This window comes from Aethalodelphis obliquidens, unplaced genomic scaffold (genome assembly GCF_003676395.1).
Source record: "Aethalodelphis obliquidens isolate GAN/ISIS:26980383/991018 unplaced genomic scaffold, ASM367639v1 scaffold1, whole genome shotgun sequence".
NCBI classification, from domain to species: domain Eukaryota; kingdom Metazoa; phylum Chordata; class Mammalia; order Artiodactyla; family Delphinidae; genus Aethalodelphis; species Aethalodelphis obliquidens.
In genome coordinates, this window is record NW_020837945.1 from 72,755,775 (window position 1) to 72,887,771 (window position 131,997).

Here is a 131,997-nt window from a genome sequence, read left to right on the forward strand (position 1 = left end):
CGTGGAGCCGCTGTTGCAGTAGGTCTCCATCTTCGCGACCCTCTCGTCAAAGTACTTCCTGCCGTAGTCCTTGCGCACCCCCTCAGGCAGCTCGTCCCACATTTTACTGGCGATGGCATGGATGCGCTCAGCGCCGTGGAGGCTGGTGGTGGCGATGAAGTTGCCGGGTTCCACCACGCCGACCTTCACTCCCAGTGGGTGCACCTCGTGGCGCAGGCAGTCGGAGAAAGCCACCCCAAACCTGGTGATGCAGTACGGGGCGCCGGCCGCGTGGGCCATGCGGCCCAGCATGCCGCTGGTGTTGACCACGCAGCCTGCAGAGCAAGACAGCAAACTCCTGCTCATGCAACAATACCTGCAGAGGGTCTGGGGCCTGGCATGTTTCTGGAGGTCTGGCCAGAACCCAGCCTCCTGGCGCCCGACAGCTATTTTGCGGCCTGTCAGGCTGGGGCTCCGCCTTCTGAACCAGCCAGGGTCAGGGGGCCCCCTCGCTTATAATGAAGGCCAGCTCAGGCCCACACATCAGCGTCAGCATCTCTGGTATTTCCTGGGTAGCTGGCTGTTCCCAGGCAGGACAGGGGAGGAGGAAAGAGTGGAAAGCAGGCCTACATAGTGGGAGGGCACAGTAAAATGAGCAACACACAGCGAGCTCTGTCTCGCCTGCCATGTTCTCCTATTGCCAGTAACCCCAAATTGTTATCACCTGGTCGGGCTCTGTCGCCAAGCAGGCAGGGGCGGGGCTCTGATGCTGACTGCAGAGCTAAGACATGCGGACAGAGTCTCAGGCACCGGGAGAGTGGGGAGCTGGAGAAGCTCTCCCATAGGCCCCGCCTGGGGGTGCTAGGAGCTGACCACAGCCTCTCCCAGCCGTGGGGCAGGGGATGGAGGAGCCATCCAGCCTGCCCGGTAAGCCCAGGCAGACTTGAGACCCACTCGCCCTGGGTGTGCACCCAGGAAGTTAAGGCACAGCCCCACCTGGGCACTGTGAGGAGACACCTTTCAGAAACCTCTATGTTGGAAGCTGCTGAAGGATTGGGGTTCTCTTCCGAAACCCTACAGCTGCTCTCTGGGTTCCTCCTGTCATTGCTGGGACACTGGGGTGGACGGTATGGGTCTTCCCCTTTTTGCCATAATCGTTTGCTACTATTGGGAGAAAATCTGAGTCAGTGACTTAGGTGGTTTGCTTACGTTTGGCCACCTAACGTGGTTTGGGCGTTTGTTTTGGCAATTTCTAATCTTGATTATTACTATGATTATTTTCACCTACTACCACAATTGTCTCATGGGTTAACTATGGCATAGTAACCCATAGAATGGATGTACCAACATTTACTTAACCACACCCCTGTCCGTACCTGATGTGTACACACAGCTCTGTGCACAAAGGTGGTTATTTGTCTAGATTAGGTTCCCAGACTGGGATTACAAATGTAATCTTTTAGCCTTTGGTGCAGACTGCTGACCTCTTACCTGCTCTGCTTTCTGAAAATCACACATCCCTTTCTGCCCCCCCGTCCAGGGCACCCCCGCTGGTCACCATCCACGGCCCAGTGTGGCCCCTGGGGGTCATGCACTCAGCCAGTGAGGGCAGTGGATGTTGAGTCTAATGAGACCTATTTCCATTCTGAGCAAAGATGAAAAGGTAGAGCAGGCCCAGGGGGCAGGAAGAAGGTCCCTTTCCAACTCAGCTGTGGCCCTCTAAATGAGGGGGAGAAAGGGTTTTGTCCCCCGCACTGTGCCCCAGAGGTTTACTTCCACCACCTCCTTGTAGGTCTCCGTGCTGGTGAACTCCACATCCCCCAAACACTGAGATGCCCGCATTGTTAACCAGGCCCTACAAGCCTGGACAGGAGGGGACAGAACCGCACTCATCACAGGGCTTGGCCTCTGGATATCACCCATCAGCCTGCAGGCCATTCCCCTCCTCACTTTCATTTCTTTCCCCCATAACTTGCCAGCTTCTTGTCCAAGGCTCTCGGGACACGTTCTAGAGTCACCCAGGAATGACAGGAGATGGAGAGGCCTAAGCTGCTGGCTGTGACCGTCCCTTCAGTCTCGTGTCCAATTCTCATCTCACTTCTGCCTGCAGCGACTCTCTGACCCATCATGACCCAGCCCTCCTCCAGCCTGGAGCCCCACCTCACCTCACTCGTCTCTACCCTATTCCCTCCAGTCTCATCCCACTCCCTGCACCTGGGCACCTGTTTATTCATTCCTGCCTCTGAGCCTTCACTTGTATTCTCCCTCATGCCAGAAACCAGGGGAACCTCAGGAGTCTTCCAGGCCAAGCCCTCTCTGGAGGACCAGAGACGGGACGCGGCGTCCAAGGTCACACAGCAAGTTAGAGGCTCAGCCAAGCCTCGATGTCGGGTGGGGCTCCCAGTCCGGCTCCACTCCAAGACCCTCCTAACCACTACTCCATCCTCTGTGAACCATGCACTATTGGCTGGGTGTCATGTGGTGAGCCCCTGGCACCTGGTGAGCTATTCATCAATATGAACAATGGACACACCTGGTCTTTGCAGGGAGCGAACACCCCTCAGCTTTGTGTGGTCCCATGGGGCTTAGTACAGGGTCAGAGCAAACATACACTCTCTGAGTGTACTTGGGTTGACTGTTTCCTGCAAGGCCAGCTAAGGGCCAGATAAGTAGACTCAGAGAACTATGTGCTAGAAGGATCACTGGAGTCCGTTTAGCCTGATTACTACTCTCACAGCTAGGGAAACAGAGGACCCAAGGGGGAAGCCTGGCTCTGGTGTGACCAGTGGGGCTGAGGCAGAGGCAGAGCTGAACTGGGGGACGGGGCAATGAGGAGGCAGCCTTGTGCTGCAGGGCCCCCTCTGAGCTGTCTTTTGGGTGTAAGGACTGGATGGGCTGGAGCCTCAGGACGGCGGGGCCCTGCCTCTTCTTTGTGGAATCCCTCAGGATTTAGTCTCCCGTGGCCATGAAGGTGCTCCTTGCCGAGGCGTAGCCTCAGGACAGAGCTGCCTCCTGGGGGGCTGACCCCTGCCTGTGGGAACTCTGGCCCTGCGTCACCCCTAGTTAATCATGGAAATGAGTCTGTGTAAATGACAGAGTAATTGGTCTCTAGCTTCTTTCCTTCGTGTTACCCAAATTAAAGCTTCCTCAACTGACCTCTGGTGCCTTCTCCTTCAATTATGGAAAATTAAGGTCATTTATTAGAGGAAGGAAATGGCTGGTTAACAAAGTGCTCATGACGCTCTCACCCCCACTCCCCACGCGGCCACGCCGAAGCCTCCCCCGGCTCAGCTCTCAGGGCTGACCTCACGCAGCCACTCCCTCTCCCCCCCACTGCAGACTGTCCCCTGCAAGTCTTTGCCCCACTCCTGTCACCAGGAGAAGCAGAAGGCCTCTCACCAATTGTCAATGCTGCCACTTCACGCTCCACCTTCCACACCATCAGCCATGCATTTTCTCTCTTATGCAACTTCCACTCCTCCCTTGCCCCGGCTCCCTCCCTTCAACATTGTACACAGCAGATGCTCAATAAATGTTTGTCTGTAAATACCATGTCCCCATATCCTAAAGAACTTTTTCTTAATCACGCTACCCCCTCACACCACCGTCTTGCTCTCCTTCCCTCCATAGCCAGGCTTCTGAGAACACAAGCTACACTCTCCAGTTTCCCAGTTCTCTGCCACTCTGGGTCCCAGCCCCATGCTGCTCCAGGGTGTTGAGGGCGGCCCATGCTAAGGACGTCTCCCTCATCCCTCACCCCTGCCATCTTCACTGGCCTCAACCTCTCCCCCTGCACCTGGTGTGCTTACACCACTTATGGATCCTGACCCTCACTCCTCCCCTCGCATTAATGATACCCAAGCATCTCCTCCATCTTCCCTGACCCCTTTCTTCCACCTGCCGCCCAATGTCCTGTCCTAGTGCACCTTCCCTCAGATGACACTCAATGCTTAGGCAGCCTCCTCTTCTTTATGTTCATGGAAATTTCCAGCTGCTTTGTGTTTGATTCATATGGCACAGTATCACACAACATAAAATACATACAGTCCTTTTATCCAGCTAAAATTTAATTACATCTGACGCCGATAACGAAAAAAGTTTAACTGAACTTGACCTGTGGAAGCACACTGTTCCTGGATCACAACTCTGACGACATGATAAGTAGCAACGGTCTGTGGACGAAGGAGCTCACTGGAGTCCTCAGCCAGCATTCTGAATAAACTCATGATATTCCTGCTGGTCTGGGTGACAGTTGTTCTCCTGCAACGGCCCCATCGCCACCTCCGAGTAACTGTTCCAATGTACCCCCGGGGAGTCATGGCTCCTCCCAACCCCACCTCCTCCTCCAGACCATCGCTCTTACCTGCATGTCCCACAGGTCCCCAAATCATCCTAACCAACCAACACACCAAGCGCCCAGTGGCCCAAGCCTGCTCCTCTTGCTTGCTAATAGTTTCACTGTCATCTTCAACTCCTCCAGCCCCTTTGTCTCTTCCCCATCTAATGAGTCAAGAGTACTATTAATATTACTGAGAAAGATCAAAAGGACAGCTGCCAGGCCCTGAACTAGGCACTTTGCATCCATTCATTCTCCTGATCCTCACAACCAACCTATAAAAAAGTATGATAGATACTAAATTGTTCCATATCTGGATGAGGCAACTGAGGCTCAGAGAGGTTAAGCACCTTGCTCAGTGTCACCCAGCTAACCAGTGGACAGGAGGGCATTAGGACCCAGGTCTGTGTGAGGACACAGCCCTGGCACTTAACCCTGTTCTGCTGTTGCCTTCCTTTGCTGCGTCCTCAGAATCGGTGCCTTCTTTCCTGTGTCTACAGCATTAGTTTGGGTCCCTGTTGCCTCCCTCCTATGTTGTTGGAGAAGCCCTCCCGGGTCTCCCTGTCACAGTCTCTTTCCTCCTCCTCCATCCTGATCTGACCCCCTCCGGCAGACTCTCCTCCTCAGTCAACCACTTCCTGCTCCTATGCTTCCCTTCCGGAGTGGGGCGTGCGAGGCCTCCTTTCCCATGTTTCTCACCCACTCTCCACCAAGGACTCTGCCCTCTCTGAGCCTAAACAGCCTGCCACTCCTCTGACATCACAGCCCCTCCTGCCTCCACTGCTTCCTGGCTCCGCTCAGCTCCCCTGCCCCTCAGCCTGAGAGCAGCTTTAGTTGAAATGCCCCTGCCATGGTCAGATTGACATGTGAGCCTCACAGATGGACAAGCTGAGACCCTCACAGGTGAAGGGACAAGCCCAAGATCACACTTCTAGTAAGAGGCTAAGCCCAGAGTAACTCCAGTCTTCTCACTCCCAGACCAAGGGTGCCCCAGATGTAGGGACTTCCCTGTCCGTGGCATAATGTCTCCAGTGCTATAACTGTTCCTCATAGGTCCCACTGTGAAGCCACTGACTTCCACTTGGCTGGTGCCCAGCTACAAACTTCTCCTCCCCGCTCATACCCTTTCGGGTGCTCAGCACACTACCAAGTATACAGTAGGCACTCAATAAATGTTTACTGAATGCAAGATAAGGGATGGTTTCAAGATCAGGCCAGGCCCACAGCCTGCTCGTTGGTCTACTCACTTGGCCTTTCCCTGCAGTGGGGAGGAGAGGGCTGGTTACAGGCTCTGGATGTCCAGTCCCTCAGATCCCTGCTGGGGAGCAAAGGGGCTCGTGGCAGATGGCTCACCAGCTCTAATCGGACAACGCCCTTCATCTCACCACCACGGCTGGCTCCCCTGGCTTTGGCAGCAACTGTTCCACAGAGCCAGGGTGAAAGGCATCAAACTCGCCATCAAAATGTGCCCTCCACGGTGCGGGCAATGGGAGTGGGGAGAATGCACTTGTCTCCCGGAAGGTTCCTGCTGGGGTCGATGGGTGGAGTACGAGTCAGAGCGGCCACCAGCTTAGGAAAAGCATCTGGTCTGAAAGCTCAGGGAGGGCACCACCTGGAGGTCAAAGACAGTATTGCCTGAGAAGGCGGGAATTTGTGCTGTTTTACCAGGAAAAAGACAGTTGGGAGGGGGGGCAGGAAGAGAGAGAAAGAGGGAGAGAGAGACATGTACAACCACGTATCTGACAGATTTATTTTCTTTTTCAGACCTAAAAATCTTCACATCTTTCTTCCAAAAAATGCAGTATTGGTTAAGTAAGGTCATGGTGAGTGGTTTAACAACCCTTCCTGAAATGCATCGAGCAGAAAAAAGCAGCAGGGAAAGGTTTGTGTGTCAGGGTGGTGCTGGGGTTTAAGCCCAATTCAAGGGCAGGGGGTGAGTGCTTCCCCCTGCAACCCAGGGTCCTCCCTGCCTTGCCCGGTTAGGCTAACTGGCCAGACTAGTACAGGGAATGGAGGTGATTCTGCCCTGGCGGCAGAGGACAACAAGAACCAGGGTCTGTGTACTCAGGTGCATCCCTTAAGAGGTGCCCAGTTGTTCCAGCTACAGTTGGAAATAAGGGCATCGCCACCTGTCCTGACCTGCTCAGGTTAATGCAATGAGGAAATTGCTTTTTAAAAAAACCTGTTATATGACAAATCTCTATGCAAATTCAGGTATTATTAAACAGGAGAAAAGTGTCATTCACTCAGCAAACATTTCTTGGGCCTCTGTCATGTTCCAGCACTGTGCTAAGAACACAGACACAAAAATAAATAACTCAGCCTCTGTTCGCAAAGAGTCAAGTTTTAGGGAAGGAGGCAGATGGGTAAGCAAAGAATACGGGGTGACTTTGCTGTATGAAAGCTTGTGGGAGGTGGGAGGCTGCACAGAAGGTGGGGTGGGCAGGGAAGAGCCTCCAAAGGCAGTGCCAGCTGAGGACATTAACAAGAGGGGGCCTGGGGATGGGGCACTTCAGGAGGAGGGGCACTACGGTCCTGCCGTAAGCCACTGCAGGCAGGGCAGAGGCAGAGGAAGTGGTGGGACATGAGGCAGGAGAGGTGGGCAGCGGTCTGCTTGGGGTCAGGGGTGAGCTGCTGGAGGATTTGAATAAACTAGACATCATTTATTGTTTACTGTGCTTCACACTGTGCTAAGCATTTGACATGCATTATCTCATTAGTCCTCACGCCCTAAGCAGGTTGTATTACCATATTTCCTGGATTCTATGACACATACTTTTTTCACCACAGGGATGAGCTACGATCGATGTGAAAATTAAACACTGTCAGTCATAACTTAATTGGTAGTGACTTTTCTCAGTGGTCTACAGAACAGTGATGCATCTTATGAGAGGAAAGGAGTAGCTGCCAGAGGATGAAGTGATGGAGAAATGCCTTCTCTCAGCCGAGGGCTTGCCTGGGCTACATCTGGTGCTGAAACAAACATCCCCAGGAAGGCCAGGGCGGGAAGCACGAGGATGGTCAGCATACACCGGTGGAAAGTTCTCTGCAGGTTGGGCTGAGTGTCAGTGGTTTGAACCAGGAGGACCCTAACCCCAGGTTCTCCAGGGGGCCTCCCCAGTGGCCCTGGAAGAAGCAGCACGGTGTAGCACCAGGAATGCCAGCCACATCCAGTGTCACCTCTGCACAGAGCAGCCAGGTGTGAGGCTCAGTCCACGCTGAACCCCGCTGGTGTGCCAGTCTTCCCAAACGACATGGTGTTCCAGCTATGGGGGAGCAGATGAGCCTGGAGCTCCTGCTGCCGTCCCCACAGAGGGCTGCACCAGAGAAGAGCTCCCTGGACGCCATCTTCAAGTCCAGAGGCTGGAGGGGCTGGTGCCCACAGACACCTCTCTTTCCCACAGACAGCACGTGGACATTAGGAAAACACATATCTTGTTTTAATTCAGTCTTCATATCGTGGTTCCTCAAATGCCCCTTGGGGTAGAGCCCGCGTGGCCTGAGTCTCCGAGGGACGCTGATGTCTACTCCCGATAGCATGGATTCCAGCTGCTATCGAGAGCTGAGTGACATTTCCTCCTCTGGACTTCGTTAACCCTGCTGCCATCTGGCAGCAGCTCTTGGGCCCCGTGCCAGACCTCTCCGGTGCCTCTAGCCAGCATCAAGCCAGTGTCCCTGCAGTTCCTGGGGAAGTCCCTCACTCTAGGCCAGGGTCCCGGCAGGAACTTAGCTTGGCAGCTAAGAGCCTTCTCACAGAGGAAACGGGGGGTTAATCTCACAGCCCACAGCTTCAGGCTCAGCGTTCAGGCCCCAGGAGAGAAACCCCACCCTCCTACCTTCTCCAGACATTCCTCCCAGGAGTCCTCATCTGCCTCTGAGCAGCCTGCACGTCCTGCTGTCAGTTTGCCTCCAGCTGTTCAAAGGAAACTTTTCCCAACCCCCCTCAGCCCGCAGCCCGCAGACCATGGCAGTCTGTCCCCTTCCAGATCCACCTGTCCCGGGGCCCAGGCTGCACTGCCCGGGCCACACTGCCTCCCTGGCTCCAGGGTTTCTGTCTTTGTCCATGTCTGTCTTGCTGCTCAGGGACAAGCATTCGGTCCTACTGTGTTGGTGCCTGTGTAACCGGTTTATTGATAAACCCACTTCTTTCACTATCCCTTTAAACTTCGTCTGTAAGCTACTTTGCCACCCCTGGATGAAATTCCAGGCAAGTCTTGTAGCTTTTCCACTCATTCTCAGATAACAGAGAACCTCTTTGTTTTGGCAGGGAGTCCAGTTCAGTCTACTAATCAAATAACTCCTGTCCAGTCTGGCTTGAATACCCAAACTCTCAAACTTATATCCAGTTTAGATATCCAGTTTGGATCTAGAGACTGTCATACAGAGTGAAGTAAGTCAGAAAGAGAAAAACAAATATCGTATATTAAAGCATATATGTGGAACCTAGAAAAATGGTAGAGATGAACTGGATTGCAGGGCAGAAAATACAGACACAGATGTAGAGAACAAACGTATGGACACCAAGGGGGGAAAGTGGTGGGGGCGGGTGGTGGTGGTGTGATGAATTGGGAGATTGGGATTGACATGTATACACTGATATGTATAAAATGGATGACTAATAAGAACCTGCTGTATAAAAAAATAAATAAAATAAAATTCAAAAAAACCACAACAATTTATATCCAGTTTAGAGCCTGCCCTGACCCAGGCCTGGCAGGGCTGTGGGAAGTGGGAGTGGGGTGCCAGGTAGCAGGGCTGGAAGCTGGCCTTCTCACTATTTTCAAGTTCGCTGTCCTCTCCTATTCCTTAATCTCTGACCCTTCCAGGGCTGGATGCAGGGGCTGGCTAATGAAGGGGCAAGATGTAGTCTTCTGAGGGTGGTGCCACTGTTGTCTGCCCTTGGAGCCCTGGGACAGCAGGTGCTCGAGAGCTGGTCCTCCTTTCTTGGGACACTTTTGTGGTTTCCGCAGAGATCCTTCCACTGGACCATTCCCTCCTCTACCTGGGCATCTCCTCCCTCAGCCTGGGCGCTTCAGTGGAACACCCTTCTGGCTGAGTCACACGCACCCTCCTAGAGGTCTCACTGCACAGGTGCCCTTAAGATGACTCCAGGCAGCTCTCCCATTGTGCATATCAGGTCCGGGCGGCAGGTCCTGCCTGGGTAGAAGGATAGCCCTCTCCCTAGGGGCTCTCTTTGCTCTGCTTCCAGATGAGCCACTCCACCCTCATTTGGGGGCTTTTAGTCTTCTTTTGGTAAACACTAACACACCATTTTGTGACCTCCAAACTCCAAGGCACAAAATGTAAGTTCTCCAAGTAAGCTCTCTTGAAGCCCACCTCATTTTAGTTGAGACCAGAGGGAAAACAGCACAGCACCCTAACTACCCTTTCCAATCTTTCAACCTCTTCTACCTCAATTTATTACAACATCGAGGCAGGTCATGGGCTAGTCCCAGCAGAAAGGTTTCACAGTCTCTCAGCATTTATCGTTAGGCAGTCTAGCACCTCAAGGCAGAATGTGAGGACACTCAGCACATATTATATGTGAGCATCTATCACACGTATTAGAAACATGGTGACAAGAGGAACAAGTCTGGAGTGTTGTAATATTACAGGATGAGCCAAAGGAGGAGCCAGCAAAGGAGATGGAGAAAAACCAAGAGTGCAGGGTGTCCACAAAGTCAAGAAACAAAGCGTTACAAGCGAGAGTGGTTTGTTTGGTCAAAGCTGCTGACAGGTTGCGTTTGAAAATGGTCTGAGAAGTAGCCAATGGATCTGACAAAATAGGGGCTGCTGGCATCCTTGATAAAAGCCATATGAGAGGCATTCAGAGCCCCGCCTGGTCTGGTCCTGCCTTCCTTTCTCAGCTTCCTCTTCCTCCACAAAGGGCACTAGGCTTCAGCTACCTCAAAGTACCAGTGATGTCTGGATATGCCACCTCCGCCCATCATGGGCAACTCCTGTTCGTCCTTACAGATGGTGATGAAATGCCATCTTGGCCCACCAAGCCTTCCCTGCGCTCCCAGAGAGGCAATCTTTTCCTCCTCCGATACAAATCTTCCCGCTACCACCCCCCATGCTCATTCACACTGCGCCCCTCTCACTTATTGGGCTTCAGCCACAGAGGCCTCCTGCTGTTTCTCTAGCCCCCCAGGCACACACTCTCCTTGGGGGTTTTGGCTTGGCCGTCCCCTTTTCCCACACGCATCTGCATGACTTGCTCCCTCACTTCTCAGTGAAGTCCTTCTTCCCTCTTTAAAACCCTTCCACCACATTCACCCTCCATCTTCTTTTCCTGCTGTATTTATCATCCCACAGAGAAGCAATTTACTTACTTACTGTATTCCTTGTCTATCTCCTCCCCCCACATAAACTCCACAGGGCAAGAACCTGTCACTGAATTGGTACATGCTGTAGCTCCAACAGAGAATGTTGTTGGATCATAGCAGGTGCTCAATAAACATCTTTTGGTGAATAAACAAATAAACAGAGTGGTAGGAGCAAAAGCCCCATCTAACTAGGTTGGGGAAAAAAATGGAAAGTAAATGAAAATATCTAGTACAAGAAACCCTCTCGGGGTGCTTTTCTATAAAGGAAAGCAGAGAAATGGGGTGGTAGCACACACAGGAAGTGGTGTTGTGTCGTGGTGTGTGTGTGCGCACACGCATGTACATGTGCCAAAGTGATTTGGTAGAGAGTGAGGGGTTAATGATGTGGGAGGGTGGAGACACCTATCTGGTGGAGCCGAGTCCCTGAGCTGGCCTGAGGCACTGAGATCTGAAGCACAAGAGGAGGGGTAACTAAATAAGAGCAGGCAGAGTGTTTGGCAGAGGTAGCTACAATCTATCATGCGGCTTAACATCTCAGAACCAGCTTGGAAGACTAAGCTCCCATTTTCAACTCCTGCAGCACTTTATCCATAGTCCCTAATGGATCTGACCACTTTCTGGTTTGCATAACTAGTTCAGACCTCTAGTGACTTCTGCCCCCTCTAGCTCTTAACCAGAACAGACAGACCATGACACCGTAATAGCCAAGAGGTAGACACCACCAGACATAACCTGGCAGTGATTTGCCTGGTATCCTCCTCAAAGTACGTGTCACTAACTCATAAAATCACCGCTGCAGGAGTGGAAGGACCTAAGATCACCCAGTCGGACTCTCTCGTTATAAGTAAGAGCAGACTGGGGCTTGGGGAAGCGAAGTGCTTGCCCAGTTCCCAGGTTAGTGGCTGATCTAGGACTAGCACCCAAGGCCCTGACTCCCTCTCGAAAGCTCCTCTGCAGCATTAGGTCCAGGTGTGCTCCACCTTGTCACTGGACAGGCCAGCACATTGGCACAGGTGCTGAATATATGAATGAGGAATTTTAAAGGTACAAAGCGTTTTGAGGCATCACGACTCCTGCCAGGACCTGGTAAGGCAGGTCCACATTATACAGAGAACCCAACCTTAAGCATGGCCACACCCATTTCCCCCCAAATCCCTTCACCATTAGAGGGAGTAGGCACTGGTATAGATTTCGAGGGGCGCACTTTGGCAGATTTGAATAAATTCTAAAGTCTGCACACCTTTCCACCTAGCACTTTCACATCTAGAAATTCTTCCTGAGAATTACTAATGAAAGGTAGGTGCAAGACTATTCACTGTGGCTTTGTTTATAATAACGAAAGTAAGAAATACAGTGCACAGATGGATTGCAGTTACTTTGGGGCAAGAGACTGAAATGAAAAGACTTCACTTTTTTACACCACATATTTCTGTATTGTTTGAATCTATTAGGAATATGTACTACTTCCATAATGCAAAGTAAGTAAAAATTAAAAGGACAAACTCTTCTCTGATCTAGAAATATGTTCAGACCATGACAATGCAAATTACTTTACTATTTATACTTGTTCATAATCTTGAATTTTTTACATTGAACAGATACTGTTTTATAGATATTAAACCTAGTAAAAAAAAAAAAAAATTCCTTCCCAGGGTTCCTACTGCCTTCAAAATAAAGAAAAATGTCTCATCCACTGAGCAGAGACAGCAAGTTGTCCTGAATACCCATTCTTCCTTTCTTCTATAGCAGTAAAACCCCTGACTTAAAGCAGGGTACATATTGTTTCAGAATACCAATTACATTTCCCAGAATCCCTAGCAGTCAGGTAGGCCATGTGACTAAGCTCTGCCCAATAGAGTGACAGCATGGGTGCTATATGTGCAACTTCTGGATCATGCCTTTAAAGAACAGTAAAAGAAGCACTCACAGTAAGAGAAATACAAATTAAAACTATATTGAGATACATTTCTTACCTAACAGATGGGCAAAAATCAAAAGTTTGAAGTACACTCTGTTGGTGAAAGTATGCAGAAACAGGTATTCTCGTACATTACTGGTGGGAATATAAAATTACACAACCCCTATGATAGGAAATTGGGGGATATATTTTAAAATGATGACTTATTTCATTAACCCTTTGAACTAAGAGTAATCTCATTCCTAGGAATTTACCCTAAAGGTAAACCTCCAAAAAATATGTGAAAAATACATACTCACAAGGTTATTCATTGTGGCATTATTTGTAATTGCAAGATATTGGAAAACAACCTAAATACTCATGCGTATATAGGAAACCAGTGCAGTAAACTATGGTCCACCCACACAATGGAGTACTATGATGCTGTTTAAAAAAAGTGAGGAAGATCTCTGTGAATTCACATGGAGTGGTTTCCAAGCTATATTGGTAAGTTTCTTAAGTACAAAAGAGTATACACATTTGTGTAAGAAGGGGGAAATGAAAGAATGGAGTGGAGTAGAAAAAAATAGGAGGTGGGAGAGTAACACTACTTTGAGTTTACCTTTTTATATAATTTTGACTTTAGATACTTGTTAATGTTTTATATCTTCTAAAATTAAATAAATCAAGAAGAATAGGGGGAACAAAACACAAACAAATGAATCAAACTTTTTCAAATTAATAATAATTAATCCAAGTAACTTTAAACACAGTGCTTTGTATACCTTTGGTCAATAGATAAAAAACACTTTAAAGAAATCTTAAGCTCTACTGTGGTGGCCACAGTAGACTTCCTTTCAGGACAACCTGCTGTGGGAGCAGCTGACAGAAGGTCTCCAGCTGCCACAACTTCAGATCCACTGCGGCATGAATGCCATGGCCACGGCCATATGTGCCTGAGTTACTCTCAGCCAATGGCCAAGCATGACAAAAGTACAGGGCCATTCCTGCCCAAGGCAGGTCTCCTCTAATAAATAACCTTTGCTGGGGACGTCCCCATCGTCCCAGCCAAGACTCTCAGACTGAACTGCAGTCTGACCTGCGCCTACCTATTCCTCTTTTCACAGACCTGCATTGCAGTCTAAAGGATTGCCCTGACTTTTCCTGCTCTCTGCCCTTTAGCCATTACAGGCATTCCCTAGATCAAGCTCTTGTACATCGAATCCTATTTCGGCACCTGCTTCTTGCAGGATCTGGCCTGACACAACAACTTAGTAGCTTTGCTGTTTGTAATGGTATGAATGTAGCAATTCTGAAGCATTTGTGTATATATTGTAGGATTAACTAAATTAGTAAATATATCAATATAGTTGGGAATCAGCATGCTAACTGCAGGAAAAGAAGAAACAAATATGGAATGAGGGAAGCAGGAAGAATGCTGTTGTGTTGAATTGGAATAGGTCAGTATAACCTCATGAACTGTGTGTGTGTGAGTGTGATATTTATAGGAAATGTATATAGGAGATAGATATAAATAGATATAGTGTGGGTATATGTATATATGTGGGTATGATTATATATACGTCCTCTAGCTTCGTCCGCTGAGGAGATCAAGGAGCAGCAATGCCCCATTAGCAATGAGAACATCTAATGCCCAGATGTTGGTGTCTAAATTCCATTAAAAGGAACCAGGTAAAAACACATGTCTACACAGAGACATGTATATGAATGTTCATAGTGACATTAGTCACAATGGCCAAAAATCCAAACATTTTTATCCAAATATCTATCAACTAGTGAATTTTTTAATGTACCATATCCATACAATAAAATACCAACCAGTAGTAAAAAGGAATGAACTACTGATACATTCTACAATATGAATGAATCTCAAACATATTATGCTAATAAACCTGGCACATAAGACTACTCATTGTATGATTCCATTTATTTGAATAGTCCAGAAAGGCAAATCTAAAGAGGCAGAAATCAGTGGCTACCTAGAACTAGAGGTAGGTGTGGGTAGGTGTGCAAATGATCAAGAGGGAAATTTTTGAAAGTTGGAAATGTTCTAAAAATGGATTGTGGTAAATGTTGCAGAACTTGCTAGATTAGGGGAATTGTCTCCCAATTACTTTTGCAGCTTCATGTCCCAATGCTTCCTTTCATGCATCCTAAATTCCACTTTATGAGTCCCAGTGGAGCCTCATACTTCCAAGCCTATGGTTAGGTTACTCCTTCTGTCTGACAGGTCATTCCTCCCAGTTTCCACCTATGACAGCATTATTCATTCTCCATGGCCCAGAACAAATGTCACCCCTTTTGTCATGCCAGAGTCAATCCCTTCCTTCTGTGCATTCTCATTAAACATTCTTTGCACAACCCTGAGAACACTCTCCACTCTAATTCTTCCAGTTGTGTCTGTGCATGGCTGTCCCATCACCACTGGAAAATGCTCCTTGGGGACAGAGATCAGGTCTTACTCTTCTTCAGCACCTAGCAAAGTGTCAGGAACATCATTAGCATTTGGCAAATGAATGAATGAATGAATGAATGAATGAAGCTATGAAGAACAAGAGACACTGAAGTGAATGGAAAAGATATCAGCTGTTGTAAGCAACAGATGAGCCAGTTGTTGGGAAGGCAATTAAAAAACAACTACAAACACTGGCCCAGGTTCTGGGCAGTACTGATATTAAATACTCAGCTTGAAATAAGATTCTGGGAAGATGGCAGACTAGGAACCACCAGGAATCTGTCTCCCCACCTAGACAATAAGTGCACTGGCAGAATCTCTCTAATGTAACTATTTTGAAATTCTAGAATCTGTTGAAGGCTTGCAACTTCCAGGAGACTGTATGGATAGTAAACTGCGGTTGATTTTGGCCAACCTAACCACTTCTATTCGACATATTACTGGAAGTTTTAGCCAGAGCAATTAGGCAAGAGAAAGAAATGAAAGATATCCAAACTGGAAAGGAAGAAGTAAAACTATCTGCTTGCAGATGATATGATCTTACATGTAGAAAACCCTAAAGATTCCACAAAAGTAAAACCCTGTTAGAAATAACAAGTGAATTCAGCACAGTAGCAGGATAAAAGTCACACAAAAATCAGGCACATTTCTACACACAAACAATGAACAATCTGAAAAGGAAATGACAAAAACAATTCCATTGACAATAGCATCAAAAAAGAATAAAATACTTAGGAATTAGCTTAACCAAGAAGGCAAAAGACTTGCACAATGAAAACCACAAAACATTTCTGAAAGAAATTAAAGGTGAAAGAAATAAATGGAAACACATCCTGTGTTCATGGATCGGATGACTTAATACTGTTAAAATGTCAATACTACCCAAAACAATCCACAGATTTAATCCAATACCTGTCAAAATCGTAATGATGTTTTTTTAGAGAAAGAGAAACCTATCCTAAAATTCATATGGAATCTCAAGGGACTCCAAATAGCCAAAACAAACTTGAAAAAGAAGAACAAAACTGGAAGACTCAGACTTATTGATTTCGAAACTTACTACAAAGCTACAGTAATCAAAATAGTCTAGTACTGGCATAAAGACAGACCAATGGAATAGAATTGAGAGCCCAGAAATAAACCCTCATATATATGGTCAAATGATTTTTGACAAGTGTACCTTGACCACTCACTGGGGAAAGGACAGTCTTTTCAACAAGTGGTACTGGGAAAAGTGGATATCCACATGTAAAAGAATGAAGTTGGACCCTTACCTAATACCACACACAAAAATTAACTCAAAATGGATCAAGAACCTACATGTAAGACCAAAACAATAAAACTCTTAGAAGAAACACAGGGCAAAACCTCATGACATTGGATTTGGCAGTGATTTCTTGGATATGACACCAAAGGCGCAAGTAACAAAATTAAAAATAGGCAAATTAGACTTCATAAAAATTTTAAAATTTTGTATATCATAGACACTATCCCCAGAGTAAAAAGGCAACCCACAGACTGGGAGAAAATATTTGCAAATCACATATCTGATAAGGCTTTAATATCCAGAATATATAGAGAACTCCTAAAACTCAACAAACAACAACAAAAACATACCGTTAAGAAATGGGCAAAGGACTTCAATAGACATTTCTCTAAGGAAGATCTATGAATGGCCAGTAAGCACATGAAAAGGTTCTCAACATCAAAAATTATGAGGGAAATGCAAATCAAAACTACAATGAGATATCACCTCACACCTATTATGATGACTATTATCAGAAAAAAACCCCAGAAAACAACAAGTATTGGCAAGGATATAGAGAAATTGGAACCCTTGTGCACTGTTGGTAGGAATGTAGAATGGTATAATCACTGTGGAAAACAGTGTGGCAGTTCCTCAAACAATTTAAGATAAAATCATCGTATGATCCAGTAATTCTACTTGTGGGTATATACCTCAAAGAATCGAAAGCAGGATCTTGAAGAGATATTTGTACACCCATGTTCATAACGGCATTATTCACAATAGCCAAAATGTAGAAGAAACCCAAATGTCCATTGACAGATGAATGGATAAGCAATATACGGCATATACACACAGTGGAATATTACTCAGCCTTAAAAAGGAAGGAAATTCTGTAATATGCTACAGCATGGATGAACCTTGAGGACATTATGCCAGTCACAAAAAGACAAACACTGCACGAGTCCACTTATAATAGGTACTTAGAGTAGTCAAATTCATAAAGACAGAAATTGTAATGGTGGTTGCCAGGGACTGGAGGGGAGAATGGGCAGTTATTGTTTATATTAGGTATAGACTTTCAGTTTTGCAAGATGAAAAGTGTTACGGGGATGGATGGAGGTGATGGTTGTAAAACAATGTGAATATATTTAACACCGCTGAACAGTACGCTTAAAAGTGGTTAAGATGGTAAATTTTATTTTGTATGTATTTGATTGCAATTTTAAAACCCTACCAAACAATGACTATGTATAAAAGGACAATGATGGGCTTCCCTGGTGGCGCAATGGTTGAGAATCCGCCTGCCGATGCAGGGGACACAGGTTCGTGCCCCGGTCCGGGAAGATCCCACATGCCGCAGAGTGGTTAGGCCCGTGAGCCATGGCCACTGAGCCTGCGTGTCCGGAGCCTGTGCTCCGCAAGGGGAGAGGCCACAACAGTGAGAGGCCCGCGTACCGCAAAAAAAAAAAAAAAAAGGACAATGATTATGAAGATGACCCATCTCTTACCTTCATCAAGTAGCCAGCAAATACAAGGAAGCCTTTTGAATGCAGATGCTTGGCCAAGGAGAACCCAAATCCAGAGTCACAGCCTGTGACCAAGACAGCTTTGCTGGCAACCTGTTTTAAAAGGTCAGACCCCACATTAGGAACCCAGGATCCTGAGGGCTGAATGACTAGGCCTCCTCTAGGCAGTAAAAATTAGGGCTTCCTGAGTGGGCCAGGCCTGGCCCTCCCCACTTGTCTCTTGCTGTTTGGAGAAGCATCCTGGTATAGTAGAAATGCTTGGACTCAGAATCAAGAGACCAGGTTCTAACCCAGACTCTACCACCAACTAGCAATATTGCTTGGGGAAGTGACCTCCTCTTTCTGGACCTCAGTTTCCTCATCTACAATCACCATCATCACCATCACCATCATCACTGTCATCTTCATCGTCAAGTACTGAGTACTTACCATGGGCAAGGCACTGTGTATGCGTTATTTTAATTCTCACAGTAACTCCATACAATAAGTATGATTATTATATCACGTTACAAGTGAGGAAATAGACATTTTAAAATGCCCAACATAATTAGCGATAGACCTGGAACTGAAAGAAGGACTGAGAGATTTCGGAGTCTAAACTCTTAACCCCTAACTTCATTTGATGGGGCAGGGGTTGTTCAGCGAGTGAGAGAGTGGCTCTGAGTGCCCTCGAAGCACTGAAGCCCTTACTCTGAGGGTGGGTCAGGGCGTGGGAGCCCAGGGAGAAGGGCTCCGACCAGCTGGCTGGCTCCCAGATAGCCGGGCTGCCACTCACTGGGTTCACCGAAGCAGCGTCTAAGTCCGACGGTCAACAGGGACAAAGGAGGCAGAGTGGAACAGCAGCGAGCCTCTGCAAGAGGAAAGAAAGCCATGAGCAGAGGCTGTGGTCACAGCAGACCCTGTTCTGGGGTGGAAGCAACTCAACAGGCCCTCAGGCACCAGTACCCACCCTACTCACTACTCCCACCCCAAACCCCTGAGGCCAACCTGCTGGTACCACTTAGGAGGAGGGCCTGTTTCCTACAGTTTACTAGTCTGGGACAAAGTGGGCCAGCAGTTGCAGTGGACATTTTTGCCACTGTGTAGGAAGAGCCTTCCAGTGATAGACCTCTGTTAACAAAGCCTTCTGCAAATGCAACGTCTTAACCCTTAGGTTTTACATGGCTTCCTGATAGTATTTTTATTTTGAAATAATTCTAGATTCACATGAAGTTAAGAATACAGAGAGATGCCCTGTACCTTTTACCCAATTTCCCCTAATGGTAACATCTTGCAAAACTCTAGTACAATATCACAACCAGGATATTGACATATGCAGTGAAAATACAGAACAGTTCCACCACCACAAGGATCCTGTGTTATCCTTTTATAGCCACACCCACTCCCACATCCTCTTTAACCACTAATCTGTTCTCCACCTCTATAATTCTGTCATTTCAAGAATGGAGTCATAGAATATTAACCTTTTGGAATTGGCTTTTTTCACGCAACGTAATTCCCTAGAGATTTATCTGATTGTCTATTGTCGCATGTATCAATAATTTGTTCCTTTTTATTGCTAAATTGTATTCTATGGTATCCTGTACCACAGTTCGTTTAACCATTCAACTATTGAAGGCCATCTGGGTTGCTTCCAATTTAGGGCTATTACAAATAAAGCGGCCAGGAACGTTCCTGTACAGGTTTTGTGTGAACCTGTTTTTCTCTTGGGTAAATGCCCAGAAGAGCAATTGCTGGGTCATACGGTAGTTGCATGTTCAGTTTTTTAAGAAACTTTTAAACTGTTTTCCAGAGTGGCTATAGCATTCTACATTCCCAGCAGTGATCCAGTTTCCCCATATCCTTGCCAGCATTTGGTGGTATCACTATTTTTTATTTTAACCATGCTGGTAACTGTGTAAAGCTATCCACTGTGGTCTTAATTTGCATTTCTCTAATGGCTAATGATGTTGAAAATCTTTCCGTGTGCTTATTTGCCATCAGTATATCCCCTTTGATTAAAATGTCTCTTTATGTCTTTTGTGCATATTCTATTGTAATTGGAGTGTTTGTTCTTTCACTATTGAGTTTTGAGAGTTCTTTATATGTTCTAGATGCTAGTCCTTTGTTGCATATGTGGTATGCAAATATTATCTCCTAGTCTATAACTTGTCTTTTCATCCTCTTAACAGGACCTTTATGTAGGGAAACAGTGTTTCATTTTGATGAAGTCTGATTATTCAATTTTTCCTTTTATGGATCAATCATATTTTGGTGTCAAGTTTCAGAACTCTTTGCCTATGCCCCAACCCAAAGATTTTCTCCTGTTTTTTTCTAAAAGATTTACAGTCTTGGGTTGTTTGTTTTTTTTTCTGTTTTTTCATTTTTTGGCCATACCACGAGGCATGTGGGATCTTAGTTCCCCAACCGAGGATCGAACCCGTGTCCCTTGCATTGGAAGGTCGGAGTCTTAACCACTGGACATCCAGGGAAGTCCCTAGTCTTGTGTTTTATAATTTAAGTCCATGATCCATCGTGAGTTAACTTTTGTATAAAATGTGAAAGAAGTCAAAGTTGGTTGTTTTCGTTTTTGCCTATGAATATCCATGCTCCAGCACCATTTTTTGAAAATGTTATCTTTCCTCCATTGAATTGCTTTTGCACCTTTGTCAAACATCGGTTGGGCACATCCACGCGCTTTTATTTCTGGATTCTCTGTTTCATTAAGCTATGCGCTCCCACCTTATTTTTCTTTTTCAAAATTGTTTTTGCTATTCTGTTTCCTTTGCCTTTTCATATAAATTTTAGAACAATCTTGTCTTTTTCTATAAAAATCTGACTGGGATTTTGATAGAAATCGTGCTACACTTGTATATCAATTTAGAGAAAGTCAACATCTTTACTTTTTTGAGTCTTTCAAACCCTGAACATAGTGTGGGTCTCCATTTATTAGATCTTTGATTTCTTTCATCAGTATTGTATCGTTTTCAATGTACAAATCCTGTATAATTTGTTGTATTTATACCTAAGTAACTCATTCTTTTGAGCAACTGTAAATGGTATTATTTTAGATTTTGATATCCACAGTTCATTGCTAGGATATAGAAATACACTGACTTGTGCGTGTTATCTTGTATCTGTGTCCTGCTGAACTCAGTTATTAGTTCTAGGAGTGCTCTGTGGATTCCTTGGGATTTTCTATGTAGTCCATCATGTAATCTGCAAATAGGGATAGTTTTATTTCTTCTTTTACAACCTGTATGACTTTTATTTCCTTTTCTTGCTTTATTGCACTTCCTTATTGCACTATGGTGAGTCAGTGGTGAGAGTGGACATTCTTGCCCTGCTCCCATCTTAGGGAGAAGGCATTCAGTCTTTCACCAGGAAATATGTTAGCTGCATGGTTTTCATAGATGCTCTTTATCAAGTTTAGGAAGTTTCCATCTATGCCTATTTTTCTGAGAGTGTTTATCACAAATGAATGTTAAATTTTGCTTTTTCTGCAATAATAGATTCATGTGATTTTTCTTCTTTGGCTTTCAGTTTGGTGGATTACATTAACTGATTTTTAGCAACAAGCCATCTTTGCAGCCCTGGAACAAATTCACTTTTTCATGGCTTACAATTCTTTTCACATATTGCTGAATTCTACTGGCTAATATTTTAAGAATTTTGGCACCTATATTCATGAGGGCTATTGGTCTGCAGTCCTCTGTTTTGTACGGTCTTTGTCTGGTTTTGGAATCAGCTAATACTAGCTTCATAAAGTAAGTTGGAAGGAGTTACTGCTGGGTACGGATGGGAGTTCCGGCTTCCCACTGGGTCTTCACCAATACCTCCCTGGCTGTGAGAGGTCGGAGTGCCTCACTACTGCTCTCCACTGTATGGGGGTGTATGGTCTCATTACTGCTGAGAGATGGAGGAAGTCCTAACTCTCCGTCTCTACTAGGTGTCCTCTGACACTCCTCCACCCCCCACTCCCCACCCCAAGCAGGCAGGGTTCCTTATTACTACTGGGTGGGAATGTAAGTCCTGGCTCCTACTTGGCTTTCTCTGACACTACCCCTGGTGGGGGCATTGGTCACAAGTAAGCAGAGTGGTAAGGTCACTACACCCAAAACTAGTTAAATGACTTTACCTAAAATCAATCATTGTTTTACCATAACCCCAGGATTTGCTGTACAAAAAGAACAAGGTGCCCCTGGCAGAACTGTCCTTGTCCCCTGCCATCCTTTTGTACTATTTGATATTTTAAAAAGTAACAAAAAGGTCACAGCAAGAAAAAAAATTATTTCAAACTGATTTGTTGCCAGATTTTCTCTAATCCACTTCCCCATATTCAAATATATCCACACAAACTTGACTATCTCGGGGTGTATTATACCAGGCGCTACTGCTCATACCCAGCTATCAATGGCATATTTCTACTTCTCCAGAGAGCACTAGGCTCCATCCCTCCACACCCAATCCCCAAGAGGCAGGACCCTGATAAGGTGAGGGCCAAGAACACTGCTGGGGAGCTCCAGCTGACACAGGAGCGCCCTCCTGGACACCACTTGGTTTCTCAGCCTTTCCCTTTGGCCACTGCTGGGACTGCCTCATCCTGCTCTTATTTCTTCTCTCACTTTGCAGCTCCTGCAGGTGCTACGGGATCCCTGGCTTGGGGCTACTTCTCAGTTCAGAGGGCCCTTGGGGCTAGGAAGGCCTTAGCACCTCAATTCTTTAACTTTAGTTAACAAGCACCTGGGAAGCTTGTTAAAATGCAGGCTCCCAAGTCCCTGATTGACATTCTGATTCAGTAGGATGGGGTGGCCCCTGGAAATCTGCATGTTAAACCAACACCTGATTCCAGTACAGGCAGTACTGGGAAACACCTGGTTGATGTAGGTCCAGAGCAGCTGTTCTTAGGTTCTCCTCCCTGATTGTTTACTAGAATCACTTGGTAAAACGATCATGCTTATGTGCTTACGTTATTAAAAAGAGATCTTACCATTTAGCAATAGATACCTAAACACCAACATGATGTCCAGGATTTGCTTTGAAACAATCCAGTAGAGGGAGGGGGAGGAAAGTGGGTGGGAACACAGATGAAACAAGACTGGTCATGAGCTGATAACTGTTGAAGCCCAGGTACACCAGGGATCAATTTACCACCTTCTACTTTTGTATGCGATTGAAATTCTTCCCAAAATAGTTGAAGAAGAACTAAGGAACCAAGGAAGCTTTTTAAACCATTCCCATGGTTGGCCTCACGCCTAATGAATGAAATCCGAGTCCCCAGGGGTGGGGCACGGGGATTTTTTTTCCCCACTGCGCTCTAGGTGATTCTAACTTGCAACCAGAGTTTGTAACTGCTGCCTTAGGAAAAGAGAAAAAGGACTTTTTCCCCATGGGGTTTCCTTTTCAAGCCTCTTGACTGCCAAGTCCTAATATCTCCGGGGACAAAATCAGCCCTAGGCCACAGCCCAGCCAAGGCAGACACTACTGTTTGCTGCTAAAATCTATTCTTCTCATCTGTCTCAATACCAAAATGTTGTCTGGGGTACCAATGTGCCCAATTCTTTCCAGACTATCGCCTACCCAGCAATCATGTGACCTACCCCTGGTCCATAAGGTGCGAGCAGAAGTCTGCAATGATTGCCAGGAGAGTTTTGCTCTCCTGAGGCAGGGGCAGCTCCTCCCTTCTTCCATGCTGCTTTGCTTCTTCCTGCCTGGACTGAGGCTGGAGGTGGAGGAACATCGCGGCAGCCAAGGTGAGGGCCACCATCAGGATGACAGAGCAGAAGGAGATAAGAAGCCTGGGTCCACTGATACCTCTCCAGCCCTGGCCTTCTGGAAGTCTTTGCCCTTCTAATTGCGATGCAGTCCTGATACATTGGCTTATCAAGGCTAAGAATGCCCCTGAGGGGTTAAGTCCGAGTCCCATAATACAAAATAGCGAGCATTGCCCTGGAGGGTCACCTCTCCCCGGGAGGGTCTTATGGTGGCAGCAAACTGCTGGTTGCCCAAACCACTTACTCTAAGGGCTATGCCAGTCTCACAGGTGGTACAAGTTATACTCAGGGTAGGCAGTAAACTTGCCAAGGGGTGAATCCCAAAGAGGTGGCCTCCAGATTCAGAGAACGAGAGCTTGCTGATTTCCATCCTAACTTAGAAGAGCAATCAGATGGGGTGGAGAGGTTGCAATCCGGCATTTTCCCACAGGCCTGTGGAAGAACCAGCTGGCCCCCGGAGCACTGGCATCCAGGAACTCACCGGGCCACATTCGAGACACCACCCTGTGCTGGCCAAGGCATTAATGCTGGCTTCTCTTCCCTCCTTCCAGTCTATGCCTCTATCTCTTTTGTTCCTTCCGTCACGAATCAGCAACGATAACCAGTTACCCAGCTTTCTGCTGAGAGGAGTCAGGAGTCAGCTTGACAGCCTGAATCTAACAAGATGGGTTTAGGAAGGACAAATGTGGATGACGCAAGGGCAGCTGGGGAGGAAGGAGGTCTCACACAGCAGCACCTGTGAAAAAAAATTAGTCTGATCAACTACGAATCACAACTGATGTGGCTGCCAAAAGAAGCTATGTGGGCCTAGGCTGGACAGGAATAGGGAGGCAAGGGCCACTCTCCATTCTGCCCAGGTCAGGCTGCCCTGGAGTATTACATGCCATGCCTGGGCAGGCAGAGCTGAGCACTGGGGCTGAGCCAGCTGGTGTGTGTAACCAGAATCCGGGAAGTAGTGTCCTGGGCGGAGCCAGAGCCTTGAGAAATCCAAAATCTGAGGGCTATATAGAGCCAGGAAGCAGAGCAGGTTGTCAGGGCAGGGACTGCATCCGGCCACTTCTGGGGGAGGTTTCATCTGGATAGGTGCTGTGTACCAGGTGACTGCTGCTCTGAGCCATGTAGGGTAGGGGAGGGGGGTGTTCTGTTTGGGGCACCACATCTCAAGAAAGAGCTCAGGCCAAATGGGCATCATTCACGTGGGAAACCTGGATGCTGAGTGGGAAAACCATGGGAGATGAGCAATGAAAAAACATGCAGATGCAATAAGAGAAGTCAGGGGTATTAGAATGGCATAGTATCCCCAGGAATAAGAGATTAACTTGTTCAGTATGAATACAGAAGGCAGACCCAGGAACAAGGGGTGGCATTTACAGAGGAAAGATTTGTGCCCAGTATGAAGAAGGACTTTATAATAGCACTGTCCAAAGACAGGTCTGCTGTGAGAGGTACTGACTACCCCATGGCTGGAGATATTCAAATAGAGGCTGTAAGGTCACTTGTTAAGGATGAGATCAAAGGATCACCCACAGGTGGGGACTGGAGCATGAGGCCCCTTCCAATCGAGATTCAAGCAAAATGATCGGGCCACCCAAAGACCTCCTGTCTGATCCAGGCACAGTGATCACCCACCATTCCTTCCACCTCACACATCTGGGTCTCCCTCCCTGACCTCTGCTGACAACTTTTCCTGGAGGACAGCTAATGCACTCTGACTCAGCTCTGCCCCTGACCACCCTGTGCCCAACCCCTCAGCCTAACCAGGTGATTTCTACAATCCTTCCAGAAGACTCAGAGTCTCCTGGGATAGCCTTTCTCTCCCTTCAAATGAGCCAGAAGCTTGACTAATGCCTCACTTCCCTTTAATTTTTTAAAATAATAAAGCATTGAATATTTCATGTGATTTATTGAATACTGTACTCAAGTGAAAAAAAGAATGTTTGTATGGGTACAGAATGGTTGTATCACTCCCTTTAATTTGAGGATAAAATCTTTGTAAAAGTATTTAAACTTCCTTTGGGATTATTTTCTCCTCCATAAAAAAATCTCCAGAAATCTCTGAAAGCCATTTTTGAGACAGATTTCATCATTTCTGTGAGTCATTCACTGAAAAAAATTACAGCAAATCTTTCAAAAGCCCTTTAACAGAATCAAGCTACATTCCCTCTTTGATGGGATATCAACTCTTCTTATATGATGTCCTCCAGCAGTTGAAGCCTCACGTCCAACCAAGCTTCTGTATCCTATGGAAATGCTTTTAAGCAAATGTTGCTAAAAACCTCAATGCATGTTCTTCTAGATATATTTATTGGCACAGAAAATAACCATCAATTTTCTAGCTGCTGGGTCTTTGAATTTAACCTGCCACGTGATTTCACTCCTCTCAAATATAAAAGAAAGGGCATTATGTTTTTCCTTGCTTTAGCTGCAAAAGAAGAAAATGAGGTAGCAGAGCACACTAAATTCCCTTGGAAAAGGCAATTTCCAGAAGCTCTCAAAGAAGAAGAGCTGCTTGTTTACTTTGTACTTAATGCTTTCTCTAAATCACACAGTTCAGTGAAGTCTCACGACATTTTAGTTAACTATAGTTTCATGTGCGAGATTTTAAAAGAGCCATTAACCAGGTGATTAAAGTAATGAGATCTGTGACTCCTGATGTGATGCACTAAGAAGGGCACCACCTCACCTGAGTGGGTTTCTTCCAAACACACAAACCTGAATCTAAACACGAGGACATCCCACAGCCCACACTGAGAGACATTCTTCCAAGGTGTTAAGGTCAAGACTGAGGAACTGCCCCTGACAGGAAGAGAGTAAGGAGACATGACAACTAAATGTACTGGGAACCCTGGTTTGGATCCTGGACCAGGAAAATGTCCATTCGTGGGCCATCTGGTGAAACTTGAATCAAGTCTGCAGATTAGTTAATAGTATTATATCAGTGGTAATTTCCTGGTTTGGATAACTGCACTATGGTTTTGTAAGATGTTAACACTTGGGAAGTTAGGCGAAGAAGGGGTTACGGGAAACTTTTGTACTATTTTTACAACTTTTGTATAAGTGTAGAGTTACTTCAAAATAAAAAGTTTAAAACAAAAATCTGATGAAAGATATTCTTCGGTGCCTTGTGTGACATGGGAAGGTCTGTCTTCCGACAACACCTCTGAGTGTCCTTTGCTGGTGGACAGCCGCTATTGAGGGACACCTTTGAGAGTCAAGCCTTATTATGTGTGAAGAGCTCTGCTTTGCCCAGAAAGTGTAACCCTCAAGGTCACCTCCACCCTTCATTTTCTTACCTTGCTCCATTTACTCTATCAGAGAAATTCAGGGTTTTCCTCGGGAGCTGTGACAGGGGTCTGGAGAAGCGGGCAGTCAGCACAGTGGCCACGAGAGGCAGAATGGCCAGGCTCCTCTGGGTGGGTTCTGAAACACAAAATGTGTCCTCAGCATTGTGTTGCTGCCTTCAGGAGTTTAGGCAGAAGGGGCCATTTTCCTTCCAGGTTGTGAAAGTTAAAGTGGGCTCTGTTTGACCCAGGTTCAGTCAAGGCACCAGGCAGTCCCCACCTGCCACCCTCCTCTCAAGCTACAGCCTCATGTGATGAAAAGAGTCAGGAGGCTGGGACATCTAGAAACCTGGGTTCTGGTTCCAGCTGTGCCACCCACTCATAGGGTAACCCTGGGTGAGTCATCACGCTTTTGTAGCATGAGGAGGGTGTAGCACCAGTGACCAGTGACCCTCAAACTAGGCTGTGCAGCAACCACTGGGGCGCCCAGGGTCCCACCCCCTCAGGGATTCCAGCTCCATGAGTCCCATTCTCAGTGTTCCCCATATCCAGCAAAACATCCATCTCAATTTGCCCACATGCCTCCAGGCAGCTTTTTCAGTCCTGGGCCAGGTATCTTTGGATTCAGCTCTCCACCTTTCTCCACCCCACCATGCACAGGGTCCAGCTCTGGGGCTGAATTCATCAGTAACTCATCACAGCATGGAGACTGAAGCTACAAAATGAGACACACTCTAATCAACCTAAATTAAAACACACACACACACTGTCTCTCCCACCACCCTACCACTCCCTTTCCACATTAAATCAAACTTGTTGCAGCAAGGCCATGTGTCAGGAAGGCTACTCAGCATAGTGACTAGCTTCGCATTATGAGTTGTAGATGGGTGTGTGCATTAGTTGTCCTCCTGTTCTGGTTAATTCCCCTCTAGTGATCCCTCCTGGCCTAAGGGAAGGAAAGGGAGGTAGGGAGGGAGCTGAGCAAGGCAATCCCAGCCCTGGGAGCTGTTGCTCTTTTCCTGGGGAACCGCCCTAGTCTCTCTTTGCACACCTGCCTGTGGTTTGTTATACTGCCCTTAACAGTAACAAGGTTCTGCCTGAGAGGCAGCTCCTCCCCTGCCATTTTGCTGCGGTCCCTAATCTGACCACCAGTCACCTGCGCCAGTGGGTCTGTGATAAGTTCACTAACTAGCCAACAACCACAGTATTTACTGCAGAAGGTAGGTGGCGGTGTTTCACCTGTTTAATCTTCAGGAGAGGAAAACAAATAGGGCTCTTTTGTCTTGCGTGATCCTTCCTGGACTGTGCAGTAGGCTCTTGCTCCCGCTCCAGCCCCGACTCGCCACACTCCAGTCTCAGCACTGCAGCCAGAAAGGTCTTTCCAACACCAGTCAGGTACGTACGTGACTCCCTTGACTAAAAGCCTCCTCTCCATGGCTTTTTGGAGCTGGCCTCTGCCTCCCTTCCTATCCGGTACCCCCTCCCCTGTGCTCACTGCTCTGTAGCCACGCTGACCTTCTGAACATACACGGAGCTCTTTCTCGCCTCAGGGCCGTGGACCTTGCCTTTCCTCTCTATAGAGGGCTGAGTCCTTTGGACCCTTCTGACTTCAGAGAGGCTGCCCAATCCCCCATGCAACACACAGGGGTTGCTCTCCATAAGATTGCCCTTCAATCCAAGATTCCCTTGTTTCTTATCTCCCCCTTCTAGATCATAAGCTCAGTGAGGCCAGGCACCTTGTCCATCTTAGTCACCACTGAATCCCCCATGCCTGGAAGAACCTGACACAAAGGAGGCACTCAGTGAGTCCCTGCTGAGTGGGCGTGAGCTGTGTGCTCGAACCTCACCCCCATCCCCACACACAGACTGGCCCTTCATGGAAGGCACAGACCCATGCTGTGGGTGCCCCACACCCCTCCCACGTACTGACCGGCTGGCTGAGCACAGACATATCTGCCTCTTCCCTCCAGGACTGGAGTCTGAGGTCACCACCACTGGGTGATTTAAAATCCAGTCGTCTGTAATTCAAGCGCTTTCCACCCCTTCTACTCAATGCCTGTGGCACAGAATGCCTCAGTGTTTGCCTCAATGTCTCTCCAAACAGAGAGCTGCTTTTAATTTTATTTTCCTTTGAGTCAGCAATATCTAAAAGCACTGGTGTCAAGATAGCTTAAATTGCATGAAAACTCAGCCCCTTTAATAATGCACTATTCACAATGTAATCTCTCATATACACAATGCTAGAATTTTAGATATCTTTTTCTTCTACTACTTTTTTACATTCCTTAAATATGTTGCTATTTTCACCCCAAACACAATGCTATAGGCAGTGGAATTCCTGTACTCTTCAGGGCTGTTTGTCATCTTAATGTCTTGTACTGGGCTTTAGTCTCTGTAAACAGTTTCTCAAACTTGAAATGCCACTCGGTTGCCTTTTGGTTTGGAAACAGAAATGGTCGTGGGAGGCGGGCGCTGCAAGGGGACAGGCAGAGCCCCTGTGAGGGCGGGGACCACCTCTTTAGCTTTGGATTCAATTAGTTGCTCCAGGGTGACCAAATTTATATGATACTGTTGCAAAATCAAGATGTTCACGTATTATTCTGGAATCTGGGAGAAACTTTTCGAACTCTAAGAACACTTAGGTCTGCTCTCAAGGGCACCTCCTTTCCATTGTCAATGCAAAACCCACGTGTAGCCCACGGAAAGCATCCCCTCTCCAAAAGAAAAAAAAAAAAAACCTGTGTGCATCCTTGTCTTGATGCTGGGCTCACTTGCTGCATTCTGACAGGACTATCTTGCAGAAGACACAGCTCGCTGCATTCCTGTGGGTCAGGGTCAAGGTCTCCCCTGCAAGTGGCAAACATTCCCAGTACTGACATCCTCAGAAGAGGCAGGGCATCGGCAGCAAATAGGAATTCAGGAGGCAGGACTTAGGCAGGAAAGAGAATTCAAGTTTCTGGACATGAAGTCTGGAAGGGCCTTGGTACTACCAAGTGGGAGAGGGAGGTCCTGTTTCACTGGGGAGGGTGAGCTGGGTTTAAGCTAAGAACCATCCTGTGTAGGGACGCCACACTGAGGCGCTCAAAGCCCGTAACCTGTGTGAGAGACTCCAAGGTCTGACAACTGGCAGCCAGTTTCCAACATACTCTACTTGCCTATTTTGTTTGGCCTGCCTAGTGTTTTAAAAGGCAACGTAACGAGGCAGCTATGTTATGCTTGAACTCAATAACAAAAAGTTGTCACTTACTATCTCAAGCCTACCCACATCACCTCTCTTAACTGTCTGGACATTGTGGGCATTAGAGTTTGAGATCTCTTACCAAATAGATGTCTATTATCCTTTGGCTATTTCCCTTCTGATCACTTAGTATAATCTTGCCTAGAAGTTCCAGCTCAGCTCAGCTCAGCTATATGTGTTAATTACAGTTATTGGAGGCTTCCTTGAGGCCATGCAAAAAGGAAACCTGACAAGTTTTAAATCCTTATTCACATAAGATGCCTATTATCCCTTAGAGAGATAACTATTCTGAAACGAAAGTCTAAAGACATTATACAGGAACACCAAATGATATTGTAGGTGACGTTCCCACTACCATTTTATCGTAAATGCAGAAGTGACTTTTATATAGCTGCCTCTAACAGGGACCTTCAATAAAAGCCAAGGATTTAACTTTATAGCCCAGTTCAGTGAAGGCAAACCTAATGCAGACACTTGGATTAGTCTGACAGACACCAGCCACCAGATTAGACTTAGGCGATGGCCATTTCTCTTCAGAGAACACACCACACTCTCAGCAGTTGCCATCTTTCGGGTGTCTGTCTTGCTCAGCTGATCCCTGTCCCTTTCAGACTTGCCTATTGCCCACAGGATTTGGCCTCTGCAGCTGTAGTTGTACAGTGAGACCCTCCCCCCCACCCTCTGGCCATGGAAGAGTGGGTCAGGGAGAGACACCTGACCCCAGATGAATCCATCGGTCTGTCCCCTGGCACTGTGAAAGAATGCAAAGCAGCCTCTGTGGGGCAGAGACATGTGATCTGGTTGCTGGAGTTGGGGGGAGGGGGGTGGGCAGCTATGCGACACTTGAGCCTGAAGCCAGAGAGAGAGATGGAGAAAGCCAATCTGCAAAGAGAGAAAGGAGTCAGGCACACATGTAGAAAGAAGCAGAGATGGAAGTGAAGAAGAGAGAAAAAAACAACAACAGAGCCTCCTGCTCCCGAGACCCAGCTGCCCTCCTGTCTTCAGCTCTGTAAGGCATGTGATGTCTTTATTCTCTGTGTTGATTTAAGCAAGTTTAATGTTTCTGTTAGTTGCAGCCAAAACAATATTGGTGAAAACACACTGAAAGCAGGTTCTTTCTGCAGATCATTATCATTAATTCTTAAGCTTGCCTGATATTCTGAGAATGCCACACTGTAGACCTCATAATGATAACAGGAACAGGAGCCTCTCCCTCTCCACTTCTGTCCAGGAAACATCTGTCCTTCCCCAAGAGAAAGTGTTACCAGAGCTATCAAAATGGCCATAATTACAACCACCAGGTTAAGCAGGCATTCCATCCCTAGGAGAACAGGGCTTGCCTACCAAATTCAAGTCAGACCTGTACACAGTAGGCACATAATATTTGAATGACTTAAGAGTTTTCAGCAGAGGAATACCATATCAGGCTTATATTTTAAAATGATAACTCTCACTGGGTTAAGAATAGACTGAGGATGGACAAGGGCAGAAGCAGGGAGACCATTTAGAAGCTATGGCAGTAACCCAGGACCATAATGTACAGCCATGCAGGTTGTGCACTGCAGAACTCCAGCAAAATGTGAAGAGGTACTCCCTGGACATATATATAAGGGCTGCCAGCCCCGGTGGAAACCATGGAGCTAATTAGACGTGGTCAGAGTCTGGCTGTGTTTTGAAGGTAAAGCCCACTGTGATTTACTGACCAATTAAATGTAGGCTATGAAAGAAGGAAGAATCAAAGATATTTCCAAGATTTTTCGTGCAGATGTAAAAAAATGACATTAGTACAACTGACAGTTTAAGGAGCCATCCTATTCATAAGCGCTTACATTTCAAATCAGAGCGTACAAGCCCAGCATCCTGGTCCTCAGCAGGCCCCTCCAAGTCATATCTCCAACTATACTTCTCTCAACTACTCATTATACCATTTGCCACCATCTCTCAATAAGCCCTGTACTTTCCAATTTTTGTGCCTTGCTCATCCTATACCAAATCTGAGGTCTCCTTCATCCAGTAAGCCCTAACTGATTCAAATAACCTCCTTCAAGAAACCTTTCCTGATCCCCTAAATCAAAAATCAATCTCTTGTTGCGGGACTTCCCTAGCAGGTCAGTGGTTAAGACGCCGCGCTCCATATTTGCATTTTCACTGCTTCCTTATGTGCCTCTGAAATAGCACTTAACCTAGGCCGGGTAGTATTAGAGGTATCTCTGCTTATAACCATTCACAGCACCCCGCTCCGCCATCTGACCACCAGTCTCAACCTGGATTGTTTCATTGACCTCCGGCTCATCCAGAATGACTGCTCTGGTGTCTGACAGGAAGCAGCCACTCTGTAAATGTGTATTGAGAGACTATGCGAGCTACACTCATTTCAAAGTTCAGCTTCCTCGCCCGCCACGGGTATATGCCCTGGGCACGGCCGGGCTGCAACGCTCTGGTAGAAAGTGCTAGGATATTTGATGCGTCATAAAGGATCCTGGCAGCCGGAAGCCCACCGTAACGAAACGTGTGCCTCTGTAACCCCTGGCAGGGTTAGACGGGGACTTTGTATCAGATGACTCTGGGCAGATTTTGGCAGACTGGTTGGAAAACACCACGCAGAGCTCAAATGAGCTCAACGTCCCGCGCGGCTCCAAACCCTCCCCCAGCAGGGCGCAGACCGCCCGGGTCCCTGTCTCTGACAGGGACGCCCTGTCAGAGACGGGGGACGCCAGAGACTCGCCGGCGCCAACTCGCCCAGCGCGCCGGCAGCCCCGCGTCCGGGTCAATCGCAGGGCCGCAGCCCCTTCCGGCAGACCAGAGGCTGGGAGCCGAGGGGGCTCTGCCCGAGCCACGCTCCCATTGGCTGAGACCGCACCGCCCAGACCAAGTTGAGCTGTTCCCGCACCTGTGAGCGGCAGAGGCTCCGGGCCTTCCCCGGCCGCGGGCCCACCACCAACCCAGCATCTCCGGCCTGCGCCCGCGGCGCCTCCAACTTGCTCGGTCCTCCTCCTCCCCCGGTCCTGCGGCCTCTGCGGTCCTCCAGTGACAGCCGGCTCAGCTCCTGCTCAAGGAAACTGGACCGGCGGCCTGACTGCTGTCCAGCATCCTTCCCGAGGGCGCAGCTTGAGGGGAGGAAGCACTCCCCCTCCCCCCAACCAAGTCCCCGAGAACAGAGCCTCGTGGAGGACGCGACAGGAGGACGAGGGATGAGGGAACAACCAGAGAGATGCGGTGAGTAAGGGAGCAGTGCCTAGATCTCAGGCTAGAAGGCAGGGCTACTGGCTTCGGTCCTGGCTCGGCCTCTGACTACGATGTGACCTTGGGCCGGTTTCTTCCCTTCTCCGGGCTGGGCTCGTCTTCTGTAAAATGCGGCGTCAGAGAAGGATAAGTGTTGAGGGTTTCACCTGGGAGACTCGGGGCCGCGTGTTCAACCTAGGCCTCCCCCTGATAAGCACATTTTCTGAATAACAAACGTCAGGCTGGGCTCCCAGAGCACGGACGGAAGGCCCGGGAGGGCGGATGATAAGGATCACCTGGGGTTGAGAAGGCTCTGGGCGGGATCGGTCCATCTTTACATCGTTACTTCGGCCGCGGCCGCAGGGCCCAGCCTACAGGACTTGGTGCCCCCTTTTCCACTCGCATCCCCGCGACCCGAGTAAAGGGCAGTGCAAGTCCAAACCAAACCGAGCATCACGCCGGTTTAGGGGGGCGCCGGCTCATCACGCCCGAGCTTCAGAGATGCGGACCCCTCCTCTTACCACAAACCAAACTGGCGCGGGGGCTCCAGCTGCTGAAGGCTCAGCTGGTGCGTTCTCAGGTACCCGCGCTCGCCTCTTGTACCACCGGGCACTACCGCCGTTTCCTTCTCGAAGCGCCTTACTGGCTCCCACTCCTGCGGCCTCCAGCCTCAGCTGCCGGGGTGCGCCTGCGCACAGGGGCTTTGCTCCGTAGGGCTGCGCGGGGCGGAGCCCGACGGCTGGCGCGCAGGGGCGGGGAGCCTCTGCGCCGCCTCCTTCGCCTTGCGTCGTCAGGCCTGGCCCTCCTCCCGCAGAGGGTATTCCTATTCGCTAGGCGCCCGGCCCGGGATTAACCCACTACCGCCCATTTTAGGTCTAAACCGCGCTCTGATCTCCTCCACCGCCATCCTGGTTCTGGAACGAGCGGGGAACGATATCACTCCGCGGGTTGCGGGTAGGGAGGTGGAGGTGCCGCTCCAGGAAGTGAGAAAACCTGGTGAGGTTGAGGCGCCTTTCCAGGTCCTACGCCCACTTGCTGTCTTTGGAGCTTATTGGGGTGGGTTGGTTTGTTGGTTTGTTTTTAAATTTGTCGTTTGGTCAGATGAAATTTATTTAAAATTTTCTTCCTATGATTTAAAAAAATAATTTAAGAATAGCACAGCTTCCCAGAGTTTCAACAACGGAACATCGGAGGCCAATCTGTCACAGATCATGCTCCCCTGCCAAGTTTCCAGGATGAGAAACCGGCTGAGGAGAAGGAACCTATCAGGGCAAATTAGTGGCAGAGCTATGTTTAGGTCAAATTATAGAGAAGGGCTGATTGGAAAGGGACCAGGCAGATGAAAACAGGAAGGAAGGAAGTGCCTGGTGGGGCTTTAAAGAAACCTGTCAGCTCCGTTACGTGAGCTTCTTGAGGGCTGAGGCTGTATCTTCCTTATCTCTGGCTCCTGGCATGTAGAGCTTTGAAGACCAGGAGAATCATGAAGGTAGGATGCACTTGGTTCTCCGTACCCATTTCACAGACCGACTCAAGCTTGCATCAGCGCTGTGGTTCAGAATAGTCACTGTTACAGCATGCCGTAGCCATAACATAAATCCTTATATTGGGTCACCAGGTTACACTTTGAGGGTTATGCATTGCTAGAAAAGCAGTTAACTAAAGGAAGAGTTATTATTTCCACTAGGAAAACCATAGATCCTGACTTTGGACTGAGAATTAATGGAAATAAAGTTCTATTCATGAAAGACAAGGACAGGACAGTTGATCTGTCTACGGTTATATCCGACTTCACCTGTGGCTGACCTCACACCTTCCCAGCCCCACTTTTTATTCCAGTTTTGCTCTGGCAACCAGCTGCATACAGGTGAAACCTGAGAGCACCTTGCCTCAGCTGTACCTGGTATCTTCCCCACTCGGGGCTTCTCTGTCACTGCAGCCTGGGACCCCTACAGGAAGCCGAAGCCCATTTTGACACATGCATAAACTTGGAAGTGCAAAGGAATTAACACGTCCTAGGACGACGTTTGACCAAGGCAGACAGGAGCTGGTGGAGAACTATTCCACTCTTCCGTTCTTCCAGTGGGCAGTCCCAAGGTACGTTTTGTACAGCACCTAAGATGATAGACCCCTGGCTGCCCACAGTAGTGCCCAACTTGATCAGCTCAATAATGCACCCTTGGATCGCTTTTCTCTTTCCTGTCTTGACTGTTTGACTCTTCCAACTCCTCCACACCTGTTCCTCGGGATTCGTTCCCAAAATAAACTACCTGTATCATGAAGGTAGGATGCACTCTGAACAAGTTCTTGTTCAGAGTTTGTTTTGGGGTGAGGGGGGAACCCAGACTAAGCCAGTGGTTAATCCAAAAGAGTCATCTCAACAGGGAACTATATTCAATATTCTGTGATAAACCATAATGGAAAAGAATATGAAAAAGAATGTATATATATGTACAACTGAATCACTTTGCTGAACAGTAGAAATTAACAACATTGTAAATCAACTATACTTGAATAAAATAAATTAAAAACCACACACACACAAAGAAGATCCCAAAAAAACCCAAAAAACCCCAAAGAGGCATCTCAGCCCAACTTTCGGGGTCATTCTCAGCAGACCTTTCCCAAGTCTGCTAATGAGGAATCCATTTGTTCTGTTTGAGCTTTTGCTCTTTTTATTGCCCTGCTGCCCTGCCCTTTAGGGCATCATTAATAAACTCTCAGAGGCAGGCAGGAAGTATCAGAGACTCCCAGGAGACAGGGCCAGCTGAAGGGCTGGGTCTAGGTTAGTATTGGACAAAGCCATTCTCGGCCTTACCTTAAACATTTTCCCTCCTTCCAAGGTAGGTCCTGTTTGCTGACCTTGAAACGAGAAACTTTCAGCTCTGGGGTTGAACATGGAAGCAGAGACAGGGTGGGACCCAGGTCACTCCCAGCACAGCATGTGCCCAGAATACGTCTCTTTTTTGCCCTCCCTTTCCCCCTTGCCCCTGCTGTAAAAGCAGTTCCTCTGCTCAGATACAAGGTCTCAGGCCAGGGTCTTTGGCACCTAGCACACTTCATCTCATTTCAATACCAAGAGGGTGCTGTTGCAAATTACTAAGCTAGGTTTGGGAGGAAAGAGCCCTTAGTCCCAGCCTTCAAGAAGGGAAATGGGACATGTACATAAGCTAAATGAATCCTTAGAAGCCCTGTAAGTCTTCTAAAAGAGGGACTTGTAAGTGTAGTGGGAGCTCTGGTGAGGTTTCAGGACAGGATCTGTAGAAAGGTAGCATCCTGAAAGACTCTCAGAATGAAGTCCCCTCAACAGATCCCCCTCCTAATGGATTACTCATTAGCAGACTTGGGAAAGGTTTGCTGAGAAGGACCTTGAAAGGTGGGCTGAGATGCCTCTTTTGGATTAACCATTGGCTTAGTCTGGGTTCCCCCTTGAAACAGACCCCTGTCCAGAGAGCCACAGTGTTTGCTCCTGTCCTTCTATCAGCTCCTAATTGCCTCCTAGCTCACACCCTTCTTGAATCCCAGATCAGACTAATCATTCATCTTCCTAGGCCCCAGCCCTCCTCTGCTAGATCTGGCCCTGCCCCATCTCTGAATACCCCTGCTCTTCTCTGTCTTCAGTGTTGTGTCTAACACCAGATGGTGCAAGTTAAATCCTGCCCTTAGCCAGCCACGTGGGAACCCTCCAGGAGCCCACGAGTGCAGTGCTCTGTGCTGAGTTCTACTGGGGGGTAGAGAATCACAACACCATTTACCATCCCAAACACTACAGGTCTTCCGTTTGTTTAATGCAACTGAATTTTCTTTAAAAAAAAAAAAATTTTTTTTTTTTTTGGCTAGAAATCATGTCCTTAATCTGCAGAATTTTAGAAGTGTCAAGTAGCTTTTTCTATAATTTACAGTGAAGGAACGAAAAAGCCCAATGTACTATTCTAAACAAACTGTGATGCTCAGAATCTTGTGTGCTGAAGAGCCCTGGATCCTAACATGACCATAACACTGAATTTTGCCCATGGATGAGAAGTGGAGGCCCAACCTTCTCCCTGCAGTGACTGAGCAAGTAGATCGAGGGCTTGGACCTTATGGGGAAATAAAGGGGTGTATCGGACACCCACATCCCCACTCCCTTTCTGCCTCTTGACTCTAATGTATTTAATTAAAATGATTGTTTGTTTAAGCCACAGAGTTGTGGGTTTTTTTCTTTTTGTGTGTGTATTGCAGAGGGGGGAGTAGTTTGGAAATTTAACCAAAGTTATTTTGAGGTAATTGGGACCTTTGAAGAGGGAAAAGTATGAGGAAATAAAAAAACAAGTGTGTCCCCACCTCTGCCCATCCACCCCAAGCTACAGCACTGCATGAAACCCCTTCCTTTGTGCAGCTTAGCTTGATCAAGCCCTTAGATCCCAGGCATTGTGCTTTGTGTTGAGGATGCAGTGATAACCCAGTGCGGGGTCTCTGTCTTCAAGTAATACAATTTAGCAGCTAATGACTGATCGCTGCGTACCAAACACTATGCCAAGTGCTTTGTGTGCATTTTTTCACTTAATCTCTGCAGCAGTCCTAAAAGTGACCTAAGAATATCCCCATTTTCCATCTGAGGAAGTTGAGGCCCAGAGAGGTCAAATAATTGCCCACAGCAACACAGCTAGGAAGTGGCAGAGACAGAGTGCGCACAAGTCTGTCCCACTCCAAAGGCTTTCTTTTAGCACATCGCCAACTGTTCTAAGGTTCTTGCTTTGACAAAACGGATAAAAATCCCAGTTTATAAGGCTATTTGGAGTACAGAATTTTTTATAACCAGTTGGGCATTGTTTTGTGAGTAATCCTAACAGAAGCTGGAATTGCTTTGTTACATTGAAGTTCCTTTCGGTGAGTACAGTACAGAAGCCAAGATCTGATGCACTCAACTAGGGAAAGAAATTATAGGTCCTAATTGGACTTATAAACTTTGAAAGACAAAAATATGGGACAAAATTCTCAACCCTTAAAGCTGATTTAATTTTCTGAACTTCAAATCTATTTTTTAAATAATAGTTAATATGTATAGTTAATATAAATGTTTTTAAAACCACATGCTTATTTTGATTAATATCTTTTCATTTTTTTCCCCAATGAATGTGTATTATTTATATTTTCTGCTTGTTGCTACCAGTGACAGAGCCTATTATTTCAAAAGGGAAATCAAATTACAAAGCTGCTGCTTCCCACTTTTGGGTTGCCAGTACCTCTTTCCAAAGGTCTATTTGTTGAGGTTATACTTCAGATTCACTTTGCTAGTCTTATTTTCTTTTCAACACAAATGGCCCAAGGATATTCTCTTGCTAGCAATTTCTCTAACAGTAAATTTTGAGACAAGACCAATATATAATATCTAGAAATTAATGAACACAGAACAATATTTCTATGTTGCTCACTAGAGAATTTCACTTTATAATTACCTTTGTTCTGAAATAAATTAATTTTAAAAGCTCACCAAAAAAAAAAAAAAAGGCCTATTTGTTCCTCCCCAACGCCCTCCCCTCACACCAGGCTCCTCCCAAGACTGGATGGTTTTCCTTCTGCCGAGAGTCTACACGCTCAGCATTTGCTCACCTTGGCCAGCTGTAGCAAGGCTCCCTCAGCACTATCAGCACGCAGGTCCAGGCAAGATACAAGCCAGATACACCTGGAATCCTCTTAATTCTCAGTTGATAAGATGTAATAGACACCCCCTGGAAACCTCTTCCAGGCTTTACGTGTATTATTTCAATGCTTGTCTTTAGCTGGGAAGGGAAACTCTCACATTCATATGATAAGCAAGGCCAACTACTGATAAAATACAATATTTAGAGTTCTGATGTTTGTGTGTTTGTCGCTGAATAGGCAAAGTTCAGCTTCATAACTTTGTTTTGAGCTTAAAATGTCTGTGAGTTCGGCCCTCTGACAAGTGGAGGGTCAAGGGTGGATGCCACTGCCTAGGGATGCATAAGAAAAAATGATGCCAAAGGGCAGCTCCAGCTGACTCCATGGTGAGCTCTCCCTGCCAGGATGTGTGGGCATAAATGAGCATAGGAACTGGCCTGAACAGAATGAGAACTATCCAGAGAGTGCCCTGAGCACAACCCAGACTCGGGACCTGAGAAAGATTGTAAGATTGCTCTGGACAGGGTCAGCTGCAAGAAGGTAGGGCCAAAACATACCTCTTAAACATCACAATCAGGTGAGGAAGAGTATCTATGCAATACAGGAGATCCCTTCAGGGTGTTTCTTAGTATTACCATACTTTGTAATTAAAGTCAATGGAAAGTTACAACAGCTGAATTCAGGCAGTACTACTAATGGTCTAGACTCTTCATAAATAAAGTTTGGGTCACCCCACCCATACATGGTAAAGAACCATGACCTGCCGAGGGCAAAGGGAACATGGAATGGGCAGTGGCAAAAAGTAATTATAAATACCAGGTACAACCATGTGACCAGTTGCAGAACAAGGACTGTAATTGTCATGAGTATTTCTTATTTTGTTATGAATATGTGTGTGTGTAATATCTTTCCTTTCTTTTCTCTCTTATCCCCTTATCATGTAACATGAGATACTTTGACTCATATATCATAGTATTGTTAACTTCACATCATAGTATTTAAGTTATGGGACATCAAGAAGAGTGAACATCACCTAAGGACTCTGTGTCCTCTTTCGGGGAAAGTGTTAGTGCATTTTTAGTTGTATACAGGAGAGTTGTATCATGTAGTTTGAATTATGACCTTGTTATTGTCTTTATTTGGAGAATAAGTATGGTCTAAGGAGATGTATATGGGTGCCAAGTTGACAAGGAGTGAACTGTGATGGTTAATTTTATTTTTTAAAATTACTTAATTTAAAAAAAAATTTATTGCTGTGTTGGGTCTCCATTGCTGCGCACGGGCTTTCTCTAGTTGCGGCGAGCAGGGGCTACTCTTCGTTGCAGTACGCAGGCTTCTCATTGCAGTGGCTTCTCTTGTTGCGGAGCACGGGCTCTAGGCATGTGGGCTTCAGTAGCTGTGGCACGCGGGCTCAGTAATTGTGGCCCACAGGCTCTAGAGCGCAGGCTCAGTAGTTGTGGCACATGGGATTCGTTGCTCCGCAGCATGTGGGATCTTCCCAGACCAGGGATCGAACGTGTCCCCTGCATTGGCAGGCAGATTCTTAACCACTGCACCACCAGGGAAGCCCTGTGATGGTTAATTTTATGTGTCAACTTGGCTAGGCCACAGTGCCCATATATTTGGTCAAACATTATCCCAAATGTCTCTGTGAAATTGTTTTTGAATGAGATTAACATTTAAATTGGTGGACTTTGAGTAAAGCAAATTATCCTCCATAATGTGGGTGGGCCTCATCCAACGAAATGAAGGCCTTAGAGAAAGACTGACCTCCTCAGAAGGAGAAGGAATTCTGCTGGCAGACTACCTCTGGCTCAAATTGCAACTCCTCCCTGTGTCTCTACCTTGCCAGCATAACCTAGATTTTGGACTTGCCAAGTCTCTACACGTGAGCCAACTCCTTAAAATCAATCTCTCTCTGTGTGTGTGTGTCTCTCTCTCTCTTTTTTTTTTTTTTTTTTTTTTGCGGTACGCGGGCCTCTCACTGTTGTGGCCTCTCCTGTTGCGAAGCACAGGCTCCGGACGCGCAGGCTCAGCGGCCATGGCTCACGGGCCCAGCCGCTCCACGGCATGTGGGATCTTCCCGGACCGCGGCACGAACCCGTGTCCCCTGCATCGGCAGGCGGACTCTCAACCACTGCGCCACCAGGGAAGCCCTCTCTCTCTCTTAACATCCATATACAGCCTGTTGGTTTGTTCCTCAGGAGAATGCTGACTAATACACCCACTCAAAGTGGTCTGCTTCCCTGATTGGACCCTGATACAGCATTGAAATAGATCCCTTTATTCTAGGATTGGTCCCTCTTTCTGTTTGGGAGGGCAGAAGTCAACAGGAGCAGGGAGGGGCCTTGCTCAGGAGCCTGGAGCACAGGCCAGAGGTAGGAGGGTTGGTCCCAGGCCAAGGCGGGACATGGCAAAGCTTGCTTTTCACCCTCTCCATCCCCTGAGATCTCTGTGGGGTGGACAGACAGACACTTCCTCAGCTTACTCCACTCCAGGGTGGCTTGGGCCATGTGCTCTAACAGGCAAAACCATGAGGCTCTGGAAGGATGGAAGAGGGAGCTATTCCTTCAGATTGGGGCCAGTGAACAGGCTTCATGGAGGAGGTGACTGCCTTGGATCTCAGATTATAAAATAGGTAGGATATTTTTTCCTCCGAATTTTTATTTTGAAAAAGTTTAAACACACAAAAAAAATGAAGGAAGAGTATGATGAACACCCATATAGCGATAATCTAGATTCACCAATTGTTAACAGTTTGTCACATTTCCTTCTTCTCTCTATATATACGCATACACATACACATATACACTTTGCTGAGTCATTTGAATATACATTGCAGACATCATAACACATCACTCCCAAATATTTCAGCATGTATCTCAAAAGAACAAGGCAATTCTCCCACACAGTCATGACACTATTGTCACATTCAAGAAATTTAATATTGATAACAATAATATGATTTAATTAATCTATACTCAAATTCCTTCAATTATCCCAATAATGTCCTTTATAGTTTTATAGTTTTTTCCCTTAATCAAGGACCATGGCTTACATTTAGTTATCATGTCTCTTTAGTTTCCTTTAATCTAAAACAATACCCTGCCTTTTCTTTTTTGGAGGGGAGGGTCTTCCATCACATTGACAGTTTGATGAGTTCAGGCTAGTTGTTTTGTAAAATATCCCAAATCTGGATTTGTTTGATCATTTCCTCATGATTGGATCCTGGCTAGACATTCTTGGTAGGCATACTATACAGGTGATTCTACCTACTACATAGGTGGAATTTGGACAGACTGAGATGGGGAAGGATACACCAGACATAAGGAAGAGCAAATATTTTGTCCCTTAGGTGTGAAAAAGGCACGCATGTCTGGGAATAGCTGTGGCCACAGGGAGTTGCACTGTGGCATGGGGCATGTGGGCAGTAGGCAGGAGAAGGATAAGCGTTGGGACAGTCAGGGAAGTTTGGTCCATATTCACTGGCCTCTGTTCAGAGGGCACTGGGTAATCACAGCCTCTGGAGGCATATTAGCTTTTCATAAAAGAACCTCAAAGACCAAAAAGCCTTCAAGACCCAAACAAATGAGTCTCAAATTGTGGGGTGTTAGCCTCGGAAGAGACTGTGAACAATGGGGCCTTCCCAAGCACCCCCCAGTATACAACATATTATTAATTGGAAAAAAGAGAAAATCTCAAATAAAAAGGAGCACAATTACTTTTCATGTGATTCCTCTTCTTTCACTATTTTCTACAGTTCTGTCGTTAGCCATTTTCCTCAGAGATGTTTCCTCAGACGTGTTTCCTTCAGCCCCTCACATTCTTTCCTCTCCCTTCTCTCTCCTTCCCAGTCACCCAAGCCAAAAACCCGAGATTCCCCCAGATGTCCTCCCCTTCATCCCTCACATCCAGCCTGCTTGGTCCAGCCACCTGTGGCCGGTGCTGCAGGAGACTGTGGGAGAAGTCAGAGAAGGACCAGGTTGTCAGGTACTGGCTATCAGACTGCCCTCTAGGACAGCTCCAGCTAGGGGTCTTGGGATATGCCCAAAGGCAGATCACTTCGAAAGGCCCTGACTCAGGATGGGGATACAGAATTGGACAGGAAGCTGTGACCCAAGCCAGTGGCCAAACGTTTGGAGGAGGAGCTTGTAGAAATGAAGAGAGTCTGCTAATTCAAAAAATACATGCACCACAATGTTCATAGCGTCACGATTCACAAAAGCCAAGACATGGAAGCAACCTAAATGTCCATCGACAAATGAATGGATAAAGAAGATGTGATACACGCACAAACACACGCACACACAATATGGAATACTACTCAGCCATAAAAGGAATGAAATAATGCCATTTGCAGTAACATGGCTGGACCTAGAGATTATCATACTAAGGGAAGTAAGTCAGACAGAGAAAAACAAATATCATATGATATCACTTATATGTGGAATCTGAAAAATGATACAAATGAACTTATTTACAAAACAGAAGCAGACTCACAGACATAGAAAACAAACTTATCGTTACCAGAGTGGAAAGGGAACAGGGAGGGATAAATTAGAAGCTTGGGATAAACAGATAAACACTACTTTATATAAAATAAATAAAAAAAACAAGATCCTACTGTATAGCACAGGGAACTATATTCAATATAGTAATAACCTAAATGGAAAAGAATCTGAAAAAGAATAGAACTGAATCACTAACCGAATCACTTTGTTGTACACCAGAAACTAACAACACTCTAAATCAACTATACTTCAATTTTTTTAAAAAATGAAGAGCGTCTGAAGAGGTGAGGCTGAAGAGTGGCTGGGGTCAGGGTGAGGAAGTGGACACTAGGAAGCTTCATTCTTGAATTCCATGGTGTTTGCAGCATCCCTCTGATTCATGGAAGATTGGCTGGGTGATGATAGGTGTGTTCTTAAGGTTACACAACTAACGCAGCAACGTGTCTTTTTTCAGGGGACCCTGGCCAGCTGGGGTATCTCTGGGTGATCCTAGTACAATGTTTCCTCATAGCTGGAGACTACTTGAGGCAGACCAAGTGTTTCTGTCCTTGCTTCTTCATCCCTCCCATTTCACCAGGTTCTGCAGCCAGCCTCCTATGCAGGAGGAATTCAGTTTACTGGCCCCAGCATGCTAGTTCTTCTCTCCCATCACTGGATCGAGTCTGGGGTGGTGCAGGAAGGAAGGCATATGTTGGGGTCCTAGTGGGTCAATTAGAGAAGAGCCAAGGAAAGCACGGGACATGAGAGGATGCACAAAGGCATATGGGGTGAGCTGGAAACAAAAGAACAGCAGACGGAACAGCCCAGCCTTCCAGTTTTGACCAAGCTAGAAGGAAAGGCAGAACTGGCAGTGTGAAAAGAAGTGAGCTGTGATGCGGCCCATTTGTTTACTGGCCTTCAGGAAAACCAGGTCATCCTTAGAGGTTTTTACTTGAATGCTCATTTTCCTGCAAGATGTGAGGCTGCGGCAGCCACAACAGAGAAGGGTGAAAGCCATGCTTGCAGAGAGAGTGTATTCTGATAAGTAGAGGCTGACTCAGGGGGTGAGTCCCCCTCCCACACACACAAATAATAATAGAACTCCACCCATGCTTGAGGGGTTGCAGCTGAAAGGCAGAGTCTCAGCATCATGTCCCAAAGAGAGAAACCACGTCCAGATACCTCAAAGGTGAGGCTGAAAGGCAAGAAAAAGAAAAAATTTAAATAAAAGGAGTCAAAACTACCATTACTCCAGGCACTATAATTATTAATCTAGAATATTTAGGATATTATGGAAATAATAACAGGTTCAGTAACTTGGCTGAATATAAGACAAATATAGGAAGAAAATTAAAAGCTTTCCCATTTAGAAAATTTAATGTTAAAAAAAAATCCTGAGAATCACAATACAATAAAAACTATGATTACTTTTAGACAACAGGAAAATGCAAAGTCTTTATAAAAAAAAAAAAACAACCGTATGTCTTTACTGAGAATGATGAAAGATGGACAGAAAAATGAGGGGACAGACCATGTTTCCAATTAGGAAGGCAGTATCATAAAGATGGATCTTTCCCCCACATTTATCTAGAATTCAATACTGTTTTGGTTCAGGGGAAGGCAGAGGTGGGGAGGGAGAACTTGACCAACTGATTCTGAATTAATCAGGAAAATTTTGAAGAATGCCTCATAAGATCAAAACATACTACAAAGCTAAGCTGGTTAGAAAAGTATGGTGCTGATGCATGAATTAAAAAAGTAGATTAATGGAACAAATAAGCAGTCCAGAAACAGAACCACAAATTAATGGAAGTTTAATATACAATAAGAGTAGCACTGTCAATCAAAAAAGATGAATTATTTAATGGTATAGGGACAATTATGTATGTATATACCACACACATAAAAATGAAAGTAGATTAAATATCTAAAAATGAAAACTGAAACTATAAAAATACTGGAAGGAAATATGAGACTATTTCTATAATCTTGAGGTTGGAAAAGGATTTCCTAACCCCAACATGTTGCCCAGGAGACATAAAGGAAAAGACTAAAAGATTAGAAACTTAAAAATTTAAACTTTTATACAAGGATAGCCACCATTCAAATCACTGGCTTAGAGAAAACACTTGCAACATATATAACAGATAAGGGCTAAAAATCCACAACGTATAAAGTGCTCCTACATATGAACAAGAAAAAGATAAATAATCTTGTTGAAAAAATAAATCACAATAAAGAAAATCAAATGGCTAATAAACATAAGAATATATACTCAGGTATGATAATCAATATTTAAAATACAAGTCAAAAATAAATATATTTTTAATCAATCACATTGGTGAAAATTAAAAGATTGGAAAGACACATGGAGGCAGCACCCTCACACACTGCTAGCAGGTATGAAAGTTACAATCATTTTTGAAAATAATTTGGCAGCATGCATGATGCCCCTTGAGTCAGCAATTCCATTCTAGGACTCTATTCTACAAAAACACTAACATACTTCACAAAGATGTGCATACATGACTATTTGATGCAACATTATTTGTAACAGAAAAACAAAAATGGGAAATAACCTAATAATGGAATTTTAAATAAATTATGGTCCACCTATTCCCAAAATATTGTCTACCCCAAATGGCTGCTTTTCTGGGATCATGCTTCCTCATGTCCTGGTCTTCTCCATCCCCTGAAACATGATTCTTGCTAGAACAAGTCTGCTTTCCTGGCCACAGCTGATTGATTTATGGTGCTCACCTGATCCATGGCAGGCCAATCGGAGCCCTTCTCTGAAATTTTGGAACTGGAAGTAAGAAGGAGAGCCAGTCTAAAGATGTAAAATATTAACCTCAGGAGGTAGTTGGGGAGTTCTCCCAAAAGCTGCATTTCTGCCCCATGAACCCAACAAATACACTGATCGGGCCACAGGAAGTATGAACAGAGTAGTGACGCTGAAACACAGAGAAGACCTAAAAACAGAGAAGGTGAGAGAGTCCTGCCCTGTCTCCAGTTGTCCCTCTTTCTCATGTATTTCCGGAGACATGCTGGTATTATGCTCAATTCTCCTTCTTGCTTAAACTAATTCCGGCTGGCATTCAGTCACTTACAACCAAACAAGCACTTACTACTATGATTTTCAACCATGGAACACTGTGCAACCATTAAAAAGACTGACATCAAATATATGTAAAGACAAGGAAAGAGATCCAGGATATATTGTAGTATGAAAAAGATCAGGGTACAGAACAATGTGTATATCATGAATCCACTGAAATTTTTTTTAAGCCTGCTTTTTTTTTTAAAGAGCATTTATTTATTTATTTATTTTTGGCTGTGTCAGGTCTTAGTTGCAGCATGTGGGATCTTCGTTGCGGCACGTGGGCTCTTCCTTGTGGTGCCTGGGTTTCTCTCTAGTTGTGGCGCTCAGGCTCCAGGGCGCTGGGCTCTGTATTTGTGGCGCACGGGTTCCAGAGCACGTCGGCTCTGTAGTTTGCAGCATGCGGGCTCTCTAGTTGAGGTGTGCGAGCTCAGTAGTTGTGGCACACGGGCTTAGTTGCTCCACGGCATGTGGGATCTTAGTTCCCCAACCAGGGATTGAACCCGCGTCCCTGGCATTGGAACTCGGATTCTTAACCACTGGACAACCAGGGAAGTCCCGGAACTCCAATTTTATAAGAAATTAGCAAGGTAGCAGGTCTGAACACCTTACAGTCAAAACACCAGCATCCAGTTTCTACCACTATCTTGCCATGTGACTTTACAACCTCTCCTCCCTGGACCTCCATCTCTGCATAATAGAATGATAAGGCAGGCTTGGGTAATACTGAAGATTGCTCAGAGCTCTCATGTTCCAACATTTTTATCCAGTGTGATGCCCTCCTGACTCCTTCACTGCCCTTTTAAGCTCCCAAGACCTGTGATTCAGGGCACACAAGCCTGAGAGCCAGGAAAGAGTCCAGCACCCTTCCCAACAGTGGTTCCAGCACTTATGAGAAACTGCAATGAACCAAACTGGCTAGAGGTGGAGCTCTCTACTTAACTGAGAAAGAATTAAGCTGTATGTTGAGTTGATGGTTAATTAAATATTATCATCCAACAGTGTATCCCTGAACATTTTAGGTAAATAAATACTCCCTCAAATATCAGTAAGACTCTGCCAGCGATTCAGACCCAGGCCAAATGACTGCCCTAGAAAGGCAGTGATCTTCTCAAAGATACAGGTCAGCTGATGATGGGTCTTTGGTGGTAGGGACAACTGGCAGGACATTTAGGTCTTGGCATCTCCTGCAAGATGCACCTGTGCTTCCTGCCACCACCAAGCCTCCTGGCTCCTACACCACACAGCCTGTACCACTCTCTGCTGAGCCCTGAGCACTCTTGCACGGTTCATGGCATTTGTCCAGAGCCATGCACCTTGACCCATGACCAAGTCCACTCTGACCTGTCTTGGACTTCCCCTCTGTGTCTTATTTTCCTGTCTTCAGGATAATCTTACCTATCCTTTATATCTAATGTTGACACCCTTTCTTTATCTTTTCTTCCATTCAACCCCATTCCTTTTAGGTGTTTAGTGATCCCCTGGGGCTAGCAAGTGCCCCTGGGGCATTACTGGGGAAGAGGGACTTCTTATCATGGGAGAAGTCTCTGAAACAGAGGGACTCAGAAGTGGAGCATCTTTCCATGGGGAGGTGCCTTAGAGGCAATGGAGCAGAAATGGGCCCTCAAACCTCTTCCTGCCTTTAGGTATCTGCCCCTCACAGAATATCCACACCCTATCGGCCTCAGCACATCCAGACCAAACACCAACCTTGTAGGGTCAGGCCCTGGATGAATGCAGAGCCACCTGTCTTTCCATTCCTCCTACCTCTGTCCTCCTTCCAGGGTGCTGCCGCCTGTCTTTTTGAGTCCACAAATACAAATTAGCTTATTCCACCCCCTCACTCCAAAAATTGAGCTTTACTCATTCAACAAAAAAAATTTCTGAGTGCTTACCATTTGCTCTAGGCACCAGGGATATGCCTGGGAGCAAAGCACATAAAAATCCCTACTCTCATGGAGCTTAAATCCTAGTGAGGGACACAGATAATAAACAAGATAAATAAATTTTGGTATTGCCAAGGGTGATAAGTGCTAAGGAAAAACATAAAGTAGGAAAAGAGGATGCGTAGTTGCCAGACAGGAAGAGAGGGAGGTACAATTTAAATAGTTTCTTTCCAAAGGTGATATTTGAACGAAGACTTGAAGTAGGTAAAGTAGCAATCCATGCAGATGTCTGGGGAACAGGAGTAGATCCAAGGTTTGTGGACCTGATGTTTATACAATTTTGAGACCCTTTTAAATAAAATTGTCAGTATAAAAGTAGGTGCGGGCCTTAGAGAGGCCTGTGGAAGTGAAGGGCGGGAAGCTTCCGCTCCATTAGCTCAAGAGTAACTCTGCCTTGCTGGGGGAATAGCAACTGCACAGAGAGAACAGCAAGGGCAAGAGAGGCGTGAGCATGTGCAGTGAGTTCGGGGCGCACAGGGAGGTCGAGGAGGCCGGGGTAGCTGGAGCAGAGCCAATGAGAGGAAGAGAAGGGGGTGGGGTTGCAGTCAGAGGGAGCTGGGGCCAGATTACAGGGGACGTTGGGCTTTGGCTTTATTGGGTGGGATGCGAGCCACTGGAAGATTTTGAGAAGAGGAGTAACATGACTTATCCTGGATTTTGAAAGAATTCCTAACTGCCATTTGAGAATAGACTGAAGTCCGTCAAGGATGGAAGCCGGGAGACCAGTTAGGAGCCAGTTGGAATGATTTAGGAGAGAGATGATGGTGGCTCGGACCAGGCTGGTAGCGGCAGAGGTCTGAGGAGCGGCCTGATCCTGAATGTTTTGAAGATAAAGTCTGCAGGATTTGCTACCAGATGGGATGTAAGGGTAAGAGAGAGAAAGATGTCAAAGATGACTGAGGATTTTGTCCCGAATAACTGGAAGGATGTAGTTTCATTAACTGAGATGAGGGGGGAAATTTGAGAGCAGATTTTAAGTGGAAGATTAGAGTTCAGTTTTGAACATGTGAATATCGAGATGCTTACATACCCAAAGGGAGAGGTGGAGTGTGGAATGCAGTCTGGAAGAAATCTGGGCTGGAAAAAAATAAATTCCTGAAGCTGGGTTAGATCACTAAGGGAGTGAATGTGGATAGAGAAAAGAAGTGGCCCTAGATTTGAACCCTGAGACCCTCTGATATTTAAAAGTCAGGGAGGAGAGAAGGAACCGGCAGAGGAGACGAAGAAAGAGCAGGCAGGAGGAAGGAGAAGAGCCAGGAAAGAGAGATCCCCTGGAAGCCAGGTGAACGAAATATGTTAAAGAGGCAGAAGCGATCAGCCTTCCAAGGCTGCTGATAGGTCAAAACATGAGGCTGGGAGTTGACCACTGAATGTAACACATGGAGGTCATTGGTGATCTTGACAAGAGCAGGAGGCATATTAGTGAGAATCCAAACCACAATTAAATCTTCAGCCTGATATGTCTGGCTGTTCTGCCGTTAGTCCCAGTGAGCAGTTCACACCACCTGGTCTGTTCCCTGGGACCTTCTACCTTCACCCATGACTTTCAGGCTGTTCCTGCCTCCAGGGTCTCTCCAGCCCCACAAATAGAACTCAGACACCTGAGCCAACACTTCACCTACTGGAAGCCACTCATCTCCCAGAGGGCTGAGATTCTGTAATCCCCTATGTGGGAAAAACAGACAGAAAAAAAACAAGAGAAACAAGGAGATAAAAAGAATTAAACCTGAAGCAAAATGAGTTGCCCATTTTTAGTTCCTGATGTCAGTAAATAAACACTGCCTTTACATTGTGAGTTAGCTGTTACAGGACTGTATCGATGACCCCAATGACAGTGCAAGTTGGTGGGAAGATAGCTCAAACATTACATTTACCTGTTTACAAAAGTTCTTTTTTTTTTCCAAGTAAAAATAGGTGATCGCTAAATTAACGTGCCTAGTTGGTAGAAAGTAAACTGAAAGGCTAAGGAGAGGCTGCTTTAAGGTTGATAGTGTATATCTTTAACTTAGCACGATTTACCTTCAAGTGATATAATACACATATAAGAACCATACAGTAGTCTATTTTAATTTCTCCCCTCCTGAACTTTCTGCTGTGTTATTTACATTTTCCTCTACATACGCTGTAAAACCTACACTACATTGTTCTTATTTTTATTTAAACGTTCGATTGTCTTTTAAAGAGATTTAGATAATAAGGAAAAAGATTTTCGATATTTACCCATGTGGCTGCTCTTCATTTCTCTGTGTCAATCCGTATTTCCACCTGGTATCATTTTCCTTCTGCCTAAAGGACCTCTTAACCTTTCCTGTAGTGCAGGTCTGCTGGTAATGAATTCCTGAAGCTTTCGTATGTCTGAAAACAAAACCTTTACTTCACCTCTGTTTAGAAGGATACTTGTGCTGGTTATGGAATTCTAGTTAACAGGTTTGATTTTTTTTCATGCAGTGCTTTAAAGATGCTCCCCTGCTGTCTTGCTTGCATTTTTTTTTCGGTGGGAAATCTGCTGTCATCCTGCATTCATTCTCCCTTTGGCCACTTTTAAGATTTTCTCTTTATCATTGATTTTGAGCAATTTGATTATGATGTTCCTTGGTGTAGTTTTCTTCATGTTTCTTATGCTTTGGAGTTGATTGAACTTATTGGATCTGTGAGTTTATAGTTTTTATCCAATTTGGCAAAAATTTGGCCATTATTTCTTCAAATATTTTTTTCTGTTCTGCCTTCCATCTCTTCTCTCTGAAGCTGATCTTTGACTGGCTCAGGAGGCAGTGTATGTGTCCAAATTTGCTGGGGGAAAAAGCATATGTAGTTTTTTGTTTTGTTTATCTTAGGTCCAGGAGCCAACCCAGGGCATTCTTGTTGGGGCTGCAGTGGCAGAAGGGAGCCCAGTGGGGGCGCCCTCCGGAGGCACTATTTCCCACGCTGACTACCCAGTCCTCTGGCTGCTGATGTCATGAGTAACACCGCAGTCCCAATGCCCCCCCAGGTCAACAGTGACTCCATGGGGGGCCGTGTGTGGGAGCCTTTCTTCCTCATCACCCTGGCTGGGGCAGTAGGGGCTGTGGTAATGTACGTCCAGAAGAAAAAGCAGGTGGATCGGCTTCATCATCACCTGCTCGCCGTGTGCAGCTACAGCCCTGCTGAGAAGCTACACAAGGTTGAGCAGGAGCTCCTCTCTGGCGTGGGAAAGGTGGTACATGGCTGGCAGAGTGACTACCAGCTCAAGCAAATGCTCTTGCTGGTGTCAAGACACGACCTGACCCCCTTACCCTGATCTTCAGAACTTTCTGGGCCTGAAACGCCCAAGACCCTGTGAGCTGCTGCTTCCCCTCCAGCTTGCACTCATCCAGCGCCCCCTGCCGGATTCTGGGTGTCCATTCCTCCTCCCACCCGTTCCCAGCAGCATCTGTTTCATAAGCCCCAGCAGAGCAACCAGTCCCCACCTTCACCTCACTCCCCTCTAGGCCTTCAATCTTTGTGGGCTTTAAGCCCACCACACGCTCCCAGGCGCTAATGGGAAGTTTTCCTTCTGAAGTGGAAGGCTGGCCAAGAGACAGAGCTCTGCCCTTTCTACGGGCATCACTTTCGCTAGCCCTCCCTGCCTTTGCTTTGAAGTCGTTTCCATGGTGATAGGGCCTGATGTATAATATTCAGTATATATGTTTTGTAAATAAAGCATTTTGTGGAAAAGAAGATCTTAGAGTAAGATAGGTTTTGGAAAAACATATAAATAACATGTAAACAACAGCCATTAAAAAGAAAGAGGAGAAAAGAAGAAAAATGATAGATACATATGAAAGCAGAAAATGTTTAAACACTGGCAAAAAAAAAAAAATACCCTAAACAAATTCAAAAGATAAATGACAAAAAGAGAGAACACATATGCAGCACAGGTAACAAAGAGCTAATTACCTTAATACACAAGAGAACATTTACAAATAAATAAGATAAAGATAGAAAGAAAAAGGAAGAGAGAAAGAAAAGAAAAAAGAAGAAAGGAGCAAAGATATAAAATGGTAGTTCACAGAGAAAAATGGCTGAGAAACATGTAAATGTGCTCATCATTACTAATTTTAAAGACATGCCCATCGCATATACCATTCCCCCCTGCCCCACCCCAAAAGCTTAGCAGAGATTAAAAACTTGGAAGTGACCCGCCCTTAACATTTGCAGGGTTAAAGCAACAATACAAATGCAACAAACAAACTACAAGTAAACCATCAAATATTTTTTTTCTCTTACCTTAACTAATATATCTCATTCATAATCTGAAAGGCCAGGTTCAGGTTTAGACTTCTTACACTCCTCAGACTTCTGCACCAAAGATGGTACCCAGCCCCTAGTTCATAGCTGCCCCTTCTTTTCCCACCCCCGCTCCATCCTCCACTGTGAGATGCCTCACGCTGTGTGTGTGTGTGTGTGTGTGTGTGTGTGTGTACATCCAGCCCACACATCCAAGCTCCCTCTACACTCCATATATGGTTACCCCTTGGCCACCTTAGGGCCTAAGGATGAGTGTATCAGCCATATGCATTCTGGAAGATGGATCTGGGAAGAGGCCTATGCAGTCCCCAGAGGTAGGCTTAGGGCTCTTTGGGAAAGAAATTCTAGGGTCTCAGATACCCAGAGCATGGTCAAGAAGGGGGGGGGGGTGCAGGCTTTAGGTGGGCACACCCCCTTGACCCAATAGAGCCCATGCCCTGTGCGAAGGTCACCACCAGAGGAGAGCCAGAATGGAGCTTTCTATAGCTTGGGGCCCATGGCAGGGATCCTCTGGCCCTGGTCCTAGGGAGGTGCTAGATACAGGGAAATAGGCAGATTCATACAGTAGTTGTTTTAGATAAATTTGAGGGAGAGAGCAATTTGGCAGTATCCTCTAAAATTCAACCTGGCCGTTCCATTTCTAGTCATGAATCATCTAGAGTTATTTGTAGAAGTGCCCAATGGCGTATGCACAATTATGTTCACTATAACACTATAAAATCAAAAGGCTGCAAACAATATAAATATCTAACAGCAAATGGGTAACTAAATTATGGTACACTCATGCACTGAAATATATTCTGCAGCCATTAAATAGGTTAGGCTGGTGTGAAAGATCTTCAATATATATTTTTAAGTGAGAAAAGCAAATTAATATTTATGTAGTGTGACCAACTGTGTGTGTGTTATGCTTACATTCGTTAAAAATTTTTCCAGAAGGAATTACAAGAAACTATTACAAGCAACTACCTCTGATTAGAAGGGCAGGGATTGATGGGGGCCAGTTTTTACACCTCTGTCAGTCTGACTTTGTTGTCAGTGCATTTAGTACTTTCATAATTAAAACAATAACAAAAACGGTACTGTAAAATTTCCCAGATGCACCCAATAACAACCTTGCCTCAATCAGTGACAGCAACTGAGAATCCGTCACAGGCAGGCAGTGTGTAGGCACTGGGCAACACAACCAAGAATCTCCTCTCCAGTTCAGTGGCATTTTGTTCAGCCATTTGCTGCCAGTTTTTTCTCCTTCTTCATTTCTAAGGTGGCAGGAACCCTACAGAAACCCTGGAGAAAATACGTCACATAGGTGCTTCCTTTGTAGATTTCCCTAGAAGTCTGCCAGCTGGGCAGCAATGGGTCAGCAGCCCCTGCTTCACACACAAGGCCCTGCAGGTTTAGGAACAAACTCTGGCCCTGACCTGGCCTAGTCTCATGGACGTGGGCAGTGGATCAGAGGGCTTTTCTGTTACTAGGAAAACAACTTAAAGTCAACCCTTCCCAGCACTAAGTAAACATCAACACCCCCAATTCTGAGAGAGGCCCAAAGAGATGATCTCTACCCAGGCATGAAGTCCTCCATGGCTAGCTCTTGATTATTGATTTGGGAGCTCCTGGACCGCAGGGACCAGATTGGATTAATCTCTGTACCACAGGCACGTAGATGATGCCGTACAAACGTTTGCTGAATTGATGTCGGGCCTGTCCCCTCTCCCGCCACATGACACCTCCTCTCCAAAGAGCTGACTGTTCCTGAGCTTCACTCCTTTGGTTTTGGAACACTCAACTCCTAAAGGTGGGCCATGCTCTTGAGGAAGCTGCACTATCCCTCTGGGAAAACTCACCAAGGGAGGAACTCTTGATGATTTGCTCGCTTTAATATGACAGTTTATTCTAGAAAATTTAGAAAATAAAAATTACTAGTCAAATGAGATTAAAATTATATTTCCCTCCACTTTCCTGCTCCAACAGAAACCTCCGTGGAACATACTCCCCTTGTGGATTGCCTGCCTTCATATTATATATCCATTCCAGGTGCCCACTTTCCTCAGCCTTTTTATTCCCTCACTAACATCTGCTGGGGCGACTCACGTGTGTCCACTGCAGCACTCAGCATTGGCTATCACTGTCTCCAGGCTTCTAGGAGCCACCCTACAGCCTGCCTCATCCCCTGGGGTCCTTTGCCAGGATGTTAAACCCATCATCCTGAGAAAGTGCCCCCAAGTCAGCTCTTGCTTAGCTGGTCTTATATCCCAGCCCCCTGGATCAAGCACTGTTTCCTAAGCAACCAGCTGTGTTTGCTTAAGAAGCTGAGGCCCTGGACTTCCTTGGTGGTGCAGTGGTTAAGAATCTGCCTGCCAATGCAGGGGACATGAGTTCGAGCCCTGGTCTGGGAAGATCCCACGTGTCGCGGAGCAAGTAAGCCCGTGTTCCACAACTACTGAAGCCCATGCACCTAGAGCCCGTGCTCCACAACAAGAGAGGCCTGCACACCGCGACGAAGAGTAGCCCCTGCTCGCCACAACTAGAGAAAGCCCATACGCAGCAACGAAGACACAACGTAGTCAAAAATAAATAAATAAATTTTTGAAAAAAAAGAAGAAGCTGAGGCCCATTTGGTAATGAGCTACCTTGTATTTCCATTGTCTCCTCACTTCCCTTTTCCCCTTATTCTTACTTCCTTGGAACTCAGTACCTTTCCCCAGTAGAGATTTAGCATGCAAGCTTTGCCTCAGGCTCCTTTTTCTGGGGAAACTGGGCTGAGGCCAGGATCTTCGTGAATTCACCTGTTCTGAGAAGAGGAGAGGTTTTCTTCCTGGCCCTTGCCCTGGGGAGTTCCCAGAGCAAGTCCATCTAGCCTAGGGATGAAAGCAGAAAACCCAACTTTCATGGAAAGATATAAAACGTTAGGAAGGGTAACATAAAAGCTAAATAGACATTTAACAGTTTCAAAGTTTAGTCGCTCTCTCTAATATCACAGCATTTTTTCTTTGAAAACAGCTTGAGGATGGTACTTAGCCAAGGCATCCCCAGGCAGCAGAGGGGAGTAAAGGAGAGGGGCAGAGAATACCATATGCTTACTTGGTTCACCATCTGTAGTGTATTTCTCCTTTTCTCATGGTGCATGGTGCTCCAGATCCTGACAGAAGTATGGCGAATCAGTGTGTTGGGGAGGATCGGGAGGTGGGGGAGGGAGTATGGGAACCTGTTTCAGAATTTTTAAAAGGTTTTATTGTTTAGAAGAGCTGCATGGCAAGGAAGAAGGAGGGGAGGGTTCGTTAGACAAAAACTGGTGACCGCCACACCCAGGTTCCTTAAGTGTCCAAAATCACAGGCTTTATTTTGCATACAAAGTCAACCCAAGACCCTTTCCAAGAATGTTTTTGTAGTCAGTAAGGGAGGAGAGGACCTGTAAAAGAGATAAGACCCCATCATGCCTGGCAGGAGAGAGAGAGATAGATCGTGTGGTCATAAATTGGCAAACTTTAACATGGCTGTTTGGAGGGTCTCTGGTGACATACCTTTGAAAACAAAAACTATATTTGTCTAGCAAAACATTAAGAGTCTATTCTGTTGTTGAGGCTCTCCTTTTCTTCAACTACTACCATGAAGCAATGTCTCATTATGGAGAGGCTCATTTGTTCATCATACTCAACCAGAAGTGACCAGAAGTCCAACATCAAATGATAAATCTGTCTTTATGTCTCATTCCTGAATCTTGAAACCAATCATTTCTACTGGGACTCAACTCTGTTTGAAAAAGATGAAAGATCCAAAGGGAAACAAGGGGTCCAAGCAAAAGAAATTCAGATTAAACTTTCACTTAGCATAAGATGTCCCTGACTCGACATCATGGTCCTCAAGGCCAGAAGAATGAAGAAATACAAGCAAGACAAATGAGAAGGGGTCCATGCCCTGAGAGAAGGCAGGAAAACAGCAGTTACCGGAGGAAGTGAATGCTAGAAAGATGGCTCTCCAGCCTGGCTGCATACTGGAACCACCCAGGGAGCCTTAAAAAAAATGCTGTTGCCTGGTTACCACTCCCAGAGACTCTAATTTAATTGGTCTAGGGTATGGCCTGGTTGTCAGAAATGCTAAAAGCTTCCCAAGGTGATTCTAATGTCAGCTCAAGGCTGAGAACCAGTGTTCTGGAGGAAAGATACTTCTGTTCTTGATTCTGTTTACTTATCTCCCTCTGTTACTCTCTCCCATTACCAAGCCAAACTTGGGTCAGCTCGCCCATGCACAGTGAAGCCAATCTACTGACATCGGGTTGTGGTGAAGGAAACTGCAGTGTTTATTGCAGGTCACCAAGCAGGGAGTCCAAACAGCTAGTGCTTAAAAGACCTGAACTCCCCCATGGCTTTCAGGGAAAGGTTTTTAAAGACAGGGTGAGGAAGGGGGGTTTGGGAGGTGCATGATCAGTTCATGGACATTCTTTTGATTGGTTGGTGGTGAGGTAATTGAGAGCCAACATCATCAACCTTCTGGTTCCAAGCAGTCTGGAGTCTACATGCTTGTGGTCAGCATAGGGTTAACTTCTTCCACCTGATGGGGGTTTTGGTAGCTGTCAAACAGCTCAAAGGATATGGCTCAGCATATTAGCTATAGCCCTTGAGATGGAACTAAAGGTCCTTGACTTTGTTTAATGGCTAAACTATTATTATTTTGTCTTCCTTGACTGTTTCCCTTTGTTTTTGTATTTTCTCATTTCTCCAATTAAATTTACTCGTTGGAACTCAGGGAAGGCCTAGGAAGCTAAAGTTTTCTACAGACGAGAGGCAGGAGGAGGACATGGTGTGGGGGGTTCTGTCCCAGGAAGGTCCCAGAGGATCCTGCTCAGTTACACTACCTGTTCTTAAGAGTCTTTCCCCCTTGCTGTTGGTCAAGGCAGCTTGCCCAGAGCTCGGAGGGGTTGTGCTGACTGCTCAGGTCAAGGAGCGGAAGTCAGCTCTGGGGTGTACCCTCCTGCCTACTAGTGCAGGGACTCAGCCCCAGCCTCCCAGCCTCCAGCTTTCCTCTGCCACACAAGTAGAAAAATTTTCCACTCTCCTGGCAGCGTGCTGCCTACAAAACAAAGCTTGGGGAAGAGTGCCTTGAGTAGTCCAGAAAGTTTCACTAGGAAGAAATACACGGCAGAGGGCAATTTGAGATCTATGCAACCATAATCCTCTTCAGTTCCTTTTCAGTTTACGTCTGGTCAAGGAAAGCCCTCAGCATGGAAGGTTGAGGGTTCTTTCCTCGTAGATAAGTCCACACCCATAAGAGTGGTCTGCTGCAGTGGTGGGCTGAGCAGGTAAAACTGTTAGGCTCATTATGCCTTGAAAAGTGAATCAATATTCTTTCAGGTTAGGACAGACTATTTCTGCTGAGACCCATTTGGAAAAGTGAAAAGCTCTTTTGGAAGGGAACAGCAGTTTCTACAGAATTCTACATTCTAGTGAAAAGTGAAAGGCTATAGCTTTCACTTCCTGGAGACCTGATTAACCTTTAAAAAAAAAATAAATGGGATCCTTTTTAATTTATCTTAACTGGAAATCAGCCATAGATATCACAGGCGGAAGACTTAAGTGTTTTTTCTTTAAAACAAAATGCAATTGGGCCATCAGATCATAGTGCTGTCAAATCTGGCACACGTGAAATGCTTGGTAAAGGTAGTATGTATTATCCAGAGCTGGTATTGGCTAGGCAAACCATCAAACAGAGGCCATGCAACTTGATTTTTGAGCAAGTGCGAGGGCCATACCTGAAAAACCAATTGTTACTAGGAGTTTAGAAAGGACAGCCTGCCTGCAGGGTAGGGAGAGCAGCAAGGGGGAGGATTGCCACATTTTGTTTCTCTTCTCTCTAGGAAGCCAGACAGGGCCCTAAGAACAGCCTGGAGCAGTGATCTCAACCCTTAGTGTGCAACAGAATCACCCCCAGTTTCTGATTCAGTGGGTCTGGGGTGAGGCCTGAGAACTTGCATATCTAACATGTTTCTGGGTGATGGAGATGCTGCCGGTCTGGGACCACACTTTGAGACTTACTGGCTGTGAGGAGGAGAAGCTGAAAAGAAGGTCGTGCCATAATGCTGGAAAACCCTCTGCTGGAACTAGTCCCAAAAGGCTGTGCCCCTGGAAACCAGACTGGGAGCAACTTTTTTTTTAACTTGCAAAAAATAGATGGCTTATTCTTTCACCTGAGAGTGACTCAAACAATCACCATGAGAAGCTTTCTGTCTTGCTAAAAGAAAATTAGGTTAATAACATCTCTTTATGATGATGACTTAAAACACCATTTCTAGCATCTCCATCTGGGCCACTACTGTCCAAAGCCTTTCTGCCTCATCTTCCCACCCCACCTCCAGCCCACACTGGTGGCCTGACAGAATCTCAGAATGTCTTGGTGAACAGCTCTGTGAGATTTTATTAGCACTGAGGGATAAACAGGACCTTAACCCCTGTTTTGTCACTAAGTAGCCCCATTACTTCTCTCTCTCTGGGCCTTGGCTTCCCCATCAATAAAAGGAGGGTTTTCAACAAGGTAATAAGAAAGAAAATGACAGTATTTTGATATTTATAGTTTACTTGGCACTTGCGTACATATTATCTCAGTTAACCCCTGTGAAATAATTTTTATTCCCTCCCCATTTTTCACAGAGAAAGAGAATTGGAAAAGCACAATAATTTTAAGGACCAATATTAAAAATGGCCACATAGAAAATTCTGCAAAAACTAACATGGAAGACACAGTCCCTTATGTTACTCAGTGTCCCTTTTGTAACAATTTATGTGAAAAATTCCTCCTAAAATTAAGTGCCTGATAAATATGTCCCTCCAAAAGACATAATATGCATCATTTTACAGGACAGAATCAACTTCCTAACTCTTCATATTTTTCTTCTGTTTCAGCTGCCAGAAAGCTTAGAGCTAATTATGCCAAGATTATAATAACCATTTAAATCTCAAATTCCTGGTAACATTATCTCTCACATCCTCTAAATCCTAATGCCTAAATGTTTTCTTACATAGATTATCTGTAATTAGCGTGACAGTGTAATTCACCATCTAAGTGGAGCCCTTTGCGGAGTGAAAGAGAACACCATGAATAATTATGCCCAGGTGACAGATGTAAACCAGGACTGTTTCAGGCAAACTGGGATGGGTGGTCACCCTACTTATGGTTGGAAATAGGCTTGGCAAAAATTATATACAAAAAACACTCAAGTGTGGCAGTTTGGGGTCTCATTAAACTCAATAAAGTCACATAAAAATGAAAATAGATTATAACTCATAAGAAAAAACAGCAACTAATAGGTTCTAAATATACTTGCAAGACTGGGAAGAGAGAGGGCATAGTGCTGAGGATGGACACTTCTCCCTTCAAGCATCTCCAAACCCTTCATTTCCTAAAGCCTCTGCCTCCTAAGCCCCATGGGCGTCACATCCTGTGGCCAGTGGCAGCTCTACAGTTCCTTATAAGAGGGTCTTAAGCAAGGTCGTCTGTTTAGAAGGAAAAGGGGGAAGGAGGGCTTTAAGCCGAACAGTGTAGCACTTTACTGAAGATTGTGGATTTTCCATCTCAAAGAATGGGGTGGTGTTGATGAAGTTGGTGGAGCCCTGAAAAGTCACAGTCACCAGGCAGTCCCACTGCCTCACAAGGGCAAGCCACCCAGTATTTGCCTGCTCACACACTCCCCACCACAACCCCTGCCGAAGACAGGACTGACTGATTGGTCATGGCAGGACCATGGAGACATAGATGGAGGCCACCCGAGGATTGGTGCGTTCAATCAGGTGCCCTGGTTCATACCCAGACACATTGCTTGATGCCTTTTCCACCTTCCCCTTCTCCAGTCACAGAAGTGTAACTGAACAGGTCTTCCACAAACAGACCCCCCCCCCCCATGTCCTCTGCCTGCCTCTTATCTGTAAAAAAAAAACCTTAGCCTCCTAGGCCTTCCCCAAATTCCAAAGAATAAATTTAATCAGAGAAGTGAGAAAATGCAGAAAGAAAAGAAAACAGTCAAGCAAGACAAAATAATAATAGTTTAGCCATTAAACAAAGTCAAGGATCGTTAGTTCCTCCTTCAGGGCTATAGATAATATCCTGAGCCATATCCTTTGAGCTGTTTGACAGCTACCAAAACCCCCACGAGGTGGAAGAAGTTAACTGCATGCTGACCACAAGCACGTAGACCCCAGACCAGCTGGAATCAGGAGGTTGATGATGTTGACTCTCAATTATCTCACCACCGACCAATCAGAAGAATGTCCACAAATCACACACCCCCAACCCCTCGCCCTCACCCTGTCTTTAAAAAGCTTTCCGTAAAAGCTTTTGAGGAGTTCAGGGCTTTTAAGCATAAGCAGCCTGGACTCCATGCTTGGTGTCCTGCAATAAACACTGCAGTTTCCTTCACCACAACCAGGTGTCAGTGGATTGGCTTTACTGTGCACAGGTGAGCTGACCCAAGTTTGGTCTGGTAGCAGAGGCAGGTGAGCTTGTTTCAGCCAGGTGAGTCAGGGGTGAGGGGTGGGCTGAGTCTTGGGTGTTAACAAAAGAGGGGCAGGTGTGTTTGGACAATGAGCAGGCTTCAGAGGCCAAATGTGCACGGTTGGGCTTCCTGGAGCTCAAGAATCCCCTCTGTCCTTCCTCCTCATCTCTCTAACAAGTCCAGTTAAACTCTGCCCCTCTCGGTTCACTGCCGGGCTGGCCCCCGGAGCCTCACCTCGGTTGCGGAAAGCCGCTGCGTCCCTTCCAAGAACCAACACTAGAGGTCGCCTTTCTCCAGCGTCAGGCAAGTTGACGCGGAAGGAGACGGTCCAGCTTCTGCTTAAATTGCACGTTGGTGGGCGGGCCCAGTGGCCCTGATTCCGGGCCAGTTCCTGGACGGCACGCGTCCCAAGTGGGAAGGCGCGGTTCCGGCCTGAGAGGAGGCTGAGCCACGAAGCTCTGAGGAGATGCAGCGCTGGGTTGAACAGTGAGGTGTGAGCAGGTGAGGAAAAGACCAAATCCGGGTAGAAATACTTTGCACAAGAGATGAAACTTCCAGGAGCAACAAAAGCCCGTGCAGTCTGAAGAGCCCATGAGATAAAGTGTGTGTGTGAATTTTAAAGTGCTACCCACACCCTTTTAAGTGGCCTGTTATTCTCTGCAGATATGGACACTGTGTAAGGGAGGCCCAGGTGTCCCATAAAGGCCGTCTTGGGCCAGGGCTCACAGGAGGGCCCCCAGCCTGGCTTGCCTGTGATTCTCTCCCCCTTGTGCTCTTCTTGGCCAAGGTTTTCCCAGAGACCTAGTTTTCTGTGTAAAAAGGGAGGGTAGCTTCCAAAAGGCAATTCTACAATCTTTAGTTTTCTGGTCACAGCCGGTTTTAGCTGGAAGCCGGAAGGGCTGTTTCTGTGAGTAGTTGGGAACTGAGGTTCAGGGAGGTTAAATACCTTGCTGGGACCAGACTAGAACTCCCTCCTGCTTACTCCAAAGCGGCACTCCCTCACTGCCCCGGCTGCCTCTTCTCACTGGAGAGCTACTAGAGCTGAAAAGAAAACTGCCTGGGCTGAAAAACTTTAAACTCGGCAAGGGCCTCAAAACAAAACCCAAACAGAAAACGAACAGAAGCGAGCATACCTCTGGGCCCTGCGAGCAGCCCCTCAGTCCCTGAGGCAGTGCCAAACTAACAGCCACCAGCCCTCGACTTGAGGCTTCGGGATGGACTAAAAGGTCAGCTGCCTGCCTCTATACGGTAGAGTGCTATAGCACCCCAAGTGATTCTTCCTGCAGACCATATGGCAGAGCTCAGGTGGGGTGGTTATGCACCACCTGTGCTCTGTGCGTCCCAAGTGAAGTGCAGCCGTTTGTGTCTTCAGTTGGAGAAGAGATAGGAGATGTTTCCACATAAAGCCCAAGGGAGCCGGGCAGGTCCACAAATATGGCACATGGCGGCCCCTCCTCTTCCTGTTGGGAGGAACAGCGCAATCCATTGCCCACATGTAAAGTGACCTAGAGGTCCTCCCTCGACAGACCATCCAAGCCAGGCATCCTCAGGGGCTACGAGTCATGCTGATTTGTGGCACATAATGAAGGTCTATGTAGTGGCAGAACCAGTGTTTAATGTACATGTGAATTTACTCACCCAGCTGAGCACTAGCTCTCTCTACCGCTAGAGTGTGAGCGTCTTGAGGACGATTCACTTAGTGTGGCAATTCACTTAGATGTGTCTCTCCCACAAGCCTGGACACAAGGCAGATGGGCACTTTAGGGAGTACTCTTCCAATCCAACCGCTTCTTAACCTCACTGCAGAACTGAATTAGGCTACTTCTCGGGAGAAATTGTTATTCCAGAACACAGGGAGGATCCTTGGATGTAACAAGTTAACATTTTGAAACACGAAAACCATCAAAAGGCATCTGTTTATTATTATTTTTAATTAACTCCTAAAGAAAGAGCCCTTCATATACGGTTCTGAGTGTCTACCAAGAGCACATGTTGTCATATTTCTTCTCTGTTTCTCTCTCAAGAACCAAAAAATTTTTTTTCCCCAAGCGAGTGCCTTCCTCGATGTGTTTCACCACCATTGAGAAACTGGATTCTGCCAGAAGGGAGGGAATCCTTGAGAGCAGGCTGTTATTCCACTCTTCTCGACTTTGACTTGACTTATCTTTAAACTGTCAGGGAATAAGACAAAAATCCCTGAGATTTTTATGTGTTTTCCTTGCTGGTGGATATAAGTAAGATTTCTTCTACGTATTGCCAAAATGTCCCCAAGCTCCAGCCTGTGGCTACAAGGAAGGTCATGGTAACATAAAAGTCACATTTTAATTTTCTCTCACCTACACCCACCTGATTGAGGATCTCAGCCCACCCCACCAGCATCTCCCACCACCCCCACTCATTTCTGGGAATCCCCTGAGTGGTAGACCTGTTTAAGGTCAGCTCCCTCACACACTGCCCTCCAGCCACTGTTCACGCTCCTGTCCCAGGGCTTCATGGCTTTCTGGCTTCATCACCCAACCAGACAGATCCCAAAAAGGATTCACCAGGCATGACCACTCTGCTAAATCAGTTCTGCACCAAAATAAACATAACCCCCAAATGACCCCTTTCTCAGGACTTTGCCTGGAAAAAGAGGAGTTTAACCATTTAACTGCATAATCTTAACTGAGTAAGACTATATGTGGGGAACCCAGAAAATGAGTTAAATTTGGAGGAGATAGAATCTAGGGTAAATTTTCTTTCTTCTCTTTTGCTTTCTATTACAATTGATTGCATTTTTCATTTTCTTCCAAGATCTGTTAGTGTGAGATGATTATTTGATGATGAAATGATTCATTCAAATAAGTGATCCTATGCATGACATCAGTGTGATAACCAGGCCTCATTTCCTTGGAACTGGGCTATCCATCCTTGTCCCAGGCCACTTTCAGTCTCTTTAAACGATTTAACCTAGGCTTACAACCTGCTGGCTGCTGCTTTTCAAAACTCTCATTCTGGCCACAGTTATTATTTTTAAAACATGTTTATAAAGTTGAAGGTTACATGGCAATTAAGCCTGCAGAGAATGCTTAGATTTGATACAGTTGCCAGGGAAAAAAAATATACCTCTCTTTCCTGTTGTTTCCACCTCTTGCCTGCTTGAAATAGGATTTGCATCTCTGTGGCTGGGTTATGGTTAGTTCGAACCTAATCATTTTTCCCTGCCTCAGAAATCTTTATCTTTTGTCATGAATCTTTTCAAGGAGAAGGTTGTCACTGACAATTGTTTCTCTTCCCCACCAGCGGGAAGGGCATGACTGTCATCCCACCTGCCGGTGTCTGAGTCCCTCTGTTTCAGAGGCAAGAGGCTCTCCTGGATGTCTCTTTGTTCCTTCTCAGTTCTCAGACTGATCAGGCTGCTATCCCAAGGGAACTGATAGAGCCTTGGGGTTGGTGATACATGTGCCCCGGGTTAGAGGCATTTGCCTTAGGGGAAACACAGAGACCCCTCTCATGTTAGGGTATTTTCCCCCAGCCTTTCCTTACAAAAACAGAGGGGACCCTCTGGACCAGCCATTTCTAACTGAGAATAATGTAATAATTCTAGACACACAACAGTCTCCCCCCAAACCTAGTCTCATGCCCTGATAATAGAAGTAGTAATCACTAATGTTCATTAAGTACTTGCCATGTGCCAGGTGCTATACTAAACGTTGTACATGTATTATTTCATTTAAGCCTCATAACAATCCCATGAAGTAGCTAATGATATTATGCCTACTTTAGAGTGAAGCACACACTGGGAGCGTTGTCACAAATAAATCTTTTTGGCTCACAATTCTGATGCAAAAATTGGTCCTAGGTGGGTTGTCCTAAGACTCAGGGTGGCGGCAGTAGTCATCCTGACCATGTGTTAGCCACGCACGTGAAGCGTTTTCCACAACAGCAAGGAGTTGGGGGGCCAGAGAGGGCCGTTGCCTGATCCTTCTTAGACCCAAGAATAGTTCCAGTTGCAGACAGGCTGGCTTTGTTATCAGAAAACTCACTTAGGAGCTGAATACACCCCTCCTAGGATCACTGGCCTTTAATTTTCAGGGACCTGTGGAGAGGTTAGGCAGGAACTGTTGGATGCCCCTGGCCCAATCTTTAGCCCATTTTAAAATCAGGTTGGCTGTTTCCTTATTGTTGAATTTTAAGCATTCTTTGTATATTTGGGGGAAATATTTTCTCCCATTCTGTGACTTGTCATCCTCTGAACAGTGTCTTTCACAAAGCAGAAGTTTTTCATTTTAATGAGGTTCGACTTATCAAATTTCTCTTTCATGTTGTACCTAAAAAGTCATTGCCAAACCCAAGATCACTTAGATTTTTCTCCTATGTTATCTTCTCAAAGTTTTAAAGTTTTGCATTTTACATTTACATCCATGATCCATTTTGAGTTAATTTTTATGAAAAGTGTAATGTCTGTGTCTAGATTCATTTTTTTACATGTGAATGTCCAGTTATTCCAGCACCATTTATTGAAAAGACTATCCTTTCTCCATTGAATTGCCTTTGCAATTCAATTTGTCAAAGATCAATTGACTACATTTATGTGGACCCACTTCTTTTTTATCATCTCACTTGCTTTTATTATCTTTTTCTAGCTTTACTGAAGTATGATTAACAAGTAAATATTGTATATATTTAGGTTGTACAATGTGATTTTTTTAAGGTGTACAATGTGATGATTTTTTTTTTTTTTTTCGGTACGCGGGCCTCTCACTGCTGTGGCCTCTCCCGTTGCGGAGCACAGGCTCCGGACGCGCAGGCTCAGTGGCCATGGCGCACGGGCCCAGCCGCTCCGCGGCATGCGGGATCCTCCCGGACCGGGACACGAACCCGTGTCCCCTGCATCGGCAGGCGGACTCTCAACCATTGCGCCACAGGGAAGCCCCAATGTGATGATTTAATATATGTATACATTGTGAAATGATTACCACAATCAAGTTAACTAACACATCCATCACCTCCCATAATTACCTTTGTGTGTGTGTGTGTGTTGAGAACACTTAAGATTTACTCTCTTAGCAAATTTCAAGTATATAATACAGTATTAACTATAATCACCATGCCATACATTAGATCCCCAGAAATTATTCATCTTATAACTAAAAGTTTGTACACTTTAACCAACATCTCTCCACCTCCCCCCATCCTACCCCCAGCCCCAGGCAACCACCATTCTACTTTCTGGTTCTATGAATTCAACTCTTTCAGATTCTACATATAAATGAGAACACATGTCTTTCTGTGTTTGACTTATTTCACTTAATGTAATGTCCTCCAGGTTCATCCATATTGTCACAAATGGCAGAATTTCTTTTTTCATGCCTGAATAATATTCCATTGAATATATATATATATATATATATATATATATATATACACACATATACATATATATATATATCACTTTTTTTTATCCATTCATCTGTCAACAGACACTTAGGTTGTTTCCATATCTTGACTATTGTGAATAATGCTGTAATAAACATGGAGTGCAGATACTTCTTTGAGATACTGATTTTATTTCTTTTGGGTGTATACTCAGAAGTGGGATTGCTGGCTAGCCAAAGCAATCTTAAGAAAGCTGGAAGAATCACACTATATTTTAAACTATATTACAAACCTATATTATTACAATATAGGTTTTTATATTATTAATAACCTATATTATTTTATAGGTTATTATTACTATATTATTTTATATATTATTAATAACCTATATTATTTTATATTATTAATAACCTATATTATTACAAACCTATACTAATCAAAACACCATGGTATTGGGACAAAAACAGGCACATAGACCAATAAAACAGACAAGAGAGCCCAGCAACAAACCCTCGCATATGTGGTCAACTAATCTTTGGGAAGTGCACCAAGAATACAAATGGGGAAAAGATAGTCCTTGCAATAAATAGTGTCGTGAAAACTGGATATCCACATGCCAAAGAATGAAACTGGACCCTTATCTTACACCATATACAAAGATTAACTTGAAATGGATTAAAGACTTAAGTGTGGGTTTATTTCTGGGCTCTACATTTCCATTGATTTATGTGTCTACTCTTCCACCGATACAAGACTGTCTTGATTATTGCAGCTTTATAGTAAGTCTTGAAGTTAGATAGTGTCCATCCTCTGACTTTGTTCTTCTTCAATGTCGTGATGGCTATTCTGAGTATGGACAGGATTTTGATAGGTAGAAATGGAGGTGAGAGCACTCAGGAGAGGGAACTGAGCAAAGGTTCAATAGAGGGAAGGGGGAGATGCATTGGAGGACAGTGAGTAGTTCCAGTTGTCTGTACCCTAGCTTTATAAATGTAGTAAGTCTGTGTTTCCTAGAAAATGGATGCTTCCAGTCACAGGTAGGGTTGTGCTTTCCCATGGGAATTTGAGTACCCAGGCCTGGAGAGGAAGAGGGGAAGGAGACCTTAGAAACACTTGTGACTGGCTGTCAAGGGCATTTTGCCAGCCATGGAGCCTGGATTTAATATTGTGAACTTTTGTTGATAACATGTCTAACTTTCAGTCTGATATAAGGACAGAGAGAGAGAGCCCCCAAAGGGTTTTCCTGGGCAGTTGGTGATACTTGGGAGAAGGCCCTGATTTGGAGTCAGGAGACCTGAGTTCTAGCTTGGGCTCTGCCATTTCTGACCTCATTATGTGGGGCAGTTCACTTCCCCCTCTGCGTCCCAGCTCCTCCATCTCTACTGTGGGGTGATTAGAGGTGCCCTATCAGATTCCCAGGGAAGAGATTATGAGAAGCAGTTAGGTAATGTGTATGTAAACTATGAAGCACTGCACAAGTGTATGCAATTATGAAGGAGGTGATCCTTGAAGGAAAGGCACTGTAAGGCATGCAGCATATAGTTGTCGTGTTTCACTTTTCTGCTTCCTTTCCCAAGTAACAGAGCATGCATCTCATCAGTGGGTTTTCATAAGTAATTAGGAGCATCAGTGAGGATGCTCCATATACAGACCCAATCCTGCCCTAGATTTGCTTTCGTATATGTGTAAATTCCTGGAAGGCAAAGGACCTACCATTTTTCTGTATGCCCATGGTTCCTAGCACAGTGTCTTACATGTAGGAGACATTCAGTGAGTACAACGTTGGCTTTTTAAAAACAAAACATATTGGGCTTGGTAGGTGTTTATATGATAACATTAGCTGGTCACAAGCTTAGCATGAATCAGATGGTTAAAAAAGTATGTGTGCAGTATTTAGTAAAGGAAAAAATGCAGACATGCCATGACGCAGCCATTCCAGTCACAGCTACTGACCCTAGAGAGACTCCCACACATGAGCACGAGGAGTTGTGATCGACAGTGTTCATCTCATCGTTGCCTGTAATGGAAACGACCTAAATGCCCGTCGGACAGGGGCATGAATAAACACATTTTAGAAAATTCAATGGATTGCTGAATCACAGTTAAAATGAATCAAATCTCAAAAACTCAAGGTATAGAAAAATACATACAGTGTGTCACAATTTATTTGAAGCTGAAAACGTGTAAAACAATGCTAAGTACTGTTGATTCATACATTTAACCATATGAAAGCATACATGGGAAGGATTAATCACAGAGTTCTTTTTTTCATTTCTATTGAAATATAGTTGATTTAAACGCAGAGTTCTGATAATGGTTTCTCTAGGGGAGACAGGGAAGGGAGTGTGAAAGGGGTGAGGCTTCAATTGTAGCTGTAATATCTGAAGTAAGTGTGGCTTAAAAGGTGACTTTTGAAGTCTGCAGCAAATGTAGCATCATAGTATATTGCCAAAGCAGAGGGGTGGGTTATTAAGTGATTATTTTACTCAATGCTTCTTATATACCGGATATATTTCACAACTTGAAAAGCCCTTTGTCAACAGGGGTTGGGAGAGCTTTAAATGAAGGTTAGGCTACACTAATAAAAGCAGTGCGCCCCAAACTAGACACAGGATCGGTCTCTCAATTCTGCCATGTGGTGGCACCACACGCCCCAGGGAACACTGACAAATCAGAGCCCAAGGGATGCGGAGGGGGGTGGGTTGGATGCTGGAGGGCTCAGGAACTTTCTAGTGTGAGGAAAGTTAAAGGAACAGGAAATGTTTAACTCGGAATAGAGAGGATTCAAAGGGACATAGGACCCCAGTCTTCAAATATCTCAAGTGGGGCAGAAAGCATCCTCCATACCCCGTGTGGTCCCACAGGAGCAAGTGGGGTAGAAGCTGGGAGGGAGAGGGACAGATCCCACTCACCCTTAGAGCCACAGCTGTGGGACTCTGGATGCCTTGCCCAGCAGTGATAAGGATGAGCAGCTGATCTTCCAGGCTCTGGGGATGCTGTAGAGGGCATTCTTGCTCTGTGTCAGAGGTTGGCTAGGTAACCTACAAGATCCTTTCTGCTGCTGAGATCCTTACAAATTCAAATTTATATGAGCCTATAGTTGTAAAACTATTACAACATTTATTTTTTAGTGCTGATATTCCAGAAGGTAACAATAATGAATATTATTCTATCGTCATATCTTCTAGGAGTTTCTATTCTTTTTTTTTTTAAGCTTTTTTTTTTGGTTGCGCCAGGTTTTAGTTGTGGCAGGTGGGCTCCCTAGTTGTGCCTCATGGGCTCCTTAGTTGCAGCACATGTGCTCCTTAGTTGCGGCTCATGGACTCCTTAGTTGTGGCATGTGAACTCTTAGTTGCAACATGCATGTGGGATTTAGTTGCCTGGCCAGGGATCGAACCCACATCCCCTGCATTGAGAGGCGGACTCTCAACCACTGCGCCACCAGGGAAGCCCCTAGATTCATCTGTTCTTGTATGTATCTGTAGTTCGTTCCTTTTTGTTACTGAGTAGTATCCCACTGTATGGATTTATCACAGTTTGAAGTATTCACCACAGAGATATTCATCTGTTCACCAGTTGATGGATATTAGAGTTGTTTCCACTTTGAGTCAGTAAGAATAAAGCTGCTGTGAACATTCATGTAGCAGGTCTTTATGTGGGCATATGTTTTTATTTCCCTTGGGTAAATACCTCGGTGTGGAATTGCTTGGTCATATGATATGTGTGTATTTAACTTTATGAGAAACTGTCAAAGTGCCCTCCAAAGTGGCTGTGCTATTTTGCACTCCCACCAGCAATATCCGAGGCGTTCTGTTGATCCACATCCTCACTAACACTTTGTATGGTAAGTCTTTTTTAATTTTAACCATTCTAGTGGGTCTATGGTGACACCTCATTTCAGTTTTAATTTGTATTTTCCTAGTGACTAATGATGTTGAACATGCTTATTAGCTGTTCATATAACTTTTTTGATGAGGTGTCTGTTCATTCTTTTGTCCATTTCTTTAATCGAGTTGTTTGTCTTCTTCTTACTAAATTGTAAGAGTTCTATATGTATAAAGCATATAAGAACTTCATCAGATATATTTGCCAATATTTACCTCCCAGTCTGTGGCTTGTCTTTCATTTTCTTGACAATGTCTTTTTTTTCTATTCTTTTTTTTTTAAGTTTTAAATTTAATTTAATTTTATTTTTATACAGCAGGTTCTTATTAGTCATCAGTTTTATACACATCAGTGTATACATGTCAATCCCAATCGCCCAATTCATCCCACCACCACCACCACCCCTCCGCGGCTTTCCCCTCTTGGTGTCCATACGTTTGTTCTCTACATCTGTGTCTCTATTTCTACCCTGCAAACCGGTTCATCTGTACCATTTTTCTAGGTTCCACATATATGCGTTAATATACGATATTTGTTTTTCTCTTTCTTACTTACATCACTCTGTATGACAGTCTCTAGATCCATCCATGTCTCAACAAATGACCCAATTTCGTTTCTTTTTATGGCTGAGTAATATTCCATTGTATATATGTACCATACCTTCTTTATCCATTCGTCTGTCGATGGGCATTTAGGTTGCTTCCATGACCTGGCTATTGTAAATAGTGCTGCAATGAACATTGGGGTGCATGTGTCTTTTTGAATTGTGGTTTTCTCTGGGTATATGCCCAGTAGTGGGATTGCTGGATCGTGTGGTAATTCTATTTTTAGTTATTTAAGGAACCTCCATACTGTTCTCCATAGTGACTGTATCAGTTTACATTCCCACCAACAGTGCAGGAGGGTTCCCTTTTCTCCACACCCTCTCCAGCATTTGTTGTTTGTAGATTTTCTGATGATGCCCATTCTAACCAGTGTGAGGTGATACCTCATTGTAGTTTTGAGTTGCATTTCTCTAATAATTCACTAATTATTGTTGAGCAGCTTTTCATGTGCTTCTTGGCCATCTGTATGTCTTCTTTGGAGAAATGTCTATTTAGGTCTTCTGCTCATTTTTGGATTGGGTTGTTTGTTTTTTTGTTATTGAGCTGCATGAGCTGCTTATAAATTTTGGAGATTAATCCTTTGTCAGTTGCTTCATTTGCAAATATTTTCTTCCTTTCTGAGGGTTGTCTTTTGGTCTTGTTTATGGTTTCCTTTGCTGTGCAAAAGCTTTTAAGTTTCATTAGGTCCCATTTGTTTATTTTTGTTTTTATTTCCATTACTCTAGGAGGTGGATCAAAAAAGATCTTGCTGTGATTTATGTCAAAGAGTATTCTTCCTATGTTTTCCTCTAAGAGTTTTACAGTGTCCGGTCTTACATTTAGGTCTCTAATCCATTTTGAGTTTATTTTGTGTATGGTGTTAGGGAGTGTTCTAATTTCATTCTTTTACAAGTAGCTGTCCAGTTTTCCCAGCACCACTTGTTTAAGAGACTGTCTTTTCTCCATTGTATATCCTTGCCTCCTTTGTCATAGATCAGTTGACCATAGGTGCGTGGGTTTACCTCTGGGCTTTCTATCTTGTTCCATTGATCTATATTTCTGTTTTTGTGCCAGTACCATATTGTCTTGATTACTGTAGCTTTGTACTATAGTCTGAAGTCAGGGAGTCTGATTCCTCCAGCTCCATTTTTTTCCCTCAAGACTGCTTTGGCTATTCGGGGTCTTTTGTGTCTCCATACAAATTTTAAGAGTTTTTGTTCTAGTTCCGTAAAAAAAATGCCATTGGTAATTTGATAGGGATTGCATTAAATCTGTAGATTGCTTTGGGTAGTATAGTCATTTTCACAATATTGATTCTTCCAATCCAACAACATGGTATATCTCTCCATCTGTTTGTATCATCTTTAATTTCTTTCATCACTGTCTTATAGTTTTCTGCATACAGGTCTTTTGTCTCCCTAGGAAGGTTTATTCCTAGGTATTTCTTTTTGTTGCAATGGTAAATGGGAATGTTTCCTTAATTTCTCTTTCAGATTTTTCATCATTAGTGTATAGGAATGCAAGAGATTTCTGTGTATTAATTTTGTATCCTGCAACTTTACCAAATTCATTGATTAGCTCTAGTGGTTTTCTGGTGGCATCTTTAGGATTCTCTATGTATAGTATCATGTCATCTGCAAACAGTGACAGTTTTACTTCTTCTTTTCCAACTTGTATTCCTTTTATTTCTTTTTCTTCTCTGATTGTTGTGGCTAGGACTTCCAAAACTATGTTGAATAATAGCAGTGAGAGTGGATATCCTCGTCTTGTTCCCGATCTTAGAGGAAATGCTTTCAGTTTTTCACCATTGAGAATGATGTTTGCTGTGGGTTTGTTGTATATGGCCTTTCTTATGTTGAGGTAGGTTCCCTCTATGCCCACTTTCTGGAGAGTTTTTATCATAAATGGGTGTTGAATTTTGTCAGAAGCTTTTTCTGCATCTATTGAGGTGATCATATGGTTTTTATTCTTCAATTTGTTAATATGGTGTATCACATTGATTGATTTGTGTATATTGAAGAATCTTTGCATCCCTGGGATAAATCCCACTTGATCATGGTGTATGATCCTTTTAATGTGTTGTTGGATTCTGTTTGCTAGTATTTTGTTGAGGATTTTTGCATCTATATTCATCAGTGATATTGGTCTGTAATTTTCTTTTTCTGTAGTATCTTTTTCTGGTTTTGGTATCAGGGTGATGATGGCCTCATAGAATGAGTTTGGGAGTGTTCCTCGCTCTGCAATTTTTTGGAAGAGTTTGAGAAGGATGGGTGTTAGCTCCTCTCAAAATGTTTGATAGAATTCACCTGTGAAGCCATGTGGTCCTGGACTTTTGTTTGTTGGAAGATTTTTAATCACAGTTTCAATTTCATTACTTGTGATTGGTCTGTTCATATTTTCTATTTCTTCCTGGTTCAGTCTTGGAAGGTTATACCTTTCGAAGAATTTGTCCATTTCTTCCAGGTTGTCCATTTTATTGGCATAGAGTTGCTGGTAGTAGTCTCTTAGGATGCTTTGTATTTCTGCAGTGTCTGTTGTAACTTCTCCTTTTTCATTTCTAATTTTATTGATATGAGTCCTCTCCCTCTTTTTCTTGATGAGTCTGGCTAATGGTTTATCAATTTTGTTTATCTTCTCAAAGAACCAGCTTTTAGTTTTATTGATCTTTGCTGTTGTTTTCTTTTTTCTATTTCATTTATTTCTGCTCTGATCTTTATGATTTCTTTCCTTCTGCTAACTTTGGGTTTTGTTTGTTCTTCTTTCTCTAGTTCCTTTTGGTGTAAGGTTAGATTATTTATTTGAGATTTTTCTTGTTTCTTGAGGTAGGCTTGTATAACTATAAACTTCCCTCTTAGAACTGCTTTTGCTGCATCCCATAGGTTTTGGATTGTTGTGTTTTCATTGTCATTTGTCTCTAGGTATTTTCTGATTTCCTCTTTGATTTCTTAAGTGATCTCTTGATTATTTAGTAACGTAGTGTTTAGCCTCCATTTGTTTGTGTTTTTTACATTTTTTCCCCTGTAATTCATTTCTAATCTCATAGCGTTGTGGTCAGAAAAGATGCTTGATATGATTTCAATTTTCTTAAATTTACTGAGGCTTGATTTGTGACCCAAGATGTAATCTATCCTGGAGAATGTTCCATGCGCACTTGAGAAGAAAGCGTAATCTGCTGTTTTTGGTTGCAATGTCCTATAAATATCAATTAAATCTATCTGGTCTATTGTGTCATTTAAAGCTTCTGTTTCCTTATCTATTTTCATTTTGGATGATCTGTCCATTGGTTTAAGTGAGGTGTTAAAGTCCCCCACTATTATTGTGTTACTGTCGATTTCCTCTTTTATAGATGTTAGCAGTTGCCTTATGTATTGAGGTGCTCCTATGTTGGGTGCATATATATTTATAATTGTTATATCTTCTTCTTGGATTGATCCCTTGTTCATTATGTAGTGTCCTTCCTTGTCTCTTGTAACATTCTTTACTTTAAAGTCTATTTTATCTGATATGAGTATTGCTACTCCAGCTTTCTTTTGATTTCCATTTGCATGGAATATCTTTTTCCATCCCCTCACTTTCAGTCTGTATGTGTCCCTAGGTCTGAAGTGGATCTCTTGTAGACAGCATATATACAGGTCTTGTTTTTTGTATCCATTCAGTGAGCCGGTGTCTTTTGGTTGGAGCATTTAATCCATTCACATTTAAGGTAATTATGGATATGTATGTTCCTATGACCATTTTCTTAATTGTTTTGGTTTGTTTTTGTAGGTCCTTTTCTTCTCTTGTGTTTCCCACTTAGAGAAGTTCCTTTAGCATTTTTTGCAGAGCTGGTTTGGTGGTGCTGAATTCTCTTAGCTTTTGCTTGTCTGTAAAGCTTTTGATTTCTCCATTGAATGTGAATGAGATCCTTGCCGGGTAGAGTCATCTTGGTTGTAGGTTCTTCCCTTTCATCACTTTAAGTATATCATGCCACTCCTTCCTGGCTTGTAGAGTTTCTGCTGAGAAATCAGCTGTTAACCTTATGGGAGTTCCCTTGTGTGTTATTTGTCGTTTTTCCCTTGCTGCTTTCAATAATTTTTCTTTGTCTTTAATTTTTGCCAATTTGATTACTATGTGTCTTGGTGTGTTTCTCCTTGGGTTTATCCTGTATGGGACTCGCTGCATTTCTTAGACTTGGGTGGCTATTTCCTTTCCCATGTTAGGGAAGTTTTCAACTATAATCTCTGCAAATGTTTTCTCTGGTCCTTTCTCTCTCTCTTCTCCTTCTGGGACCCCTATAATGCAAATATTGTTACGTTTAATGTTGTCCCAGAGGTCTCTTAGGCTCTCTTCATTTCTTTTCATTCTTTTTTCTTTATTCTGTTCAGCAGTGAATTCCACCATTCTGCTTCCAGGTCACTTATCCGTACTTCTGCCTCAGTTATTCTGCTATTGATTCCTTCTAGTATAGTTTTCATTTCAGTTATTGTATTGTTCATCTCTGTTTGTTTGTTCTTTAATTCTACTATGTCTTTGTTAAACATTTCTTGCATCTTCTTGATGTTTGCCTCCATTCTTTTTGCGAGGTCCTGGATCATCTTTACTATCATTATTCTGAATTCTTTTTCTGGAAGGTTTCCTATCTCCACTTCATTTAGTTGTTTTTCTGGGGTTTTATCTTGTTCCTTCATCTGGTACATAGCCCTCTGCCTTTTCATCTTGTCTGTCTTTCTGTGAACGTGGTTTTTGTTCCACAGGGTGCAGAATTGTAGTTCTTCTTGCTTCTGCTGTCTGCCCTCTGGTGGGTGAGGCTGTCTAAGAGGCTTGTGTAAGTTTCCTGATGGGAGGGACTGGTGGTGGGTAGAGCTGACTGTTGCTCTGGTGGGCAGAGCTCAGTAAAACTTTAATCCACTTGACTGCTGATGGGTGGGGCTGGGTTCCCTCCCCGTTGTTTGTTTGGCCTGAGGCAAGCCAACACTGGGGCCTACCTGGACTCTTTGGTGGGGCTAATGGCAGACTCTGGGAGGGCTCACACCAAGGAGTACTTCCCAGAACTTCTGCTGCCAGTGTCCTTGTCCCCACAGTGAGCCACGGCCACCCCCCGCCTCTGCAGGAGATCCTCCAACACTAGCAGGTAGGTCTGGTTCAGTCTCCCCTGGGGTCAGCGCTCCTTCCCCTGGGTCGCACTGCGCACACTACTTTGTGTGTGCCCTCCAGGAGTGGAGTCTCTGTTTCCCCCAGTCCTGCTTGACAGTGTCTTTTGAAGAGTAAATTTTTTAAAATTGATGAAGTCCAGTTGGTAATTTCTCTTTTATGGCCCATATGTTTTCTGTTCTAAAAAAAATTATCTAACCAAGGCTCATGAAGATTTTGGCCTACGTTTTCTTCTAGGCTTTTGGCCAGAATATGATTTGACTGAATCCTGACTCTCTCCAGAATAGCTGCACGTGCCCCCTCCCACCAGCAGCTCAGGTTTCCTCTAACCCACAGCTCCGCAACGTTTGGCATTATTCAGCTTTCTAACATCTGCCAGTCTAATAGGTAAAAAGTGATATTGCTTTGTTATTTTACTTTGTACTGTTCTGATGACTGAATTAAGTCAGTGTGCCTGTTATCTATGTGACTCCCAGTTGATTTTCTTCTCTTGTGTATCCTCAGTTGAAAGTGTTTCCCAGGCCCTTTTCTGAGCTTCCCACAAGTATCATTTGGTCCTTCTGCCTTGTTTATTGTCATCACTGATGGCAATCAGATGTAATCAGAGGCAAACTAATTCTTTCCCCCAGTCATTGACTTACATGGTGAGTGGTATCATGAACAAGCAGGTGCCTGAATTTCAGGAGGAAGCCTCCATCAGTAGGGCTTTTGCTCCTACAGTGTTTGTTTTCTTTTTAATTGCAACAAGTAATGCAACAGCCAGACTTTTTAGACACCATATTTGGGGCTCTGTACTCAAGAAGGGAAACCATTCCTTTCTCAAGATGTTTGCTCCTTGCTAATAACATTGGAAAGTCATCATTATTCCGTCTTTCTCCTCTCTGGGAAAGACAGATGTGGCTACATGAATTATCTGTTTTAGAGTCCAAGGCTCTGTCTTGAACATGTGTGCAATTCTGTGAGGCAGGTCAGGCCTATGCTGTGGAAGAAGTAGGCTCAAAAGTAGAATTTGGAAAACGAATAATACTCTGTCCAAATACTCTCTCAGTAACAAGCCAAATAAAAAATGATATAAACCTCCTCTACGTACTTTAACAATTATAAACAACATTTTAGGTATTATACTAAAATGCCAGTGCTTAGACCACTGCAGGCTGACTGCACAAGTTAAGCAGCGTCAGGATCAAGCTACATAAACCCTTCAGGGGTAGATTCTTGTGAGGTCAAAAGGGTAGTCAGATTTCCCTTTGAGAGTCCCTGGGATCCTGTCACACATCATCTCAGAAACTGTTTTGCAAGTGTGGGTCATCGTTTTCTCTGGTCATCTGTAGACTGTATTTTCATCCTGGATATTCTCTGAGTTCTACCCACAGTATAGTCTCCTTCTCCTTCTAGTCTGATCTCATCTCCTGCACAGGTGGCCACATTTTACTACTCGAGGTACTACATTTAGCAAGGAAAATCTGATGCTTTAAGAAGCAAAAAATGTGCATCTCTACACCTCACCCCCATTGATGCACATCACCTCAGCTATGGATACATTCAAGAAGAAAAGGGCTGTCCTGGTTTCAGAAGAATATCTCATTGGGAGCCACTCCAGTGTTTAGTAGCAGAAGGGTAATGTTTGTACAGGGCCACAGTATACAGTTGTGCAGTTGGTGCACTGCACATAAAGGGCCAGTAGAACTTGTGAATGGGGACTGAAATCCAAGCTGAGTGTCCTGACTTGGAGATGGCTCTTCCCAAAAGGGGCAGCACAAAGGTGCCCTGTAAGCTACCAGAGGCCCCCACAGGGTCAGTGCTGGATCCCAGAGGGCCAGACCCAGGGCTTAGGGAAGGATGAGAACAGGCTCAGGTTGCTGTTCTATTGCACCTTGTAGAAATGATATGCTTAGGGGGCTGCCTGAGAGATTGCACTGAGTGACATCAGAGAAAAGGGCTACATCAGCAGTTCTCAATGGAGGAAGGGGGAAGGGGTTGCCCCCGAAGGACAGTTGGCAACATCTTGAGGTAGTTTTGATTGTCATGACTGGGGGCTGCTACTGGCGGTCAGAGGCCAGAGATGCTGCTAAACGTCCTACAAGCCACAGGACATGCTCCATATTAGAATTATCTGATCCAAAAAATCAATAGTGCCACTGTTGAGAAACCCTGGGTAAAGTGAAGATAAGAGGAATGAGTTTCCTCCATAGGTGGATGTGTGGGTAGTAATGTGGTTGTTTTAACCTATATTTAAGAGTGGCCCGTTGTATACTTCAGGTTTTTCCTTGAAGTAAAGGTTCTTCCTCCACCCCAATCCTACCCCATCCCACTCTCATTTCCTTCCCACCTGTCCCCCTGGTGCTGTGGGAAAACAAGATGCTCAAAAGAAACTTCTGCATAATGATTGTGCGAGTGTCCATGTGCATGTGTCTACGTGTGTGTGAGAGAGAAACCAAGACAGACTGAGAAACAGAAAAAGACACTTAGAAATGCAGAAAGAGGTGTGCAGAGAAAGACAGATAGTAAGGGAGTCAGGCGAGAGGTAGACGGAAAGAGAGAAAAAAACCCACAGAGGACTGATCTCCAGCTAATTTTTTTTTTCAACAAATCCCACCTGTAATATGCCCGAGCCTGGAAACTCAGTGATAACAAGTCCAGGTCCCTGCATTCCACAGTCTCTCCAAGAGACAAAGGCCACCAGCTGTAACAAGTGTGGAAAGTAGAAAGCTCACAATAAGTCACAAGCAAAGCTGGAGGGAACGTGGAGGAGGGGCGCACTTTGTTCTGAGGGTGAGGTGGGAGCACCGGGGGAGGCTTCGGGGGAGGCGACCACTGAGGTGACCAGGGAGGAGAAGCATTTTGTTGTGGGAACAGAATGAGGAGTGAGGATTCTTGGTAGGTGGGTTTGGGGAATGGCAGAGGGTTGGGAGGTGAGGATGCAGGGTGGACCTGGGCATGGAGGAGTAGCGGTGAGAAAGGAGGTTGAAAAGGGCAGTTATGACCTGCATGAACCCCCAGGGCAGGATTAGACCTTGAATCCGTGCTTGAAGTTGTACACGTGGAGGATGCCTGGAGTTTCTTGTGTAATAGTTCCTCACCTCTTTCCAGCTTTTGCCCTTTCAGTGAGGCCTACCCCAGTGACCCTATGAGAAACTTCAACCCACCCCCTGGCATCCCCAGCCCCTCTATCCTTTCTATTGTACTCATCACCTAATAACATGTTATATACAATTTATTTTTAATTTAATGTTTTTATTCCTTGACTAGAATATAAGCTTCGTGAGAGCAGGGATTTTCTTTCTTTTTTTCTTTTAAATTTATTTATTTATTTATTTCTGGCTGCATTGGGTCTTTGTTGGTGCACGTGGGCCTTCTCTAGTGGCGGAGAGCGGGGGCCACTCCTCGTCATAGTGTGCGGGCTTCTCACTGCAGTGGCCTCTCTCGTTGCAGAGCACCAGCTCCAGGCACACGGGCTTCAGCAGTTGTGGCACATGGGCTCAGTAGTTGTGGCTCGCGGGTTCTAGAGAACAGGCTGAGTAGTTGCGGCTCACGGGCTTAGTTACTCCGCAGCATGTGGGATCTTCCCCAACCAGGGCTCGAACCCATGTCCCCTGCTTTGGCAGGCGGATTCCCAACCACTGCGCCACCAGGGAAGTCCCAGGGATTTTCTTCCGTTTACTAATGTATCTAAACCAGTGCATCGTGCATCATAAATGCTCAATAAATATTTGCTGAATGGATGAACATGGGAGCTGGAGACACTCCCCCAGCTGTCAGCCCCTTCCCAGAACTTTACATTTCTGATAGCTGCTCCTCAGGAGGTATGATAGTTTTCTAGTGTTGCATAACAAATTACCACAAACTTAGGGGTTTAAAACAACACACGTGTTTTATCTCACAGTTGCTGTGCGTCAGGAATCCCAGCAAAGCTTATCTGGATCTGTTGTTTAGGGTCTTTTAAAACTGTAATCAGGGTGTCAGCTGGTATAACTGAGTCACTTGGCTGTACGGCAGAAATTAACACAACACTGTAAATCAACTATACTTCAATTTAAAAAAAGAAAAGGGTGTCAGCTGGGGCTGAGTCTCACCTGAGGCTCTGCTGAGGAAGGGTCCACTTCCAAAGTTCCCTCAGGTTGTTGGCAGAGCCCAGTTCCTGCGGCTACGGCTACGTGACACAGAGCTTCAGTTTCTTGTTGGCTGTTGGCCAGAGGCTGTTCTTAGCTCCTAAAGCCCTTCTGCAGTTTCTTGGCACGTGGGATTCCCCAACGTGGTCACTTGCTTCCTCAAAGCTATAGCAAGGGAGACAGAAACTCCAGCAAGATGGGCACTACAATTTTATGTAACAGAATAATGTAATTACATACACATAGACACCCCATCCTGTCACCTTTGTCTTATGGTAGAATCAAGCAAGTCATAAGTTCTACCCACACTCAACGGGAGGGGATCACACAAGGGCGTGAACACCAGGAGGTGGGATCAGAGGGGCCATTTTGACAGAAAGTCCACCTCAGGAGGTGACAGCTGGCGGTGATGCTTCTCCTTTGCATGCAGGCAGTCCCTTGGTCTTATGCACACCTCAACCTCTGCACCGTATTAGAGTTATTTACATATGCTAAATATGTATAACATATTTACATATGCCTCTCCCACAAGATTGGGGGCAGGAATCATTCTCACTCCTCTTCAGAGTCAGCGTCTAGCACAAAGCCTGGCACATAGGAAGTCATCAGTTTGGGAAGAATGGGTAAAAGGATGGGTGGATGGATGGATAGTGAATGGATTTATGATATATGGATGGAAGAAAGGCAGAAAATAAGGGAAAATGTGGTAACAAAACAAGGTGAAGGCAAAGCACCTGGACAGAAGGAGTGTGGCCCTCACCTGACAGCGGGCCACACACTGTGAAATGAGAAGGTGAAGCAACAGGTATGGATCTGCCCACAGTCCCAGCCTCATTCCTGGAACCGTCACTTGGACTCTTCCTACCAGGGCAGCCAAGAGACCAGAGGCAGGTAGCCCCTCTTTCCCAGAGCTTCTGTTTTCTCTTCAGGAAATAGGAGTGGAAAAAATCATGAGGGATGACCAAATGTTCCATGTATGAAGACACCAATGAAATCCTGCATCTCTTTGTGACTTTGGCAGGTCTGAAGGCAATTTCCTAAGAAATAAGCTGAAGGAAGAAAGCATTACTTTGTAATCCTCTCCAAGGCTCAAGGGAAAGGCTTTGGATAGCAAAGGACTTTAAAAGTGCTTCAAGCAATAAATATTGAATTTTGAGCACAACCTCCTCGAGCTCCTGCTGCAGTGAGGGGTGATGAATCCAGGCCTTGGCCTCTGAGTGCAAGATGGAAGCCAGGTCACAGGCATGCCTGGTGCTGGAGATGGGGTCTCAGGCTGTTGTTCCTCTATCAGAACTGTGAGACAGCTATCCCAGGGCACACTCAGCTGATGATGCTTATGTGTTTTCCACCCAGTAATGCCTTGTGGGAGGAAAGATGGAGACACATTTTCTGGCTGAGAGCTTTAGGCTGGGTGACCTTAGGTTAAAACTTTACGTGTGTGCCTATATTTTTTCCCCTTTTGCTTGAATTTTTATGATTTCTTTTGTTCACTTGATCAGTGACAGGTCATTTGTTTTATGTCAGGTAAAGGCCACTAATAGCCAAGGTGAGTGAATTTTGTGACAAGGTCCCACCAGAGGCTGTACTATTTATGTCATATGTGCTAATCAGGGCCAGACAGTAAGGCTGAGGAACACCATTGTCTTTAGAGGTGACAACTGAGCCTTTGCACAGGTCCATGTTTGTAAGAACCTTTATAACAGAAATCTGTGGAATGTTTGGTGCTTAGTCTCCCTGGTGTTAATGAAGCACAGAAACTCTGGGTATTCTGACCCATGAAGAAAATGTCAGGCTCCAGGACAAGGCACTTTTCTTCTTTTTTAAAATCTAAAATGAAATGTAATGCCATCTAGGAAGGAGTGGATATTCATGGGTATTTTGAGGACATATAGGTAAAGTGAGTTCAGAAATAATAGAGTATATGGAAAGATACGCAGAGGCTAACTTAAATAAATATTTTAACCTGGATTTCTTTTGCTGTGTTTTCTTTATAACCTATCAGCCTGCCACCACCAAGCTAAAGGAGCTTAAAGCCAATCTGGAAAATCCAATGAATAACAGTGGGGCTTTATTTACTAAAATTGCCCTGAGAGCAAAACAGTAAGGAGAACTTGAAATTTCCCAACACAGTGTTCATCCTTGTTTTGAAAGCAATGTCCTCATTTGAGAAGAAAGGGGCTTTAATCTCTTCCTCATCACATTGGCTCCTCTCCTAGCTTTTTGTTTGAGTTCTTCCTCTCCTCTGTAGAATTCCAAACATGAGGAGCATCATTCCTCTGGATCCAAAACCAGTAACTTGACCTGGAAACATCATGAGAAACATTAGAAGACCACTAGTTCCCTGCTGGGGTCTCTGTGTCTTGAGTCCACACTTCAGGCCCAAACCTTTAAAAGCTTTTTTTTTTCCCCCTAAAATTTATTTATTTATTTATTTTTGGCTGTGTTGGGTCTTTGTTGCTGCGCGGGGCTTTCTCTAGTTGCGGCGAGCAGGGGCTACTCTTCGTTGCGATGTGCGGGCTTCTCATTGCGGTGGCTCCTCTTGTTGTGGAGCACGGGCTCTGGGCACGCGGGCTTCAGTAGTTGTGGCACGCAGGCTCAGTAGTTTGGCTTACGGGCTCTAGAGCACAGGCTCAATAGTTGTAGCGCATGGGCTTAGCTGCTCCGTGGCATGTGGGATCTTCCCGGACCAGGGCTCGAACCCGTGTCCCCTGCGTTGGCAGGCGGATTCTTAACCACTGTGCCACCAGGGAAGCCCCTAAAAGCTTTAAAAGTTGACTTGGCTCAGGTGGGAAGCTTTTGTATAAAGGCGTCAATAAGTACTGATTCTCCTGCTGGGGGCATAGCACATTGCTCAGCATGCTGAGGGAACACAAAAGGATTAAAGTCATGACCCTTACCCTCTGGTGACAGATGTGACTTATTCCAGGATCACTGGGAACCCCTGACCAGGGAACTGACTCTAACTGGGGAGCATTTCCAGCTCAGGTCGTACCTAGTGTTCACAGCCAGTCTGAGTGGCTTCATCCTGGGTTCCCGGGCAGCGTCAAAGAAAATGCAGAGCCACCACCACACTTGTTTCCTCAGAATGGACTAATGTAGAAGATTTTCTGTGAAGGAGAAAGTGCATCATATCACAACACACACACACACACACACCCCCCAGTTGTCTGTCGCGAGCACGTGCTGCATATTCTCTCAGGGTCCACCTTGTGTCCCATCCCTTCCCCTGACTACTATCTTAATGGAGAGGTTTCTGATGGTACAGCCTGGACTCACTCTCAGTAACTCATTCTTAGTAAATCGTCTCTGTTAGAATGAAGGACTTCCTTTCCATATACTTCCCCCTTTCAACATCAGATCAAAAGGAAGGAAAAAGATGACTCACCATCCCCTGTTCTCCCAGTGAACTTGTATGACTGTCTCTTTCCTCCTGAACCTGGTTCTCTCAAACTGCTAGCTTTCCATCTCTATTCATATTTCTTCTTAAGAAATTTAACCACTGTGGAGTATTTTTCAAACGGATGAACACTTCTAACAAAAACTGCTTTCTTGATGGGTCCATATCCTTTTGACTTTCTAATATTTAAAAATGCATCTGGATACAAAGGCCTTCCCCATCTATCTTATCTGGAATAGGTCCTACCCTCCTGTCCACCCTGGCTCACCTTTCTCTATTTATACAGCCCCACTCGTTTTTAAAATCAAGTTTTGTTTGTTTACTTGAATTTTTGGTCTGTCCTCCCCTGCTGGGCTGTAAGCTCCATGAGGGCAGAGACCACATCTGTTCTGCTCTCCAATGTACCCCCAGCACCTAGCAGAGTGCCTGCCATGTAGGAGAATCTTGTTAGAACTTTTGTTGAATGGATAAATAAAGCAGAATGTACATAATAAGTGATATATCACTTAGCTAATTAATTTTAAATAAGCTTAACAAATTTAAATAAATTTCCTTAGCTAATTAAAAGTGAAATGCTGGGCTTCCCTGGTGGCGCAAGTGGTTGAGAGTCCGCCTGCCGATGCAGGGGACACGGGTTCGTGCCCTGGTCCGGGAAGATACCACATGCCGCAGAGCGGCTGGGCCCGTGAGCCATGGCCGCTGAGCCTGCGCATCCGGAGCCTGTGCTCCGCAACGGGAGAGGCCACAACAGTGAGAGGCCCGCGTACTGCAAAAAAAAAAAAAAAAAGTGAAATGCAGGGTGAAGTAGAGTGGAGAGTAAGCAATGCCAGCTTTGTCAGGATTGAGTCTTAGGAGAGTGGAGCAGAGTACATAGGAGCTAACAGAGCTGACGGGTCAAACAAAGGCACCTGTCATCATGGGTGTAAATGCCCACAGCTGCCCAGGGGTCAGGGAAGCTGAGGGAGGACCTAGGGGAGGTGAGGGCAGATATGGGCCTGGTCCCTGCTTCATGCAAAGGAGGTGGGCCAGCAGATACATGACCATATGTGTGAGCTACAAAATGACTGCTGCTTCACTTCCACCCTCCAAATCTCACATGAGAATCCCCCTGGTGGCCCACCCTATTCCAAAAACATGAAGGAAAGGAAAGTGTGATGTAGCCTAGCCAAGTTAACACATTACAAAGCCACTATAGTAGGCACTCACTGTTTGTTGAAGGACTGCTTGAATGAATGAATGCTTGAACAAATGAATGATTCAATGAGCTGGCATGGCAGCAAGAGGCATTTGGCCATCTGGTCTCACCAGAATGAACACTCTGTGAGGGATGGGATTTTTGCACGTTTCGTTCATTGCTGTATCCCCAATACATGGAATGGTACCTGGCCCATGTGGGTGCTTGAGAAAATTTTGTGGAACGAATATTGAATGGTTCTGGCCCGAAGTCAAAAGGACTTGTGTGGAGTCACTAGAAGACACAACTGAATGAAAATTTTCCTTTGGTACAGGGTGTGGGAAATGCATGAGGAGCCATTTTATACATTTAGCATAAATGGGCATGACGTGAAACAAAGGCAAAACCATATTTCCTTCTCTTGCAACATATCTCAAGAGAGCAAAATATAAAATCGTGTGGTGACAGTGGAGCAAATATCATAAATAATATATCAGTTATAGAGAAGCTTGGCTACTAAGAGCCAAGAATCCTGGCTAAGGGGGATGAGAGGGGAGAGGAAAAGTGAGTTAGAAACATTTTATTCACAGCCTTCTCCAGGTCCAGGTGGGAAGCTACAAAGCAGAGTAAATCCTAGAAGTGGCCTTGACCTGCTGTGAAACCTGACAGGCCACGGATACCCGAGGGCCAGAGTCATTCAATTACAACCAGGCTATACCCTTAGGCAGGCTCCTAGAACTTAGTCCTGGGAGGGCTCAAGGTTTAGCTCAAATATTCCACTTCTCTGTTGGCAGGTCTTTGTCGGAAGGTCTCACATGAACTCTGATGCAATTGGAGCACCTCTTTCACCTTTTGTCTCCCTGCCCCTCATATGATCTCATTTTTGTTTCAAAAGATACGTGCCTCCTCTCTATAACTCTTCTACAACCCTATCCCTATATATCAGAAATACCAAATGGTAACCATGGTTCTCTCTGGCTGGTGGAATTACTGGCTTTCTTATGCTTTTCTTCTTTGTGCTTTCCTGTGTTTTCCACTTTTTTTGAACATGAATTACTTCTATAATCACACACACAAAACAGTACAAAAGTACTTTTAAGTACTATAACTAAGGGTAACTGGAGCAATGAAAAAGAGAACTATTGTTTGTATGTTTTCAAAATAAATATTGCCGGCAACATCTTACATCTCAGCATGAGCAACTTAAAGTGTAGATGCTGCTTCTAAGCTACAATATCATTGATATGTGAGATACCTGTGATATAGCAACAATATGGTACTTGTACTTGGTACTGAATTTCTTCTAGATGTAGCACCCTGGGAAAGTTTATGATCAGCCCAATGTTGTTGGTTTTCAACTTGAATTAGACTTTCTTTGATCTTTATACCTGATATAAACTAAAAAACTCTCTATTTGTCCACAAAAATGAAATAAAGAAAATGAGATAACTTTCCACTTATTATGTGTGGTATCTGCAGAATTACAGACCTAAATATTAAAGAAAAGATGTCAAGGTGCCAGCAGCACCAGATTGAAGATGGCAGCCAGCAGGAGGCTGATGAAGGGGCTTGAGGACATCCTCAAATGTGAGATGAAAAAATTCCTTTACATCTAGGTTGATGAAGCTACTTTGTTGACCTGGCAAGGGCTTATGGTTCCTGACAACCCTCCATATTGATAAGGGGGCCTTCAGAATCGAAATCAGCTTTCCAGCAGACTACCCATTCGAGCTACCAAAGATCACATGTAAATCGAAGATCTATCACCCGGAACATGGATGAAAAGGGCAGGTCTGTCTGCTGGTCATTAGTGCTGAAAACTGGAAGCCAGCAACCAAAACCAACCAGATGAACCCCCCAGCACAAGGACAGTAAAGAATTCTCTAAGAACGTTGAAGAGTTTACAAAGAAATATGGGGAAAAGTGACCTGTGGACTAAACTCTGCCACAACTGATTCCAGCGTGTGAGCAGAGACCCTGAGCAGTGCATTCAGATATCCCAAGAAGCAGGACTCTGTGGAAGATTGACATGGGCCACTGCCCAGCATCCGCTTGTGGCAGTTACTAATTTTCTACAATTTTCATAATCAAAAGTGGTCTAGGTAACCTGTAAAGATAGGATTAAAATTTTAAGATGTTCTAAGAAAAAGAAAAGAAAAGATGTCAATAAATGATGTCAGTGGACATGAAAAATGTGGTTACCACTGTGTCATGGATCTAATAAGCAGTATAATGAAAAAAAAAACAGAAAAGAAAACTGAACTGAATACTTGGCTTTAAATTAAAACCAGGGCATGGGCTTCCCTGGTGGCGCAGTGGTTAAGAATCTGCCTGCCAATTCAGGGGACGTGAGTTCGAGCCCTGGTCCAGGAAGATCCCACATGCCACAGAACAACTAAGCCCATGTACCACAACTACTGAGCCTGCGAGCCATAACTACTGAGCCCACGTGCCACAACTACTGAAGCCCACACACCTAGAGCCCGTGCTCTGCAAGAAGAGAAGCCATTGCAATGAGAAGTCCGCGCGCAGCAACAAAGACCCAACACAGCCAAAAATAAAATAAATTTATTTAAAAAAAAATTATAACCGGGGCATATTTGAGGACCAAGTTTTATGATTCATCCCTATTTTCGTAGCAGGTTAAAACCCATTGACAATAAAAAAGTATCAAAGTTTCTTCACCCATATATCTCCAAACAAATCACTAGAGATGTCCTCAGTAAAGTGGATATGTAAGATTAGGATCATTCTAGACTTTGGAGAGCTAAATTTTATGTTTCCTCCTGCCCTAATTCTTGGTAGAGGTGAGTCAATAAGAGGAAAACTCCCTTCTGTCCCCAGGTCACAGTCCTGGTCTTCCTCTGCTTCTCCTCTTCTCTCAGACTTCTTCCTTATTTTATCCCCAGTGCTTCAGCCAAGCAAGGCCCAGGGCCCTCCTGAGGAGTGAAGGCTTGGACTGAGGACAAGCTCACTGCCATCTCCATCATTTGTATCCAGGCAAAAGTGGGTGAAATGAGCATCAAGGGCAGTCTTGGGAAGGGTGTGAAGGATGGAGACAGGGAGAGTCAGCAAAGGGAAACTGGCTGCCTGAGAAGCATGTGGAAGGGAAAGGAGCAGTCCTCTTGGACGGGGAGAATTGCAGGAACGCTGTATGTACGTGTCTGTGTCCCAAGTTTGGTTTGCACTAGATGAGAGAGTGACCTCTTTTTCCCACAAAGAACGCTTGTCCAAAATCAGCCAGGCACTTCGTTCTACGCTCTCCAGATCAGCTCAGGGCTCTCACTAACTTCACGAGGCTGGTTCTGATCTGACCGCTAGAGACTTACCATAAAGAGTCTGCCTTTCTCCCGGAGTCCAAGGACCTCAGCTCTCGGCCACGCACAATCACATAGATATATAATTAATATATCTATGATAAACCCTCCTCAGATAATCAGTTCTTCAATTTGGTGGAAGAACCAACCAGACCATTTGGGTCCTGCAAATAAACTAACCCATGGAATCCTGGAATGTTCCCATTCTCAGCCACTTATTTTGTGCTGGAGACTTTCATATTCACCAAGTGTCCACTAGACTGAGTGCTGAACAAGTTCATAGGGGTAAGACCATGAGAAAAACACACAGAAGAAATTCTTCTGGTGTTAAAACAAACTCTGTGAGGACAAAATGTACTTGGAGTTCGACTCCATCTCTTGTCTTCGTGGTGGGTTACTACAGTTCATCAGGAAAATAGTTTGAAATTTGCAAAATCTCCAAATCCTGCCTTGGGGAGCCTGTGCCTGTTGGCTTTCTCACAGCTTCTTTGTGACCATAGGATGGGTTTAATAACCACACTCCGGGTTGCACAACTATTATTATCCCCATCAGAGAAATGCAGTGCAGAAAAACAGAACGTGTGTTTGCATTTCCTGTTTCATATAAACAGTTTCATCTAAGACAACAGCATAAGCTATTCATCCATGACTGTAGTCCTCTCCTGGTGCTGAGGCTGGAGGGCCTGCAGCAAATGGTTTCAAAATGGAAGCATCTTCCCCAGCTGCACTCTCCACATGGCCTCCTTTCTCACCTCACAGCCTATCTCTCTGACTCTCTACCCCCATGGTGGGTGCATAAAAGAAATGGGGACCCAGTGAGTCTTGGTGCTTCTGCGGAAGCCCACAGGCCCTGATCAGAGCTGACAGTGTGGGAGGTAGAGTGAGGCCAGTGGACTTAAAGATGCAAGCAGAGTTATGTAGGGATCCAAGGATTTTAATGGTTCCTAAGCTAATACAACCTTCTCCCAACTTCCCTTTCTGACTCCCCTGACCTGCCTGGGGTCTTGTCTCCTTCCTATACTAGGTACCAAATCACAGTCATAGAATGTTAGTGGCAGGAAAGGATGAACTTTGATCTGGGCAGAGGAAGTTCCTTGCCAAAGTCAGCCACAGATTGATGACAAAGCTGGGCCTAGAACCCGTCTGTCTTGATTCACAGACCTGTGCTCTTTCCAGAAGTCCTAACATGAAGAGGATTCTTTAACTGAGCTGTTATGGAGATTCTCACTGATTCTTGGCTGTAAATAAAAATGGCCTGTCAAGATACCAAAATTGAAATAAGACAAAATAGGATAAACCTTAGTTGGCTACAACATCATTGAGAGGAGACTACAAACTCCCTCATCCCTGACACTCTCAGGGATCTGAGTAGGGTCTAGTATCATGGAGGACAAGGTTGGTCACATGAATCCTTCCTTCCCTCTGCTGTCCACCCAGTGACCATTCACAGCATGACTCATCCCTAACATGTTTAGCTGTAGGTCTCTAAAATTTTAGATGCTCAGGAAAGGAAGAGGCCTTAAAGAGCATACAGAATAACTACATGTCTGCGTGTATCACATATATTAGAAGCAGCTGCAAGTCCAAAGGCAGCTTCCTGTGCCTGTGTCCACAGATCCCTGTGGGACTTGAAGGTCTGGCCGTTATCTGGTTAATCTGAACAGGTAGCAGTTAAGCTGTATATTTCAAGCCAGAATGTTCACTATGCCACTTGCATTATTCTATCTGGCAGTCTACACTGCAGGACTCCTATAGTAGAGCTAGAAATTCCCCTCCACTTATCCAGTTTCCCAATCTAAAGTCCTAAGGGTATCCCTCTGCTCTGCACGACGTCCTAATGTAGCCATTTATCCCCTGGGCCATTTGCCTGGCCCACTCTGTCCCTGGACCAGAGATGTGCTTCCTCCCAACCCAGCACAGATGCTATGGGAGGCCTGGTACAGTGACCTGGGCTCAGCTGACCCCGCCACTCCATCTGTTCATGGGAACAGTGCTTCCTTTGTACCATTGTTTGGTTTTTTGTTTTTTGGTTGTTGTTTTTTTAAATTTTTCCTTCTCCCCTGTTTCAAACTCAGTCCCTCAGGGCCTCAGTTGAAGCCCATCCCTGCCCAAGCACATCCCCACACTACAACTTGTAATATTCCCTAAGCAGGCCATGGATACCTTTTCAAATAACCCTCCTGAAGTGGGAAGGTCCTGGGAAATCCAGTCACTTCCCCTCAACTGGAAGCACCAGCTTCTGGAAAATTCCACAGCTCTGGGCCCTGGCTAGTGGGAGAAAAGGGGAGGGGGTGAATTAGGTTGATGCCTAAATCTTTAGACCATCTGTTGGGTTCTTTTGAGTGAGTTAGGGTGAATCTCAATGAAGTGAAATTCTCAACCTGGAATAGTTATGACAACCTGAAGATCATCTCAGGCCAAATGTAGAGAAAAGAGGCAAAGTGTGTGTGTTCATCCCTTAGAGTTGTGAGGTGGGACCTTCCTTCAGACCCAGCAGACTTTCTTTAGGGGAGCCCTTCCTTGACCCTTTTAAGAAAATCACGGGCCTTCTGGTCATGATTGAAATCTCCCTATTTGAAGCATATTTGATGAACCAACTCTTTTGTTCACATATTTTTCTTTTAAAAGTTGAGTTTGTTTTCCTAAATTTTTGTTATTCTAACTACATCAAAGCATCCCAGTCCAAAGACATAGAATGTGCTAGGAAAGCAGACATTGGATCATTTAGGGCAAAATGTATATAAGACATGTTTACTTGAGAGTTCATGATACCAAAGATAAAAGGATTTCTGGCTGACAGGCCAACAGGCTTCTTTCCCTGGAGACTAGGGTCCCCTGTGGTCCCAAGATACCCAGAGTGGTACCTGCAAGGCTGAGCCCTGAGATGCTAAGAGTCCCTAAGCTTTGCCCATCTCTCAAGTGGATATGGCTGTGGGAGGGGAATGTAAGAGACAATTTGAAGCCCCTGGACAGGCAGAATGGAGCTGTCCAGTGCCCCTCACGGCAGGGAGCAGAGATCCTGAGTCTTCAGGAGTTTGTCTGGTTAATGGCCATGTTCAGCTTCTGCTACAAAGGTCACTGATCCAGGTGAGGGAAGCTGAGAAACAAGTGACCAGAGCAGCTACTCAGAGGGGAAAGAAGCCAGAATAGCAAAGTCCACAAGGACAGGGGTTTGATCTCGTACATCTCATCTTCCTGGTGCCTAGCAAAATGACTAGTCCTTGCGAAGTGCTCCATAAACATTTGTTAAATTAATAAATTATTGATTTATGAGAACAGGTCAAAGATTTAGGCCTGGGGTGGGGGAGACAGAAGGAAGTCTAAGGGGATTAGTCAGAAACCTCAAGGGAATCTTGGTAAGTCTCAGAATCATTGACTCAACAGAGGAGGTCCCTTTACTCCAAGACCCAAGTCCAAATGCAGCTCCCACTATGGTTGTGACATACGGTATGAGCTTAGTGACACTTGAACCTTCTCACGTCAAATTAGATGGCGGCCTGAGGTAAGGTATTGCCACTGGGAAACAGAGAAGGGATGAAATAGAAATTTAGGAGGCTGGATGGAGAATATTTGGAGACAGAGTATGTAGGTATTGAAGAAAAGTGACTCAAAGGTAAAAATAATATAAAGACAATATCTACTTCATGGGGTTACTGTAAGGAGTAGACGAATTAACACAGAGTCTCTGGAATAGTATTTGAGTGCCACTGGGTAGGTTTTTTGTTTGTTTGTTTGTTTGTTGCGGTACACAGGCCTCTCACCGTTGTGGCCTCTCCCGTTGCGGAGCACAGGCTCCGGACGCACAGGCTCAGCAGCCATGGCTCACGGGCCCAGCCGCTCCGCGGCATGTGGGATCTTCCCGGACCGGGGCATGAACCCGTGTCCCCTGCATTGGCAGGCGGACTCTCAACCACTGCGCCACCAGGGAAGCCCTGGGTAGGTTCTTAATAGAAAGAGCTTTCTCCTCCTCCTCATCCCTCTCTATTTTCATTAAAGTTCAGACTATCCCACCTGAAAACCTGAGAGTGCCCACCCCAAGGAGGCTCTGCCAGCCGTGTCTTTATGTGAATGTCATGATTGAAGGCCATGGACACACCCGTGTCTCTACCGATCCCCACTGAACAGATAGAAATAAAAGTGTCTTCTCTCCAGGGCTGCGTCAGGAAAACCCCGAAAGCCGTTCTCTCACAGTCAGAATGTTTTCTTTGTTCCTCTGAGATAGAACCAACATCTCTGTAAAGGACAAAGAGGCAGCTTGACTCATAAGCCGAGCAGACGCTATGGGCTGAGTGATGGCTACACAGGGTAGCTGGAGCTGAACCCCTGAGACTTCAGTATTTGTTGTGGTATATACTATGATGAGGTGCGGGGGACCTTTTTAAAAACCGAATACGTGTATTTCTGAACGTCAGATTCACATGCAGCCTCAGACCTCTCCAAACACACTCATCCTAAGCTCTCCTGATGTGTCTTCAGGGCCCCCAGAGAATGGAAAAGGACCAGACATGTCTGGCCACATTTCTGATTCTTTCCCTCCAAATATTTTCATGCCCTCACTTATTCAACAAACATTTACCAAGCTCCTACTTTGTGCCAGGCACCGTGCTGGAAGCTGGAGCTTCAAAGAAATAAGGCCACATCCCTTCCCACGTACAGCCCTGCAGGGAAGAGAGACAAACCACACACTAGAACACTGGGGTATGTGTTAGAGAGAGATTTTGCAAACAGTCCTAGGAGCACAGAGGAGGCCACAGAGCCCAACCAGTGTTTCAGTGTTCCTGGAGGACCAGCAAGAGTTGACCATGTGAAGAGGGCAGGGAAGCCTTCCAGGTAAGGGAGCCGCAAGCAGGATGGCCAAAGGCAAGCAAGACAATGACTCAGTGGTTCTCACCTCCCTGCACATTGAAATCATTGGCAGAGCTTTTCTTTTCTTTTTTTAATTTTTTATTGAAGTATAGTTGATTTACAATGTTGTGTTAGTTTGTGGTGTACAGCAAAGTGATTCAGATATAGATCTATATATTCTTTTCTATTACGGTTTATTACAGGATATCGAATAGAGTTCCCTGTGCTACACAGTAGGACCTTGTTGTTTATCTATTTTATATATGGTCGTATGTATCTGGTAATCTCAAACTCCTAATTTATTCCTCCACTGCTTTCCCCTTTGGCAACATAAGTTTGTTTTCTATGTTGGCAGAGCTTTTAACAGTTACTGATGCCTAGGCCCTCACACAGATCTATTAAGTCAGAATCTTTGGAGATAGGGCCCAGGAATCAGTCTTATTAAAAGCACCCCAGGTATATGTGACCAGAGTTAAGGACCACTGGACTAAGGAAGAGTCACTAACACAAGATATTTGGGGGAAAAAAAGCACAAAAGAATACTATTTCACTCCATCAATAATTCTAAAATAGAGGCTCTTAGACCCCATGCAAAGCATGCAAGACCAAGGGATGCACTGATGTATTCTCGAGTCAGTAACAGATCTACTATACAGCCTCCACCCAAATCCAGGAACCAATGAAATCTGTGGTTCTCAGTCACCTCCTCTCCCCCACACCCACTTGCTCCCTCCAGGAGATGTAGCCCATGGAAAACCACTTGCCATTCTTAATGGAGTATGCTGTGGCTCTCAAATCCAGTAATACTCTCTTCATGGCTGTAATGAGGACCTACTTGTATTTCAGAAAACTTAAAAGGAGGCTCCAAGGCCAAACACAAAACTCTAGACACGGTACAACAATACCACTTTTGACAAAGTACATAATAAATCAATAAATCAAATGGTCATTTTCTTAAAGACTTAGATGGAGACATAGAAATCCTGTTCTTCAAATTGGGGCATGTCCCATTGTAAGAGGGACTACCTTGGACCAAGAGACTGGCCAATAGCTCCCATTCACGAGAAGGTGAATTCAGAAGTGGTTATGAATCCCAGTTCAGCCACTCGCTGCACCATGTTGGGCAAGTCCTAACCTGTGAGCAAGTTCTCTGCTCCACAAAATGGATATAATTATATCTACCTTGCATGGTTGCTCTTGGCTTGAAGGAGATAATATATGTAGAGTACCCAGCATAACAAGTGTCTAGTACCCGAGAGCTGGCTCATCAGTCAGTGAAAACTCTCTATTTATTCTACCATCACTTTATTATCGGAAACTGTGTTACAGGAGCGAAAGTAACACAGAGATAGAAGGATGGGCCAGGTCATGGTTCTCCTGCTGCCACCCTCTCCCTCCCTCTTATCTTCTCACTCGAGGCAGCACATGGCACCTGAGACTCGAAGTCTGCAGGCTGCTCCTGCCTCTCGGGGGTGCGCCCCAAATACACATCTAAGTGTGTGATGGTTCAGCCCCTCTACCCAGATGAAGACAGCATGTGAGAGCCTGGAGTCTGGCTCTCTCCCTCTGTCACCTGGGCCCCAGCCCAAATGTGATGCTCCATCATCTCCTATTTATTGACCTCTCTCACCAGCATTGGGAAACTGCCCTTCACTCCTGCACACTCAGTTGGACTCCATTAAAGAAATTTCTCTCCCAGAAGGTATGTTCATGGAAATTATGTCGAATCAAGCAGGGACTCCAGACATCCTCTCTCAAGTTCCTACCCTTTTTGTGCCATGGACCCACTGACAACTCAGCAAAAATGTCCATAAATGCGTAAAACAAAACAGGATCGCAAAAGCATTCAATTTTATTGAAATGGGGTTCTGTCAACCTCCCATGGAGACCCATGGATTCCATATTACAAACACCTGATAGTCAAACCCTGGATTGAAAGCTCAGGAAACTCTCCAAAGTCACCCAGCTAAGAGGTAAGAGAGCCGAGGCAAGAACCCCATCGCCCTGTTCCGGAACCCGAGCTCTGTCCACCAATCTATTTATTATCTTAGAAAATTTAAAAAATCAAAACAGAGCTCTTACTGCTTCTGCATTAAAAAATCCTGAATTAAAAAAAAAAAATCCTGAATTTTGGTCCCATTGGAAGGCTTGGAGGTGGCCCTGCCAGCCCCATATATCTTCATAAGAACTGGCCTCAGTCTATATTGGATTACAAAACTGGACAAAGATTGTTTCCCAGCAAACATCTGGAAAAGCTTAAAGCCACAATAAGTTGACTGAGGTAACTGGTAGCAGATGTCCCAGCTCCTGGAATTTGTTGGATGACAGTGTTGGATGATGGACTAGATGGACGGGTTCAATTCCTCTGCTTTCAGATGGCCTTTGTCAAGGAGTCTGGAACACTAGTTTCTGAGCCTGATGCAGAAAACTCAGCCCTCCTGCTTGCCTCAGCATTTCTCAGGAATTAGTAAGCAGTTGGTATCACCCTTCTCTGCTGAGAAGGTTGGAAGGTTTTAAACCCCTGGCCAATCTCTCAGTGAACCCTTTCACCCCTTTCTATTGCTGGGCCAATAGAACATAATGGTTAAAAGTATGGGTTTGGAGTTACACGTTAGGATTTAAATTCTCACTTCATCACTTTAGAAAAGTTGCATGACCACATCTTCCCACCTCAGTTTTTTCATCCCTCTAATGGGACTAGTACTAATGCCTGCCTTGCAGGGTATGTAACAATTAGAGCTAATATATGGAAAACACTATACAGGACCTGGTGTTGCAGTGTTAGTCAGGAGCTATGATTACAATTAGTCCTAGGTTGAACCCTGCCCCTGCCCCACTCTGTCCCTTAATAAATGAAGCAGGTGTTAAGGCAGGTGTCATTAGCAGAGTGACTGTGTTCAAGGAAACCCATTTACCATGATCAGAGCAGAATTGTTGAGTTTCTCCAACAGATCTCAGCAAGATAAGTGACTTGACCACAGTCACACAAAGAGAAAACCCCACATCTTCTTACCACCAGATCTACATACCTCCCTGAATCTGGTTGCCTCCCCTCTGCATCCCCTCCTGTTTCTATGGGCCCAGAACCCTTGCTCCTCTCAAAAGCCAGCCTCTCCACCTGTGCTCTGGATCCCACTCCCTCTCTCCTGCTCAGGATTGCTCTTGCAGTCTCCACCCGCCTCTCCTACAGAGTCAATATGCCTCCTCTAGTGGATCAGCCCCATGTGCATGCCCTGAGCATCTTCCTCAACCTCCATGTCTCCTGTCAGCTACTAAACTCATTTCTCTATTTTCCTTCAACTTCAAAACTGAGTTGCTGTTTCCAATTCCCTTCCTCAACACACTCACATTGGACTTCTATTCCCATTATCCACAGAGACTACTATTGTCAAGGTCACCAGTGACCTCCATTTGCTAAATCCAGGGGCCGCTTCTTCGTTATCTTCTTTGAACTTTCAGTAAAAGTTGATTATTTCCTCCTCCTTAAAACATTTTCCTCCCTTGGCTCTGTGATAGCCCACTGTCCTCTTTTGCTTATGTCTCCTTTACTGGCTCATTCTCCTCTAGTCAGTCTCTCTAAGTTAGAGCATAGTAAGGATCTGTCCTGAGCATCCTTTTCTCCCATTACTGTGTGCTCTCCCTTTGTAACCCCATCGAGTCCCATGACTTTGAAGACCATCTACTTCTGGGATCCCCAACCCCCGGGTCTCAGACCGTTACCGGTCTGCAGCCTGTTAGGAACCGGGCCGCACAGCAGGAGGTGAGCGGTGGGTGAGTGAGCAAAGCTTCATCTGCCGCTCCCCATCGCTCCCCATTGCTCCCCACTGCTCCCCCTCGCTCTCCACCGCTCCCCATTGCTCCCCACCGCTCCCCACCGTTCCCCATAGCTCCCCACCACTCCCCATCACTCATATTACTGCCTGAACCATCCCCCCAACCCCCTGTCCATGGAAAACTTGTCTTCCAGGAAACTGGTCCCTGGTGCCAAAAAGGTTGGGGACCGCTGATCTATGTGCTTATGATTCCAAAATCTCTGCCTCCAGCCCTGACTTTTCCCCAAATCTTGACTTGACTATCCAACTGCCATCTTCACATTTCCACATGGGTGTCTAACAGGCAACTCAGATATAATTTATCCATGAAAGAATTTGAGTTTTCCTCCCAAACTTGCTCCTTCCTCAGGCTTCCTAGTTTTAGTCATTAGCGTGAGCATTCACCCAGTTGTTCAACCTATAAATCTAGGAGTCAGTCTTGATTCCCTTTTTTCTTCATTATCTATATTCAATATGTCAGCACATCTTGTCCACTTTATCTCCAAAGCATATTCCAAATTCATCTACTTCTCTCCATTTTCATCACAGTCACTGTGGTCCAAGCCACCATTACCTGAATGACTGCAATAGCTTCCCAGCTGATCCATCTGGAACCATTCTACAATCCACACTTGACAGGGAAGACTGAATAATCTTGTCACATCCTTGTAGAATGTACAAGTACATGGCTTCCCATTGTACTTGAAATAAAACCTAAATTCCTCAAAGCAAGATGTAACATGGCTTCTGCCTACCTCTCCAAACTCACTTTGAATCACTTTCCTCCTCATCTCTCCACTCCAGCCACACTGGTCTTTCTGTCCCTTGAAAACCTGAAATCTATTCCCACCCTAGGACCTTTGCACTGGCTGTTCTTCCTGGAATGCTTTTCCCCCTGATCCTTGAATGACTGTTTCCTTTCCATCATTAACATCTCACTGAAATGTCAGTACTCAGAGAGGCCCTTCCTGACCACAAAACTGAAGTGGCCCACCCAGTCACTCCCTATCACATCACCCTGTTCTCTCATATATGTTTTCCTCTCTGTGTGTCTGACTCTGTTCTGGTTGGTAAGTCCCACAAGGGCTAGGACCTTGTCTTTCTTCTTCACCATTACATCTGCAGGACTTAGAACAGTGCCTGAACATGGCAGTGCTTGATATCTGTTGTCGAAAGAGTGAATGAATGGATAAATGAGTTAGTAACGGAGCTAGGACAAGAACCCAGGCCTCCCGCCTTCCAGTTCCGTGTTCCTCCCCCATGCCGTGTCAAGTTGTAGTTTTCACCAGTTTGATTGCTTTCTTGCTGTTCAGCAGATGCTTGGCATCCTTCAACTCTCAGCTGGTTCCAGATCCTAGTGATAAACTAAACGGCCACAAAGGAGCAGGAAGGAGAGGAAAGAGGGCATCTGAATAAATCATGAAGTATGTGGTCATCCCCCAAAATAATGAGAATTAAGCACTCAATCATCCAGTGACATTTAGTAAACACTTATTACCTACCAGGCATTAGGCAATTTACCAGGGACGAAAAGACAAACCTACTCTGAAGGATCTGACAGTCTCCAGGAGGAGATGGTGGCCCTAGTGGTGATGCTTGACATAGTGTGATGGGCCTGAGACCAAAGTAACACGTGCTGTGGAAACACAAAGTAGAGAGTGATGAACACTGCATGGAGTGGGCAAGAATTCAGGGAGACAACCAGAGAGTGGAACTTTTGAACTGAGTCTTAAAGAGTGAATACCTGCTATTGAAAACTCATAGTCTGGGTTTTCACATGAAAAGTGCAGTTGTGTTTCCCCTTCATTTTACTTGACAAAAGAAAAATCACTTTAGAAAGGCATACAGGATGACTCTGGTAGTTGAAAGAACCACGTATTAATAAACAGAGAAATTTCCATCTGGGAAACTTTTTTTTTTTTTTTTAAGATGGGATAGTTCTCTATTTCTTGCTACAAAAAGTCCACAAAAACAATTTCATCTTCCCTGAGGGTCTTATGGTGAAACCACTGAGGCAATTACCTACATGATGAAAGATCACCCAACTAAAGAACTACTTCCCTATAAAACCACAGGCCATCCCCTTGAAGAAATGTGCTGTCATGTAAAAACAGGGTTTTACAGCAAGTAAAAGAATGAAGTAGATCTATGTGAATTGATATCAAGAGATACATTATTACATAAAGACAAGAAAGCTTCAGTACACTGGATATAGTTGCTATTATGGTTATTATGTTGGGATCTGTCTAGGACTATGGAGAAGAATAAGTGCAAATGTAACAATCTCTGAGGTGTGGGATTATGAGACACACTTTCTGAGGCCTACATTTTGGTACTATTTTAATTGTTTACAACAAATTGCACTCTTTTGGAATTTAAACATAAAGACTTGTTTAGAACACAATTCTGATTGGTTTTATAATGCTTAAGAACTTGTGCTTGTCTCTACATTCCAGAAACATATAAAAAGAGGATTTCCCTAAATTATATCGTTTGCTAACACCTGCAGAAAAAAATAAACTGAGACCCAGAAAGATAATGTGATTTTTCTCACACTATGACTCCTAGACTAGTACCTTCAGCTCCACAGTTCTTGATTTCATGCTGAGGATTCAAATATATAAATATATCAATCTTAACTTACACATTTGGAAATTTAGCAATATTGCTTTGTGGAAAACTGTGCAACAATTTATTGTAATAGTTACAGGCCAGTACTTTCCCCAGAAAACAATTCAAATAGAAGTCTCTTGACTATTACCTCTAGTCCTTGTGCATATCTTAGAATACTCAGTAAATTCTTTGAATAGATAGGTCCCTTCCATTCAGTTTATAAGTAGTTACTGAGCACTTACGATGTGTTCTAGCCACTAGGGGTACAGCAGTAAGAAAATGAGACAAATTCTCTGTACTTGTGGAGCTTAGATCCCAGTGGGGAAAACACCATAAGCAAGAAAAAAACATAAATAAAGGATATAATTTCAGGTAAAGATATAGTAAGGATATAATGAACCAAGTAAAATGATAGTGACAAGAGTGCTATTTTTGAAAGGTCAGGAAGGCCCTTAAAGGAAGGACATTAGATCAGAGACCTGGACGAAGGAGGGAGCCGCGCAGAGTTCTGAGGGGAAAGCATTACAGGAGTACAGTCAGAGTCAGTACCCTGAACAGGAAGAAGAATTCCTTCTTTTCCTGAAAAGGTAAAGAACATCCCAAAGAAAGAGCTCTCAAAGTTTGGTATGTTAAGGTTTCACTCTTGCTGCTGTTGTTATAAGATTTAAAGGTCTAGTGCTGTAAATTTCTCTCTATTGCTTACAAATTTGAGAATGAATTTTATTTAAGAATATAAGTCTGGTACAAAAGTAGTGTCTTATCTATGTGTCACCTTCTGCCAGTGTGGTATATATATATATATATATATATATATATATACACACACACACACAATGGAATATTACTCAGCCATAACAAAGAATGAAATACTGCCATTTGCAGCAACATGGATGGACCCAGAGATGATCATACTAAGTGAAGTAAGTCAGAAAGAGAAAGACAAATACCATATGATATCACTTATATATGGAATCTAAAATACCAATTTATCTACAAAACAGAAATAGGGGCTTCCCTGGTGGCGCAGTGGTTGAGAGTCTGCCTGCCGATGCAGGGGACATGGGTTCGTTCCCCGGTCCGGGAAGATCCCACGTGCTGTGGAGCAGCTAGGCCCGTGAGCCATGGCCGCTGAGCCTGCACGTCCGGAGCCTGTGCTCCGCAACGGGAGAGGCCACAACAGTGAGAGGCCCGCGTACCGGAAAAAAAAAAAAAAAAAAAAAAGTCCTACTGTATAGCAGGGGAAACTATATTCAATATCCATGATAAACCATAATGGAAAAGAATATGAAAAAGAATATATATTTTTATAACTGAGCCAATTTGCTGTACAGCAGAAATTAACACAACATTGTAAATCAACTATACTTCAATAAAATAAAATTAAAAAAACCTTCTGCCTATCACAAAGGCACAGAATCCAACGCCTAAGAGTCTTTCCAAAGCTGTTCATTCCACAGAGAGAGACGAGGCCCAACCAAAAGTGCCCCTGGGCTTAAATCTGCTCCCCGTCCCCACTCCCACCCCAAGCAGAATGGGCTGCCTAGAATATGTAGCTGGGAGAGTCATCCCAGACTCAAGAGAGAGGAGCTGCAGAAGACACCTTTGGTGTTCTCAGCTTTTAGCCCCTACAGACCCAACTCTGGCGGGGACGAAAATGACAGTCTGTCCTTCACAGTGGGGAGACTGAAGCTCAGAGAAGTGGGTGGCTTGCCCAGGATCACACAGAAAGCCAACCCTGTTTGCTAACCTTCTCTCTGTTGCCTGCGTCATGTTCCAGGCCAGGGACCACATGGGTGGAATTCAGGCTCCATTTTCAGGAAATGCGACTGTTGCTTTTTCATTTACACAAAAATGAAAAATAAATAACAGATGTTTGAACACATGTTGCAACTCATCTTACTGGAACTTAACAGTGCATTCTGACTGAGAAAGTTAAATTAGAAAATCCACACAGCAAAAAAGATGTTTTGAATGAAATGCACTTTGTCTTTCTCTCTCTCTCTCACACACACACACACAAACAATATCTCGTTTCTTCTTCAGGGAGCAGCTGTGAAGGAAACTGGGGGAGGGAGATGAACATAACATCCCATCTTTGTGTTTCATACAGAGCGAAGCTTTTAGGCCAGCCTTCCTGAATTGGAGGGGGTGTGGCATGCATTAAAATTAAACATCAATGACCTGAGAAGCTTATAAAATAGCTTGGGAGAAGCCAGTCACCAAGAGAAGACATCTCGAATTGGATGATTTTGCGTGCGGAAACTGCTTTCATCTTGATAAAAAAGGTATGTACTGTGGTATTAATTTTCATTTATGATAAATAATGCTTAAAATAGAGACAGTCTTGAGTTTTCATTGCCCCTTTTCAGCTAAAAATTGTAACTAACAAAACTGAGGGCCTTTGGCCAGTTGCTTTGCAGACTTGGTCTCATTTTTCCATAAACAACCTTACAAAGAAGATACTGTTAGTGCCATTTTTCAGACGAGGAAACTGAAGTTCAGATATCCTAAGCAACAGGCTTAAGGTAAGACCACCAACAAATGCCAGAACTGGGGTGCCAACGCAGTGCTGACTCACCTCAAAGTCTTCTGCTGGCACTACGCACCCCCCTCTATACTATATGAGACAATGAGGAATTGTTCCATACACCAATACTGTGATAGATGAATTCTCAGAGGGTTGTTATCCACTGTGCATTACAGTACAATTGACTGAAAAGTGAATTGGAATGCACTATGAATAGAAAATGCATTTAATATTAATAGAATTAATTATTATTAAATTAAAGTAATAGAAAATACAAAAATATTTTCTTCAGAAGATATGTTTTCTTGTTAGATTCGATAGCGAAATGGTTTTTAAGACCCATTTACTTGTGGAAATGTATTTTTTTTTTGGTCACGTGAAATCTAAAAGCCTAGTCCTTAATATTCTGCAGCTCCTTGAGACCAGGCACCAGGTCCAGGCTAACATGCAGGTGTGTAGACTCTTAGGAAACCTGACCTAAGTTCTGGCTTCACCGCTTGTCAGGAAGTAACCTCACTGGGTACACAGAGAATTGTCAGCACAGGACACTTCCAGTTAGAGTGTTGTGAAGATTCAATGCACATATAAAATACTGAAGCCAGGGCTCCTCCCTGGAGAAGCTCAGTGAGTGTGAGCAGTGGTCCACGAGTCAATTCTGGCCCCATGTGGATGCACCATAACCTTAGTAGAATTATTTTTTAATTATTTAATATTTAGTTAAAATAATATTTAAATTATATCTTTTTTTTAAGTATTTAAACTCTCCTCGTTAGGACAGTCTTCCCATTAGTATTAGGAAACAATGCAAAAATAAGTCATGCATACCCAAGTTCATAGATATATGTTAATAACATGATTTACCCTCAGAAGGTGCTCAATAAGCACTGGGTGAAGGAGAATGCAAGGGGTACTGCAAAAAAATGATGGGTGTTATCGACTCTTCCTCTCACAAAAAGTTTTCATCATAGGAATAAAAGTACTGCAATAAAGAGGCATCTTTGGAAGGGTAGCAGGCAAGGGGAATTAGTTTTGCTCTGAAATCCTCCTACAGAGCTAAAGAACATGTTTCAGCCCACAATAGAACATTCTGTAACAAGATATTTGTCAGAGTAAGACGGCGAACTGACTTTTGGTGGGACTGTCACGTGGTGAAATGAGATTTATCAGGTACAGAGGTAGGTGTTTATTGAAGCCACCGAAGGTGAGCACAGACGGAAGCATGGCTCAGGGGTGGGACAGAATGGAGAAGTGGAGATGGGGCCCGAGTCCCAGCACTCTGCCCCTTCTGGGCCTCAACTTTCCCATCTGTACACCTGAGGGGTGGGGTTGGATAAATGACCTCTAAGGTCCTGTCCTGTTTGGGGGAGGGGGTGCCTGTAGAATGTGTAGAATGTGTGGCCATCCTCTGGGCTTAGAATTCCTGGGCAAGGCACTGAGCTTGGAGCCTACTAGGGGCCCAAAGCAGAACTTCAGTGGTTCTAAGAACCTCTTGGAAAGAAATGCAAATTTTTGTGGATTTAGGCTGGATTTTGGCATCCATCATCCCCCAAAAGGTTAAAAGACAAGTGTTGTTTACCTGGTGGTAGGGGCTGACAGGAAGTGGAGCCTCAGAGACTAAGGAAAGGGCGCCACAGCAGACGTGCTCAAGGCACGTCCCCCCAACCTCGCATCAGCTTTTACTCACTAGGTAACTGTTCTTTTGAAAAATGGGCAACAAAACTTCCAGAAGAAAAGCTTTTGATTATTAAAGGTTATTTGGAGGTTTAGAGATTCATAAGAAAGTGGTTATAATTATTCCTGTTATGACACATCCTTTTAAATATTCAGATCTGAGAACATCTTGCTTGCATTGATTCAGTCCTCTGCATCACAGGCAGAAAGGCAAAGCAAAGCATTGGAAATAGCTCCCATTCAGCTACAGGCAAGGAGTCACAAGGAGGAGAACAGACTGAGAGCAAGTCAGTGAAAGAAGCAGGGAGCAGCCCAGGCTCCTACCCTGTGAACAGCGCTGCAGCCCTCACCCCAGCCCACTGCCCCTCCTCAAAGAAGCTTCCACGCCCAAGGGTGCTGGGCTCAAATGCTTTTTGCCCAATTACAAGCCAGCTACTGGTCCTTCTCTGGTTAAATGTACAGCATCTATGAAAAATACCCTCAACAGCATGTCAAAGGAAGGAAGGAAGGAAGGAAAGGAGGAAGGGAGGGAGGGAGGGAGGGAGGAAGAAAGAAAAAGAAATTCAGGAAACACAATATTTTGCTTCTGCTTTTCATAATAATAACTAGCATTTATTGAGCATTTTCTCTGTCAGACGCTGCTCTAAATGCTCTCCTTATATTTTCTCATTTAATTCTCATGAAACTTCATGAGGTTGGTATGATTATTATTCCCACTTAATAGCCAAGGAAACTAAAGCATCCATTGGATAGTATTATACTTAGTATGTGCAGAGCCAGAATTCAAATCCAGTCAGGGTGACCCTGGAGTCCCCAGCACGCTGCTCCCTGTTAAAGTTCCCAGGCCTAGGGCTTCCCTGGTGGCGCAGCGGTTGAGAGTCCGCCTGCCGATGCAGGGGACACGGGTTCGTGCCCCGGTCTGGGAAGATCCCACATGCCGCGGAGCGGCTGGGCCTGCGCGTCTGGAGCCTGTGCTCCGCAACGGGAGAGGCCACAGCAAGGAGAGGCCCGCGTACCACCAAAAAAAAAAAAAAAAGTTCCCAGGCCTACTCTTGGGTTGGTAAACAGCCAAGCAGATGGGGGCAGGGTGGGGAAGTGGAGTCAGGGAGGCATTTCTTTGATGAATCTCACAGGGCACTAAATGTAGTGAATGGTTTGTTTTTGGTTTTTTCTCTCATGGTTCACTTGACGGCTTCACTCTACCCCTTTGCCTACCCATCCCCAACACACACACATTGTTTCTGTTCATACAATGAGTACCTACTGCACCTGGCACTGCGAGGTTCTGTGGGTGAGTCCAGGGAGAATCAAAAATGATGCCTGTCCTTGAAAAATGCATAATTAGGTGTGTAGGGTCAGGGGGAGCTGGGAAAATAAATCCAACAAACTCTAATACCAGGCAGAATGTGTTCTAATGGTGGCACAAAAGCTTCTAGAGAGACTCACAGGGGTGGAGGGCCTCACAGTGACACTGATGACTGAGGTGGTCCTGGGGGATGAGGGACTCAGATGGGCTGAGTGGGAGGCTGCTCACAGAGGGACCGGCCAGCCCAGAAATTTTCCTCTGGGGACTCTGTCCCCTCAGGAGACTCCGAGTGCCTCCAGCTGCTTTGTTCTCCCCACTCCAGGTCCACCTCCAGCCACCCAGCTCCAAGATGGTCCCAGCTCTGCTGCTGCTGCTTCCTGCCCTGGCTGGACTCTTAGGAGCAGCTGAGGGACAAGCTTTCCATCTCGGGAAATGCCCAAATCCTCCAGTGCAGGAGAACTTTGACGTGAATAAGGTGCGGTAAAAGGCTAACCTCCCGCTTGTTTTGCTGTCTCCTGTTTGCATAAGCATCCTACCAGGTTCGGTTTTATTTTTCTGCTTTAATGGCCACAGCAAGCCTTGGGGTAGGTACTTATCTTACTGGGAGCTCCCCCAAAGCAGACCCTGAGACAAGAACTGGGGAGCAGAGATGTTTTAGAAGATGATCCCAGGAAGCCTGAGTGGGCATGCGGGGAAACAGACAGAGAAGGCAGGAAAGCAGTAAAGCGTGAGTTCATGAGCAGGTTACTCTGTGAACAATGGGGTTCAATCCTGCTGGGGATCCTCTGAGGAAATATGTAGAATGTGCCTCAGGTTGTCCCACGGACGGATGTAGGTGGGCAGTGGGAGCTCCCATGGCACTGGCCAAGCCTGTGGCAGAGAAGGAGACCCAGGGGCTCCAGGTGGGAAGCTGGCAGTGTGTATGGGAAGCCCACTGTGATGGAGGTGAGCCCAGAGGTGGGCTGAAAGGACATGGGACAGGGCATTGACAGCAGCTGCTGCAGAAGTATTATCCTCACTCTACAGCTGAAGAAGCTGAACGTCAGAGAGCTTGCAACCCACTCAGTTCACACAGCCAGTAAATGCAGAGTAGGATTCGAAACTAGCCAGGAGTGCAGGACCACCGCAGGTTACGCAAACAGAGCCCAGGAGAGGACAGCACTCCCCCAAGGGGCTTTCTTGTTACCTGCACTAAAAAGATATTGATAGAATCAACTCCCCATTTATGGTAAGGATTGTCTTTTCACCTTATTGATGTGTCTTTTGAGCACAAAACTTTTTAATATTAATGATGTCCAATTTATCTATTTTTTCTTTTGTTGCTTGTGCTTTTTGGTGGCCTATCTAAAAAAATTTGCCTAGTCTAAGGTTATAAAGATTTACTCCTATATTTTCTTCTAAGTGATTTACAGTTGTAGTTCTTACATTTAAGTCTTTGATTCATTTTAAGTTAAATTTTGTATATCATGTGATATAGGAGTCAAACTTCTTTCTTTGGCATGAGGATATCCAGTTGTTCCAGGACAGTTTGTTAAGAAGACTATTCTTCACCATTGAATAGTCTTGACACCCTTGTTGAAAATCAATTGACCATATGTGTAAGAGTTGATTTTTGGACCCTCAATTCTATTCTATTGATCTATATATCTATCCTTATACCAGCATAGTATAGTCTTGATTACTGTAGCTTTGTAGTAAGTTTTGACGTCAGAATATATGAGTTCTTCAACTTTGTTCTTCTGGCTATTCTGGGCCCTTTGTATTTCCGTATAAATTTTAGGCTCATTTTGTCAATTTCTGCAAAGAAGCAAGTTGGAATTTTGATAGAGACTGTATTAAATCTGTTGGTCCATTTGGAGAGTATTGCCATCTTAACAATTTTAAGTCTTCCTATCCATGAACATAGGATGTCTTTCCATTTACTTAGGTCTCCTTTAATTTATTTCAACAATGTTTTGTAGTTTTCAGAGTATGTTTTAATGCTTCTTTGGTTACATTTTTTCATAAGAATTTGATTCTTTTGATGCTACTATAAATGGAATTTTCTTAAATTAATTTGCAGATTGGTCATTGTAAGTATAGAAATACATTTTATTTCTATATATTAATTCTTGTATCTTTAACCTTGCTGAATTCATTTGTTAGTTCTAATAATTGTGTGTGTGGGTGTGTATTCCTTAGGATTTTCTATATATAAAACCCTGTCATCTGGAAATGGAGATAGTTTTACTTCTTCCTTTTCATAATTATCTTTAAACATTGCATTCTCCTCATAGAGATAGAGAAACGGAGACCCCCCAAAGACAAAAAGACCTTCACAAAAATATTATGAGATCATGAGGGAACATGACATGAAAAGCAATCTTCCACCTCTGAGTTTCTTCCTTTCTGGAAAATCGTGTGTCCTCGTTTTTAATTATGGAGCATTAAAGTCACCTTAACAATAATAGAACTATTTTAAATGCATTGTATATAATGGAGATTTTCTGAGAATGCCTATGAAACCAGCTGACCTTTAAACTTATTCTTCAGTGCTTTAAATGCCTGTTAAGTTCAGTGACTTTAATTGAAAGATGTCCTTTAACAAATGAGTGGAAAATTTATGCCCTAAATGTGGGTAGATATTTTAGCAGAGAGCCAGGTGACTGAAGCAATACTGCTACCTATTTGCAGCATGCTCTCATTTCAAATTCTGACTTTTTTGAAGGTGACTGCATCTCCTTGATTTTGTTTTGTTGAGTAATACATTTTTAAATTTCTAAAATAATTTCAATCAATATTTTGACTAGGTAAATATATTCACATGGTTCAAAATTCTAAAGATGCAAAAGGACATACATCCTTTCCACCCCTATATCCCAGCCTGTTTTCCTCCCCAGTATCAACCAGTAAAAACAGTTTATGGTGTATCTTTTGGGAGATAATATGTACATATATAAAAAAGCACATACATAATTGCAGTAGGAAGAATGATGTCCATGCCATATTCCCCAGAATCTGCAAATTGTTTCTTTACATGGAAAAGGGGATTTTGAAGATGTGATTAAAGTAATGGAGCTTGAGATGGCAAGAGTAGCCTGCATTATCAGGTGGGTCCAATCTAATCATTAGAAGCAAAGAACCTTACCCAGCTGTGGTCAGAGAGATGTGATGATGGAAGAAGAGTGAAAGAGATGCAGTGTGAGAGGGATTTGACCTGCTTTTGCTGCCTCTGAAGATGGAGGAAGGGATTCACAAACCAAGGAATGCAAACGGCCTCTAGAACCTGGAAAGGGCAAGAAGACAGATTCTCCGCTAGAGCCTCTGGAAAGGAATGTAGCACTGCCAGCACTTTGATTTTAACCCAGTGAGACCCGTGTCAGACTTCTGATGTACAAAACTATGAGACCATAAATTTGTGGTGTTTTAAATTTGTGTTAATTTGTTACAGCAGCAATAGAGAACTGATATAATAACCTTTTCCCCCATTTTTACATAAAAGTTAGTTGAATATATACACTATTTTGCACCTGGCTCTTTTTCCATTAAATGTATCTTGGAGATAATTACATATAGCTTTTTTAAAAGAGGGTGTATAACATTCCATTGTATGGATGTACCATCATTTATTTACCCAGTTCCCTACTAATGCTCACTTAGGCCATTTCCTGTCTTTTATTATTACAAATAGGACTGCAATGAATAACCTTATGCATACATCGTTTCTTAATTTCAGGAGGATACCTTCTCAGAGGTGAAATTGTTGGGCCAGAGTATATGTAGTTTTAGTTTTGCTAGATATTGCCAAGTTGCCCTCATGAAGGCTGTAGATTAGAGCAGTCTCTATGCCCAGCAATGTATGGAAGCAGGAGTGTGCCTCTCTCCCCTCACCCTCACCCGTGCAGTTGCTCACTCCCTTTAAAGATGACTCTGTGCACCGAAATTATGGACAGAGAGCAAGCCCTCAGGGGAGGAATGATACAGGTCTTCTAAATCTTGACCACCTTCCAAAAGCCTTTGTGACCAACTCCCTGTGTGGGGTTATATGAGGAGAATTTAACCAACTCTGGAGACCCAGCTCCCCACAGTAAACACATCTGACTTTGCACACCATTCAAAGACGTCTTGGAGAATCATAAAATATTTGAGCTGGCACCTTACATCATCTAAACCAACCCCTTCCTTTTACGGAGTTTAGAATTTCAGATAGGTTTTGACTGAAGGGGACACTGAAAGCATAGCTAAATAAAAAGCACTTTAGGAATGGACTGTGGCATTCAACCAATGCCCACACATCCGATTCACTTATTACCATTTGAGTCAATATCTTGCTCAGTGGCTGCTGGGAACAATGCAGCCCATTTTGCCTGGTTACCCCAGGAAAGGGCTCTCCTCTGAAAGACAACAATGGGGAAGAGTTTGCAGGTCCCCAGAGAGCCACAGGGTTTGCTGTGCTTGTCGTTGTCTCTGCAGTATCTTGGAAGATGGTATGAAATTGAGAAGATCCCAGTGAGCTTTGAGAAGGGAAGTTGCATCCAAGCCAACTACTCGCTAATGGAAAACGGAAACATCAAAGTGATAAACAAGGAGCTGAGGTGAGAGGCTGTGCTTTCAAAGGCAACGCACGTCCGGGAGGGAGCCCTGCAGAGACTGTCCTGGGGTGACTGGTGTCCTTGCCGTCTAGTGTGGGGAGGATGCAGACATTGCTGGGTCTGGGCTGCCTGCTCAGGACAGGTCCTGAGAGGAAAGCTTTTGGCAGGCAGGATGGTAGGGACTAGAAGTCACTCATTCATTTCCATGACCACTTGCTGAGCACCTTATTGTGTCCCACACCCTGTGAGATGTCCTAGGGACTCAATGGTAACACAAACTGCAAGGTTCCTGCTCTCATTGCAAAACAGACCCTCTGGTAGCAAGGACAGCAAAGGACCCTCTTGTCTGACCTCCAAACCAAGAGAGAAGCACTTTCTATATCGTCTGCTGATTGAGGGCATCCAGCATAGCTTGAATCCTTCCAGAAACTGGGAGCTCAACATCTTCCATGACAATTTATCCCATCTCCAGACAGCTTTAACTCTTAGAAAACTCCTTTTCTTATTAAGCAAGAATCAGATACCTAGTCACACTCTAGGTTGTGTGAACAGGAGAACCTCCAGAAAGATATTTTTCTATTACTTCTAACAGACTGATATTTGATCCCAAAATTCATACTTTAGAAAGCAAATATAAACTTAAAAAGAAACCTAGGAAGAACTCCTACCTACCTGCCATCAACAAAGATAAGAGTAACAATAAACAATGGTAACTAATATTAATTAAGCATTTCCTATATGCAAGGCACTGTTCTGTATGTGTATGTATATATACATGTGTGTACATATACATCTATTTATGTATGTACACGTAAATGAGCATAGATATTCATTTAATCCCCGTAGCAACCTGGGGTTGGTACTATTATTAACCCTCTTTTTATGGATGAGGAAAATGAGGTACAGAGAGGTAAAGTAATTTGCCCAAGGGTCACACAGCTTATAAGTGATGAAGTTGAGATTCAACACCAGGGAGAAGTGAAATGGGGAAGAGACCAGAAGATATATGAAAGAGGCGGGGCATGGATGGTTGCCATTCCTGTTTCCTAAGTTGTCTAAGAACTGTGTTCAACTGCAAGAAAACAACTACCACCCAGCCTGGAAGTTACTCGGGCTCAGAGAGGCTTTGCATGGCCATCCTATTACCCATTAAGCTTCCTGTGAGCCACAGTACAGTGGGCTGACTCTCTGACCCCGCATAAACCAAAGAAATAAAGTAAGAATCTTGAGCAACTCTAAAGAAAAATCCCACTCATTTCAGAGCCCAGTAAGGGCTACAGGAATTGAGATGCAGAGCCCCAGAAGGTCTCACAGGAATTTTATAGGTCCCAAAGTAACAATGACTTTATTTGAAATATTTTGTCCCATTCTAAGGTCAAGAGTCAATGACACAGATCCCAAAACCCATCAGATGCCCCCAGCTCTCCTTCTGAGTTGGCCAGGAATCCTCTTTAACTGTACCCAGAGTATTAGGTCACTCTGCCTCTAGGGTCACTTCTACTTAAGAGCAAAGGCATATGGAGAAAGGTTTGTTAGTCAGGAAAATGATATAGATTCTGCAGAACAAGCAGGGGGCACGGCAGGGAGCCTGAGCAAAATACCCTTAGCCAGTGTCAGAATGCTGGGGCCAAAGCAGCTGGCTCAGGGCTGGGAGCTGAAGGGGTTAGGTGCCCAGTTTCAAATCCTGGTTCTACCACTTACTAATGATGTGATCTTAGGTTAGTTATGGTAATTTTCTAGGCCTCAGTTTCCTCCTCTGTAAATTGACAATAATCATAGTACGTCCGTCCATAAGGCTGTGTGAACATTAAATAGGGTAACACGTGTAAAGCACTTAGAACAGTGTTTAGCATGTGGTAATCATTTAATATTACCTATTATTGCTAATATGTTGCTACCCTTGAAAATACAAATGCATTTTTCCTATGAACAAATTGTGAGTTTATGATCAGAGACTGGTATTTTGAAAACTGTCCTGGAGCAAAACATAAATGACGGTGAAAAGGGGGAAAGTCTGTTGGGAAGAGACTGGTTTGTTGCTAAGCAACTGCATGCAGATAGAAATGGACCGTCTTCCGTCTTACAGGTTGACTCCCAGGTGAGAGCGGGGCACGGTCTCCAGCCCTACTCAGTGATAAACAGACTATGCAATCCAGGAGCATCAGAGAACATTTCCCACCCCCAACCCCCTTACCTGCTGCTTATTGTCTGGTTTCTAGGATATCCATCCCCACTAACCATAGCCTACTGACTTTCTGACACATGCCATTGCTCCAATTTTAGTTTGTCTGCCCCTCTGAGAACTGATGAACAGGAAACTCCTCTGTTGGCCTGCTAGGAAGAGCACCCTCCTTCATAGCCTCAATCCCTAGGTCTTTCCCTTAGATCCCGGGGGTCATTGGAAGTTATCCAGAAATGGGGCCAGCTCCCTTCAAAAGAGTGAAAGTATTTCATCCATCCAAGCAAAAAGACCATCGCTTTTAAGACACCACCATTTTATATACCACTAAAAAAGAAATGACACTAACAATTGTAAGGTGGCATTAATTGTAAGATGCACATTTCTTCACATCTAATGTCTCTGAGATCTGGATGCCTGGTAGAATCCCTGAAGTGAGGTAAATGTTTCCTCACTGCCTGCTTTGACCTGGCCTACGTCAGAATCTCCCACACTCGATCAGAAGCTTGCTGAACTGGATGGGGTCTCAGAGCTATGAACCCAGGCATATGAACCCCTTTATGGGACAAATGATGCCACGTGATATCACTGAGGCCCAAAGAGGGAGAAACTTGGCAGATCTCCAGATTCCACGTTTTACATGATTTTCAGTAATCCAGTCAGTCCTTATTTTTTCCTTTCTCATTTTTAAAGAAGCGAATCTTTGTTCTGTGTTGGGTTGTTTTATTTGCTTGTTTTTCCCTTCCCTTTTCCTCCCTCTTGGTTTGGAGCCCAGGAGCAGCAAATGGCCTTGCAGGCTACTACATACACTCCAAAAAACAGTGTTGAAATACCAGGGCCTCACATATTATCCAGTCCTGGGGCATTGCAATTGTTGATTCTTATCACCCAAAAGCTGTCTTCCTCTGCTCTGTCTCAGAGACAGCAAGAAAGCAAAGGGGAGGGAATGGAATTAGGACCCAACCTGTTTTCAAGAACCCCCTACCCAGAAATGGCAGTGTTGGCCACCATGATTGTTGGTGTCACAAATCTTGCTTTTCCTTGATTTGGGGCTTTTCATGAGTTCAGGTTTTTTGGTTTTTGTTTTTAACTCATTGCAGAGCTGATGGAACTGTGAATCAAATTGAAGGTGAAGCCACCCAGGAGAACGTCACGGAGCCCGCCAAGTTGGCAGTTAAGTTTTTCTGGTGTAAGTATACACTTCTCGCAGGAGGTGTCAGGGACAGGAGATATGCAAACGGAAGACTAGAGCCCTGGGTCCGAGCACTCCCATCACATCTGAGTGTCACCCATATTGATTCAATGCATAATTATTCATTGAGCACCTCCTACCTGCCATGCGCTGGGCTAGGCCCTGGAGATGCAAAGATGAGCAAGACAGAGCTGGCCCTCATCCCTGAGAAGCTTACATGTCAGTGTGGATACTGACGAGCACCCAGGTGATTTACTGTAAAACTACAGTAAGTGTGTCAATAGAGGAAGCACAGATTGGAGGCCACTGGGCATGAGCCGTAGGAGACCCAAGCCAGTCTTGTTTCCCAGAGGAAACTAATAACTGAAAAATTAGTAGTTATTAGCAGAACAACTAACATGTGAGAAATCTTGGAGGTAAGCGATGATAAGAGTGAAGGTAGGTTGGAGTCCTGGCTCTGTCTGCCATTTTCTAGCCAAATTGTTGGAGTTTCATTTGGGTCCACCTTCCCCTTAACTTTAACAAGCTGGGCAGTGAGTTTTCCTTGGTGTTTGGAAGTGGAGTTACTGAATAATATCCTCTGAACTGAAAAGGAACTTTGAGACTGGAAACAAAGCAGACAACTCCATAAAGAACTAGTGTGGGTAGAATCAAGTGGACGACCCTCAGAGGCATTCACAGCTGCGCTGCATTCCGCCAAAAGGGGTACAGGGGCACTTAAAGGAGCCAAAGCTAAAAATAGAATGACTATTAAAGAGAAGTATGTCCACATTGACAGGAACTGAGGGGTTTTCCTCCCTGCACTCTCACCCCAGGGGTCTCGTGACCATTAACCACCTGTGTCAGCAAAAGGCATTCGACCAGTTTTCATGTCAGATGAAGTTTATAGGGAACTGATCTGGCTTCGGTGTATTCCTTGTGAGTAAGCTAAAGCTCAGACTCACAAAAAAAGGGAGAGGGTAGGACCGCAGGCCTAAGATGGAGCTGACAAGATGGAGCTTGGCTGTGGAGGTCACGTTCACAGAGGAAGTTTCTGGATTCAGATGGGGAAAGTAAATCCTCCTTCTCTCTTAAGGACCATTTCAATGTTGAGCTTTCAACACTATACAGATGTCAATCAGTGAATCATAACCTGTGACCACCTGATTTACCGTATTCTTAAGAGTGGTGTGATTTTCAAAGTTCGCACAAGAAGAAAAACAAGCAGACCAACATTAGCCCCTACCTCCTTCCGTAGGTGGGTTCTAGAGGAAGTGGTACAAACTTGGAAAGCCTGGGGCCCCTGACCTTACATTCTTGACTCCGTTTAGCTAAGTGGTGGTTCCATACGCACTAGAGCTGCCTGTTGGTCCAGGGGGTACAGCCAAACCTCCCAGGTATTATGGACTTCCAGGTACCAACCTGCAATCAGGGAAGAGGGGGGATCCAGAATTATGACTCTGAACTCTGGCTGCACACTGGAATCACTGGGGAGCTTTCAAAAGTACCAATAGCCTCCAGTTCAGAATTGGGGAGTCAGGGTGAGGGGAGGCGGGCCTGGTGTTTTTCAAAGTTCCCATAGGATTCCCACGTGAAGTCACAATTAAGAACCACTGATGTAGAAGAATTAGAACCCCAGAGCCTGGCTTCCAGGGTCCTAGAGGTGAAGGTTTCTCTTCACCTGGTCCCTCCTAATACTGTCTTTCTCTGGTTTTCAGTCATGCCATCAGCTCCATACTGGGTCCTGGCCACCGACTATGAGAACTACGCCCTCGTGTACTCCTGTACCACAATCATCTGGCTTTTTCACATGGATCATGTTTGGATCTTGGGAAGAAACCCTTATCTCCCTCCAGAAACAGTGACCTATCTCAAAGATATCCTGACCTCTAATGACATTGACATTGAGAAAATAGCTGTCACAGATCAGGTGAACTGCCCTGAGTTCCTATAACCAGGCTCTAAAGGGAGGCTGCATTCACTCCATGTTCCTTCCTTTGCTTTGCTTTTCCCCTACACCACCCCCCTCATAAAGACAAACCAAACCACCACAGCAAACTATTACAAATACCAGAAGGGAAATGTGACAGCAGAAGCTAGTGGAGAGGAACTCAAGGCAAGTTGGCTCAAACACTTAGCCATGCACCATCCTGTTACCTTGCAAGCCTGATAATAAACTTGCTGCTGACCTGCTGTGCTCACAGTAGACTACAAATTGGACTAATTATTGGGAGTTTTTAATTCTAAGCTTATGTTTGGAAATCCTTAAGCAGTTATGTTGAAAAAAAAAAAAAGAAACACTGAACAATTTAAAGGTAACAATCTTGTTTCTAGAAAGGGAAAGCTGATGGCAAAGGCACATACCAGGTGACCTGAATCCAGGTGGCCCCATCCTGCAGTAGGCAGTCCATAGCGGGGAATCATTTTGAGTTTTTGAGTCTCTGACAGGCAGTTTCCTGGACGCATTTACTTTCTTATCAGGAGGTCTTCAGAGTCAGGTGAAGAATGGGACCATCTTGGGTCTGTGCAAGGAAGAAGAGAATCTATGAGGGTGAAGCTATGGGAATTTTTTTAAGAAAATAATTTTTGGGTCTTTTATTCAACTGATATTTACTGGGACCCAACTGCATTCCAGGCATTGAAAAATACAGACTCCGTCTCCTCCCACAGCAGCTCACAGACTAGGGAGGGAGATTGACAAGTAAAGACACAATTTTAATCCAAGCTGAGGGGTCCATAGGCAGAGGCATGTGGAGGGAGCCATGGGAGCTCTGAGAAGGTCTCAACCCCTGCCAGGCATAGGTACCCACAAGGTTATACAGTCACATCTCAGAGTGTCCCAGCTTCAAGGAGTCAGGAACCACCAGGAGTTTGTTGTTGTTGTTGTTTTTTACATTTTACTATTAAAATCAGAACAATCTCAGAATCATCACCCTGCGATTACTCTTAGGTCACATAACATTTGTAATCCACTAATGTTTTGGGAAATGAATAGAAGATGAAGCCATTTGATTAGCTTTTTGCGTTTTCAGCATGAGTATAAAATATTTCCTTGAGCACTTGAGACGCTTCACTGCTTTATATTAAAGGTTATAAAATTTCCAAGACACTTAATATGTATAATTTTCATTTTACTAAATAAATATGACCTCAAAATGTAGCTTGCTATTTGAAATTCCTAAAGGCCAAAAACCACTGGACAAAAAGGCGGTGATGGAGAGGTAGGTATTGAAGAAGAGCCTCTTCCCACAAGCTCGGTCTGCTGTTGCATCTGTGCTTTATCACACTGCCCACCCCGCCAGAGGGTACCTGGCTCCTCCTCTAACATACAGTTCTTCCCAAGAGTGTTAAGCTGCTTACCTCTCTCTTAACTCATGGTACAAGACAAGCTATGATTGTGTTCCTCTTAACAGCTGTCTGTTAGCATCTAAAACAGTGAACATGGCTACATTTTGCACCTTTACAGTGTAGGTATCAGGGGCGATTGAACCTCAGAAAATGGGGGGAATTCAGAGGATAGCATGGGGGCACCACGTATCTAGAGGAAACATGGGGAAAAACAACAAAAAATCCAGAAGGGAGAGCAAGAGAAGGGAAATGGGAAGCAAACAGCAAATAGAGAGAGTAGTAAATCCCCCTGTGCCTATGTACCCATCGTCAGCTCCAACAGTCATCAGCATCTCACCAATCTTGCTTCAGCTATCTCCCACCCACCCCCATTTTTTTTCATAGAGCGTTTTGAAGCAAATCCTAAAGAGCACATCCTATTATTTTGCCTGTTAGCTACCTAAGGATAAATCTCTAGCAGGTACAGACATTTCTTAAACAACAACAAAAAATACAATGTTACGTTTTATATCCTGCAAGTGCTCAGAGAATATAATTTAATCTATGTAATTTAAAGATTATTTTATATTATCCAGATGAAAGGGAAGATATATGTACAAAAATGTTCATCATACTTTTACTCGTAGCAGCCCCCAAACTAAAAGGAGCTAAACTAAAACGGAGGAATGAGATCATGAATTATGGAACATCCACTTGTTGTAATGTGGTGTACTCATTAAAATTCATAGTTATGAAGACGACAAGGCCACATGGGAGCTGTGCCTGCCCTCCCACACTTACCACCTGTGTGTGTGTAGGGGGGGTGGAAAAAGGTGGAGGAGGGGAGGAAGAGGAGGGGTCCCGCATGTGGCCTTGCTGTCTGCAGAGACAGAGTCTGGAACATGTGCTCTGCTTACCCAGCCACATCTGATAAGACCAAGGTGTGTCCACCAGTGCTAATGACAGCCAATCCACAGGCTGAACAGAAACCTCTGATTTTTGTGGCCTACCTGGATGAAAAAGATAAATTAGGCCAGTCTAATCAGAATCTGACTTTAAGAGATCTAGAGAAAGGATAATTGAAAACTCTGTAAGTCATAATCATAAGGTCGTGTAGTTTGGGGTGGCCATTTTTGGTGATGCACAACTGAAGTTATGAGAGTGCAGAACAGAAGTGCAAAGATAAGCCCAGACCCCACCCAAGTTCCCACCAGCAGCTTCAGTAGCTGACTGCTGTCTGTGTCCTAGCTCCAGTTCCTGTGGAGCTTAGCTGTCTTAGTTTCCTGAGTTTGGATTTCTTTAAGATTAGGCTCACACACACACAGACACACACACACCTTTTTCTTGAGGTAATTTGACTTGCCTGAGTGAATGTTCCTTGCAACCTCAAATAGCCCTAAGACAAAAGTGTTCACTTTCTGAGTGAAAAAAAGAAGGCAGCATTGTACCTAAGTTGTACTTGTAGTTACATAAAATGATGGCATAAAATCAAGGACTAAAAGTGAACAGAGAAATGAAAGCAATTAATATGTTAGAATGGTGGCATTACTGAATGATTTATTTTCCTTTTTTATTTTTGCTGTTGGTGTTTGTCGTGTAGGCCCTAAAACTTTAGACCCTAAAACTTCCTCCTATTTCAGCCTGGCCCTCTAGCAAGTCGAGTGTCAAACCCCAAAGAAACAGGCTTCTTCCAATAATCACCTCAGTTATGTGAGTAGTATGTGTTTAATCCCTATGGAAAAATGTATACATCCAAATAATGTATAGTATGAAAAAAGATACACGTATTGATTAAAAAACAAAGTGTGTGTACGTGTGTGTGTGTGTATACATTGATAAGGATTAGGAAACAAAACAATTCAAAGAGTTGCTTATGTCTTTTAAGTTTATGGTTTCTTTTCTCTATAAAGGTACAGGTATTCCTTCCTTTGTAGAAAAAAATTTACTTAATTAATCTTGTACAAAACTATAATGCACAGAACTATAAATGATTGGCCTGGAAGAGTCCTTAGAGGCAGTTCTTTTAATGATATCTAGTTCTTTTAATGACATAACGCGCAGGTGAGGAAACAGCCGGGAGGGGAGGGGATGCTGGAGGACGCGGCTAAGTCGACTGAAGCAGGGACTGTCCTTGGATCCCATCCCAGTGTGCTTTCCACCACATCACCTCTCAGCACTCCCAACTAGTTCAGTTCACCTTGCTCTGCTGGAAAACCTTAGATCTGATGAACCTATTTTCATCTCATATTTGATATTTAGTCAAAATATTGATTTTAGCATAAAAGTTGGCCATATTTAACAAATATTCATAATGTTAATAGTTCCTCATAATCATCAAGATGAAAGTGATTGCTCTGGGGGGAAACTTTTAAATAAAAGAACACAACATTTAGACAACTGTGTAAACAAAAACTTTCTAAATTACTTATCTCCCTTCATGCCTCCTAGAAGTGTACAGAGGGCCTTGCTGGTAGTAAATAAAGATTGCTTTAATCACAGGTCCTATATTCACAAATCAAGCCACCATCTCAGGTGTAATGGAAATGCAGTGTAATAAGAGTAGAGTCCAGAAAGGTCTCACACGTTATGTTCTATAAATGCATTGGAAGTATTATATTTAACTTTCCTGAATTTTCCTAGGCTACTAATTATAATTCAAGTATAAGAATGCCAAACTTAAGTCAACTCTTCAGCCTCTTCAGGGACCCAGGGGAGTGATAGCTCATTGAATTATTTTTTTTTATCTTTTTTTAAAAATTTATTTATCTTCGGCTGCGTTGGGTCTTTGTTGCTGCATGTGGGCTTTCTCTAGTTGCGGCGAGTGGGGACTACTCTTCATTGCGGTGCACGGGCTTCTCACTGCGGTGCCTTCTCTTGTTGCAGAGCACAGGCTCTAGGTGCATGGGCTTCGGTAGTTGTGGCGTACAGGCTCAGTAGTTGTGGCACACGGGCTTAGTTGCTCCACGGCATGTAAGATCTTCCCAGACCAGGGATCGAACCCATATCCCCTGCATTGGCAGGCGGATTCTTAACCACTGCGCCACCAGGGAAGTCCTGGTATGACTCTCTACATAAAATGGCATATTATTCCAGGATACATACATATGCAATAAAAGTATAATGAAATTCAGAGAATATTAAACACCAAATTCAAGGTTACCTCCAGAGGGTAGAGAGAGGGGATTGCAATTGGATACAGTAACATAGGTAGCTTCCATTGCATTGGTAATTATATTAGTTTGCTGTAGCTGCTGTAACAAATTACTACAAATTTGTGAGTCTCTTTTAAGATGTTAAATTAAAATGTTTAGAGAGTGACCCCTCCCCTCAAAATTTAGCCTTCAGAGACCTGAAGACTAAAAAACAAAAAAACTTTCAAAATCTGAGTGGATTGGATGCTAACTTCTAGCAGTAGAATTTCAGGCATTGAGGTGAGGACAGGTCAGAGGAGAAAAATTCCAGTCATAGTACATAGGCAGTCACCAGCTTCACCTGCTTTTAATCCAAACCTTCTGTCTCCAACCCTTCCCAGGTCAAAAGAGCTACCAGTGATCTGTGAATCTGCTCTGTCCCCAGAAGGTGACAAATGGGCTCAGGAGCTCCCTAGCCAGAATGGGCAGTACTGGAAAAAGCAGGTGCCCATTCCTTCATCAGTACAGTTCAGCTGTGATAAGCACATGTTCATTCCTTGCCTGCAGCCCGGTCAGAGCAGGACTGGTGAGGTCAGGGCCTGCACACAGAGTCAGAGGACTCCCTCCCCAAATGAGGGAGTGGTTGGTAATGACCAGGACCAGCCCTACTGCTATGGAAATCTACAAAACTGGGACTGACATCTCTGGCATTCTGCCTAAGGGCATTATGTCAACCAAGTGTTCTGTACATGGGGAACAGTCTATATGGGTCATTTTTGTACCTATGAGTTACTGATATGAACAGCCTCTCTACCTTGGCAAGCTTAGAGGCGAAGGTTGTTTGCATGTCATTTGGGATTCATTTCTCAGCTCAGATGGCATCTCTACAGGCATCTACCTAAAAGTGATTGCCCCAATTACCACCTATCCCATATACTTTTAAAATTTTCTTTCTTACCACTTTTCACAATCTGCAATTATTTTGTTTACTTATTTGCTTATGTATTTATTGTCTATTTGTCCCACTAGAATGTAGGCTTTCTGAAGACAGGAAACTTGTTTTGTTCATTCTTGCGTCCTCAGAGCTTAGGACACTCAACAATTTTTTACTGAATGAATGAATGAATGAACAAATTAATAAACTCCCTAGGGCCCAGAAAGAATCAGTCGTGGAAATGAAAACAAGGCAAATAAATGTAAATATCCTATATTCATGTGCTTCGCGACATATTCAACTAAGATTGTCTCCCAATTTGCTATTTCTGCTACATTCCCACAATTTACCACTGGAATATCATCCCCCTCATATGCATATTCATTCTCCAAATGGAGAAACTGATGCCCAGCAAAGTGAAATGACTTGAACAAAACTATTTGGCTAGTTACAGTGATGACTTGAACTTGGACACTAATTTCTATCAGAGAAGTAATTTACTCATGGGATAATTGGGATTTTTTTCTTCTTCCTGTTCCTTTTTCCCACAAACAACAACAACAAAACACCTCCTATGAGAAAAATGTTCAGTCTCCATGAGACAAAAAACTATGGTACAGAGTCAGTGTTACATTTGGCAAGTCAATAACCTCTACATAGGAGGCTATAGTCAAGGAATAATAACTAAGGAGGTAATTTTGGCTAGGCTTGGTGATACTCTATGTTATTAGAGGTGAGTGAGAGGAGGACATCCTGCTCCCCAGGGCTACCAGACACGTGAGATGTCACAAGGAAATCTTGGATTCAGACTCTGGTTATTTTTAGCATTAGGAATATGTTTTCATATGGCTAAGGGGCAACTCTACCAGGAAGCAGGGGACTGACTGACTTTATGAGACCTTCCCAGCATCTAGAGCCATCTGGACAAGGACAGCACAGGAAGCATGAAGAAGAGGAGCTTCAAACACCCCTCCTCCCATGAGACTCTGCTGCCTCCTTCTGATTTGAGGGACAAATGCTGATTGCATGTACTTAACACGTTAAATGAGAAGCTACTAATTCCTTACTAAGTGTGAATGCTTTCTCTGTGTCCAGTTCTTGTTGTCCCTTTGTGTGTTATAGAAAGTATACCCCAGCTCATTCATTCCTTCCTTCTTACTTTTTTCTCTTTGAAAATGTCACCCATTCTGAAACTTGTTTTTAATTGTAATAGAAAAGTATGACTGTCATTGAAAGGAGAATTTTTTTCATGCACACAAATAAAAGCCCTGAGGTACCATAGCTTCTTATAAGTAAGTTCACTGCCAACTGACAGCAAAAGAATTATCACAGTAAAGGGAGACTCTATGAAGATGTGTACTTTACCAAAGAATAGCCTAACTTAGAGAATCTTTCTTAGCTCTCAAACAAACCTCACCATTAACTGATATTGTTTATTAATTATGTCTAGTATTGTAACAACCATCTCTGCCACCATCTTAAAGAAAGACATCTCCCTTTAAAGTCACAAAGAACAGCCAATGGGTGGCTTGCTGAGAGACAATTTTCAGTACAGAATGATGGTACCCTAAATGCTAAACACAAACTGAAAAAAAAATCACAAAGCAATTTAAAATGAAGAAAAATTCTTATTTCAGCATAATGTAAGAAAACTAAAAGGAAACTCTTCAGGTAGTAGAGCAACTCTGTGAAAACAGAATCCACAGAACATCCCAGAAAACATTATATTAGGCCACCAAATTCAATACGGTCAAGAAACAATGTGATAGTTTTCTGCCTGAGGGACAAAGACTGGTAACCCACGCAATGTTTTCAGTTCTCTGCTCTGAGGACTGGTTTGACTCATTATTTGAATTAGGCCTAAGAATGCCAACAGCGCACATATTCCCTTTGGCAGGAAGGCAGCTCTTCTTTTTCTTGGAATTACTACCTCCAAAGACAAATGCAATGTGTCAACCCTAAATCATCTACTTCATTCTTAGCTATTGCTTGGACAGCCTGCCTTTCCCACTAGATGATGAGGGCCTTAGGGCAGGGACGCTGTCATTCATTTTCCGCTTCCCTCACTTCTAGTACAGAGGAGTGAAGTTAATACATGGGTAGGTGTGGAGCCTGCCTCAAAAATCAAGCCCCTTGAAAGTATTTTTTATAATTTTATCTGTTCTATTCTTTATTCCTATCTGTTTGGCATTTGAAGGACTTTTTAAAGTATTTTGACATACAAAGCACCTCGGACTTTGTATTTCAAATTAGCTTATAATAGATTTGCAACATTTATGAAGGATGGTGTTGTTAGTTCCCCTGTGGCTGTTATTTTTCTTTTATTTACCATGAATCAAGAACTTAAAATCGCTAAATAATATTCCGGATTCTAAAATGCTAGTTATAAATACTATAAATTATAAAAACTAACTTGTACCAAATATTATGGGTGACTGAAAGCAAGTTATTTCAAGAATTTACAGTTGGGATCCACCCATAGACAACAGTTTTCAGTCTCCACATAATCTCCACATCTCATCTGCAGCAATGCTTCCAGCTGCCTGCAAAATGCTCCAGCCCCACCTCATTCGGGCTTTGCTACCCAGTCTCCATCATGGGTAGCTGCCAACATTACCTGTTTGAAGGGGGTTGCCTTAGAGTCCACATCTAGTGTCTGTGTAAATCCAGGAATTCCATCAAAAAAAGCAAAATAAAAACGACAAAAAGTAGGCAAAAAAAGCACAAGATACCTCCACAGATGCCAAAAGGGCAGTACTGTGGGTACAGTACACTGCTTTTGGAGAACAGATCTGGAGCCTGCTTGAGTTGCTCACAGTCTAAGAGAAAGATAAACAAGAAAATCAACCATTGCAATGTAGGATTCAGAGGCCACGAAGGGTTAGGAGCTGGAATCTAGGTTAGAATTGGGCACTAGGGCGGCACCAAGGAGGGGCACCTGACCCTAGTCTGAAGAGTCAGGGAAGGTTTCTCTCAGGAGCAAATCCTGATCTGCCTTTGAAGGAACAAGCTGAAGTTAGCCAGAAATAGAAGGGTGAGGAGGCAGCATCCCAGGCAGAAGAAAGACTGTCACATGAGAGAACTCAAAGAATTCAGTAGCAAGTGGGGTCCAGGGTCTATGGAGGAGCAGTGGAATATGAAGCTAAGTGGCCAAGGTCAGATTACCCACAGCCTTGTAAACCATGACAAGGAGTTCGGATGTCAATTTGAAGGTGAAGGGGAGTGACTGAGGATTTAAATCTAGGAAGTAATTTAACTTGCAGAGAAAAAAGTCCTTAAAGAGCAGATGGAGTCCTCTGGGAGCTAATGCTCTGCCTTCAGTTGGCTGCAGAGGATGCCAGGGTCTGATGAGAAAGGGGTTGGTGAAACTCAGGCAGCAGGCTAAGGCCACGTCATTCATGACACACTGGGCATCCACCTACCACCTATTCAGACACCTTCCTCCTGGGAAGGGCACTGTCCTGAGCTGAGTGATGGCTCTGACAGCAAAGGAAGATAGAGAGGGACAGGTGAGCTTGAAAGTAGGAACATCCATGAGGTGGCTGTTGTACTAATGTGTGTGATGATGAGGGACTGAACTAAGGCAGTGGGGATGAAAAGGACAAGTCAGATTTAGGAGAGTCTTAGGAGGCAGAATCATGTGGACTTAGGGACCAACTGGATGTGGGAAGTGATGGGGAAGGAGGAGTCTAAGATAAGTGGTTACCAGGAGCCAAAGAGAGAGAGTAAAGATGTGAAGGCATGTTTGTGTGGGAAGATAATGAGATTCCTGACCTGCTTCCTGCCACATTTTAGGATTATCTCTTGCCACTACTGAGTATAGATCCTTTACAGCTGCCAGACTAGGTCACTTGCAGTTTCCCAAAGGTGGCATCCTCTCAGACCTCAGTCCCTTTGTACACATTGCTCCAGATGACATGACACAATCTCACTCTCCTGCTCTACCTGGATGACTCCAACTTACCAGCTCACCAGTTCTGTCCAGCCAGTCTTCTCCAGCCCTTCCCTTGCTTTCCTTCCTACTCAGCTGTTATGGGTTGAATTGTGTCCTCCCAAAAGATATGTTGACATCCTAACCATCAGTACCTGTGAATGTGACTTTATTTGAAAATAGGGTCTTTGCATATTTAATCGAATTAAGATGAGGCCATTAGGGTAGACCCTAATCCAATACAACTGCTGTACTTATAAGAAGAAGAAAATGCTCTGTGAAGATAGAAATACACAGGGGGAACACCACGTGACAACAGAGGCGGAGATTAGAATGATGCAGCGGCCATTAAGGAAGTCTAAGTGTTGCCGGCCACCACCAGAAGCTAGGAAGAGCTAAGGAAGGGTTCCACCCAGAGTCTAGGAGGGAGCATAGCCCTGCTGACACCTTGATTTCAGACTTCTAGCCTCTAGAACTCTGAGAGAATAAATTTCTGCTGTTTTAAGCTGCTTGGTGGTACTTTGTTACAGCAGCTACAGAAAACTAATATACCAGCCATTTCCATGTGCCCATGTTTCCATACCTATAAATGCTTTACGACCGCTCAGGCATTTACCATCTAGTCTGAGTCTTTGTTTTATATTTATTCTTTAAACTATGAGCTTATCTTTAAGGACAAGAAGTCTTACACATCTTACACATCTCTGTACATACTGCACACTGGCACAATGAATGCTTAATAATGATTTTTTTTTTTTTTTCCAGCCACACCGCGCAGCCTGCAGGATCCAAGTTCCCCGACCAGTGATTGAACCCAGGCCCCCTGCAGTGAAAGTGCTGAGTCTTAACCACTGGACCTCCAGGGAATTCCCGAATATTTCTTACATGAGAAAAAAATGAGCCAAAGCTCTTGATGAATTGTAGAGATTGGCAGGAGTTTGCGAGATGGCCACAGCTGGAAAGGGCAGACAGGGATACATAGTAGCTGATATGAGCCTCCAGGAGTTTTTATCTTGGGGTGTGGGTCAGGGTAGGGGGAGTGATGATGAAGGAAGCAGCCTTGAGAGTAAAGGAGAAAGGCCCACCACTTCCTACCCCCAGGCTCCATGGCACATGGATGAATTACCAGCCATGATTTGTAAGAGCTGCGTGGGAGAGAAAAGCCAGAATTTTGCTAAGGTGAGGAATGCAGGCAACCTTCTGGGAAGTCATTTGGAGTCTCAGGCTGCTACTCAGTATGTGGGCCATCACAAAAGTCCCACTTGGTAAGCAACCACTCTTCTGAGGCTCTAGAGTGCTCCCCATCACTTGGTCGTCCTTGGGCCCCCCCAGTGAGCCCCGAAACTAAAGGAGGAACACTTGGTACTGCAGAGGCCTCCATGAATTATATGAACCCGCACCTGCATCATGGCTATTTTTCTGACTGTTTGGAGCTAGCCCACACCGTTTTGGTTATCGAATATTCGGAGCTGTTTGTTTGTGAGGAATGGAGGCTGGAGTGCCAGCAGAAAGGGCTGAGGAGGAAAATGAGCACTAAGATGCCTGAAGATGACAGTGGGCAAAGAGGTTACATGTCCAGGGAGGCTGAGGGTGACAGGGTTGGGGGCCTAATGAGCAGAGCTGGCCTTGGGTGTGAAACGGCTGGTCCACGGTGCCATTTGAACTCTCTGAAAGCTGCCTGAACTAGGAGAGAAGCATGGCTAGCCTACTTGGCTCCTGGAAGCAGCTGTCCCAGAAGAAAGGGCTTGGCCGGGTCTCAGAGCCCGGAAAGATTGAAATGGAGTTTGATGCCTGAGCAGGGGAGGTGGGTGCAAAAGACATTTATGCTGAATTCCACTTAGAGTTATTGACTTAAGTCAATTAGCATTGACAACTTTATTACATTCTTATCCTTCAAGAAGTATAATCTTGTATTTAATAAGTATGCTAACGTGATTAAGCAGAAGACTTTACTCCTGCCCACTCTGTATAAATTTTCTTTATTTCTATGTCCCTCTATGGAAGGAGAAGAAACATGAAACAAAAGCAGTTAACGTGTTTATGTGTTCTCTTTGAAAGAGTTGGAGGGAGTTTATCCTGCAGCCTTAATTCATTGTTTCCTATTTAGAGGGATTTAGCAAGATCAAAGTGAGTTTCAGCTATAGTCACCCATAAAGGTCCACAATCCTGCACTGCAGCCATTTTAGCACAGCATCAAATATGCTCCTGGACTCTCCTCTGAGATGTGGCAAATACAATTCATTGCCTTTGACAAGCACAGCTGAGCAGTGTATTTAAGAATGCTGGAGGGGCTTCCCTGGTGGCGCAGTGGTTGAGAGTCCGCCTGCCGATGCAGGGGACACGGGTTCATGCCCCGGTCCGGGAAGATCCCACATGCCGCGGAGCGGCTGGGCCCGTGAGCCATGGCCGCTGAGCCTGCGTGTCCGGAGCCTGTGCTCCGCAACGGGAGAGGCCACAACAGTGAGAGGCCCGCGTATCGCAAAATAAATAAATAAATAAATAAGAATGCTGGAGAATTAGGGGTACAGTGGACCTTCATAAAATTAAGATAAAATTAATGTTTACTAAGGGCCTAGCTTGGACACAGTTGGGTTTCCAAGTAGGTAAACCATTAATGACAGGCAATTAGAAAGAACATTCTAGTTAGTTACCTACAATACAACAGTATAGGTGCTACAGTTAAAAAAAAATTCTAGCGATGGACTTCCCTGGTGGTCCAGTGGTTAAGACTCCGTGCTCCCAGTGCAGAGGGCCTGGGTTTGACCCCTGGAGGGGGTTAGATCCCACATGCCACATGGTGCAGCCGAAAAAGAAAAAAACTTCTAGGGACAAAGCTAGTATTCATTTTGGCTTCATTTTTAGTTCAATTCAGTTCAAGATTTTGGCTTCATTTTTAGTTCAATTCAGTTCAAGATGCTGGCTAGAAAACCCCACATATGAGAAAATGGGAGGAGCAAATTCCTTCGTGCCCTAGAATGTTCTTGTAGGAGCTATAAAAAAAGATTGTTGGAAACCTTCAGCATTTCCTGCTTTATGTTTCACAGATGAGAATGTTTGCCCTGAAACCAGCCACCTACGCAGCCATTGGTTTCCCAAGCATGAGCTTTTCTCGCAGTCTCCCCTCCCCTGCTTTCCCCTGACTGCCAGTCCAGGAGGGAGAAAACAGCTAGGCACCAGTTGCTTCTGTGAGAGCTTTGTGGTTCCTAGACGGGAACCTGCCTTAGCCACAGGAGAACACAGAGGGTCTGGAAGCCCATCTAGAGCACAGGCCCACTTCATAAGAATGCCTGATGATGCAGATAGGAAGACATGCCTTCGTGAAAACAGCAACACTGCTCTCACAGAGCACAGACACAAACGCAGAGAGAACTAATTAAAACTGGATGTGTGTGTGTGTGTGTGTGTGTGAGAGAGAGAGAGAGAGAGAGAGAGAGAGAGAGAACAAAGAATTTTTTTTAGAAAGGGTTCTGAACCTAAAATGTAAAAAGAATAGCTGCTATAGTTCAATTTATGAAACCAAGAAATCGGCGGCACCTAGAAAGGGGCCCAGCACATAACAAGTCCTCGGTAAAGATTTTTGACAGACTGTGTTGACAGACAACCACTCCCCCATCTTTAATGCCTTCTCTGCCTTATTCAGCAGGCTTTCTTATCTCTACTATTTCCTTTCCAGCATTATAGCTGGTTAGTAACTCACTCTGCCATGTAGAACAAGATATGTAATCAGATAGTTTTCTAAGAAATTGATGTTGTTAAGGGAACCATTGTTTGATTGGGGAAGAATTTCAGAAGTGTTTATTCATTTACTCACTGATTCGACCAACACTCATCAGGTGCTTCTCATGGACAGACACTGCATTCGTTAAGTTATACAGCTGGGAAGCTGAGAGGAGAAATGCACCTGCTCCCAAAGAGGCCACCGTGGGAGAGACAGACAGACGCTTAGAGAATTATGATACCACGATATAGAGGGATGCAAACAGTTCCTCAGGATCCCGACGGAGGCAAAGACTAATTCTGCCTGAGTGGAGTGGGAAGGAGGTGACCTTTGAACTGGGATGATTCCAGGGCAAGAATGGGGGACAGCATTTCACACAAACTAGTAGAGCATGAAAAAGTGAAGGAACGTGGGGTGCTCTTGTTACAGAACCACATTTGTTTTGCCTGACGTGCAGCACAGAGAGTTTATTCACAAGGCAGCCAAGAGAGGGGAACAAGTCTCAAATCCACCTACCAAATGCTTGGGGCTCAGGGCATTCATGGCATAAAACAGCAAGGTGTCTTGAGGTGTAAGGGGCGTGGGGGAAGGTGATTGGGAAAAGGCGTGGTAACTGTCATTCCGGGCAGGTGTAAATAAGCTATGGGCCTCTGCGCATTCAAAAATGGAGGCACTTAGCATCATTTGAGGGTGGAGTTTTGGGCCCTGTGACGTCAAAAGGTCACCTAGTGGACACTTGCTCATGTCCAGTTGGAGGGTCAGTGGTCCTATCCAGTCTCAACCAGCTCAGCTCCAACTAGACACAGCTGACTCGAAGTTCCTGGAAAACAGCTCTAGCAAACATCTTATCGCTTAGGCTACATGCTGCGTGGAAGACACACCAGTCTTAAAACAACCCTGATTAGTGAAGGCAGGGGAAATGGATTTGACTCATTGCCCACGGTTTCTTTCTGGCACCTTGAGAATGGTAGTAAGATTGGTCTGAAGAGCATGGGGAGAAAGAAAGTGGATGTGAAAAGACAGGGAGCCTAGAAAAACAGACAGGGCCAGATTGTGAAGGCCCAAGGAGTTTGGACTTTATTCTATGCAATAAGCAGTCACTGAAGGCTGAGGTCCTTGAGTAAAAGATGAAAGTGGGGTAAGGGTCTAATCAATTGTTTGCTCCATGCCAAAAGCAGAGTTGATTTTATAAATTACATTTCACTACATAACACAATTTATTTTGTTTAGTATGAGAGCAGTATGAAGATGAATGGTCAATAAGGAAAAATGGAGATTGGTCGCTAGATCAATCTAGAACTGTTACAAGAGTCAAATAAAAATAATAAGGTTACATAGTTGAGAAATATCAAAGTAGAACAAATGCAAGTGAGCATAAATACAGTTTTTAAAATAAGAAGTCTTCCCATTGTAAACAATGATTATAGGCTTCAAAATATATTTAGGATTTTCCATGAGGTATTTATACCAACATCATATGTATTCCGAATCAAAGTCTATACTCCTCATTCCATTATGAGTTCACAGAATAATAAAATGCAATAGAATCTGGCAATATGGACTTCCCTGGTGGCACAGTGGTTAAGAATCCGCCTGACAATGCAGGGGACAGGGGTTCGAGCCCTGGTCCGGGAGGATCTCACATGCCGCGGAGCAACTAAGCCTGCGAGCCACAACTACTGAGCCCGCATGCCACAGCTACTGAAGCCTGCTCGCCTAGGGCCCATGCTCTGCAACAAGAGAAGCCACCGCAATGAGAAGCCCAGGCACTGCAACAAAGAGTAGCCCCTGCTCACCACAACTAAAGAAAGCCTGCACGCAGCAACGAAGACCCAATGCAGCCAAAAATAAAATAAAAAAGTCATTAGATGTCAAAGTGGAAAAAAATTTTTTAAAAAAGAATCTGGAAATATCAGCACAATGAAATTAAAATATGTGTCATTGCTTGCTTACTACTTGCAGTAATTTACAGACCAGACTCAATGACACTTATGGAAAATTTACAGTCACAAAAAGTTGAGAGATTTCTGGCAGGCCCAAGATAAATTTGTAGCTTAGCCAAGAAAATAATTCACATTTCCTACTTACCATTCCAAGGCTCTTCACACTTCTTATCCTGCCTTCTTTTTTCTTTCCATTTTTTTGTCTTATAGGTTTTGAAAAATGTAGGTAATTCTCTAGATTTCCTCAATTTAACTAGTTTTTAATGGGTCAGGAAACATCTAGGAACTAATGAAACCTTTGTATACTTGACAGGTGTACCTATGCTGTGTGGGTCTTCTCAGAAAAGTATTTTGGCAGTATTTGGTGGTGAGGGTAAGGAATCCTTTTGGTAGGTATCTTTGAAGAGAAGAGAAACAGTGGAGAGTTGCAAATCAAAGCCATTTTTTAAGCAAAAAGTGATTAATATTTGTCTTTAGATTTCTCTCCCTCTTTTGAATACTTTTGTATTTTTGTTTAAATAATCTTGCCCCTGCTATGATGAATTTTTCCATGCACTATAAAATCTGTGATTTTTCTTGTCCCATGGAGGGCTTACCTGAAAAGGAAAAGAACAATAGCTATTCTTGACAAGCAAAGAGCTGCTGCTGACTCAGTGGTCATTAAGTCCCAACCCTTGGGTATTTTTCCAGAGGTTAGGAGTGGGCATTATCGCTTCTCTGCTCAGTGAGCCCTGGCTGATGACTTAGACAGGTCAGTCACAGAAGCCATTTCTAGCTTTGGAATTCTGTTTTTGGTGAGAAACCAAGTGGTGTTGGTCTCAGTTGCCTACTCCAATGAGAGCCAACTGGCTCAGCCAGGTAAGGAGGTACATTCAACCTGTCTCCTCTCTTCCTCTCCACACATAGCATTGAATCAGGCAACCATGATGAAGTCTTCAAAAGGAGAGCAGAAATATTGGTAATTGTCAGATAATTCTTAAACTTGTATATATATATATTAATTAATTAATTTATTTATTTATTTTTATTTTTGGCTGCGTTGGGTCTTCGTTGCTGCACACAGGCATTCTCTAGTTGCGGCGAGCAGGGGCTACTCCTCGTTGCGGTGCACAGTCTTCTCACTGTGGTGGCTTCTCTTCTTGCAGAGCACAGGCAGGCTCTAGGCGTGCGGGCTTCAGTGGTTGTGGCACACGGGCTCAGTAGTTGTGGCTCACGGGTTCTAGAGTACAGGCTCAGTAGTTGTGGTGCACGGGCTTAGTTGCTCCACGGCATGTGGAATCTTCCCGGACCAGGGATCAAACCCATGTCCCCTGCATTGGCAGGCAGATTCTTAACCACTGCACCACCAGGGAAGTCCCTAACATGTATATATTTTTAAATACATGATTTGCCTTGATCTCAATAGCTACCTTCAGACTCTGAAACAAGAATGGAAGATTCCATCCACAATCCATCTCTTGGCAGCCAAACCCTCAACACACAGGAAATGTAATGCGAATACAGCCAAATTCAGTGCTTGGGCTGTTTGGTCCAGACGACTTCCCACAAGAGAGTATCTCAGTAAACGCATAGAAGGAGAGCTCTGTTTAGAAGCATTTGGAAATCTTCTTTGGGCCACACTAAGGAGTAAAGTGGTTCAATTATTCTAAAATATAAAGAAAAGCTGTACTGGCACTCATAATCTTGCAGTCAAACTAATGCTTCATTAATATTTTTACACACTAAGAAAGTCCTCTTCATCTACATTCTCTTTTAGTGGTGTTTGGAGTGGAAAAAATAATACAAGAGGCAACAGTTTGACTTTTGATGATGGAAATTTTTTTTCAAGATTCTCCAGAGAACTCTTTACCACTCCCTGTTCCAATGCTTTTTATTTTATTAACTGTAATAAAACACTTTATGTCATACTGTGCTAGCCCTTTTCATTAGTGTCTCAAAGCAAGACAGTGCTTAATTTAGAGCCCAGTCATGGTTAGGTCCAGGGAGATGACTGCCGGGCCCAAGCAGGAACCAGGCAACTCTGCCCAGTAATTTACATCATGAAGGGTGTATTCCCTTGAGAACAGGATTATCACCGTTGAGTTGGGCTCCTGCTGACAGGGCAGAAGAGGCAGTGCAGGTGTTGGAAACTTGGATGGAAAGAACTCAGGAAGGGAGGTGGCCATCCAGCTTCCTCTC

At 44.5% G+C, this 131,997-nt stretch overlaps 2 protein-coding genes and 1 pseudogene across 5 annotated transcripts; all 3 read left to right on the top strand.

The window, feature by feature from the left end:
* Window positions 1-28,108: 28,108 nt before the first annotated feature.
* APOD (apolipoprotein D) lies at window positions 28,109-115,995 on the top strand. 4 transcript variants are annotated; one of them, XM_027108272.1, is made up of 7 exons: window positions 28,109-28,221; window positions 101,521-101,695; window positions 101,820-101,935; window positions 105,237-105,389; window positions 109,367-109,488; window positions 112,765-112,853; window positions 114,554-115,995. In XM_027108272.1, the coding sequence occupies exons 4-7, from the start codon at window positions 105,264-105,266 to the stop codon at window positions 114,787-114,789; spliced, it is 573 nt and encodes a 190-aa protein (XP_026964073.1). In that variant the 5' UTR covers window positions 28,109-28,221; window positions 101,521-101,695; window positions 101,820-101,935; window positions 105,237-105,263; the 3' UTR covers window positions 114,790-115,995. The 4 variants fall into 4 exon arrangements, with proteins under 4 accessions (XP_026964073.1, XP_026964072.1, XP_026964070.1 ...); XM_027108271.1 differs by having other exon boundaries at window positions 101,831-101,935; XM_027108269.1 differs by lacking the exon at window positions 101,820-101,935.
* LOC113621417 (small integral membrane protein 29-like) lies at window positions 28,112-52,134 on the top strand. Its single transcript, XM_027108273.1, has 2 exons — window positions 28,112-28,221; window positions 51,276-52,134. Exon 2 carries the CDS (start codon window positions 51,398-51,400, stop codon window positions 51,716-51,718), a length of 321 nt encoding a protein of 106 aa, XP_026964074.1. The 5' UTR covers window positions 28,112-28,221; window positions 51,276-51,397; the 3' UTR covers window positions 51,719-52,134.
* LOC113621401 (ubiquitin-conjugating enzyme E2 L3 pseudogene) lies at window positions 28,149-87,212 on the top strand (annotated as a pseudogene).
* Window positions 115,996-131,997: the final 16,002 nt, after the last annotated feature.

What these genes read in the sequence shown, in the direction of transcription:
- APOD (XM_027108269.1), top strand. Translation starts at nt 101,654, where the DNA reads ATGATTTTGCGTGCGGAAACTGCTTTCATCTTGATAAAAAAG. An exon ending in CTTTCATCTTGATAAAAAAG is followed by an intron (nt 101,696 to 105,236) that starts GTATGTACTGTG and finishes TCCCCACTCCAG; the next exon opens with GTCCACCTCCAGCCACCCAG. An exon ending in GTGATAAACAAGGAGCTGAG is followed by an intron (nt 109,489 to 112,764) that starts GTGAGAGGCTGT and finishes AACTCATTGCAG; the next exon opens with AGCTGATGGAACTGTGAATC.
- LOC113621417 (XM_027108273.1), top strand. Translation starts at nt 51,398, where the DNA reads ATGAGTAACACCGCAGTCCCAATGCCCCCCCAGGTCAACAGTGACTCC.